Source organism: Tachyglossus aculeatus, chromosome X1 (assembly GCF_015852505.1).
Source record: "Tachyglossus aculeatus isolate mTacAcu1 chromosome X1, mTacAcu1.pri, whole genome shotgun sequence".
NCBI classification, from domain to species: domain Eukaryota; kingdom Metazoa; phylum Chordata; class Mammalia; order Monotremata; family Tachyglossidae; genus Tachyglossus; species Tachyglossus aculeatus.
The window spans coordinates 110,321,984-110,464,058 of record NC_052101.1 but is presented as its reverse complement, the minus strand read 5'-3'; the positions used below and the strand labels follow the sequence as shown (position 1 = coordinate 110,464,058).

General features: G+C 49.2%; 3 protein-coding genes across 4 annotated transcripts in view; 2 read left to right on the top strand and 1 right to left on the bottom strand.

Annotated features, from left to right (window-relative positions):
- ACER1 (alkaline ceramidase 1) overlaps positions 1 to 9,807 on the top strand; it is an 18,032-nt gene extending 8,225 nt beyond the window's left edge. Inside the window, exons 3-7 of the mRNA XM_038771622.1 lie at positions 2,236 to 2,350; positions 3,794 to 3,935; positions 5,645 to 5,782; positions 8,549 to 8,686; positions 9,630 to 9,807. Of these exons, the coding sequence (XP_038627550.1) occupies positions 2,236 to 2,350; positions 3,794 to 3,935; positions 5,645 to 5,782; positions 8,549 to 8,686; positions 9,630 to 9,807 (711 nt within the window). The remainder of the gene's footprint in view (positions 1 to 2,235; positions 2,351 to 3,793; positions 3,936 to 5,644; positions 5,783 to 8,548; positions 8,687 to 9,629) is intronic.
- A 16,719-nt stretch (positions 9,808 to 26,526) lies between these two features.
- On the top strand, positions 26,527 to 97,586 carry MLLT1 (MLLT1 super elongation complex subunit). The gene is made up of 12 exons (XM_038772960.1): positions 26,527 to 26,604; positions 31,936 to 32,116; positions 37,297 to 37,379; positions 58,800 to 58,943; positions 66,149 to 66,274; positions 74,706 to 75,251; positions 86,396 to 86,483; positions 89,747 to 89,855; positions 91,638 to 91,737; positions 92,763 to 92,834; positions 95,331 to 95,402; positions 96,611 to 97,586. The coding sequence occupies exons 1-12, from the start codon at positions 26,593 to 26,595 to the stop codon at positions 96,737 to 96,739; spliced, it is 1,662 nt and encodes a 553-aa protein (XP_038628888.1). The 5' UTR covers positions 26,527 to 26,592; the 3' UTR covers positions 96,740 to 97,586.
- A 5,678-nt stretch (positions 97,587 to 103,264) lies between these two features.
- ACSBG2 (acyl-CoA synthetase bubblegum family member 2) lies at positions 103,265 to 141,286 on the bottom strand. Of its 2 annotated transcripts, XM_038739979.1 has the most exons (16): positions 141,258 to 141,286; positions 125,697 to 125,829; positions 119,031 to 119,131; positions 117,921 to 118,150; positions 116,635 to 116,723; positions 115,439 to 115,559; positions 115,071 to 115,151; positions 114,387 to 114,536; positions 113,174 to 113,350; positions 112,072 to 112,253; positions 111,730 to 111,963; positions 110,127 to 110,344; positions 109,508 to 109,647; positions 107,133 to 107,379; positions 106,581 to 106,674; positions 103,265 to 103,412 (listed from the first exon to the last, which is right to left on the bottom strand). In XM_038739979.1, exons 2-15 carry the CDS (start codon positions 125,822 to 125,824, stop codon positions 106,598 to 106,600), a joined length of 2,175 nt encoding a protein of 724 aa, XP_038595907.1. In that variant the 5' UTR covers positions 125,825 to 125,829; positions 141,258 to 141,286; the 3' UTR covers positions 103,265 to 103,412; positions 106,581 to 106,597. The 2 variants fall into 2 exon arrangements, with proteins under 2 accessions (XP_038595907.1, XP_038595908.1); XM_038739980.1 differs by lacking the exons at positions 125,697 to 125,829; positions 141,258 to 141,286 and adding an exon at positions 120,074 to 120,206.
- Positions 141,287 to 142,075: the final 789 nt, after the last annotated feature.

The following is a 142,075-nucleotide window of genomic DNA, read 5'->3' as shown; positions in this document are numbered from 1 at the left end:
TTTTGTTGTCTGTCTCCCCCTTCTAGACCGTGAGCCCGTTGTTGGGTAGGGACCATCCCTATATGTTGCCAACTTGTACTTCCCAAGTGCTTAGTACAGTGCTCTGCACACAGTAAGCGCTCAATAAATATGATTGAATGAATGAAGAAGGGGAAACCAAGTTTAATCTTCCAGCCCTGTTGCCTGGGCTGGAGAACAAGAACATTTCCTGCTGGAGTCCCCTGTAGAAGGGTGATCTGCAAGTTGGGAGAAGTTGGGTTCCAGACCTGCATTATCACTCTAGGACAGCGAGCGGTGAATCTGACTAAGGCAAGTGGAGGTATTTATTGGCTATTAGGTGGGAAGGAGGAGGGCTCTGGCTGATTAGGAGGTGGGATGGCTTGAAGAGAGTGGGCAGGCAAACTGGCAGTGAGACACACACAAGGCTGCGAGCGAACCAGAGCTCAGCCGTTTCCCAACTCAGAAACCAAGATGTCCCAAATGACTTTGGTTTCCTTTTCTTTTGGGCTCGGTGAAGAGAGTCACTATTAGTCTGGCTTTGACTGGGACAGGCAGTTTTTGTTCCCAAGCTGTTGTCTAAGCTTGGAGCCAAGTTCAGGAACTCAAGTTGCTCACAGAACCCAAGGTCAAGTCATCTCTGCAGATACAAACTGGAAGTAGGATGGGTGACACCTTAGATGTAGCTTATTGTCTCCACATGAAGCTCCGAACTAGCTTCCTCCCTCCTCAGGTCAGGCCCTGCTGTGGGGCTCTGGTTTGGAGTCAGCTGGAATTGCTTGTTCTGAGTTATGGACCGGATGCCCTTGAACCTGAAAATCCAGCTGGCAATAGGCATATCGACCTTCGTCAACAATGAACTGGTCCCCCGCCTTTCCGTCATTCATTCATTCATTCAATCGTATTTATTGAGCGCTTACTGTGTGCAGAACACTGTACTAAGCGCTGGGGAAGTACAAGTCAGCAACATATAGAGACGGTCCCTACCCAACAACGGGCTCACAGTCTGGAAGGGGGAGACAGACAACAAAACAAAACATGTAGACAGGTGTCAAAACCATCAGAATAAATGGAATTATAGCTATATGCACATCATTAATAAAATAGAGTAGTAAATATGTACAAGTAAAATAAATAGAGTAATAAATGTGTACAAATATATACAAGTGCTATGGGGAGGGGAAGGAGGGAGGGCAGAGGGAGGGGGAGGTGATGGAGAGGGGAGGAGGAGAAAAAAAGGGGGCTCAGTCTGGGAAGGCCTCCTGGAGGAGGTGAGCTCTCAGTAGGGCTTTGAAGGAAGAGAGCTAGTTTGGCGGATGTGTGGAGGGAGGGCATTCCAGGCCAGGGGAAGAATGTGGATCAGGGGTCTACGATGGGACAGGCAAGAACGAGGCACAGTGAGGAGGTTAGTGGCAGAGGAGTGGAGGTTGCGGGCTGGGCTTTAGAAGGAGAGCACAGATGTACTCCGTTGATGTTGAAATCATCTGAGATTCGTTCTGAGATTCAAGCCTTAGCCATTCGCCATCCATGGGTTATTCTCTTAAGACGAATGATATTTGTGGTATTTTCTTGTGTCTGGCACTGTGCTAACCACTGTACTAAGCATTGGGGCAGATACAATATGATCAGATCAGGCACAATCCCTGCCCCACATGGGGCTCACAGTCTATGGGGGAGGGAGATGAGGAAACTAAGGCAGAGAAGTTAATTGGCTTCCTAAGGTCACACAGCAGGCAAGTGGTGAGCCAGGACTAGAACCCCGGTCTCCTGACCCTTAAGTCCTGGACTCTTTCCGCTAGACCATACTGCTTCTCTTCAACCTCCCTCCCAAAGGCACGGGTCTTTACCCGCTGGGAAACCACCTCTGTCGGCATTTGTTTCGGGTGTTTCCAATTGCATTTTCATACCTTGCCTACCAGAAGACCTTCCGGCCTGAGGAAGAGCGACTGGTGCTTTCTTTGGCCCGGGAGGGGTGCCGAGGGGTCCAGAATTGGTGTCCGTAGGATTCTAAGTCCTTTGCCACGGGGTCTCTTTAGGGGACTCTTCCGAGGGGAATGGTCTCAATGTAATCTCCTCTGGTTGGGAAGGAGTCAGGGAGGTCATCTTGCCCAGGTTCCTGGCTCAAAACTGGACTACACCTTGTCCAGCCCAAACAGATGGATGCCTGTCCAACTCTTAAAGAAACCTCTTGGTTACCTCTTTAAGGGGAATGCTTAATGCTGGCTTAGTGTCTTGCAGATCAGTAATGTCACGTTCTTCATCTTTGGACCACTCATGATGTACCTCCTGCATCCATATGCCCAGAAGCGTTCACTGTACGTGCACTGTGTCTGGATACTCTTCATGGTAGTAGGTAGGTTCTTGGGGTCCCAGAAGACAAGAACCTCTCCAGCTAGCCACTTGCAGACAGACCTGGCTTGGAAGAAGGAACCCAGCACTGTAACCTGACATTTTGGGGGCTATTATACACAGCAGCATGTCCCCACTAAATCCTCCCCACCCCAGGCCTCCATGTCGGTAGAAACCACAATTACTGGATTTTCTGTGCAATTTGCAATTCTAGGATTGGTGGTTGTGCCTGCAGCTCTGATCAGGAGACTAGAAGTAAGCAAGGTCAGCCAGACTGATTTTCTGGATTCCTCTTCCGCAGGCACAACCACCCTGTGGGACCTCTAAGAGGATATAGGAGCCTTGGGATCAGTACCCCTGAATGTACCCTGGGCAGTCTTCCAAGGCTGAAGGTCTGGAGACTAAAAAAAAATCTCAGACCCCAAGTCATAGGTAGACTGCTGCACAGTTCCCCTTCCCCACACCGAAATTGCATCTAATGAGCCGGCGAAAGAGCCAGGGAGTGAATTCAGGGCTCTTTATCAGAGTTGGCCTTGTGCCAAATGCAGACTTCTAAGTCCCTTGGACTGGAAGAGTTCCGGAGACCCCACTGTCTGTCTCCCCCTCTCCCCAGCCAAGTGCTTTAGCGCAGTACTGAACACTCTGTGGGCCTCAGTCAATCCCGGGGCTCGACAGTGACAGTGATAACATTGATGGTGTTGCTCTGGTCCAACCCTCTGCCTTCAAGCTGAGGTTCCAATGTCTTCCAGACCAGAGCTTTCTGGTGGGCCATTTCTCAAAATGGACCAGATCTTTAGTGTGTCTGATTCAACGTCACTCTCAACCCCAGCCCTGCTCTGCAGTCTCCTGCCAAAGGAGAGAGAAGAGTTGTTCCCTTTTCCCATGACTTCAGGAGATCTGATTGATTCCCCTTGCCTGGGCAAGTAACGTATCCCAGGCCCCTGTTTGGGTTTTCTATGAGAATAATGGGGAGAAGAAGGAAGCTTTCTTTCTGACTCAGGTGGCTGTGAAGCTTCATTAAAGCAGCTTTGCAGGTAAATCCCAATTATGGGCCAGTGCCCACCTGCCTCTCCCCGATTTCATGCCGTTTACAAGTAGAGCAGTTCATATTGATATTCTTCACTAGCTAGCACAATAGGAACCCTAGCGAGACCCGATAAAACACTCTAGAGCACTGCTCTGGACAGGCCATACCAGGGTCTGAAAGCTGGGCTGAACTTAATGCCCTTGTTGCTCTCTGGAGAGAAATCATCCAGTCCTCCTCCAGGAGACAGCTTCCGATTCATCACGGGGCCCGGCCCTCTAAAGCCCCGAGATGGCTGCCTCCGAACTCATGACAGCATTGGACTTTCCCAACTGATCAGTGGGAGGGATAGGCAGGGGAGGAGAGGGAGAAGGGTGGGGAGCAGATCTTGGATTCTGATGCCACCATTCTTGCTTATTTTAGGTGCCTTCTCTGTGTACTTCCACATGACACTCAGTTTCCTGGGGCAGCTTCTAGATGAAATCTCCATCCTCTGGCTTCTAGCAGCTGGCTACAGCATTTGGCTTCCACGAAGTTATTTCCCTGCGTTTTTGAAGGAGGACAGGTACCATGCTGACTGCAGAGCTTGGATGGGCAGTGGAAGCCCCACTGACCCCTACCAACTTCTGACCACCTCACCCTGGCAGGGGCAGAGTATGGAAGCAGCTGTAACGGGGGAAGTGCCCAGTCCCCTCATGCTGTCCTCTGTTGACCCTAGGGCAGCAGCAGCAGTACCAGTCAGCACATAGAGGGGCCTCTTATTAGCAGATGGGGCCTTTTGGGTCCCCTATCTCTCAATTTCCAGGGCAGCAGGACCAGTGGACTGTTGGGAAGAACCCAGGGACTTAAGTCAAAGATGTAGCCTTTGCTCCCCCACCTCTTGGGTTACGGGGTGCCAGGGAAGACCAGAACCCAGAGACCGACGAGCTTCCTATTGGTGGGTGAAACACATTTCAGGTGTTTCAGGTCTCTAACATGAAAGAGCCTGGCAGAAGAGGAGGATTAGCTAACATTTCCTTCAGAAAGAGGGCTGTTCTCCCAGAGGAAAGCCTGTCTGATTAGCAAAAATACCTGAGACTGCAAGCCTATCAGACTAGAAGAAACTTCTAGTCTGTGCCTGGGTCCCTGTCCTTATTCTTTCCTCGGTCCCAACCTCCATATTTCTGTTTCTGCCCCATTGGTGGCCAGACTCCCTCTCCAGAGGCCAGCTCTTTGGCTCTTCTCTCCCTGAGATGTCCCGAGGGCTTCAGGTTCTCAGGCCCCAGCCTTCTTGCCTCCTCGGTTTTCCTCTGGTTTTTCCTCCTTTCCACTTCCCCACTTCTGCCTTGGCTCTATAGGGCTCAGATCAGGCCATCTGGATAAGGCAGAACTATCCTAGGGGCAACCAGAAAGGTTGCTCTGGGCCCTTAAGGTTTAGGATCCAACGCAGGGTCTTAGAGGGCTTGGTTACCTTAAGTTGTTCTACCTAGCTATCATTTTCAGAGCCTTTCCACCCTCCTAAGAAGTTCACTGTGTGTATGCTCCAAGCTCTGACTGCCCATCATGTCAGGGGAAAGGAGAGCTTACTCCAGGTGGACCAGAATGGGAACCACAGAGAGAGAAGGATGCCCGAGATAGAGCGAGGGCTGGGGAGTTAGGGAAACTACACACCGGTGGAGCTCTTTGGACTGAAATGAGGGGTACTTGTGGCTGAATGGTGGACCCTCTCCTCTGAAAACTGCCCCAATTCTGGATGGGGCCAGCTTGCTGCATCACAATGGCATCAGTTAATTCTCTTCCCTCTAACCCCAGCTTCCTGCTCTCTCCATGCCAGGGCCCCAGGGGGGTGACATGGGGACATTATTTGGCCCTGAAGTCCTGGTCAGGGACTAGGAAAAGGAGATCAAGGAGACAAGGCCCCATCTGGGCCAGGCCATCCTTGCATGGACCTCTCTGTCCTCCATTTGGGGCCTTCTTAAACTGGGGGAAACCTGGCCCCCTGAAAGGAAAGGGACTTTGGCACCATTGTGCTACCACAGATCAGAAATCTCCATGTGCCCGCTGGGTCTAAAAGTCCTAGGAGCTAAAAAGAACAACTCTGCATGCACAATGCACCGCACATGTGCACCCTGTCTCTCACTCCCCTCCAGGAAGTGAGGTTGAGCTGGCTGAGTGCTAGGCCGGGTAGGGTTCTCCTGGCTGCTCTTGAGCTACTGGGCATGATGGCAGGCTGGCTTCAACCTGAGCCCACCTAACAGAGAACTCTCCTTGGCTCCCTCTGGCCCTTTCCTCCAGGTCCCGCTTTACCCGAATGGTTCTGATCACCACAGTGGTGAGCACCTTACTCGCCTTCATCCGGCCTGTGGTCAATGCTTACGTGCTGAATGGTATCGGCCTGCATATCATCTACGTTGTCACCCTGGAATACAGAAAGTAAGGCCCACAGTTTGGGGGGAGTGAGGAGAGGGGGCAGGGGAGGGTCTGGAGGCTCTTAGGCCTGGTCTTCCAAAACTACCTGCATACATTTGTGAATTAGGGGGCTTACTAGAGGGCACGTTGGAGATGTAAAGGGGGAAGTTAGGGGTGTTGGATGATCCATCCCTAACTGTGAGGGGTGGCTGGGCAACCATCACATGGTGCCGCTGTCAGAGGCAGAGTTTTGGGCTGGGCAGAACATGTGGCTCAGCCAGTAATGGCATTGTGCATGGTCTTGGGTTTCTTAATATACACAAACACACACACAACTCACAAACCCCAACATATAGAATCCATACAGAGTAGAAGCAGCGTGACTTAGTAGATACAGCGTGGGCCTGGGAAACAGAAGGACCTGGGTTCTAATCCCAGCTCTGCCACTTGTCTGTCAGGCGACCTTGTGCAAGTCACCTAACTTCTCTGTGCTCAGTTACCTCATCTGTAAAACGGGGATTAAAACTGTGAGCCCTACTGGGGACAGGGACTCTGTCCAACCTGATTAACTTGTATCTACCCAGGTGCTTAGTACAGTCCCCGGCACAACGTAAGTGCTAAACAAATGCCACACACACAAACAAAAACCTCACACCACTGCACTCAGAGCTGCCATGCAGTCAGACATATACACCTAGTGTGGCCTACTGGATAGAACACAGGCCTGGGAGTTGAAGGACCTGGGTTCCAATCCACGTGTCTGCTTGTCCGCCACTTGTCTCCTGTGTGAGTTTCTGCAAGTCACTTAATTTCTCCGTGCCTCAGTTGCAGTTACCTCATCTGTAAAATGGGGTTAAATACTGTGAGTCCTATGTGGGACATGGACTGTGTCCAACCTGAGTAGCTTGAATCTCCCCCAGCACTTAGAGAAGCAGCTTGGCTCAGTGGAAAAGAGCCCTGGCTTTGGAGTCAGAGGTCACAGGTTCAAATCCCGGCTCTGCCAATTGTCAGCTGTCTGACTTTGGGCAAGTCACTTAACTTCTCTGGGCCTCAGTTTCCTCATTTGTAAAATGGGGATTAAGACTGTGAGCCCCCCATGGGCCAACCTGATCACCTTGTAACCTCCCCAGTGCTTAGAACAGTGCTTTGCACATAGTAAGCGCTTAATAAATGCTATTGTTATTATGATTACGGTGCCTGTCACGTAGTAAGCACTTAACAAATGCCATTCAAAAACACAAATAAAAAACAAAAAACCCACAGAGGTCACACAGTGGGATACACAAACACAAAACATACATATGTGCCTAACCCACACTCACTGATGTAGTGCAGCCAGTCATACACATCAATCAGTCAACTGTATTTATTGAGTGCTTACTGGGTGCAGAGCACTGTACCAAGCGCTTGGGAAGTACAAGTTGGCAACATATAGAGACGGTCCCTACCCAACAACGGGCTCACAGTCTAGAAGGGGGAGACAGAGAACAAAACAAAACATATTAACAAAATAAAATAAATAGAATACATATGTACAAGTAAAATAAATAAATAAATAGAGTAATAAATACGTGCAAACATATATATAGGTGCTGTGGGGAAGGGAAGGAGGCAAGGCCGGCGGGAGGATATCTGTGATGAAATAGTGTTGGGGCCATGAGCCTTGGCTTCCCAGTTGTCTCCAGGAGGAAGGGGGATTTCTTTCCCCTCCCGATGGGCCCCTCCTTTCCCTGCACTCCACTCCCTCTGACTCCAGGCCACCCTGCCCTGTAATCAGGCAGCTGGATAGGCCGGAGGGGCCATCAGTCTGAAGAAATATGCACCCCATCCCCACCCCCACCCCCATCATCTCTGCTTCCACTCTCCCTACTGGAGACTCCTGCTTAGGCCCGGGAAATCCAGAGCCTGGAAGTCCAGCTCCCTCCATCTTCTCTCATCCCCCCCTTCTCCCCAGTCCCTCACCCGCGGTTTACCCTGCCCTGTCGGGGATTTCAAGTTCCTTCCCTCATTAGAAAAAGCCAGGAGGGTACTGTCACCTCCATTTTCCAGATAAGGATCCTAAGGGGCAAAGTGGTTCCCGGACTTGACCAAGTCAGAGCTCGTGTGGCCTAGGAGTCTTTCATTCATTCAATCGTATTTATTGAGTGCTTACTGTGTGCAGAGCACTGTACTAAGCACTTGGGAAGCACAAGTTGGCAACATAATAGAGACGGTCCCTACCCAACATTGGGCTCACAGTATAGAAGGGATGAGTTTCCAGCCCGGCCACGCGCATGCGATTTGCAGTAACTTCATTGGTTCCCCTCTGAGGGCAGAGAACTCATCTATCTCTTCCTCAGTCTGCCATATCCATGTAATGGAAGGCAAAATGCATTTTGAAGGCGTGAATTATCCAGACGACTAGCTAGTGTAGACCTTGTCTTAATGCCCGGGTCTGTCATCTGGCACCCTAAAAATCTCCCTCATCTTTTGGTTCTGGTCTGGGATGGAGATCCAGCCTCCAGCTCTTTCTCACTTTAGCCTAATGGTTGAGAGAGAGTAGCCGTCCCTTGGCCAGTCCAGGGAGTAGTGATGATGACAAGGATCAGGAGGAGGAGGAGGTAGAGGGGGAGGAGGAGGAAGAGGAGAAAGGGAGGGGGGAGTTGATATGACTCCATACAGGAAAGGCTGGGACTGGAAGGAGGTTTCCTCTTTGCCTCTAGAGATTTACTCTTGGGCCCGCACCTGTCCCAGGCCCAAGCTTCCCCAACGGTCCCTTTAACCCCGCCGTTCCCTGATGTGACTCTTCAGGACTAGCAGCGCTGAACTGAAGAAGATGGTATTGGTATCTTTGGCCTGGTGGTTCTTGGCTGTGGTCAGCTGGCTGAGTGATCGGCTACTGTGTGCCTTCTGGCAAAGGATCAGCTTCTTTTATCTTCACAGCATCTGGTGAGAGCAACCCAGGGGATTTTTTTCCTTCTGGGGAACAATCTTTCAGGTCCTGTGTGGCCCACTGCTGAATATGGGGCTAGTGAGATGGAAGTCTGGAAGGAAGGAAGAGGTAGAAGCTGCCTGAGTGAGCAGGTCAGGTGTGGGGAAGGGCCAGTGCAAAAAAGGCGTCTCAGGTAGGGAAGAAGGTGGAGCGACCCAATAATCTGGCTCATTGTGCTGGCAAAATCCAGATGGGTCACTCTGGTGTCCCTCACAGGGTACTATCAGCACCCCACTTTTTACTCTGCTAGATTGATGAGATAGGAGGGAATAAATAGCCCAGGACCTCTCTGTACATCCCCTCTCTCCCCCAGAGTCTTCCTGACATTTACAAGTGCAGGCCCTACTCACCCAAATGTTGGCTGATATGTGCTGTTTGCTGGAGCTGAACTCACCCTACGCTGAGCCAGAAGACAGAGGGATCTGGGAGAGGCCTTTCCATGAATGACTATACCCACTTCACAGATCTGGGGGCCGGAATCCGAGAAGTTCCGTTGTGAGTCCAAGGATGTCCAGCAAGTTCCATAGGGGAGCTGGAAACCCAATTCTCCACCTATCCCATCTAGTTACTTTCTCCACCAGGCCAGGCCACACTGCTGTCTTCACCAGCCGGGCCAGGTGCAAGCTGGGGCTAGGAGATCAATCAATCAATCAATCAATCAATCGTATTTATTGAGCGCTTACTATGTGCAGAGCACTGTACTGCACTGTACTGAGTCACAACTGGTCTTACCTGGGCCCAGAGCCAGGGTCGGAGGCCTTAGGGCACTATTTTAAGGTGACCCACAGCAAGGAAGCCTGAAACCTGGGATATGTGTGGGGGAAGAGCAGAAAGGATCCTGTCGATGTGGGTTGGGGAGCAGTCAGCGCACCTCTAACTCCAAGTGCGTTCTCTTGCCAGGCATGTGCTCATCAGCATCACCTTCCCTCACAGCGTTGCCCTGATGGTTTGTGTCGATGTCCACTACGAGATGCCCCAGTACATTTCGGAAATCCATTACTGGCCCAAGAAATCCTGGCCTGTTGGGTTGCCCTATGTGGTGGTCAGAGACAGGAAGGAACCTGAGAAGAACTGCTAAAAAGAGAAGTTCGCTCCAAACTGCTGGTTGGTATTTGGGTTAGTGTGAGCTGGCCAAGTTCTTGTGCTCACCCAAAGGCAAAGAGTTTCCGCCAACCCTAACATTCCTCACATGAAGGCAGACTTGCCCTTGTGCTCCAAACACTGCCAAGAGGAAAGCAGAAGGATGCAGGAAGCAGGCCTGCACTGTTCCTAAAGCTGAAGACAAGACATTGGCTGCGTTTCAAGTTTGCACTAACGTCCTCAGAACCTAACATCCTGGATCTCTCAGGGCTGGGCCCCTGCTTGTTCCCCAGGAGGGATCTCAGTCTCCAAACTGTTGGGCCGTTGGGTGATATGGTCACATTATGGAGAAACTCCTCCTTGCCGTTTTTGTTAGGCTAGAAGTGCTTTACCAGTCTAACAGCCTCTCTCTAGATGCATGGGGGAGTCAGAACTGGATCCCTGGGCTCACTTTTGCGGGAAGATGGGGGTAGTATCATTGCCTGAAGGCAGGCCCGTGGTACAAGTTTCTAGTAGAAGCAGCATATGTAGAGAGAAGCAGCATGGCTCAGTGGAAAGAGCACGGGCTTTGAACTCAGAGGTCATGGGTTCAAATCCCGGCTCTGCCAACTGTCAGCTGTGTGACTTTGGGCAAATCACTTCACTTCTCTGTGCCTCAGTTCCCTCATCTGTAAAATGAGGATTAAAGCTGTGAGCCCCCCCGGGGATAACCTGATCACCTTGTCACCTCCCCAGTGCTTAGAACAGTGCTTTGCACATAGTAAGCGCTTAATAAATGCCATTATTACTATTATTATTATTTGGAGTCAGAGGTCATGGGTTAAAATCCCGGCTCTGCACGTTGTCAGCTGTGTGACTTAGGGAAAGTCACTTAACTTCTCTGGGCCTCAGTTACCTCATCTGTAAAATGGGGATTAAGACTGTGAGCCCCCCATGGGACAACCTGATCAACTTGTAACCTCCCCAGCACTTAGAACAGTGCTTTGCACATAGTAAGCGCTTAATAAATGCCATCATTAGTAGTAGTAGTAGTAGCAGTAGTAGGAAGCAGAATGACATCATGTGACTTAGGGGAGACAGCAAAACTCTATCTTCCCTGCAGTTCTGTGCTTCTCTGCCTTCCGCCTTCGTGACACTTCTCCAATCTGTTCCTTCCTCTCTCCCTTTGCCCTCCTTCTCTGTTCCCACTTGGTTTCTCTTCCCTATGCTCTCTGAGCAAACATTCTGGCCTTTCCCTTCCCTTCCTTTCCCTTTCCCTTCCAGCCCCTGACCCACCTGCCCATCCACATTGCTTAGCCTTTCCAATCACTCAACAGATTGATAATATATCTATCTATCTATCTATCTATCTATCTATCTATATATATAGATAGATAGATAGATAGATATATTATCAATCTGTTGAGTGATTGGAAAGGCTAAGCATATATATATATATATATATATATATATATATTTATTGAACGCGCTCTCAGCACTCTCTCCTCTGGGCTCAGTCAACTCCCCCAGCCTTTCCACTTCCGGTCCTGGACGCATCTCCTGCACAGTGTATTGTCATCCAGGCCAAAGGCAGGGGTTTGGAGTGTTAGAACTCCGGGAAAGTTCCCCTTTAGCCCCAGGATTCATCGTGCACCCACTGTCTGCTCGTCCCTTGTCCTCTCTGTTGCTGCTTCATTTCATCCACTTTTGGCCACATGTTCCTATCTCTGAACTCCTTCCACTCCCTTCCGGGTTTTCTCCTGGATCTGCCACTCAGCTCCCCTGTCAACACCCACCTAGGCCACTCTTCTCAGCAACCCCTACTCTCAGCACCTGCTCCGTGTGTCTGGGGCATAGCGAGGCCAGTGAGAGGAGCTGGATTACAGAAATGAGGGGAAGGGAAACAGGAAGCCAGAGCTGGGATCACTTTCTCACCTGTAGTTTGGGTCTCCCTGGACCTGAGTTTATTGGGCAGTCCCCAAGGGTCCCGTGAGATTGAGCTAGCACTAGTGTCCGAAGAGACCCCGTGTCTTCCGAGGCTGAGTGTGTATACCAGATTGCTCGGCTCCCCACTCCCACCACATCCTCTCGTCTTCCACTACCCCCCCAGGGCTTCCAACAAAGATGAGGCCCATGTGTCCATCCTCAGGAATGAATTTTTCTGTCTCCTCTTGGTGAATCTGTGCCAGAACTGGATCCAGGCTGGCCTTGTCAGGGGGACCAGAGGTGACCATCAAGACCTCTCTCACTGGTGAGATATTGGCAGCCTCCAGCCAGATCATCCTATCATGGCTGTACTGGGCCTGGCTATCCAGCTGGAGTCTCCATCTACAGCCTTGCCACCCTCGACAACCCCACCCCTAACAAGTTGCTCATTTACATCTAGTTTGCGTACCCATGTAGTATCAAAATGCCAAGCAATCCACCCATCCTAACTCCATTTCCCTAATGTCCTCCCAGTTCCTGCTGGGTCTTGCTGCTCTGACCTTGTCAGGAAACACTTCTGATTGGCCTCTGCCTTGGTGTTCCCAGCCTGGCCTGCAGCCTGGAGTGTGGGAACTCTTCAATCCGGTCCACTTGCCAGGTTCTGGCCAGAGAATGAAAGCTCACTGAGGGGCCCTAGGTTAGGCATCAGGGACTCTCAGCAATGGGAACAAGAAGTGGAGCTGGATCAGGCAGTGTCTTCTCATTCCTTCTCTTCTGGCCCCCAATCCCTGACAATTCATCCCAGAGACAATATCCATGCCAGAGATCTGACTGTCTTTCAGATGCTTTTCCTGATAGTTGACCAGAGCATAATGTGACTTGATGTTCCAAAACGGGCAGGCCGTCCATGAAATTCAGGGTCCCATTCTGCCCATGAGCAAGGCTAAGCAAGGCAGGACCCCCTAGGAGCCCAACTGGGGCTGGGAGTGGTGGGAAGGACCCCACCGATCCACAGTCAGGGCGATGCTGGCGGCAACCCCAGTTCAACTCAATCAATCAATCAATAGTATTTATCAAGGGTTTATTCTGTGCACTAAGCACTTTGGAGAGTGCAATAGAATAAGTAGCTATGATCCCTGCTTTGGAGGAGCTTACAATCCACTGGGGGAGACAGACACTATCAATCAATCAATGGTAATTACTAAATGCTTACTGTGTACAAAGCACTGTACTAAGCGCTTGGGAGAATGCAATACAACACAGTTGGAAGACACAGTCCCTGCCCACAAGGAGCTTGAATCTAGTGGAGGAGGCAGACATTAAAGTAAATTACAGATAGGGAAAGTGGCAGAGTACAATTACGACCTTACTAAAATCAATTTTAGGTAGGAAGAAGCAGCAGAGTATTAAGAGGCTACTGGGTGGGGGGAGGGGTAAGAGTTCCCAAGTGCTTAGGTGAAATAAAACTACTGAAGTGTCAGTATTCATTCTTTCAATCAGTCATATTTATTGAGAGCCTACTGTGTGCAGAGCACTGTACTAAGCACTTGGGTGAGTACAGTGCAAAAGTAAACAGAAACATTCCCTGCCCACAACGAGCTTACAGTCTAGAGTGGTGGTGGTGGTGGGGAGACAGACATCATTACAAATAAAAATATTACAGATTTGTACATAAGTGCTGTGGGGCTGGGAGGCTGGGGAGAACAAAGGGAGCAAATAAGGGAGATGCAGAAGGGAGTGGGAAAAGAGGAAAGGAGGGGCTTAGTTTGGGAAGGCCTCTTGGAGGAGATGCATCCTCAATAAGGCTTCAAAGTAGGGAGAGTAATTTTCTATTGGATTTGAGGAGGGAAGGCGTTCCAGGCCAGATTCAGGACGTGGGCTAAGGGTCGGTGGCGAGATTGAGGCACAGTGAGAAGGTTGGCATTAGAGTGGATTGTGCAGGTGAGATAAGGGTGAGTAGTGGGGTGAGATAAGGTGGGGAGATGAGAGATGAATCAAGGAAGGCTTCCTGGAGGAGATGTGATTTCAGAAGGGCTCTGAAGATGGGGAGAGCAGTGTTCTGCTGGATGTGGCGGGGGATGAATGAATGAATGAACGGAGGGAGTTCCAGGCAGAAGGGAGGGCCTGAGCAAGAGGTCGGCAGCTGGAGAGACGAGAGTGGGGCACGGCGCGTAGGTCGGCCTAAGAGGAAAGAAGAGCTGGGGTCTAGAGAGGGGAGAGCGAGAGGATAAGTAGGTGGGGAGAAAGCTGACGTAAGGCCTTCAAGGTGATGGTAGGTAGTTTCTGCCTGACGGTTCGCTGTCACCACCGGCACCACCACAGAACGAAAGCACTGGGGAAGCATTGTCAGCGGTGTAGCCCTGGATGGACTAGCTGAACTGGAGCTGGGGCCGTCTAAGTGGAAGCAGTAGTGACAGCAGTCTAGGCAGCCATCCCAACTTGGCTGGGCTGGGTCAGCAGGCCCACTCCTGCTGATGCTCGGGGGTGATGGGTGGCCGAGGCAATAGAAGGCCAAAGCAGAAGGTAAGTTACCCTCCCCTCCTTTACCTTTTTCCCCTTTCTTCCTCTCTCTTCACCCTCTTTCTGTCTCCCCCGCCCCCCGGTGACCAAATTCTGATCACCTGACAGATGAGGTGGTACAAAGGAATCTTCTAAATGCACCCAAAATATGAAGATTTGGGCGACCGCGGTAGGATTTAATGAGGATGATGTAGTCCCCTCCGACTCTGCCTCCTCTGCTGAGATTAGTTACAACTCACAATCTGAGCAGCCACCTGGCAGGCTCCTCCCTGCTGCCCCTCGAGGGTTCTCCATTTTCTGACCCCAGTGCCCTCCGCATCCTCGCTGTGTCACTGAGGACTCCCGGCGTTCGCCTGTGAAATAGGCATCCGAGTTGCCATGCCACCAGCCTCAGACGCCTCGTTAGTGAATGATTGCAGAACACTCCGGGAGCTGGGGAATTGTGCCGAGCAATTCCCGGTCGCTTCCTGCCAATTTGAAGGGGGATGGGGGAGGTGCCAGCTGTGTGCCCGCAGTCAGATCTTGGTTGGATGCTTCAGGAGGGATTGAGATACAAGAAAGGAATCCCTGACAGTAGGGCTTGTTAGAAACTAGGACAGGTGACTGAGGGAGGCTGTGGGACTCTCCTTCCCTGGATAGCTTGAAATCTGAATAGACACACGGCTCGTCTGGAAGGCCTTGAATGAAGCGTGCCTGGAGACAGAGGACTTAATAAGATGACTCTTAGAGGATTTGATGATTCTTTGAGCTTAATTCTCCCCATTGTGTTTGGGCTCACGCATTACCTAGACTTGGAAGGGAAGGAGCTGTGGAGATTCCCCAGGATGGTTACCCTGAAGGGGACAGGGCTGGCACTGGGGTCAGAGAGCATGTCCACTCCGTACATTATGTTCTCAGTTTTCCTCTGCCATCAGGTAAGGCTAACCCGGCCCGGGAAGGATCCCAGCTGTCCCCACATTCAGCCAGGAACAGTACTCTATGGGGCAATGGCTCACTCTCCCTTTTCACTTGGCATGAGCTAAACTGAAGGAAAGAATTCAAAGGAGGGAAGCGGAGGAAAATCCTCTCTCGAATGGGCCTAGGGGATGCACATTCTCCTGAGCCAAGGGCAGAGTTGAGCTGATTCAGGCCTGTCCCCACAGCCCACTTCACTGCCTTTTCATTGACTTGCTGCATTTGGGACGGGTCCCCGCCTTGGCATTTTGCTCGGTCACTCCTTGTGATGGCAGGCTACTGGCTGACCAGCATCCTCGCTGGGCATGGGGAAACTGACGGCCCCTGGTCAAACAGATGGGAGCTTTGGCTAATCCTTTCATTTGCGAAAGTCCTCTTGTGCCTCTGACATGGCTGGTGCTCACTGCATTTAAGATTAAACCCTTGTTCCAGTGTTTTTTATGTGGCTGCATTTGTGAGAGGTAGCGTGTCCAGCTTTCGAATGTAAAAGGAGCCAAAGGACCAAGAGGTGGTCAGTTGCCCACTATCAGAGCGAGGGGTGGTTTTTAGCGCAGCGACTGCTTTCCCCGCCTCTGATTTGGTGTGGCTGTCATTTTAGTGCTTTTTCCCTGCGCGTTTCTCTGCGGCCCCTTGTCTTTCTCTGTCTTTCTCTGTCTCCCATGCTTTCCGAGAGTGGGTGTCTCAGCCTTTATCCCGCTCTCTTCCTCTCCCGCTCTGGCCGTCTATTCTTTACACTGTCTCGGCCTCTCTGTCTCGCCCTCCCTTTCTGCATGTCTGCCTGACAGTCTGTCTCCGGCTGCCTCTCCTGCATTATTCTGTGGCCTATTAATACCTTTTGGTCGATTTAACGGACTGTGCACAGGCCTCCCTCAACTCCACAGGAACCAGACCTGCCCCAGCCACTGAGCGCTCTGGCAGCAAGTTCAAAAGTGCAGCCTGACTTTCATCCCCTTCCCCTAGCTGGGCTGAGAATGGGAGGGGTGGGGAGGAAGGGGGAAGGGAGCCCTGCTCCAAACCGTGACCTTGTTGCTAGGTGACCAAACCAAGGGCAAAAACAGTCAACTCCACTGTCCTGGGGGTGCTGCTGGGGGAGTCGAGGGATATAGGCCTCCAAGATACGATGACAGGCACTCTCCCCCCTCCCTGCGCTGGAACCCTAGGGGGCCAGAGGGCTTGGCTGGAATCAGAGAGTTGGAAGGGACCAACCTCTGTCTCTAGTTAGACTTCAGTTTATCATCATTACCAGGACTGTGTGTGAAATGTAATCACTGCTTTCTCCCACCCTCGGACTCAAGCCTCTTCCCTGAGTGGAAGGAGCTGCCGTTGTTGCTCCTGTTGTCGCCGCCGCCGCCGCTGCTGCTTCTAGATATTAGGAGGAAAGACCCTGCATGGGATCAAATTCCGGGGCCGGATTCAAGCCCGATCCGGGCCCAAACCCATAATATCCACTGAGAGCCAGCCTGATACCCGATGGCCCTTTTGGGCAGTCCAAACTGGCGTCTGTCAGGATGATTTTCAGGCACTAACCTTGTGCATGTGCCCCAACCTGCCGGGAGCACGGATTACAGTGCCCAGTAAGGCCCGTAGTTCAGACGGAAGGAGCGGGAGGGCCGGACCTCCCTCCACATTGATCCCCCCAGGGCAGGAACCGGAGGAGAAAGCTGTTTTGCCTCTCATCTTTTGTGGAAACTCCACTTGGAAGAAGGCACGGACTGGAAGATGGGACAAGGGAAAGAAGGGAAGGTGACTCTTTCAGGGGCCCTTATGAGGACAGGGCTGGAGGTTTGTGGAGGAAAGGCATAAAGTCAGTCAATCAGCAGGCATTTATTGAGTCCCTCAGGATCTGCAGAGCCGGACTAGATACTTAAGATCCCTGTTAAAGAATAGATTTGGTGTTTGCCCTCAAGTGACGATAGAGTCTCCCATCAAATGGTGAACGAGCCTCAATCCAGTCATGAAGACTTCAGGACAGAGAATCTGCCGGCGAGGATTGATTTTCGTGCTGATGGCTAGCACAGCGCCGCTCACGCTCTCTCATCCCTGACAATCATATTAACATTGGCACAGTGGGTGTAATGAATGCGCGTGGGTGTGTGTGCATGTGTATAGATACAGTTGTCCTTTGTATATGAAGAGGGTATCACTGACAGTGAAGCTCACCTATGAGAGAGAGAAGAGAGAGAGAGAGAGAGAGAGAGAGAGAGTGTGTGTATCTGAAAAGGTCAATGCAGGACCCACAGTCCCAGCAACATTGGGTACATAAAAAGGTTGTTTCTTATTGTGTTGTTGTGCTTAATGTTTCCAGCACCCGACACTGTTTTCCCTCTTGCCTCCTTGTTTCTCTTTCCGTGCAAAACTTTGTTCAAAGAGAGGTATCCCCTTCTTTATGGCAGTGTGCCATGCTGATCTGTCCTCAACAGTTGGCTCCCAGCTCTCATCTGGGATGCAACATTGAGGCTTTGCTTAAGCAAGTAGGTGGGCAGGGTTGCAGCACAGGGTAAAATGCATGCAAGGATCTATTGTACTCTCCCAAGCAGTGCTCTGCACACGGTGAGTGCTCAATAAACACCACTGATTGATTGATTGATTGATTTTACATACAAAATTCATCTCTGGGCAAAGTGATTGCAGCATAGTGCTGATGCTGTACCATAGCACTGTAGACCAGATGGTTACCAGGGCAGTTGTCTCGCAAGCTACTGTGGTCTTTGCCATCCATCCACATGAGCCCACTATTTTCTGGATTCCTGCTGAGCCTGTCCACCACACGAGATGCCCTTGGTGGTTCCCTGGTTAGAAACCTTCACCACTGATGGCATAATGCCAGCAGGCTTTCTATTTCTGGCCGTTTTACTCCCCCTGACTTTGGAGGGGTGGGGGTGGTGGGTTGGAGAGAGTGGGCTCAATGAGTTTATGGACTAAACTAACCTTTTAGGGTCTCTAGGGGAGAGAAGACAGATTCACATCTAATCCACAGTCAGTAGTGTCAATATCAACAGTATTTACCGAGAGCCTATTGTGGGCAGAGCACCTAACATCATGACGACCAGGGTGAAGGAAACATGCTGGTAAAGCAGGAGGAAGAGGAGGAGAAACAGGCTGGACCTAAACAGCGTGGGGCAGGCCAACAGCTGCTCTCTCCTTCCACCCTCCTTGTTTCCTTTGTCCCCCTTGCACACTCCCATCCCCCTTCCCATGCAAATTTCCCTACCAGCCTGGGATACTCCCAAACCGGTACAAAACATATGCTCTCTATCCCACCAGGCAAACTCCTACAGATGATCCTACAACTCCTACAAACTCCTACACCTGGCCCTCAGTGAGCTGGCCAAAACGCCCACCCCAGGATATACTAGCCCACTCCGGTGAGCAGGTGGCACATAAGCAGTGTCTTTGGGACTGCTAAGGGCCTTCCAGGGGGTGCAGCATCTGGTACAGAATGGGAGAGTTGGGGAGGGAAGGGCCAGTGAACCAAGCATTTCTGGGAGAGATAGTCCTAGGGATTCTGTCTGGGGCGTGGACTACATATTCCAGGAATGACTGGGGCAAAGCGGGGCCCTGGGCCACATTCGGTTCCTGTGGAAGAGAGCAGGGACCAGGCTATGGTGGCACAGCTGTGAGGAGAGAGGACTTAGTGCTCTCCCAACGCCAGGGGCCTGATGGAAGGGGAAACTATCCCGAGGGGTGTCCTCAAGACTGGGGCAGGACAACAGGATCGCAGGGTCCACGGAGCAGAAGGAGAGTAACTACAGGAATGCTTTGTGAACCCCAAGCAACTGCAACCAGGCGGGGCTGGCCAGCCTACCTCTGTACAGCAGGCTGGACAAATTCCCCTAATGTCAGCCCCATCGGATGAAGTGTCAAGGACTGGTGAAGAGGATGCTAGTGTTGGGAGTCAGGCAGAGGTGGGGCTCAGGAATCAGCAGCAGTCATTGTTTTTCCCCTCCTTAGAAATATGTTTGTATGAATTTATTACTCTATTTTATTTGTGCATATTTATTCTATTTATTTTATTTTGTTAATATGTTTTGTTTTGTTCTCTGTCTCCCCCTTCTAGGCTGTGAGCCCACTGTTGGGTAGGGACCGTCTCTATATGTTGCCAACTTGTACTTCCCAAGCGCTTAGTACAGTGCTCTGCACACGGTAAGCGCTCAATAAATACGATTGAATGAATGAATGAATGAAGTCCTTCAGGTTCCCTGAGATAGTCTTCCCCCTGAAGACAGTATTAGGGGAAATCTCAAATATCCAAAACTTAAGAAGAAGGAGAAGAAGAACTGTGGTACTGGTTTAGCACTTGCTAGGTGCCAAGCCCCGTACTAAACGCTGGGGTATATTCAAGATAATCAGGTCCGACCCTATCCAACTTTACAATTCTAATAATCAATTAATCAATCGTATTTGTTGAGTGCTTACTGTGTGCAGTGCACTGTACTAAGCCCTTGGGAGAGGAGTACAATATAACAGCATTGGTAGACACGTTCCCTGCTCATGACGGAACTAACTCTACAATAGTATCTCTTTCCAAGAATGATTTGGGTTCTTTGATTGGGTTTCCAGATTCATTTTCTAACATTTTCATCCTTCTCTCCCCATATCACTCATCATCCCCCTCACCTCACCCACCCCCCGCACCGCCACCCATTCTCCAGAGTTGGAAATGCTGTGGGTTCCTGGCTGGATAGTCCAGGCCTTGACTTTGCTCCCTTCTCCCTGCCACAAAGGAAGATTCCTGCGGAATCAGCTGCTTCAGAAATTGCATTTCTGACGGTTATCTTGTCTTAATTGGAACCTTTCTTTTCTTGGAAGAAAACAGCCAACTTGTTTCTCAGGGGCTAAACAGAATCGACTGGTTGTAAATGTGTAAAGCGAATGCTGGCAGCAGTTCTGCAAAAAAACAAAACAAAAAAAAAAACCAACCCACATCTGAGATCATTTTCTTAACAGAATCTGGGCCACAGCCAACGGTCCCTCTCTGGACCTTTGCCAATGCCTCTCTCCCTGGAAACACGGCACAGCTGGGCCCACAGCAGTGACCTCTGTGCATCTTGCAAAAGGAACCATCTTGAGTAATTGCACTGCCAGTTTTTTTTTCCACTATTCACATTCGAATCTTCTTCAGAAAGCAAACACAGCTTAATGAAAGCTTTTTCCTCTCTTTCCTTGTCGTTCTCAGCCTCTGTGCTGCTCCCTTTATGAGGGATGGCAGGAGACGTTGGTGAGCTGAGATAGAGGAGGGGAGTGCAAACTCTGGAGAACCACAGGCCCTGTTAGTAGCTCGCCAAGGCCCAGAGAGCTAACTTGAGCTGAAATGAGGCAGATTGAAATGGTTTTCTTCTCAGGGATGAAGGGAAGTGTTTCCATTTGGATCACGATAGTCAGGCTCGCTGGGTCTTTTCACTCCTGCCATGAAGTCGAAGCCACAGGAACCCACAGCATGTCCAACTCTTGAGAATGGGTGGGGCGGGGCGATGGAGCAGCCTGGCTAACGGGCCATCTGAAGGAGTCCAGGTCAGTGAAAGAATCCTTCTTTGCCGAACAAGGCAGGTGCTTCACTTGAGTTTAGGCAGGCTTAGGGCAAATAGCACTTGTGCCGGCCCCATGGCGGCAGTCTCCTTGTGTTCCTCTCTAGACTGTCGGCTCGTTGTGGGCAGGGACTGTGTCTGTTATTTTGTTGTGTTGTACTCTCTCAAGCGCTTAGTACAGTGCTCTGCACACAATAAATACGATTGATTGATTGAGTGGTTCCAGTGAGGGTAATTAAGACAGAATGGGCAGGTTGGGCAATGGCTGGCTGCCCTGTGAAGGAGCAAAAGCATTGGGGAGTAGGTTTATGACAGGTGCCACAGGCGGGAGTCAGAGGACCTGGGTTCTAATTCCAGGCCCGTCACTTGACTGCTGTGTGGCCTTGGGCAGCTCACTTCACTTCTCTGTGCCTGTTACCTCATCTGTAAAATGGGTATTAAATATCTGTTCTCCCTCCTACTTAGAGGGAGAGCCTCATGTAGGACAGTGACTGTGTCTGATCTGATTCTCTTATATCTACCCCAGCACTTAGTACAGTGCATGGCGCCTAGAAAGTGCTCAACCAATACCACAATTACTATTAGTATCACAGAGCTTCTCACCGGCACGTTACCTGACCTGCCCATGGAGATTCAGGGTAGAGCTGCAGGTCAGGCCACTGTTGTTATGACAAGGAAGTGGATTAGCTCAGATGCATTGAATGCAATTCCTTGCATGAATGAAAGATGCATTGATTGGACTACCAACAGGGTTCCTGGAGTAAGCCATGGCTGTTACTGGGCCATGACCCACCTGGAGGCTGCACTGCCCCAGGACGACAGCAGAACAACCGGCTTTTGACTGGGAGAAGGAATGGGTCCTGCAATTACAGTCCTGCAATTTTCCTGACCCAGGATTACCTGCGGTAAAATTGTGGGTCGTTCGGGTAAGTAGGATACTTTTGGTACAATGGACGATCTGCGGGTACAAATTGTAGACGAGCGCAAAATCTAGTACCTATGCAAGTCTCTAGTCCGGGGGAGGGGTTGGGGTGAGGATATGATTTGAGTGAGGCAGTTTTTAAAACCACTAAGGAGCAGGGTGGGATGAGAGGGAACTGTGGATGACGAAGAAACACAATAAGTCAGTCAAGAGTAGAAAGTGCATGGGAAAATAGAATGGAGTAAGGGACAGGGACCTTGTTCTCAAGGAGATTTAAGATCTATCACGGGAGACTGACGGACACAAGACATGAAGAAAACATTACAGCTGCTGGGAGTGAAAATATGAAAGGAAAACAGATCATTAAATAGGAGTAAATTAATTTGAATCAAGAATAGGCAGAGCCTGCCCCGAGGAGGCTGAGCTTAGTCAGGGAATAATAAAAATAATAACGATGGCATTTGTTAAGCGCTTACTATGTGCAAAGCACTGTTCTAAGCACTGGGGAGGATACAAGGTGATCGGATTGTGTGGGGCTCACAGTCTTAACCCCCATTTTACAGATGAGGTCACTGAGGCACAAAGAAGCTAAGTGACTTGCCCAAGGTCACACAGCTGACAATTGGCAGAGCTGGGATTTGAACCCATGACCTCTGACTCCAAAGCCCGTGCTCTTTCCACTGAGCCACGGGCCTCTTGGAGGAGATGGACTCTCTTAAGAGTTTCAAAGAGGGGGAGAGCTGTGGTCTAGTGAATTGGAAGGGGTAGGGAGTTCCAGGTAGAAGGAAGAGCGTGGGCAAAGGGTCAGGGGTGGGAAAATTAGAGAACAGGCCATGGTGAGAGGAATGAAGAGTGTAAAGAGACAACAAGGGGCATGCGAGAAGTAGTGCTGTAATGGCACACATATACTTTCCAAGTACAAGTTGGAAACATGTACTCCCTTGGTGACCTCATTCGCTCCCACGGCTTCAACTATCATCTCTACGCTGATGACACCCAGATCTACATCTCTGCCCCTGCTCTCTCCCCCTCTCTTCAGGCTCGCATCTCCTCCTGCCTTCAGGACATCTCCATCTGGATGTCTGCCCGCCACCTAAAACTCAACATGTCCAAGACTGAACTCCTTGTCTTCCCTCCCAAACCCTGCCCTCTCCCTGACTTTCCCATCTCTGTTGACGGCACTACCATCCTTCCCGTCTCACAAGCCCGCAACCTTGGTGTCATCCTCAACTCCGCTCTCTCATTCACCCCTCACATCCAAGCCGTCACCAAAACCTGCCGGTCTCAGCTCCACAACATTGCCAAGATCCACCCTTTCCTCTCCATCCATACCGCTACCCTGCTCATTCAAGCTCTCATCCTATCCCGTCTGGACTACTGCATCAGCCTTCTCTCTGATCTCCCATCCCCGTATCTCTCCCCACTTCAATCCATACTTCATGCTGCTGCCCGGATTGTCTTTGTCCAGAAACGCTCTGGGCATGTTACTCCCCTCCTCAAAAATCTCCAATGGCTACCAATCAATCTGCGCATCAGGCAGAAACTCCTCACCCTGGGCTTCAAGGCTGTCCATCACCTCGCCCCCTCCTACCTCACCTCCCTTCTCTCCTTCTACAGCCCACCCCGCACCCTCCGCTCCTCTGCTGCTAATCTCCTCACGGTACCTCGTTCTCGCCTGTCCCGCCATCGACCCCCGGCCCATGTCATCCCCTGGGCTTGGAATGCCCTCCCTCTGCCCATCCGCCAAGCTAGCTCTCTTCCTTCCTTCAAGGCCCTACTGAGAGCTCACCTCCTCCAGGAGGCCTTCCCAGACTGAGCCCCTTCCTTCCTCTCCCCCTCGTCCCCCTCTCCATCCCCCCATCTTACCTCCTTCCCTTCCCCACAGCACCTGTATATATGTATATATGTTTGTACATATTTATTACTCTATTTATTTATTTATTTTACTTGTACATATCTATTCTATTTATTTTATTTTGTTGGTATGTTTGGTTTTGTTCTCTGTCTCCCCCTTTTAGACTGTGAGCCCACTATTGGGTAGGGACTATCTCTATATGTTGCCAGCTTGTATTTCCCAAGCACTTAGTACAGTGCTCTGCACACAGTAAATGCTCAATAAATACGATTGATGATGATGATGATATAGAGACGGTCCCTACCCAACAACGAGCTCACGGTCCAAAGGGGGGGGGACAGACATTAATACAAATAGATAAAACAATCAATTACAGATATCTACAGATAGATCCACATGTGCTGTGGGGAGTCATTCATTCGGTCATATTTATTGAGCGCTTACTGTGTGCGGAGCAATCAATCAATCAATCAATCGTATTTATTGAGCGCTTACTATGTGCAGAGCACTGTACTAAGCGCTTGGGAAGTACAAATTGGCAACACATAGAGACAGTCCCTACCCAACAGTGGGCTCACAGTCTAAAAGGGGGAGACAGAGAACAGAACCAAACATACCAACAAAATAAGATAAATAGGATAGAAATGTACAAGTAAAATAAATAAATAAATAAATAGAGTAAGAAATATGTACAACCATATATACATATATACAGGTGCTGTGGGGAAGGGAAGGAGGTAAGATGGGGGGATGGAGAGGGGGACGAGGGGGAGAGGAAGGAAGGGGCTCAGTCTGGGAAGGCCTCCTGGAGGAGGTGAGCTCTCAGCAGGGCCTTGAAGGGAGGAAGAGAGCTAGCTTGGCGGAGGGGCAGAGGGAGGGCATTCCAGGCCCGGGGGATGACGTGGGCCGGGGGTCGACGGCGGGACAGGCGAGAACGAGGTACAGTGAGGAGATTAGCGGCGGAGGAGCGGAGATTGCGGGCTGGGCAGTAGAAGGAGAGAAGGGAGGTGAGGTAGGAGGGGGCAAGGTGATGGACAGCCTTGAAGCCCAGGGTGAGGAGTTTCTGCCTGATGCGCAGATTGATTGGTAGCCACTGGAGATTTTTGAGGAGGGGAGTAATATGCCCAGAGCGTTTCTGGACAAAGATAATCCGGGCAGCAGCATGAAGTATGGATTGAAGTGGAGAGAGACACGAGGATGGGAGATCAGAGAGAAGGCTGGTGCAGTAGTCCAGACGGGATAGGATGAGACTGTACTAAGCGCTTGGGAAGTACAAGTTGGAAACACATAGAGATGGTCCCTACCCAACAACGAGCTCACGGTCTAGAGTGGGGGGACAGACATTAATACAAATAGATAAAACAATCAATTGCAGATATCTACAGATAGATCCATATGTGCTGTGGGGAGTCATTCATCCAATCATATTTATTGAGCGCTTACTGTGTGCAGAGCACTGTACTAAGTGCTTGGGAAGTACAAGTTGGAAACACATAGAGATGGTCCCTACCCAACAACAAGCTCACGGTCTAGAGTGGGGGGACAGACATTAATACAAATAGATAAAACAATCAATGACAGATATCTACAGATAGATCCATATGTGCTGTGGGGAGTCAGTCATTCAATTGTATTTATTGAGCGCTTACTCTGTGTGGAGTACTGTACTAAGTGCTTGGGAAGTACAAGTTGGAAACACATAGAGACGGTCCCTACCCAACAACGAGCTCACGGTCTAGAGGGGGAGACAGACATTAATACAAATAGATAAAACAATCAATGACAGATGTCTACAGATAGACCCATATGTGCTGTGGGGAGTCATTCATTCAATCGTATTTATTGAGTGCTTACTGTGTGTGGAGTACTGTACTAAGCGCTTGGGAAGTACAAGTTGGAAACACATAGAGACGGTCCCTACCCAACAACGAGCTCATGGTCTAGAGGGGGGCACAGACATTAATACAAATAGATAAAACAATCAATTGCAGATGTCTACAGATAGATCCATATGTGCTGTGGGGAGTCATTCATTCAATCATATTCATTGAGCGCTTACTGTGTGTGGAGTACTGTGCTAAGTGCTTGGGAAGTACAAGTTGGAAACACATAGAGACGGTCCCTACCCAACAACGAGCTCACGGTCTAGAGGGGGAGACAGACATTAATACAAATAGATAAAACAATCAATTAGAGATGTCTACAGATAGATCCATATGTGCTGTGGGGAGTCAGTCATTCAGTCGTATTTATTGAGCGCTTACCGTGTGCGGAGCACTGTACTAAGCGCTTGGGAAGTACAAGTTGGAAACACATAGAGACGGTCCCTACCCAACAACGAGCTCACAGTCTAGAGGGGGAGACAGACATTAATACAAATAGATAAAACAATCAATTACAGATGTCTACAGATAGATCCGTATGTGCTGTGGGGAGTCATTCATTCAGTCATATTTATTGAGCACTGTCCTAAGCGCTTGGGATTGCTTGATTGATTCCCAAGTGTCTGGTACAGTGCTCAGCACACAGTAAGTGCCCAGTTTTGACTGATCGGTGTGGAGTTGCTGCTTGATGCGGGCTGAGGGACACCTAGCCTTGCCTCTGTTGTGGCGGGGGGGGGGGGGGCAGGTAAAAAGGAGTACGAGGTGGCTCCCCTCTTGTCTGAAAGAGGAAAAAGGCTGGGTTTTGGCCCAGGTAGACCAGCCACATCCTCCACGTGCTGCCCACACCCCCTCATCGCCAGCAGGGCCCAAGGTGGCCCCGCCCCCGCCCCACCAGCTGCTCGCTGATTGGCCGGCGGCCCCGTCCGTCCGAGCGCGGTCGGGTTCCCCCGTTGCGGGCGGAAGTCCCGCCCAAGAGGCGCTGGTCCGCGCCGCTCACTGGCCGCGCCGGCCGTCAGTCTAAGGGGGCGGGCCGAGGAGGCGGCGGCGGCGGCGGCGGCGGCTTCGCCTTCGCCTTCGCCTTCGCTCCGTTCGCGACCGGGGTCGCGTCGGTTTCCGGTTCCGCGGGGCTGGCGGGCGGCCGGGGGTGGGGGAGCGGGAGCGGGAACGACAGCGGCCGCCGTGAGGAGAGCCACGGGGGGGTGGGGGGCACGCGCCAGCCATGGACAATCAGGTGAGGAGCGGCGCCCGCCGTGAGGGGCCCCGGGCGGGGGCGGGGCCTGAGGGGGGGGGGCGCTCCCGGCCATGGCCCCCCGCCTGGGATGCCGATGGGGCTGGGAACCGACCGAAAGTTGCGTCGTCTCCCCCCGAGCTGGACCCGGGTCTCCCCCCCGGGCTTTTTGTCTAAAGTCCCCCCGACTTCGGCTGGGATCAGGGGGCGACCACCGGTAGCCCGGCCCCGCCGCATCACCCCTCCGCCCGGGTCCCCCCCCCCCCCGGTTTCGGAGCGAGGCCAGCTACCTGCCGGGACCGCCTCAGAAGCCCCAGCCGGGCCCCGGCGGGTGGGCCGAGCTTCGGCCGAAAAAGTAGCGGAGGAATTTCAGATGCGCATTGTTTAAGGTGCGGTGGCGAGCGTTGAGATGGGGAGGCTGCTCCTCATGGCTGATCCGGGCTCCTGCTGCCACCGGCGCGGCTCGCAGGAGTCGCTTTGTGCTTTGGAGGCAGGCCCAGAGAAATCCTCATCATCATCAATCGTATTTATTGAATGCTTACTGTGTGCAGAGCGCTGTACTAAGCGCTTGGGAAGTACAGATCGGCAATATATAGAGACAGGCCCTACCCAACAGTGGGCTCACAGTCTAAAAGAAATAGAATGGCTCTTTAAAGTCAGGCTGGGGGCGGGGGGGCCCACGTGTGTTGTCCTCTCCCTTAAGGTTAGGTGTCCGCAGTGCCAGCGGGGTTTCGCGTGAGAGCTAGAGTGTGGAGTTGTGTTAGAGGTGAGCCAGAAAGATTGCGTTTTCCCAGCCTTTTGGGGAGCGATCTATTGATGGTTTTCCAAAGAACTCGAATGAACGGGACGTGGCAGAGCCGACGCTCAACTCCTTGCAGTTTCAGGCCCTCCGCTCAGGTTCATCCTTTGGGGAAATTACCTCGGTAGCCCCGTTGAAGTGCAGTGTGATGGACCCCCATTGCTACCATAAAGCCATTGTACTGCACATAGTAAGCGCTCAGTAAGTACGGTTGATGATGATAAAGCCCTCGCCAAGGGAGAGGGTCGATTGGAAGTTCCGTCTGGTCCCCAGTGATGCTGGCGTTCCCGCTTAGACTTTGAGCCCCAGTGGGGGACGGGGACTGTGTCTGACCAATCAATCAATCGTATTTAGTGAGCGCTTACTGTGTGCAGAGCACTGTACTAAGCGCTTGGGAAGTACAAGATGGCAACGTAAATCGGATCGTCTGGCATCTGCGCCAGCACTTAGAACAGTGCTTGACGTATAGTAAGCACTCGACAGATACCATGGAAAAAAAAAGCCTGAGCTACTAGGCAGGGGCTACCTAAGAATCAATCGGTGATATTTATAGAGTGCTTACTGTGTGCAGAGCTCTGTACTAAGCGATGGGGAGAGTAGCCAGCGCTTGAAACAGTGCTTGGCACACAGTAAAGGCTTAACGAATACCATGATTATTATTATGACAGTACAGCAGAGTCGGTAGAACATTCCCTGCCCACAGCGAGCTTACAGACACATGATTTAGCATTTGAGAATGTCCGCTACCTCCTTCTGTTCTATTTTAAGCTTTAAATGAACGGCCGATGAGAGATGATTGTTCTTTTCTGTCCCGGGGAGGTGCTGCCGTTACTGCTGGCCCAGGAGGTTCATTTTTTCCTTTCCCCCACCTAGCCGATAACTTTGTTTCCCTACACTAGAGGACTCCGTTAAGATTTTTTTGGAGCGGCTGCATCAGGTTGTATGAAATTGCTAGGCAAGCCATGATTTTAATTGTCTTTAATTCACTGCCAGTTTTCAAAGTGAAGTTGTTGCGGATACCTTTAAGGCGGGCCCTCTTCTGTTGCTTTTCTCCTCGTTGTCCCTTCACCCCCACCCACCATCAGTGACCTGGGAATGTTGGGCAGAAAGTGGAGCGACACCAGAGCCTGGGAAAGGGGTCCCCCGAGTTTGGCACGGGCCACCAGTTATCTTTTGCAGGTCATAGATAGCTCCGGGGCTAAGCTTGGGAGATTTAGCACTATAAACTTGGTAGCGTTGGGGTCTTTACTCCTCTCATGGTTCTGGTCTGCTGGGAAGGTGTCTTTCCACCTTTATTCATATATCAGGAAGGGAAAGTGCCTCAGTCCTGCAATTATGTATTGTTCTGGCCGAATGACTCCCCAGAATAGTCCCATTATTGTCCCCGCATGTACAAAGTTCTGCGAGGAGAGTTCGAAGGAGTTAGGTATGGAATCACGCTAAAGGGCCATCGAAGCTTTCACTCGAATGCTTTGGGCCAGCCTGATCCCAGCCAGCTAACCGATTTTGATTCCTCCCTGCAAAGGGAGGGGATTGTTGCATTGGAGGAAATTAGATGCCATTGTAAAAATTCAAGGCATAATTACACCAGTTGGTAACGTGTGAACTCCCAGAGGAAAATGGAGCCGTTGAAAGGAATCCCCATTAGAAAACTATGGGAAATGTTTTAGGTAAACTTGTCCTTAAAGACTCGCCCTGTGGGTATTGGGTTGGGGCAGGTGGTGTTTTTCTGCTTAAGCAATAAGGATCCAGTTATGGAAAAGCTTACTTGCCCTTATCCAAGATTAAGAAACCCATTTCTGGAAGAAATGCGGCAAACCTCGCCCCAGTTTTTTCTTTGGAGGGCATTTTGGCCAGAAACTCTACAGCTGGGTAAACCTTTGTGAAATGAAGCGGATTACTTTTGTCCCCCGGCTGTAATGTCGAGGTACGGCCCTTAGAAGCGGTTTTTCCCCACGGCACAATGCAGATGGGCCTGTTAATTCAAAAATGGACTCACGCTGCCACCCATCCTGCCCCGAAGAGTTTTTTTAGGGTATTTTAAGTAGCACTTTGGTCAGTTTTATTGTTTCTTTGCTTCCCAGTAGCATGTGGAATGAGGAAGAGTAGCACCGTAAGAGTGGATGGAGCTGGTCCTGAATTTGCATTTGTGTGGGATTCCTTTTATTTTTGATTGCTCTGTGGCGATGGAGCACTTATCATATTCGGAAATCAAGAAATGTTGACTGAATATAGCAAACCACAATACCTCTAGTCAGATGCTCATGCCCTTTGCGTGCGCTACCTTTGACTCAGATTCTGCCTGCTGACCGTGGTTATAATTACCCCTGAAGTATCCTGCTGACCAACCTTGATTTTTTTTTTCCACTCCTTTATTGATCCCTGACCATTAAAGACATCTGAAGTCCAGTCTAGTTTGGGAAGGGAAAATGGCTCAATGTGTATCTCTTGACCTTATTTTGAAAATATGATCCATATACATTCTAGAAAATGGATTTGAGAAGTTAATTGGAAGTGGTGGTCACTGGATTTTTAGCATGATGCATCATCAGCTGACCGAAGTACTGCTTTCACCAAACAGTATTGATATCTTGAAAGAACCTACTAAGCACTCTTCCCCTTTCAAGAAGCCACAATCCGAGTCGTTTCTAGTTTGTCCATGTTAATGGAAGGAAGGTGAAGCGTGAATAAATGAAATTCTCAGATCGTTCCAAACTTCACCCTATTGGCTTAACCTCCTTTTGCTACAGGGTGGGAGTCCTCAGGGTCTGTGCACCCCTCCCTTCCCCTAAAAACAAACAAAAATGGGCAAGCCGTAGATGACGCCCCCTCCCCACCCCCCCAAGCTGGCTGGTACTGATCTGTCAGGGCTTTTGCTTTGCCCAAGCAGCCAGTGGTGTTGCCTCTAGCTGTAAGGCGAAGCAGCAAGGTCAAGACTGGAGCACTAGGTAGATCGGATCAGTGCTACATTGGCCAACTCGGAGAGATGCTGGAATTATACTGGGCTCAGCAACGAAGTGATTACCTACTGTGGTCTTAAAACCTTTCCGTTGGGGCTTTGTCCACTCCCCCTTCCCTCTTTTGACTAGATTGCACGTATTCACCTTCGCAGTATGTGTATCGTATGAAGGGCATTCCCGAAAAGTGAATAATAATAATAATAATAATGGCATTTATTAAGCGCTTACTGTGTGCAAAGCACTGTTCTAAGCGCTGGGGGGGATACAGGGTAAGCAGGTTGTCCCACATGGCGCTCACAGTCTTAATCCCCATTTTACAGATGTGGTAACTGAGGCCCAGAGAAGTTGTGACTTGCCCAAAGTCACACAGCTGACAAGTGGCGGAGCCGGGGTTTGAACCCGTGACCTCTGACTCCAAAGCCCGGGCTCTTTCCACTGAGCCACGCTGCTTCTCGGATCTGAAATCTACTCGAGAAAATAAGGCTCTTAAAGTTGCCTTGTTAAATTTCAAGAGGAGAACAGCAGCACGCCTGGTGTTTAATTTGGAGGAAAACATTGTATGATTCAAGAACGCAGACTTGGAAATCTTGAGCCCCTTTGCCGAGGTGTCTTGTGCCCCCTCCCCCCAATAGGTCACATTGCCTTTCAGCCCCGCCATTTCTCAACTGAAAATAGCGATGAATCGTTATTCCTACTGCCTCTTAGGATTGGGAGAATTAAACATTTCGGTTAAATTGCCTGTTGAGGCACAACTGTTAGCACTTAATACAAAGTTATGCCCCCTGTGGATGCTGAGAAAGGACTTGTTGATTCATTGGGTAATAGTTTGAAATAACATGGTATTATTATGAAGCATCCCTCTCCAAGGATTTCAAAGTATCCTGCAGATTTATTTTGAATCTAATCCTGTTAGCAATTTTGTAGCAAGCTTAATCCCCGTTTTAGACGTGAGGACAGGGGAGTGGGGCTTGTGATTTTAATATGGTAATTTTGTTAATATGGTTAATTCTCAGGCCTACAGTTAATACGCTTGCAAATAAGAATCGGCAAATGAGATTACGGCCCAGGTATTTACCTGATGTCATTCGAACGGTAAAAATATTTGGGGATTCGTGTTAAATAACGACCATCAAATTTGCTTAGGAAAATAAATTGCCCTTTGTTTTTTGCTGCTTTTATAATCAGTAATCAATAATTTGCAAATGTAACTTAGAGCCAATATTTTAATTGCTAACCAAGATAATGAATCAGTAGGGTCTAATGAGCATCTACTGTGCGCGTGGAACAGTGTTGCTTATGGCTGAACAAGGATCGTTCTCTTTCCCTGTGGGTGACTTTTTGGTAGACTGAATGAGAGTGATGATGAGCGTGGCTCAGTGGAAAGAGCATGGGCTTTGGAGTCAGAGGTCATGGGTTCAAATCCCGGCTCTGCCAGTTAAATAATAATGGGTACTAGTGAAGTACCCAGAAGGCAAACTAGGAGTATGACTCTTTGGGGTGGCAGCTGAGCTCAGCTCTGCTGCTGTTGCGTTCCTGTGGTTGCCGTGTCAGTTAAATGCCTCCTTCTCCTTCTAGTGCACTGTACAGGTGAAGCTGGAGCTGGGACACCGAGCCCAACTGAGGAAGAAACCCACCACCGAGGGCTTTACTCATGACTGGATGGTGTTTGTCCGAGGTCCAGAGCAATGCGACATCCAGCACTTTGTGGAGAGGGTGGTCTTCCGTCTGCATGAGAGCTTCCCTAAACCCAAGCGTGGTGAGTCGTGTGCTTTATTGGAAGGCAACCAGTCAGGCTCTAGTAATTCCCCCACCCCCCCCCACCCTCTTCTTGCTTTCTGAATGGTATTTGAAGCGCTTACGAGGTGCCAGGAACTGTACTAAGCACTGGGATAGATACATGATAATTGAGTTGCCCACGTAGGGCTCACACCCTTAATCCCCATTTTACAGATGAGGAAACTGAGGCCCAGTGAAGTGACTTGCCCAAGGTCACACAGCAGACAAGTGGCAGAGCTGGGATTAGAACCCAGGTTCTCTGACACTCAGGCCTGGGCTCTATCCCCTAGGTCACTTTGTCCCTCTGGCACAAAAGTGGCCTCATAGTAGTAGTACTACTTCCTGAGTGCCCACGGGGTGCAGTGCACGTTTTTCCTGCCCACAAGGAGCTTACCCTCTCACGGGGAAGATACACATAAAAAGATTCACAACTGGAGTGATCAAGATAAGTAATTGTACAGTTGAATAAACACATCTACACATGTGTCGAGGTTGGGTATAAATAAATAGCTAAGTTCTGGAAAGTACTGGTGGGTTTGTACAGCTTGGGGCGTTGGGAAATTAAATGTGTCCCCTCGGTGTTTTTTTTTTCCTTTGCTTTTAAATAGTTTCCTAAAGGGCAACAAAACCCACACTCTGTGCACAGGAGATTAGGCAGGATGGAACCTCTCATCTTTTTCATTTTTTTTCTTTTAAATTGGTGCATTTGAGCATGCCTTCTTCTCCAGGCAAAGACAAAGAGGAAATATTGACTGCACCAGCAGAGGTGTTTTGGTTTTTTGTTGTTGTTGTTTGGTGTGTGTGTGTGTGTGTGTGTGTGTGTGTGTGTGTGTGTGTGTGTGTGTGTGTGTGTGTGTGTGTGTGTGTGTGTGTGTGTTAAGAATTTTTAACTTTGAAATTGTTAAAAGGCAAATGAGAAAAGTGTGAATTGGGGGGGTGCAAACAGTGGGAAGAGATTAAAGTCATCCAAGGCTGCCAAACCCCTCCAAATTTTCTCATACCGTTTTTGGAAAAGCCACAGATTAGAAAAGGAATTGCGGAATAGTTATGAACTGATTGTACCTGCTTTTCCAAAACTGGCATTTCTGGGAGTGATCTGGCAGCCTTGAGAGTTATTGGCTTGAGTTGAGATTCCATTCAAGTTGTTCCTGGATAATCACTGGCAAATTATAAAATGATGATGATGATGGAGTCCCCAGTTGAGAACAGTGACGAGCCTCACCTTGGCTCTGGGGCTTCAGGCCCGAGGACCAGTGCAGAGAAATTGATTATTGGGCTGGTGGTTTGTGTAGCGCCACTCACACTTTCTTGTCTCTGCCAGTCGTGTCCCCTCGGGACATGGAGGCAGAGAAGCAGCGTGGCTTAGTGGATAGAGTCCACGTCTGGGAGTCAGAAGGACCTGGGTTCTCATCCTGGTTCTGCCGCTTGTCTGCAGTGTGGTCTTGGGCAAGTCACTTCTCTGCTCTGTGCCTGTCACCTCAGATGCAAAATGGGGATTAAGATTGTGAGACCTATGTGGGACAAGGACTGTGTCCAACCTAATTAGCTTGTATCTACTGCAGTGCTTAGCACGGTGTGTGGCACATAGTGCTTAATAAATAGCATTTTAAAAAAAGCCAATAGGCAGTCAGGGGCACAGCCTATGGTGACATGGATGTGAAGACCTAGGGCCCAGATCTCCTGGTTCCCAGAGCCGCTCCACTCCCCCCCCGCCCCCCCCGCCCCCCCGCCCCCCCCCCCCCCCCCCCCCCATTTTTGGCTTTGTATTCTACTATGTAACCTGCTCTTAGAGCCCTGTGTTGAGTGACCTTACTTGGGTTTTGGCAGGCTGAAATAGTTTTTTTCTTTATGGTATTTAAGTGCTTGTTATGTGCCAGGCACTGTTCTAAGCACTGGTGTAGATCCAGGCTAATCAGTTTGGCTACAGTCAGTCCCACATGGGGCTCACAGTCTTAACCCCGTTGTACAGATAAGGGAACCAAGGCACAGAGAAATGAAGTGACTTACCCAAGGTCACACAGTAGACATAATAATAATAATAATAATGGTACCTGTTAAGCGCTTACTGTGTGCCAAGCACTGTTCTAAGTGCTGGGGTAGATATACATTAATCCGGTCGGACACAGTCCCTATCTCACATGGGGCTCACCCTCTTAATTCCCATTTTACAGATGAGGTAACTGAAGCGCAGAGAAGTGAAGTGACTTGCCTGAGGTCAAACACATGTGGCAGAGCTGGAATTAGAATCCAGGTCTTCTAACTCTCAGGCCCAGACTCTTTCCCCTAGGCCACGCCGCTTCTCAATTGTTGAGCAGTTGTACTCCTCTATGGGCGGTAAAATTTCCCCAGAGATCACAGCTCAGGGAGCTAGCTTCAAACTGGAATTTCTCAAGGCTTAGAGCAGGAATCCTTTGGCTGCCTCCTGCGCTGCTCTGCACATCAGTTTGGTGCCAAAATCAAAACTGCTGTGCCATTTCTTCCCCTTAAGAAGAATCAGGAAGGAGTAGAGCCACTTGAGAAGGGATCAGTGCCCCAGAACACTCATACCTCTGGCAGTTGGCCTAGACTCTCTTTGCCCAGTAGACGCTGGCACAGGCTGGGAATCCGGGACCCAGCTTGTCTTGGTGCCATGCAGCTGGTTCCCTGGCTGCCTTTAAAGGGTGGCTGCAGCTCTCCTTTCCTCGGGGGCATGGCGGGGTAGGGGCGGGGTGGTGGTGGTGGTGAGGACGGGGAGTAGGCTTGTGGAGGAAGAAGTAATAATAGTAATAATTATAGCATTTGTTAAGCGCTTACTTATGTGCCAGGCACTGTAGTGAGCGCCGGGGTGGATACTGTCCCTGTCCCACTTGGGGCTCACAGTCTCAATCCCCATTTTACGGTTGAGGAAACTGAGGCCCAGAGAAGTGAAGTGACTTGCCCAAGGTCTCACAGCAAGCAAGTGGTGGAGTCGGGATTAGCACTCATGATCTTCTGACTCCCAGGGCTATGCTGTATCCACTGTGCCTTGCTTCTTCTCTTACATTCATTCATTCATTCAGTCGTATTTACTGAGAGCTTACTGTGTGTAAAGCACTGTACCAAGCCCTTGGGAAAGTACAACAGTAAACAGGCACATTCCCTGCCCCCAACGAGCTTACAGTCTAGAGGGGGGAGCTGCTGACCATTTGCATCCTGTCCTTTATTGACCTGTTTTACTCCTGGATCATTAATGTCTTTGTGTTCCGGTGTGGTTGCATGGATGTGTGTTTTTAATGTATTTACTCCATCCCTTAAATTTGTTACGCTTAAGGGACATGTCCTGGATTATATGAATATCATTTCCTGAGTTAAGGGCTCCAAGTTGCTTCCCATTAGGGTAGCAGAGTAGTGTCTAGTCACCAAAGTTTTGCTCTCTCCTGAGCCTGGAGAGATTGGACGAGGAAGCAGTAAAGGGAGGAAATGGCTTCAGCCGCACCCTTCCTCAGGAGTGGAGTGTGGGCAGAAGTTCTGGACCAGGCGGCCACGCGAGTCCCGTCCGGGGCCTGCCGGGGATGGACTCATGACCGGGGTGGGCTCCATCCTGCTACCTGACCCCACAGCAGATAAGCAACCTCTCCCTCCCCTTGTACAATCTTTAGAACATTGGCAAGATTATGGGAGTTTCTCCGGAGGGACGAGGTACCCGAAGACTGCCTCTTCCAAGGAGCTTTTCACCGGCGTGTTATAGTGGGAATGTTTTTGATAGTTGCATTTTCAACCGGTTTCATCGTCGACTTGGTTATGAAAATAGTGATTGCATCTATTAAAAGTTTACTGTGTGCTAAGCACTGGGGTAGATGGACGGTCATCAGATTGGACACAGTTCCCTGTCCCACATAGAGTTCCCAGTCTGAGGGAGAGAGGACAGGTGTTTTGTCCCTATTTTACCAACAAGGAAGCCCAGGCCCGGGGAGGTTGAGTGAGTTGCCCAAGGTCACACAGTAGGTAAGTGGTGGACTAGAATCCAGGTCTCCTGACTCTGGCCTGTGCTCTTTCCACAGCCCCACTGACACCCCCTTCCCTCCCATATCCTTCTTTTTTGTTGTACGAATAAGTCCTCAACCACTCACACTGTGAGCCCCCAGGTGGGGAGCTTCCTGTAATTACCCCAGTGCTTAGTACAATGCCATGCGTATTCTAAGTGCTTAACAAATGTTACTAATAACAATAATAATAACGATTTGCCTTATGTTTTGGCATAGTTTGTTTTCTAGCAATATATAAAGTTCATTCTGGGATCAGAGCAAAATTGGCGATTTAAAAAACAATAGATGGGAAAATGTCAAGCGGGCAAATCCCCCCTCAAGAGTGTGGTCTTTTCACTTGAAGCACACTGTCCAGACCAAAGCGTGACTGGCAGGTCTCTCTTATTCTGAACTCCTGTATGCCGGGGTCAGGAAGAATGGTTAGTAAGTGCTCATTAAATACCATAATTATTAAAGTAAAGCTGGACCACTGGAAAGACAGCGGGAGCTCGGCCAACCGGCAAGCCACTGTTCCGTCTTTCGCTTTTTTCTTTGAGCGGCGTTTTGTCCTCGTGCCCGTGCTGGGCCTGCTGTGGCCTGTAAGGCGCTGAATTGGCCAGGGCAGAATATTTGAAGGTTTACCTGGGGCCTGAACACACTGAAGTCTTTTGAGGAGGCAAGTGGGCGGAGCATCAAGTCACTCCTTTTACAGAGTTCCATGAGGGAACTTTGGGTTTATCCCGTTTCTTCCTACCTCTCCAGCTAGATAGAATTCAGTCTTCTGGAGGCCGAATGCATTTGCAGCACTGACTTCTTTTGTCAGAAAGGCCCCAGAAATAGGAAACCTGAGGTGATGAACTCTTACGATAAGCCATCCCCTTATGTTTTGACTTTTTTTTTTTAAACCTGTTAGTTTTAGTTCATGTCCAAGGCCCTGCTTCCCAAACATGGATGTTTGCTTCCCTTTCAACTCATGTATCCGTTTTTTTCCTTAGGAAACTGTGGATTTACCACTGCCTAAAGAGAGCTCAACCTTTTAAAACTGTTTATCATTAACAGGTCAGAGATTCTATTCAGGCAGGGTATTGAATCCCTGTTGCTGGAAAGCACTCTGAGCTCGGGTTAGGTAGCATTATGTCTGAAAATGAACATGTCTTCTGTTTCTCGCTGCTTTCAGTGTGCAAGGAACCCCCTTATAGAGTAGAAGAATCAAGCTATGCTGGCTACATTATGCCTATTGAAGTCTACTTCAAAAATAAGGTACAGTCTTGCTCTCTCTACCATTTTGCTCACGAGATGGCCGAGTCTCGCGCAACAGAACAACTCTCGAGTTACCTGACTCGTGGGGCTTTGGTGTCTCTGTTTCTGATTACTTACTTTAGAAAATCGATCTCGTCTCTCGGAATTGACTCTTTAAAAGTCCGCCAGCTTTCTGCCGGACTTCTGAGGGGAAGCATCTTGGCATGCCTGCAGAAGGTGAGGGTGGCATCGACGAGGGCGGCAGAGTGATGTAATTCACCATCAGGGCACCTTGACAGGCTGATTTAACACTTTGAATACACATTCTGCATGAATTTGGGCACAAAGGAGAGTGCTAAAATGTGTTTTAAATGCTAATGAATGATGGGAACTGGTGCACAGATATTTCTTGCAAGGCAAATTGCAATTAAATCCCAGCCAGCTGAATTTTAGGCCTATTTCTGCAGCTATGCATTTCATTAGCGACCACATGATTTGAAAGCATATATGGAAATGAGCTGAGTCCTGTAGTACCACACTGCATTGTTTAGAAGAGAGTCATGTTTCAAATGGAAAAGGCTTTTCTGTTGACTCTTTTTGAGAAGTCCTGGGGCCGATCGTTTTATGTTTGGTCTCAAGTCCTCGGATGGCTTGGCTTTTCAGCCCAAAGAGGGTTTCTAGATTTTGGTTGGGTCTCTGGATCGTACTCCTGCAGTATAACCCTTGACACCTCTTGGCTGAAGCATCTCTCGGGAACCCAGAAGCCTTTTTCTAATGATGACATTTCATATTCTGTTCTAGGTGGGCCTTTTGTAATTAGTGGGGGTTTGGCCCTGTTGAAATAGAGCCTCTAATTGCCTGTTCATTGTTTATTTTACAGGGGTAAACAGACTTAATGCATGATGGGTAGACCTTTCTTCTTTCATGCTATTAGTTTTAAGTAGCTTTTGCACCGTATGCTTAAATATTTTCAGAAAATTCCGAGCCCTTTTGTTTTTATTGTTCAGTAAGAACCCTTTATAATGTGGAGGTTGTGGGGTCAAGGAGCCTCTCTTCTCCCCTCCCGCCCCCCAAAACACACACACACACACACACACACACACACACACACACACACACACTTCATAAGGCGACTTCCATTAAATTTAAGTACGCTATTGTGGCCATGCTGAGCATATGCCATAGTCCCTGGGCTGCCTGCTGTTGCCTGTTGAAAAATGGTTTTAGTGCAGTTCAGGTGGCCTGTTGTGACCATCTCAAGTCATCATAATGCAGCTTTGCCAAGGGGGTGTGAGGAGTGTGAACAGCATCTTTAGAAAGGACCACACAGGGCATGTGGTGAGACCGTGGCATATATGATTCCAAACAGCATAACCAGGGGCTTCTATGTCTTTTCTAAGGCACTCTGGGGAAGTAGTATCTTTTTTTCACTTTTGTCTGTAGATGTCAGAAACAGACACTTCTGGGACTGGGACTCTTGCGGCAAAAAGGGACGGGGGCTGTGGGCAGGCCACGGTTTCTGCCTCCCGAGCTGGAAGTGAGCAGGGGTTGGGAGTCTGGAGCCTTGGCGACAGAGCTCAGGTGGTCCTGTGGGGCCCACAGTTGAGCGTGGGCAAAGAGAACTCCTTGTATTAGGCCCCGGTGTCCAGGGAGGGCCAGAGGTGAGGCGGCGGCGGAGGAGACGCTCCTCGTTTGCCACCTTTTGCTTTCTCTTCCTTCCCTTCTCTTCCTCCCACTTTGATTCCCTTGCTTCCCGCCTCCCACTCCCTCCATTTCCTCCTCCCCCGTCCCGCCTCCAAAGCTCCACACCCTCCAAACTCGACCCTTAAGTTTGCCCCCATGCTCAGAATGAAAAAATGGCATCCCTGCTCTCCTCATTAAAAAGAATAAAGGGTGTGTCAAAATGTCTCTGATTTTGCAATGCCAGGGTCATCTGTAGTGGTCCCCAGCCTCCCAAAGCTTTTCTGAAATCCTAGAGTGTGGTGGGCTGGGGACAACCCGAGCCTTGGCCACCCCATTGGTACCAATGTTATGGCCATGGGCTCCTCGTTGCCCCCTGTGCCCTATGACTTTCCCAGCATATGGTTTCAGCTGGACTGTTCAGCTACAGACATCATCTGGGGTCCTATTTTTCCCCCTCTCTTTTAACTTTTCTAAGTTTACCTGGGAGTTGGAGGAGAGGTGGGTGGCACTGTTGGGTTTTGAACGAGGGCAGGGGAGGTGGATAGGAAATGTGTAGCTCTTCCTGGCGTACGGCTCCGAGAAGACCCATAGAGATGGGAAGGAACCAGAGGGATCTGACTGACTGCTCACTTGATGACAGTGAAGTTGGCGAGCAGAATTATGAGAGATAAGGGAGGCACAGACTGATGGAAAGCCAAGAAGAAATGCAGTGTATGGTCTGTAGTTTGAATTTGACATCCTCTAGGCTGTCAGCTCATTGTGGGCAGGGAATGTGTCCACCAACCTCTGTTATATTGTACTCTTCCAAGTGCGTAATGCAGTGCTCTGCACACAGCAAGCACTCAGTAACTACGATTGATTGATATCTCTAAGGAATTAAGAGCTTTTGGTGGGGAACATTTTAGGCAGGGAGGTGGGTGAAGAGAAACCTAGAGCCTGGGTAAGTCTGAGGTGCTTAGAGCTTGAAGTTCTCTCTTGGAATGGATGGGGAAGGTGGAGCTTGGATTGGCAATCTTATGCATGTAGGTGAGAGGGCCAAAGGAAGAGACAGAAGTTGTCTTGAGTGTGTGTGGAGAAGAAAGAAAAACCATATCTAGGACGAAGGCACTTGGGCATGGAAGGGATTAAAAGAAAGAACCACTAACCGATGCAGAAAGGAGAATCAAAGACTAGGGGACACCAGAGAGAAATTTGCTCCTGACATAAATTGGAAAGGATTTTGAGGAAGGAGGTGGTTGGTCATTGGAGTCAAAGGGCATGAAGAACCGACTGGAATGAGTCGGGAGAAGCAGCGTGGCATAATGGAAAGAGCATGGAACTGGGAGTCCGAGGACCTGGGTTCTAATTCTAGCTCCACCACTTGCCTGCTGAGTGACCTTGAGCAAGTCATTTAACTTCTCTGTGCCTCAGTTTCCTCAGCTATAAAATGGAGATTAACTACCTGTTCTCCCTCCTACTTAGGCTGTGAGCCCTGTGAGGGACAGGGACTGTGTTTGACCTAATTAACTTGTACCTACCCCAGCGCTTAGAACAGTGTTTGACACACCGATGTGTAACAGATATCATTAAAAACAAAGATGGATAGTAGGCTCTTGAACTTGGAGAAGTAGCGTGGCGTAGTGGATAAAGCACGGGTCTGGGAATCATGGCTGCCGTGTGACCTTGGGCAAGTCACTTCACGTCTCTGTGCCTCAGTTCCCTCATCTGTAAAATGGGGATTGAGACCGGGCCCCATGTGGGACATGGACTGTGTCCAACCTGATTAGCTTGTATCTACCCCAGTGATTAGAACATTGCCGGGCACACAGTAAGCACTTAGCAGATACCATTAAAAATAAACAACAAAAAACTTGGCAGTGAGGGGCTTGATGGAAAACTACGTGACTCTTCTTTGGGTGGTGTGGTAGTGACAAAGCTGGACTGGAAAGGGGAAAAGTGCGGGGTGGGAGCAGTCTGTTGATTTAATAAATGGAGGGTATTGGTCCTGTGATCGCCTAGGTTCTTGGGTGGGTAAAAGTAAGTGTGTGTAGATGGGGGAGATCAACTGGCAATGGATTTCTTAATCCTTTTGAGACTAAACTGCATGCCCACAAAAAATAAAGAAGATTGTTTGGCCCCAAAGAACTCTCAAACAGCTATAAATGAGGCTGATATGTGGGGGAAAGAAATTTGAAATAAATGTTATGAAATATCCTATACTGGGTTGTCAGACATGAAGATAAAACAGAGGTTGAGCAATCTCTAGAGTCCATCATGCTGTACACAGGACACCTATTATTGCTCTCTCTCATGTTGAGGAACCTATAGAAAGGGCACCATGCAGATTCACAGAAAAGGCTCTACAGTGGAAACATATTTGAACCGCACACATCTTAGGCTGTGAGCCCCATGTGGGACAGACTGTCTAACCTGATGATCCATATGTATCCTAGCACTTAGTACAGTGCTCGGCACACAGTAAGTGCTTAATACCACCGTTATCATTATTCATGATAATGAACAGTCTGTACTCAAGGGGCCTGCAAGAAATCATTCCTCTGCCTGAGAAATACCAGCCATTCACAAAACAGTCTCAAATATAAACTTTCTTCCTACAAGCCATCTGTTTCCTGCAAATCAAAGGTCATGTTTTTGTTCTGCTGTTGCATTTGTATGCCTGCATTCAGTCAAGTACAAACGTTGTCATTGAGGTGTCCCTTTAGGCCCTGATTATCACTTTGTATTTTGTCTAAATTTAGCACAGCTCCAACATTCCCACTGAATTGCCACTTTCGACCCTCCTTGCCTGCACGTCGGTTTGCATTGGGCCGAAATGTAATCAAGCGCAAACATTTCCCTTTAGGCCTTGCACTTCTGGCGTGTCCCTGCAAGTCGGTGTACGTCTAAATTCCATTTGTTTCCTCATCTACAAGCAAAAACCATGCTTTGGTTCCATATTTGCAGTGACTTTGGTGCAGTGCAGAAATTTCCAGGGAAAGACATTCCCGATCATTTCTCGTTACTGTCCTTTATGTAAGTCATCAGGCATTGTATTGTACGCTCCCAAGTGCTTAGTGTAGTGCTCTGCACATAGCTAGCGCTCACTAAAAACCATTGATGATGACGATAGTTTGGATATTACGGGGTTTCTACAGTTCAGTTCCCATCTCATTGGGCCAAATTCCCCCCGCCCCCAACTAGTCTTGGTGAAATACACTAAAACGGCATAGAGGCGATCATTTAACAAGTATCACCATAAATAAAAAGGATGCGTTGACTGTGAGAAACAGTTCTGGCCTCAAACTTGAATTTGCCTTACAACAGCATGATTAATCTGTTAGCATCCCAACGATGCTGAAGCAGAGAGCAGCATGGCCTAGTGGATAGAACAGGGGCCTGGCAGTCGGAAGGACTTGAGTTCTAATCCCGGATCCACCGCTTGTCTGCTGCTAACTTCTCTGAACCTCAGTTGTGTCATCTGTGAAATGTGGAATTAGAGTGAGCCCCATGTGGGGCAGTGACTTTGTCTAACCTGATTGACTTGTATCTTCCCCAGTGCTTCCTACAGTGCCTGGCACATAGTAAGTGCTTAAGAAATTATTGTTAGTATCATCATGGTCTTGGTTACTTGGGCAAGTCACTTAACTTCTCTGTGCCTAGGTAGCCTCATAAATGGGGATTAAATCCTACTCCCTCCTAGACCATGAGCCCCATATGGGATGGGGACTGTGTCCAACCTAATTATCTTGTCTCTATCCCAACGCCAAGGTGTCAAGCACTTACTATGTGTCCAGCACTGTTCTAGGCCCTGGGGTAGATAGACGTTAACATGGGGCTCACAGTCTAAATAGAAGAGGAAAAAAAATTCTTAATCCCCGTTTTACAGTTGAGGAAACAGGCACAGAGAGGTTGTGATTGGCCCAAGATCACACAGCAAGCAATTGGCGGAGCTGGGATTAGAACCCAAGTCCTCTGGCTCCCGGGCCCATGCTCTTTCCAGTAGGCCATACTGCTTCTCTGGAGTGCTGCTAGACCAGGTGTGGTTCTGGCATTTCTGTATTTAACAATAAAGATTCACATAGCTAGCACCTCACAGGCTTAAAATTTGTATTCCATCTGAAATGTAAAGGTCCTTTCTGCAACTCAACACTAGCATATTTGGACTGCCTCTTGGTAGAATGATTGAGGTGACAAACTCCAAAAATAATCCAGTTTTCCTGAAAATCAAATGTTTGGCATGGACTGTAGAGATTTCAGGTTAGAAACTAAGATTTATCTTAGGGAGCCTTTAAAGTTTTTCATATGGAAAAATGTGTGGGAGTAAAAATCATGTCCTCATAGCTCGCATCCTTTGTGCTGGATGCCAAAATCTGTGCCGCCCCATGACATTTTCCACCAATAACAGCAGGAAGAGTAAATTGCAAGTTTCTGGATGAAACAAGAGAAAATGGTGCTAATTTATGGTATAAAAGTTTACAAAAATAAATTCTGAAGAAAAACTTAGATGTAAGTGTTTTTGGGGAAAATGGTCAACTTTTCTTTCTCCAATCCCCTATTTCAGTGTCCAAGACCCTGTTTCAGCTTTCTACATATCTCAGGCATTCAGTAAATGCTGCTGAAGATGATTTTGAGGCAAAGTCAGGGAGAGATGTGTCCATGGAATCACTATAGGTCAAAGATGACTCGACGGCATAAGACAAGACAAGCATATCCTGCTTGCCTCAAATCCTTTTGAAAGAAAGCCTGAACGGCCTAGTTCTAGAAGAAACATGAACGATCTGGCAGCAAGAACCAACTTTGCCCCCATTCCATGTCTGCAGAGCCCCATATACATTCATCAGGTTTGCGAAGACAAAGGAGACCAGGTTATGGGCAAACGTGGTGGGGAAGGAGCAGTCATTCATTCATTCAATCGTATTTATTGAGTGCTTACTGTGTGCAGAGCACTGTACTAAGCGCTTGGGAAGTACAAGTTGGCAACATATAGAGATGGTCCCTACCCAACAGTTGGCTCACAGTCTAGAAGGGGGAGACAGACAACGCAACAAAACATATTAACAAAATAAAATAAATAGAATAAATATGTACAAGTAAAACAGTCATGAGAAAGTGTGTGTGTGTGTGTGTGTGTGTTGGGTGGGGGGGTAATAAATTGTAATAAGCAACTGGAAAGTGGCTGGTGGCTGAAAGATTGCAACTAGGCCATGGAAGATTGGTCAGTTTTGGACAGAGGAGAAAATGGCTGAAGGAACAGAGGCGTAAAGTTACATGGAACCCGCCTGATTGGCTTGGGAGGGGGCAGAAAGAAATACTTAGTTGTTGTTTTTTTGTTTGTTTTTTAATGGTACCTATTTAAGTGCTTACTATTTGTCAAGCACTGTACTAAGTGCTGGGATAGAGACAAAATAATCAGGTTGGACACAGTCCCTGTCCCACATGAGTCGCATAGTCTAGGAGGGAGTAGGATTTAATCCCCATTTTACAGATGAGGTTACCTAGGCACAGAGAAGCTAAGTGACTTGACCAAGGTCACAGCCAACCAGTGCAAAGCTGGGATTAGAACCCAGGCCCTCTGCCTCCCAAGCCTGGGCTTTTTCGACTAGACCACGCTGCTTCTTGGTGGTTTTGATTGCCTCTTTAAAGATGGGGACCAAATAAAAAAACTCCCAAATCTGGCATCTAAATGAGGAGTGTTCTGAGGCAAATAAGAATTGGTGGAGAGAAATATCTCCTTTTCTGTTTATTTCAAGAGCCTGCTGTAGTTTTAGCATGAATCAATAGTGTCTCAAAGCAACCGCTTCATTGATAGCTAGAGGACTCGGAGACAGTTTTCCTTCTGTATGATTTGCTATAAGGAAGGGATTGGCATGAAAAAATACTAATAGGCAACATAGTTGTCATCGATATTTTGGCATTGAAGTGCTTAGGCGGAAAGGTGGTGTACCATTTTTCTCCTATTGATTTACTAGACTAATTTACTGATTCATTTCCAGACGGGCCAGGAAATAGGATTTCAGTGCAAAAAACTGGGCCCTCTTAAAGTACTGAACTCATTGAAGTGGTTTTGGAGGGGAAGTGGTAATGAGGCAAAAGAATATCCTCCTGTGTCTCCAAGAATGAATTGGACTCCGGGGAGCTTGCAATCATTCCGTGTATTTGGGCTGTGGCTCTTGTCAAATTTGTTGGAAGAGAAAAGACCCAGGTTTGGTCTTGGGACTACTTGGAAGTTAGACTATTTTTGGAGTCCTGGAATTTCTGAGCTGCTAGGGAGAAGACTGCATGGCCTAAGCTGAAGGGATAGCCATAACTGTTTTGGACTTAACATGTCCAAAACAGAGCTCTGTATCTTCCCACCCAAACCCTGTCCTCCCCCTGACTTTCCCATCACTGTAGTCGGCACCACCATCCTTCCTGTCTCACAAGCCCGTGACTTTGGTGTTTTCTTTTACTCCTCTCTGTCATTCAACCCACATATTTCAGTCCATCAATAAATCCGTCGGTCCCACCTTCCCAACGTAGCTAAATTCCGTCCTTTCCTCTCCATTCAAAGTGCTACCACGTTAATACAGTCACTCATCCTATCCCACCTGGATTACTGCATCAGCCTCCTTGCTGACCACCCAGCCTTCTGTCTCTCCCCACTCCAGTCCATTCTTCACTCTGCTGCCTGGATCATTTTTCTACAAAAACCATTTAGGACACCTCACACCACTCCTCAAAAAACTCCAGTGTTTGCCCATCCACCTCCGCATCAAACAAAAACTCCTCACCATTGGCTTTAAAGCACTCCACCACCACCTTACCCCCTCCTACCTCACCTCACTTCTCTCTTTCTACAACCCAGCCTGCACACTTCACTCCTCTAGTGCTAACCTTCACACCATGCTTCGGTCTTGCCGTGGACCCCTAGCCCACGTCTTGCCTCTGGCCTGGAACGCCCTCCCTCCCCAAATGGGCCAGACAATCACTCTCCCCCGCTTCAAAGCCCTACTGAAGGCACACCTCCTCCAAGAGGCCTTCCCAGACTAACCCCCACCTTTCCTCATCTCCCACTGCCTTCTGCATTGCCCTGACTTGCTCCCTTTGCTGTTCCCCCCCACCTCCAGCCCCACAGCACTTACGTTCATACCTGTAACTTTATTTTTCTGGATTGATGTCTGTCTCCCCCAATCTAGACTGTAAGCTCGTTGTGGGCAGGGAATGTGTCTGTTTATTGTCATACCCTCCCAAGCGCTTAGTACAGTGCTCTGCACGCGGTAAGCGCTCAATAAATATGAATGAATCATCATCATCAATCGTATTTATTGAGCGCTTACTATGTGCAGAGCACTGTACTAAGCGCTTGGGAAGTACAAATTGGCAACATATAGAGACAGTCCCTACCCAACAGTGGGCTCACAGTCTAAAAGGGGGAGACAGAGAACAAAACCAAACATACTAACGAAATAAAATAAATAGGATAGATATGTACAAGTAAAATAAATAAATAAATAAATTCATAATAATGATGGCATTTATTAAGCGCTTACTATGTGCAAAGCACTGTTCTAAGCGCTGGGGAGGCTACAAGGTGATCAGGTTGTCCCACGTGGGGCTCACAGTCTCAATCCCCATTTTACAGATGAGGGAATGAATGAACTGCGTGAACTCAGATCAGCTCTTCTGGTGAAAGCAGAATTTAGTGGCATGGCATTTTCACTGGCACTGCTTCTTTAAAGTTGGGGAAAAAATGGAAATTGCATGGAGCTATTTTTTCTAAACAAAACGCTTAATGAGTTCCTAGAGTTGCAAAGTGAGCAAAAATAGAAAGGATTGGGGAAGTCTGAGGTGGCTAAGAACGGGTGAAAATTTGTTTTTGAAAACAAAAGAATCACACATCTAAGACTGCCTGTCTCCTTTCTCCCCCAAAGAACAGTTTTCCCCAGTACGGTCTATCTCAAAGTGAAGAGCAATCTGTGTATTATTAACAACGGTGGAATCCCTGTCCGTTGATTTGGGCATGCCCAGTGATAGTGGAGTGCCCAGCAAGGGCACTCAAAAGAACAAACAAAAAGAACCCTGAGACGCAATTGACGTTAGATGATGGCAGTCAGGGTAATGTGATGACGTTATATGGGTGCCATCTTTTGCAGAAGTCTGCCGAAAAATTTTCCCAGACCCAGAGCGTTTCCTCAGGACAACCTACCTCAGGTGCTCCCCTTTCAGATCCCTGTGAACACGGGGGCCCCATTCAGCCTGCAGAACCAGATAGCAGGAGCCAAGGGGGAAGAAGGCGCAGCACTGAAAAAAAAATATATATATATATGTGTGTACACTCCCCCCACCCCCGACATGTCGGCGCCTGTTACTGTTTTTGTACCAAATGGGGACAGCCCGGCATAAAGCTGGGTGACTGGCCACCCTAAATGGTAGTGAAGGGGAAAGGAGTAAAGCCACTAGATAATAGCTGTTCAGAGGACCCACAAATCTCCAGCAGTCCCCACCCAGAAGATTCCAGAGCCCCCAGTGAAATGCAGTCCCCACCCCGACATACAATGAGCGTGAAGAGAATCCTACTGAGAAACTATGAACCAGATAAAGAGCAAAACTGGAAAGTGACCGGGAGATGGAGAGCAGATTTCCTCACTTAAAAAAATGAATGACACATGATTGAAGAGGCTCACCCTGTCAATGTCTGAAACTCGGAACTGAGCCAGAATGATGCCACTTTCCTTCTCCTTCAAATGAAATTGCATTCGAGCTGGGTTGGGCTAATTTATTAAATGGGAACTTAAATCTCCCCAATTAAGAGTGACTCCTTGACTCTACCATAAAAGGGTCATTGCCCATAAACTGTTTTCTCTTCCCCTCTCCTTCACCCCTAGAAAGCCAGGTTGTCCTGAGGTTGTTGATTTGGTGCGTGTTTCCCCATGTAACCTCTAAAGGCGAAAGGGGAATTTGAAGTTCAGAAGAGGGGCAGGCCCACTCCTTAACTAAAGCTTTTAGTCTCTCTTTCCTTCCAGAGTGCTAGCTTCTGGCGGTTGCTATGTGATGAGTGGACAATTGGCTGGTTTTATGCAGCTGAGTGAGAATGGTCTTACCCATAGATTGCAGTTGCTTTTTAAAAACTAACTAATGGCCCAGAACAGAAGGGACATTGTGTGAATAGACTTGGGTAAAGGTCAAAGTGCCATATAGTTGTGACAAGCCAGTATGAATGTTTCCTAATTGTGCCCCCTGGTTTTTGTTTTTGTTTTTCTTTTTTTTGGTTTGGTTTGGTTTTTAATCCTTAGAAAAGTATTGTTTGATTTGAGATTCCTGAAGCATATGTGTTCCTACAGGAGAATGTGGCTTTATAGAGGCACTTGGACAAGATCAGGAAAAAATATACATATTTTAGTGGTATTTAAGCACTTACTGATTGCCAGACACTGTACTAAGCTCTGGAGTAGATACAAATTAATCAGTTTGGACACAGTCCCTGTCCCACACAGGGCTCTCAGTTTTAATTCCCATTTTCCAGATGAGGTCACCAAGGGGCACAGAGAAGTGAAATGACTTGCCCAAAGTCACACAGCAGGCAAGTGGGAGATCTGGGACAAGAACCCTGGTCCTTCTGACTCCCAAGTCTGTGTTCTGTATCCATTAGACCACGCTTCTATTTCACAATAGCTTTTGATTTTTGTGGTACTTATTAAAAGTCTCAATTAGGACCACCTATCTCAAATAACATGCATCATTAGGCTTCTACTTTGGAAGTTTTGAACTGGTCGGCAGAAGTGAGGGTCTCTCCCCACCTTCCCCCCTACCCTTTATTGAGTCCGCAGCTTTTTGAATAAGGTCTGAGTCCCCTGGGGTCGAGTGGCTAGCCGGTTAACCAAGACTCTGGCCTTAAAAGGTTTTAATTTTTTTTTGGTAGAATGTGATAGGAATGGGGTGTTTGTAAAGGCATCTTGTAGTGTGAATGGTTTGGGGTATGCTCTAATAAGAATTTTTCTGTTGCGGGTCTGAATGACCTATCCACATTTACAATGCTAGTAATTATGAAATGAAGAATTTTCCCAATGCAGTCCTGATCTGCATGATGGAGAGTATTATGCATTCTGTTTGATTTTTCGGGCCAATTAGCTGGCACCTTGTAGCTAAAGGGAAACGAGATGAGTGTGTTCCGACCAGGTCCGGCCGGTGACCCTACTAGAGACCGGGGAGGAGCTCTGCTAATCAATCAATCAATCGTATTTATTGAGCGCTTACTGTGTGCAGAGCACTGTACTAAGCGCTTGGGAAGTACAAGTCGGCAACATATGGAGACAGTCCCTACCCAACAGTGGGCTCACAGTCTAAAAGTCTGCTAAGTAATGTGGTCGGGCCAAAGGTGGGTGGAAAGCTTCCTTTGAAGCCACAGTCCCAGCAGCCTGCACACAGAGTGGAAGCACCACACATCCCTGACTCTGGCAAGCGGAGAAAACTTACATCATATCACCGACTCCGAAGCTTAACTTAAGAGAATTTCACTTCCCCGTTGGAGAAGGCAGGGAATGCAGTGTCGATTTGTAGTTCGGCCCTTCCTTCGGAAATGCCCCCCCCCCCCGCGCGGGGTTTTGCAGCAGGTGAGCAGTTAATGGCTTGGGCCCAAAAGGGAAGGCAGGCCCAGGAGAGAGGGAGGCATATCTTAACAGACGCAGGGAACTTTGTTTTTTTCCAGAAGAAGGAGCTCTTGCCTTCCTTCATTCTGCTATTATCTCAACTTTCCAATGGAAACATTTATCATCCTAGTAGTGGGCCACTCCCCTCAAAACAGTCTGCTTATATCAGGCTGACTGTTAGTGAGGCAGCCATCCAGCAAGAAGAAGGCGTGGGGGAATGCAGATCCAAAGTTGCCAGTGAAGGCGGTGGTGGCTGGGGGAGAGTGGCTAAGTAGTGGGTTACATAATAACTCCTCTTCTTCTTTTTCTTCTTCTTCTTCATGCATTTATTCAGCGTGTACTGTGTGCCAGACACTGGGGTAGCGACAAGGTCATCTGATGGGACACAGTCCTTGTCCGTTATGAATCTATCTTAAACCCAGTATACAGAAAAGCCAGCTGAGGCCTGGAAAGGTTGTGACCTGCCTAAGGTCACATAGCAGGCCATTGGCAGAGCTGGAACTAGAACCTGGCCTCCTGATATCCAGTCCCGTGCTCTTTCCACAAGGCTCCGCCTCCTGATGGGGGCAGTTAATAAAGCAACCACAGGATCTAAGTCCTAAAGGAATTGAATTATTTTCTGCCCTCTTACCATTGATAGGACGTAGGTATCTCAGTGACACCCCTCCCCCCCCCCCCCTTCACCTTCTTCTACCCCTGCCCCCAGGAACCCTCTTCAACCCTAAACTGCCTTTGGGGCATCTCAGGACCTTCTGGGTCAGTGGAGATGGATGTCCGGACAAAGCCTGACTCCCGCCTGGTTCAGGGCTGCCACCCCCTGAGGAGCTGAATGGTCCGGGTGTCCCGTTCTCCCCCCCCCCCCCCCCACCAGGGCCAATGGGCAGAACCAGGCCCCACCATCCTCTGCCAGGAGCCCATTGGGATCCTGCAGTCACCCTGGAATCCCACCAGCTCCCCGGAGTCCCCGGTTAGGGGCCCATCCTGCTTTAGCCCTGTTTTCTTTGGATCAGGTCCCCTGAGGCTACCATGGACCACCCCCTGCCCCCGGGGACCCCAAAACTTTTTCTGTTGGTACTCTGCAATGCCCACAGCATGTGTCTTGGAGCTGCTTCTTTTATCGAGTCAAGAAGCAGCTTCCATTTCCTTGCTCTTGCATCCAGGATTTTAATCTCTTGGGTTTATTTTATCTCTTGTGGTATTTTTGTCACACACCTCTGATGCAAGCACTCGAGACAGAAATATGTAGTGCTGTCCTCCGGTTCGAAGCTGCTGGCAGTGAGATTGTACCCGTGGATGTTCGGGTCACATTGAGAACGCCTCGCACATCGTGTCCTTGAAAATCCAGTGGTGTACCAATTCTGGGCCCTTGCAGTTGAGGGTGAGCATTGCTCAGACCCCAGTGCTTAAGAGGGGAAAAATCTTTCGTCACTCCAGCAACAAGCACTCGAGTTGTTTTAGCAGTAGTGGTGAGGGTGGGCCGTGAGCCATACCCTACTCACTCAGCTGGGCCCCTGGCCCCAGTGGCACATGCTGCAACACAACACGGAGGAAGAACGGGGGCAGCCTGTGGTCACAGAAGACCTCTGAGATCGTAAACAGCAGCTGACTTCACGGTGCCCTCTCCCATTCATTGTCGTATTTATTGAGCACTGGGGTTGCTCTGTCGAAGTGGCCCTTGTACATAGGTAGACATGGGAATAATGCAAACTGATTTGCCAGATTTTTGCCATTCAATGTGTAAAACTTGGTTGAACCTTGGAGAGAAAGGGTCTGAACCGCAAAGACTGTACTGGGAAGGTAGAGGAAGCCTCCTGTATGCTCATTCAGTGAAAGAAGTTAAGTCGTAAGAAGTGGGCCAAGAAATGGGCCTTTAGATTGCATTCCAAAAGCCCTGAGCTAAAGATCAGGGCAGTGATGCAGTACTCTACTGAGACGTTATCAAGAATGCTGCACTCAGTATGGAGGCATTTGGGGCATAGAAGGCCAGCACCAAAGAAGCTCAGAGAGGAGCACAAGTGACTTAACAGGGGATTTATTTATGAAGGAAAGATCGCCTGAGGTCTAGTTCCTGCCGTCTGTCTCCAGGCAAGAGTGAAGAGTCGGGGGTGGGTGAGGTTGGTGTTAATATTCTAGAAGCTTGGGTAGGAGGGAAGGAGAAATCTCTCTGAGCCCAGCACTTGCCTCAAGTACCAGGCAGTAGGGGGATTGAAGTTTTTTTTATCTGTAAGCCAGCTTTACAAATAGCTATTCTTCACCTTCTTGTCAAAAGCAAATCATTTAGGCCCAGCATGTAGCAAGGTGTGGTTATTTCACTAAACTGGTAAATCTTTTGTGTATATATACAGGACTGGTTTACACACTCTCCATTTTCTACATGGCTGGCTGGGGCAGTTGGTACAGATCATTTAAGTGTCAAAAGAGTGATAATACCTGTGGAATTTGTTAATAAAGCACTTAGTATGTGCTGAGCACTGTACTCAGCGCTGGGATGGATACCAGATCATCAGGTCGGACATAGTCCCTCTTCCACATGGGGCTCACAGTCTAAGGGGGAGAGAGAGCAGGTAATGCATCCTCACTTTGCAGAGAAGGAAACCGAGGCTCAGAGAATAAAGTAACGTGCCCAAACAGCAGAGAAGTGATAGAGCCAAGATCAGAAGCCAGGTCCCCTGATTCCCAAGCCTGTGTTCTTTCCACTGAGGCCATACTGTTTCTCAGACAATCAATCCCCTTCCTACCACTCACCCCAATTTTTTTGAAAAATGGTATTTGTTAAACGCTTACTACGTGCCAGGTACTGTACTCGGCACTGGGGTAGATACAAGCTAGTCAGGTTGAATGCATTCCCATACCCACATGGGGCTCATGGGGTTAATCTCCATTGTACAGATGGGGTAACTGAGGCCCAGAGAAGTTAAATGACTTTCCCAAGGTCCCACAGCAGACACGTGGCGGAGCCAGGATTAGAACCCAGGTCTTTCTGACTGCTGGGCCCGTGCTCTATCCACTAGGCCTTGCTGCTTTTCACCTCTTGTGTAGTTTGTGTATTTTGGTGTCAGACATTCAACAGTAAGAGAAGGGAGAGGGACTCCACCTGACTGGAGGCAGCTCCTAAAACTCCTTCCCACCCCCAATTCAACCACCCCTCTCTCCACTTTTTTGGTTTAGAGATTCCTTTTCTGAGCCCAGCCTGTGCTTCCTCCAGCAGTCATTCATGCAATCAATCAATCAATCACTGGTATTTGAGTGCTTTCTGTGTGCAGAGCACTGTACTAAGCCCTTGGGAGAGTACAAGACAGTTGGTAGACACAACTCCCCACCCCCGTTCCACAAGGAGCTTCTAGACTCCAGCTCTGAGTGTCGATATTAGAGTGAAGGGATTGCGAGAAGGGTGAGTGGAGAAAAGAGAGCTGACAGGGTACCCTCTCCCCAGAGTTAAACAGCAGCATGGCCTAGTGGATACAGCACAGGCCTGGAAGTAGGAAGGACCTTTGTTCTGTTCCCGACTCTGCCACTTGTCACCTGTGTGACCTTGGGCAAGTCACTTAACTTCTCTGTGCCTCAGTTACCTCATCTAGACAATGAGGATTAAGACTGTGTGCCCCATGTGGGACATGGACTGTGTCCAACCTGATTAGCTTGTATCTACCCCAGCGCTTAGTACAGCACCTGGCACATTCATTCATTCAGTCATATTTATTGAGTGCTTACTGGGTGCAGAGCACTGAACTAAGCGCTTGGGAAGTACAAATCAGCAACATTAGAGACGGTCCCTACCCAACAATGGGCTCACAGTCTAGAAGGGGGAGACAGACAACTTCCCAAGTGCTTAGTACAGTGCTCTGCACACAGTAAGCGCTCAATAAATACGATTGAATGAATGAATGAACAAAACAAGTAAATAGGTGTCAATACCATCAGAATAGAATTATAGCTATGTACACATCATTAATAAATTAGAGTAATAAATATGTACAAATATACACAAGTGCTGTGGGGAGGGGTTGGGGGTAGGGCGGGGGGCGATGGGGAAGGGAGGAGGAGAGGAAAAAGGGGGGGCTCAGTCTGGGAAGGCCTCCTGGAGGAGGTGAGTGCTTAACGAATACCATTGAGAAAACAAAAAAGCCCCAGTCAAACAAAAGTACTACTTATGCTATCCCATGGCCCTGGAACAGGGGTTGTACCATTTTTGGCACATTTTTTCATGGCTTTAGTTTGATGTTGCTGCTTTGCCTGTTAGATGTAGGTTTCATCACCGTTGATTTATTTTCATTGCCTGTGTTGGTTGAGCCCTGCTTATCCCTATCAGGACCCTGACCAAAGGGGCATTAAAGGCCCACGGATGGATGCAAAGGTGACCCTCTTCTTGTTTCCCTCACCCCACTGCTTGTCTTTCTCCCTCCCTTCTCCACCTGTCGCCTTGACCTACTCGGGCTGTCAGCAACTGGGACCTCAGTTTGACCTTTGGGAGACGATGATGGGTGTGTTAGGCTCCTTTGCAATCCTCTCCTACCATGCATGCCCTCTTGGGTTCTGGGAAGTCAGTTCAACTTCAGGCAGGGGGCGATTGATCTCTGGTTCCTTGGTAGCCCCAATGAAAGGGAGGGGATGGGGAGCCATACTTGTCTGATTGAAATGCAATAGCGATTAGGCCTTGAAGCTAGGCTTACACAAAATCGCACAGCATTTAGTCCAGGGACCTTGGGTGAACCATATCTGGGCCTCAGGTTTGACCCAATTGCCTACATAGCCAAAGTGAACCTTTTTCATTACCAAGTAGAAGAATTGCCCCCAACCCCACCAGATTTCATTAAATGAATTCAGGGTGCTAGGGGAAGAGAAGCAGTTTAACTCTCTCTTTGTTTAACACCAGGGCTATTTCTCTGAGCGTTTTTCAGTCGGTGGTATTTCTGGCACGGGTGACACTTCATGGTATGTCAGATGGTGAAGGCTGGTCTCCACCACAGAAAGGGAAAAGGTAGGGGAGGAAAAACTCAGTGATTCTCCTGATCACCCCGACTCAGTGTCTCTTCACCCAAAGAGCCATCAAGCATTTCAAGCAGAGATTGCGGGGGAGGTGTGAAGTTTGTTCCAGTCTTCTCCTGAGCGTTTCTGGATCATGTACCTGTGGAAGGAAAATTTCCTGCCCTCTGTCTGTCTCTCCTGCTGCCTCTGCCTCTCTTTCTGCACACACAGCCCCGCACACACCCCCTTCCTCTCACTTCTCCCCACCCTGTCCCTTCCCATTTTTGGACCCACCCCGACTGTGTCATTTTTCAAGGCAGTGGCAGTAATAGCATTTTGTACTTGGTAGAACACCTATTTTTCTGAAGCACTTTAACTCAGGGTTATCAGTTTTCTCTCAATATTCGTGTGCAGTCAGAATTATTATCCACATTATTTTAGAGTTGAGGAAACTGAGGCTCAATTGTTAAGTGATTTGCCCAAGGTCACTTGGCAGGTCTGTGGCAGAACTGGGACTAGAGCTCAGTTTTCCTGCTTTCCAGACCAGTGTGCTTTCCACCTGACCACAATGTCCTTCGAAATAGGTATGCTCAAAAATATTGCAAAGTGCAGGTTTAGACCCAGCCCAATCATGGATTTAACAAGAAGTGGTGACTGGGTGCTGATCCTGGTTTCTAGTGAAGAATTCACTTTGAGAGACAAAGTGAGAGGTGATGGGTGCTTCAAATTATTAGTGAACCTGGCCTGGCTGGCTACAATCAACCATATTCAATCAATCATATTTATTGAGCACTTACTGTGTGGAGAGTACTATACTAAATGCCTGGTCCAACCTGATTAACTTGTAGCTACCCCAGTGTTTAGAACAGTGCTTGGCACATAGTAAGCATTTAACAAGTGCCATATAATACCTATTATTATTATTATAATTAACAGAGTTGGTAGACACATTCCCTGCCCACATGAGCCTACAGCCCAGAGGGAAAGACAGACATCAATACAAAGAAATAAATTATGGACATGTACATAAGTGCTGGGGGGGTGGGGTGAATAAAGGGAGCAAGTCGGTGACGCAGGAGGGAGTGGGCGAAGAGGAAATGAGGGCTTAGTCAGGGAAGGCCTCTTGGAGATGTGCCTTCAATAAGGCTTTGAAAGGGGGAGAGTAATTGTCTGTCACATATGAGGAGGGAGGCTGTTCCAGGCCAGAGTCAGGACGTGGGCGAGAGGTCAGTGACGAGATAGACAAGATGGAGTACAGTGAGTAAGTGAGTAAGCTGGCATTAGAGGAGCGAAGTGTGCAGGCCGGGTTGTAATAGGAGAGTAGTGAGGTGAGGTAGGAGCGGCAAGCTAACCGAGTGCTTTAAAGCCAATGAAAAGAAGTTTCTGTTTGATATGGAGATGGATGGGCAACTACTAGAGGTTCTTGAGGAGTGGGGAAACATGGCCTGAACGTTTTTTGTAGAAAAGCGATCCAGCCAGCAGAGTGAAATATGGACTGGAGTGGGAAGAGAAGGGAGATCAGCAAGGAGGCTGATACAGTAATCAAGGCAGGTTAGGATAAGTGCTTGGGTTAACTTGGTAGCAGTTTGGATGCAATGATAGTGTCTGCATTGATGTTTACTTCCAGTTCCATGATGATAAAACAGAACGTAATCCTTGGGCCTGGGGCAAGGGGTAAACCAGAGTTATTCTCTCCCCCCCCCCCCAGCCCCCCCGGCTCTGGGTTGTGTATGTATGTGTTGGGACTGGGTTGGAGAGAGAGGGCCCTGTTGCACGTTATGTGGAACTCCAGACTGTAAGCTCCTTGTGGGCAGGGAACATGACTACTGACTCTTTTATAGTGTACTCTCCCAAGTGCTTAGTACAATGCTCTGTACACAGTAAGTGCTCAAGAAATACCATTGGTGGAGATCTGGTAGGGTGTGTCCCTACTACTGTAGACTCGAAGGGAGAGGGTGGCCTGTCACGGGAGGAGCAGGGACTGGGCTCCTATTCCTTTGCTTTCAGCCATGCTCAAATCTCCACTCCGCTAACAAAGCTTTCTCTTGATTCCACAGCTCTCTCTGGCTATTGCCCCATTTCCCTGCTCTCATTCCTGGCCAAACTCCCAGATTAGGTTGTATCAAACTGCCGCCTTCCCTTCATCTGTACTAACTCCCTTCTTGACCTGCTGCAGTCTGGTTACTCCACTGAGTCTGCCTTCTGGCCACTGTTTCTCAGGGTTTTTTGTTTTTTGTTTGTTTTGCCCTCTCCTCTTCCGTCCCCATCCCCCTAACAAGGCGTCCCTCAAGGCTCTGTTCTGAGTTCCCTACTCTCCTCACGTTGTATTGTCTCAGGGAGCTCATCTGATCCCAAGGCTTCCAGTTATCACCTCTACATGGATGGCTTCCAAATCTGTCTTGCTAGCCCCGACTTTTTTCCCCCCATCTGCAGTCTTGCATTTCCTCTTGCATGCAAGACATGGCCCATATGGATGTCCTGCTGGCACCTCAGGCTCAATATGTTGGAAACTGAATTTCTCATCTTCCCTCCCAAATCCCCTTCTCCACCTAACTTTCCCAGTTGACACCACCACCATCCTCCCTGTATCTGAAGCTTGCAACCCTGACATTATCTATGATTCCTCAATCCCTTTCAACTCTCACATTTAGTCTGTTGCTAAATCCCATCGTGTTTTGTTCCTCCATGGTATTTCCAAAACCACCACCCTTTCTCAATCAAAATGACCACCTCCCTGGTTCAGTCACTGGTCATATCCCAGTTTCACTACTGTATTCACCTTCTCAGTGACCTTCCTGTCTCCAGCTTCTCCCCCTATAGCCTCTACTCCACGCTGCTTCTCAGATCAGCTTTCTACAGCACTGCTTCGCAAACATCTGTCCATTCCTAAAAAAAAAAAAAACAAACCACCTACTATAATTACCCATTCATCTTTGTGTCTAAACAGAAACGTGTGACGATTGGCCTGAAGGTACTCCTCAGCTCTCTCCCTCTTATCTCTCCACTCTCTTCTCTTACCACACACCCCAGCTGGCACTTCCTGTTCCTCCCAAGCTCTCCTTCTCACCGTGCCTTGTTTTTCACTCTTCCAGCTCTGATCTTGGCTTGCACCCTTCCTCCAGCCTAAAAACTCCCCTTCTAATCCCCCAGCCCCTTCCAAGCACTAAGCATGGCTCTCTACTCCCAGTAGGCACTTGTAAATAATATTGATCGATTAGCAGGTTGGGTGGAATTACCCTCATGACGACAGCAGTGATTCAAAATCTGAGTCAGGGAACAGCATAGGGGTAAGTCACAGCATACCCTGAGGCCAAGGACAACTGTCCTCGCTCACTGGACAAGGGCTGACCTGCAAGATTGCCTTTTTCTTCTCTCAGGATGAGCTCTGTTGGCATAATGTTGGGATTGGCTTAAGAAGTTAGGCTGAATTCCCCTGAGCGTGCTGCTATTTAGACTTCAAACTGGTTGGTCAAGATCCCTGGGACAACCAGGCTGCACGTGTGAGGAAAACAATCTGGTTTATTTCCAGGTATACTGGGTGGGAACAGTGTGGAATGGCTTGGTGGTGATGGTGGTGCATCGGTCTTCAGCCACACCCCACCTGCCCCAGAACAACCTCCAGCGTCATCCTCGAACTGATGGCTTGTGTGCGTTTCCCTTCCCCTCCCCTAAATTTCTGATCCCGGAGGCTTCATATGCAGCATCCGGGGCCAACACTTGCCGATCGTTAGCTGAGATGTGTGCAACGAGCAATTCCAGGATCCACATGTTCCTTCGGTGACAGTGGCTTCTGCCCCTTCCCTGAGCTAATGAAGAGCTTCTTGAGGAGATGGTTTCCAGCCCTTTCTCTGGTGAATGTGCACTAGCTGTCTGATCTAACCCAGTCCCCACAGATCTTCAGTATGACCCAGCAAAAATGTCATTCATGTGATGTCTCTAGCACCTTTCTTTCAGAGAGCAGGCTTGAAACACACAGCTTCTTATGTTCTGCTGCTCAAAACGAAGAAGGCAAAAGGACAGGAGAGAAGGGATGGTGGGGAAGAGAAGAGGGACACAGGGGAGGATGGGGAAATAGGCATAAAGGCCTCCCTAGCAGCCAGTTGTAGAAGTGCCTTTTGATATTTATTCTCCCACTCTTTCCCACTGTCCACCTGACCCTCTAAGATAGGCTTTGTCTGCTTGATTTCAGGAGGAACCAAAGAAGGTTTGCTTCACCTACGACCTGTTCCTGAATCTGGAGGGAAACCCGCCTGTGAATCACCTTCGTTGTGAGAAACTGACATTCAACAACCCCACCAAGGATTTCCGACGCAAGCTCCTTAAGGCAGGAGGGGTGAGTGTTGCAGGAGGGGTGAGGGGCGAAGGCTGACAGGGCTGTCTGGGAAAGTTCCACTTGGCCCCCAGAGGAGAGGCCCTTCATTTTATCTCGGAAGTTGACCTGCTCAGAGGTCACGGTGGCGCTCGCTCACTGGTTGTTGTTCGAGCCAGCCATTTCCTGGCAAGAGTAGTATGTGAGAGGGGCACTAGGCTGAGCAAGATAACCGCTCCTGGTTTCAACAGAAAGCAGCAGGGCCTAGTGGATAGAGCACGGGCCTAGGAGCCAGAAGGACCTGGGTTGTAGTTTCAGCTCCGCCACTTGTCTGCTGCGTGGCTTTGGGCAAGTCACTTCATTTCTCTGAAGTCACTTCACTGAAGATAGAGAAGCAGCATGGCTCAGTGGACAGAGCACGGGCTTGGGAGTCAGGTCATGGGTTCTAATCCCGGCTCCGCCACTTGTCAGCTTGTGACTTTGGGCAAGTCACTTAACTTCCCTGGGCCTCAGTTCCCTCATCTGTAAAATGGGGATTAAGACTGTGAGCACCACGTGGGACAACCTTGATTACCTTGTATCCCCCCAGTGCTTAGAACAGTGCTTGGCACATAGTAAGCGCTTAACAAATACCAACATTATTATTATTATTGTTATTCTCTGTGCCTGTTACCTCATCTTTCAAGTTGGGAGTAAGACTATGAGCCCCATGTGGGACAAGGACTGTGTCCAACCTGATTTGCTTAGTACAATGCTTGGCACATAATAAGCACTTAACAAATACCACCTCCATTAGTATTATTAGGTTTAGGTTCCAGTGTCACATTGTCGGAAGAGGGGGAACTCAACCTGGGGCAGATTATCCAGTTTATGTGTGATTGGTACTTTTCTCTGCCCCTTTACCTGCCTGTGTACTGATAACTGTGGTATTGGAAGTGCTTACTCTATGATGAGCACCGCACTAAGCACTGGGGTAGATACAAGATCATCAGGTCCCACACAGGGCTCATAGTCGAAGCAGGAGGGAGAACAGGTTTGGAATCCCCATTTTGCAGATGAGGGAGCTGAGGCACAGAGAAGTAAAGTGACTTGGTCAAGGTCATACAGCAGGTAAGTGGCAGATCGGATCCTCTCACTCCCAGACCTGGGCTCTTTCCACTAGGCCATGCTGCTCGTTTCCCTGCCCTAACCCCACCGGATGGATTATGGGGGCTGGTGGTGGCAACAGGAGCATTGGGGAGGAGGCTGGAGTGAAAAAGGAGGTTGAAACTGTATAGTCAGACCATTCTCCTGCTTGCTTAGCAACTCCATTAAAGGATTTAGGGGGGAGATTGAGCCCACTAGCTTAAATGAGATTTGAGGATGATCAAATGGATTTTATTTCTCCACGCTATGCCTGTCTTCAGGGTTTGGAAAGTGGTGGAAAAGACTAGTCACTGCCATAATTTCTTACTAACAAGCTACCTGAGGGACAAGGGACTGTGTCTAATTCCCACTTGTGTATTCTTTCCCAGTGCTTAGTACAGTGCTCTGCCCACAGAAAGCGCTTAATAAATAGCATTGCTACTCTTGCTTCCATTGTTTCCTCATGAATCAATGAAAGCAAAGCCCTCCCAAGGCTTCAGCCCTGAGGGGAAGAAGCACAAGTGAAGCTGCTGGAAGTGAGGGGACTTGGGAGGGAGAGGCCACTGCACCAGCATCTGGAAAAGGGACTGAGGCCTGGTCTCCAAAGGAGGGTATGGGTCGTTCAGATTTAAGACAATACGATCCAGGGACTGATTGCAGTTATTCTTAAAGGTTTCATAAATTGGGGGGTCAAAACCAGCTTGCAATATTGGGAGCCGCTGAGGTGAATTGGATATAAATGGGAGAATGCAATTGGAACCCAACCTGCTTTGGCCCATGAGGGTCCCCAGGGGCAGAAGACACAGGACAGCTCTTCCTCCTTCCCTTCCAGCCAAACTTCAGGAAAGGACCTGGCCTCCGGTGTAATCAAGGGTCCTGACAGCTGTCTCTGCTGCTGGTTGGTCAGGGTCAGTTGAGCCTCCAGGGACTCTTTGAAGAGCGATCCAGCCAGCTGGGTGGTCAGGAAGCACCTGTGGCAATTTTGCATTTCCAGGGCAAATCAGAAGATCGAGGGAGTCTTGCTCTGTTTGCTTGCCTCGATTTGCATATTGCCCTCTCTTCGAAGAACATACACCATTTAACAGTGCAACTTTGAAAATAGGAAAGACAGGAGTCGGAGCCAGAAAGGTGGAAAATCCTAGGAGAGGGTTGAGGGGAAGATTAGTAGTAGTAGTACTTGCTGTGTGCTTGCTTGCTGTGTGCAGAGCACTGCACTGAGCACTGGGAAAGAGTATACAGGTGGGACTTGGACACGGACCCTGTCTCTCGTGGGGCTCACCGTCTATGAATATAAGTGGGGAGAGAACTGGTGACAGACCCACTGGGAACAATAAAACACTAAAACAGCAAAAAAAGACTTGGACAGATACACAAAATAAAAACCAAAGTCAGTAGAGAGCTGTGACTAGAGGAGCAGAACTTCTAGCTCCTTGTGATTCAGAGTCCACGGCATACCTGTAGCCCCAGCAATGACTAGTCTCCCTGAGGTTATATGAGGCCTGGTGCTGCAGGTGCTGTTCTCTTTCCCACTAGGACGGTGGAAAGCAGGGCAAGATGGGGGCTTCTCTGGTTCCAAGGAAAGCCGGTGCCAGTTTCCGGGGAGGCAGCATGGCTGGCACACGGACGATGCCAGGGGCATGATAGGAAGGCGAATCTACGCAATCAGGTGACTAGACTGTAGACATTCCTAGCAGTCACTGTGTGTAAGGAACAAGAATGGACAGGTGCTTGTTTGGTCAGGGTGTGAGAGGTTAAAGGATTGTTTTTAACACGATCCTAGGTGCCTGCTGCTGGGAATAGCCAGCCTCCTGACTAGTATGTCCCTTGGTGATTTGCACTCAATCTTGAACTTGGAGACTTTGGGAATTTTCTTCCCTGAAAGATTTATCACTCACTGTTGTTCTGGTGATGGTTTCCAAGCCCATCTATGAGCAATTAAGGGTTGGTTACATTTGTTGCATTGAAAATTCATCTTTGCCTTTCTAGCTCTGACCATCTCTCCCCGCTGTTCAATTTCACCTCTTTTCCTGCTTCCAGGACATCTCCACTTGTATAATAATGGTGGCATTTATTAAGCGCTTACTATGTGCAAAGCACTGTTCTGAGCGCTGGGGAGGTTACAGGGTGATCAGGTTGTCCCATGGGGGGGTTCACAATCTTAATCCCCATTTTACAGATGAGGTAACTGAGGCACAGAGAAATTAAGTGACTTGCCCAAAGTCACACAGCTGACAACTGGTGGAGCCGGGATTTGAACCACTGACCTCTGACTCCAAAGCCCATGCTCTTTCCACTGAGCCACGCTGCTTCTCCATTGTATAAGCCCCTAGCACCTCAAATCTGCAGGTCTGAAACTGAAAACAACCTCTCATCTCCCCCTCTCCACAGCCTCCCCGCCTCTGCTGATAGCACCACCACTCTCCCTGTCCCTGAAACCCCGTGCTCTTGGTATCATTCTCGAGTCTTCTTTCCCTTTTGGCTCTCACATTCGACCCACTGCCAAGTCCAACTAATTCTTTCTTCAAACAATTCCCACCTCCTATCCACCCAAACAGTCATAACCCTGATTGAAGCACTTTGTCATATCACGGTTAGGCTATTGTGTCAGCCTCCTCACTGGCCTCCCTGTCCCCAGCTTCTCCCCACTCAAGTCTGTACTCCATGCTATCTGGATCATCTTCAATTAATGGTACTTAGAGTGCTTACTTTGTGCAGCATATAGTACAGCACAGAGTACAATTATAGGAAATACGATGATGGATTGAATAGAGTTGGTAGTCCTAATCCATACCCACAAGGAGCTTACAGTCCTCCTGAAATGTCTCTCAGCACACATCCCTCCACTCCTCAAAAACCTCTAATGGCTGCCCATCTCCACATCACACAAAATCCCCTTTGGTTTAGCTTCAAGGCTCAGTCAGTAGTATTTATCAAGTGTGTCTACTGCGTGGCTCAGTGGAAAGAGCCCAGGCTTTGGAGTCAGAGGTCAGGGGTTCAAATCTCAGCTCTGCCAGTTGTCAGTTGTGTGACTTTGGGCAAGTCATTTAACTTCTCTGTGCCTCAGTTACCTCATCTGTAAAATGGGGATTAAGACTGTGAGCCCCCCCGTGGGACAACCTGATCACCTTGTGACCTCCCCAGCGCTAAGAACACTGCTTTGCACATGATAAGTGCTTAATAAATGCCATCATCATTATTATTATTATTATTATTATTATTATTACTGTGTGCAGAGCATTGTGTTAAGTGTTTGGCGAAAGTACAGTGGAATTAGTAGATAAGATCCGTGCCCTTAAGGAGCTTACAGTCGAGTGGGCGGGGACAGATGCTAAAATGAAAAGATGACTCCCCACCAGCTTTGCCCATTTTACATTTTAGTACTATTATTATTATTATTATCATCATGGTGGTATTTAAGTGCTTACTATGTGTCAAGCACCGTTCGGAGTGCTGGAGTTAGATATAAGGTAATCAGGTTGGACCCAGTCCCTGTCCCACGCTGGGCTCACAGTCTAGGATCCCTATTTTATTATTATTATTAATAATAATAATAATAATAGTATTTGTTAAGCGCTATGTGCCAAGTACTGTTCTAAGTGCTCATCATCAATCGTATTGAGCGCTTACTGTGTGCAGAGCTCGGATAGATACAAGGTAATTAGGTTGTCCCATGTGGGGCTCAGAGTTTTAATCCCCATTTACAGTTAAAGAAACTGAGGCCTAGAGAAGTGAGGTGAGTTGCCCAAGGTCACACAGCCAACAAGTGGCAGAGCCGGATTAGAACTCAGGTCCTCTGACTCCCAGGCCTGGACTCTTTCCACTAGGCCGGGCCGCATATTGTCTCGGCTGACTACTCCCCAGCTCAAGCTCTTCAGTCCTCTTAACTTGACCCCGCTCCTCGGATCCCTTACCCCTGCTGCCCCCCACCCCAGCCTAGCACTGCTTCCCCCTTCCTTTGCCCTGCTCCTCCCCAAATCCCGCAGACCTCAGTCCTTCTTCCCTTGAAAGCCCTCCTAAAAATCCCACCTCCTCCAGCAAGCCTTCTCCGCTGAATTCTCAAACACCCTGAGGTGAACGTACCTCAGCAGTCACCTCTGGCACTTACGCATTTATTGACACCCATCTTCACTGCTTGTGTACATACAGATATGTAAGTCTCTTGTACATGATTCATTCATTCAATCAATCGTATTTATTGAGTGCTTACTGTGTGCAGAACACTGTAATAAGCACTTGGGAAGTACAAGTTGGCAGCATATAGAGACGGTCCCTACCCAACAGCGGGCTCACAGTCTAGAAGGGGGAGACAGACAACAAAATATATTAACAAAATAAATAGAATAGTAAATACGTACAAGTAAAATAAATAGAGTAATAAATCTGTACAAACATATATACAGGTACTGTGGGGAGGGGAAGGAGGTAGGGCGGGGGGATGGGCAGGGGGAGAGGAAGGAGGGGGCTCATCTGCGTTAGATGTTTCTATGTTTGTCTCCCCCGTTAGACTGTAAGCTCCTTGTGGTTGGGGAAGGTGTTTTAAATGAGCACCTGTTGAATTTTCCCAAGCACGTAACACGATAGACTTTATTCAGTAGAGAACATGTTCTTACTTCTTGAAGGAGCCAGGCCCCTGGCCAAAGACATCTCTCTTCCAGGGCTGGCTACGTCTGCCCAGCAAAGCCATCAGGATGGAAGATTCGTTGATTGGGTGGCCCTTTTCCTCACCCACAGTAAAGTTCTGAGCTGTCCATTCACAGTTTCATGCACATATCCCTAGGATGGACCAGGTGCTCTTAAGTGTACTGGTGAGGCCTTTCCTAACAATATCAAAGGAAGTTAGAGCCTTGCAGGTGGTTAGTGATGCCCTCTCACTCACAAAGTGCCAAATACCCATTGAGTACAGCCAGTGATAGCACAGCAAAACAGGTACTTGGAGAAGATACAGAAGAAATAAGCGCTTAGTACAGTGCTCTGCACACAGCGCTCAATAAATACGATTGAGTGAAGAAATAAGCTGCTCGAGCCCTACCTTTGAGCGTATAGTAAAAAGTTACCTTGTCACTCTCAGTGCTCCCTTGGGTTAAATTTAGTGATTGTGTTCAACTAGCGATCAAATCTTAGTAAACCCTGGCACATCAATTCTTTTGCTGAACTAGCATCTAAAAGGCCTATTAAGAACTCTTCTGTCCATCGTCTAGAGTATGGAGTGGTGAGGAATGGACAGAAGTTCTCCATTGGTGTTTTTCCTAGACTCTAACGACGTTCACCTTGGTGCTGCTAGTTGTAAAGGACCAGACTCAACATGGAATTTGTTGGGTAGGCGTTTGAGGGGTGGATCACCTCCCCGATGAGATTAACCCAAATTTTTTTCCCTCCGTGATGTTCCAGCAAGGAAAAAGCCAAACATTGAGCCTTTTGGTCTCAGACTTTGTTGGAAGAAATTTCATTTGCCAAAGGATCAAAAGAACAGCATTCCTCCATCTGCTGGCTGGGTCTCCTCACTCTACTACACTGCTGGACAAGACACTCTACCCTTTTGTTTTTTGGAGTCTTCCATCTGAAAAATGAACTATCCATTGCCCATCCAACTTTTTGAGGATGTGGTGGGAATTGGATGCCTGTCGATCCTGAGGTCTTCAGGAGATATATGATAATACAGTGCTGGATTTGCCTGGAGTCCCATTGGCTGTCCACACTGGGTTTTGGCTCTTAAAACCAAAGCGTTTTCTACATCAGGCTTGGGGACTTCTAGAAATGCTCCCCTGAATTCTTGGCAGTCTCTTGAGGCTCTTTCACTCCTGTAGGTGAAGTCTTCCTGGGGTATTTGTGAGAAACGGTCTCCCTGTGGTTCCTCGGAGACTCTGCAAGGTCACAGTTTGAGTCCTCTAAGGGCCAGATCACTTTGATTGTCTTCAGACTCAAGCCGGGGTGTATCCCATAATCAAAGAAATACCTTTTTATGCACTAGGAAAAAAAAATCTCATCAAAAAGCCCAGGCACTTAAAAAAGGCTTAGATGATGTGCTCTCTTAAGCAGTCCTCTCATTCAGCTACCCAGCTTTTGTCCTTGCTCACTGATAATATCTGTCTCTTCTTTATTACTAGGTGATGGTAATGCCAGAAGGAGCAGAAGCTGTATCCAGGCCAAGTCCTGACTACCCTATGTTACCCACAATACCACTCTCTGCCTTCTCTGACCCCAAGAAGACCAAGCCATCCCATGGCTCGAAGGTTAGTGAGGCTGGCTGCATTCATCGCTGAGCGTTGGGCCCCAGGGCCCACTGTGGGTGGAATCCCACATTAAGAGCAGCAGGGATTTCCTTCCTCCTTTGGTATTCTTCGGTGCTCCTTTGGCTCTTCCCTCACCTCGGCGGGTGGCCTTGTTGGAAGAGCAAGATCCCAAGGAGTCTTTAGAAAACCTAGATGTGGGAAAGGTGTTATTGAGGCCTCCATCTTTGTTGATACCTAAATAGAGGACCTTTTTTGGTGAGAAGAAAAGTTCTGCTTTCAAAGGAAAAGCAAGAGATGAGGGAGAAGACATGAAACTGAGCACTTCAAGCCCAGGGGCCTTTTAGAGTATAGTAAAGGCACTCCGTTTCTCCTGACCCAACTGAAGTATTACAATGCACCTTTCAGAAAGTCCAAGAGGAGTAGGACTAGAGCTGACGGAACCACCAGTCGGTGAAACCCTGTGGGATATCCCTGAGTGCTCTTTTATATGAGTAGGAACCCGTTAGCATTCATTCATTACCCTAAGCTCCCTCCCACCCCATCAGGTACTCCCTCCTCCTGGCTCTTCTACATCTGGCCAAGAAAGCAGCAGGATTTTGAAGGAGCCTCGTGTTCTGTGGGCTACATGAGAGCACGGGCCTGGGAATCAGAAGGACTGGGTTCTAATCTCGGCTCCTCCGCTTCTCTGCTTTGTGACCTTGGGCAAGTCACTTCACTTCTCTGGGCCTCAGTTACTTCATCTGTAAAATGGGGATTAAGACCCTGAGTCCTATGAGGGACAGGGACTGATCCAATCCGACTACCTTATATCCATCCCAGCGCTTAAGGCAGTGTTTGGCACATAGCAAGCACTAAACAAATACTAATTATTATTATTGTTGTTGTTGTTGTTGTTATTCCGGTCTGCCTTTTGGACTTGAGGGCCCTGAAGGCAGCATGCCTTATTTTCTATAGGTGTGGGAACTCAGTAAAAGGTGGCTACATTCTCCCTGGCAAGGTGCTTTATTAAACTGCATGGTTTATGATACAGATGTGTTTCCATTCCTCAGCCACAACCTATAGCTGAGCAGAAACACAGCATGCTCCTCCTTGACTTTGGGCAACTGAAGGGTGTTCTCTTCCCTAGGTTAAAATGTGGCCTCCCTTCTGTTGGGGGCTCTTCTAGAACCGCATGCCCCAGAGCAATAACATTTTAAGTCTGGCCTAGGTCTGGGGCCACCCAAGGAGGAAAGGCCTGTGACCCAGCATGAACCTCATAACTGGAACTTCTCTCTGGCTCCCCCAGCATCCTTAGTCTGTAAAAGCCCTAAGTACCTTAATTCTTCTTGGTTGACTGGCCCATCTCAATCCAGACTGGTAGGAGCTCAGCCCTGGAGGAACTGCCACTCCTGTGTAGTTTCCTCCAAGGATTTATGGGAATTATATCCAAATGTGTGTGGACACCCCGCCACCCGCACATGCCTGGTAGCCCCTCCTGGGCCCGCGAATTGCTTCGGGTTCATTTCTAGTTCGGTAGCTTCCAAGCTACTGTACTATTACTCTTCTCCCCCCTGCACTATCCTCCCTCCCCTCCGCCCCCCCCAACACACATTTTTGGAATGGGTTTGGGACAGGATTTTTCAGGGTGCCACAGGTTGTCCCGCCTCTACTAGGTTTGGCTTTGTGCAGGCCTGGTGTGGCTCCATCAGCTCAATTCATTCATTCAGTCGTATTTATTGAGCACTTACTGTGTGCAGAGCACTGTACCAAGCACTTGGGAGAGTAGAGTACAACAATAAACAGACACATTCCCTGCTCCCAACGAGCCTACAGTCTAGAGGAGGAGACAGACAATACCAGTAAAATTACAGATGTGTACTTAAGTGCTGTGGAGCCTGGACAGAGACCTGTTCTCAGGGGTGTGGCAAGTTGATAAGCCTCCTGTTAGGAAACAGTTTCTCCGCTCTTCCTCCCCCAACCCCCTTTCCTTAATAAACTCTCTATGCCTAGAAGCGAGTTGATTATCTCACCTGAGAAGCCTGGGGCTGGGATTGGGCAGTTCAGAGAGAAAAGCTCGAGTAGAGAGAAGGATGATGGTCGGCTGCGCCAATGGTAATCTCTCTAGCTCCTGTGTTGGTCTTCCTGCTTTGCAGCCCCCGGTGAGGGGGAGCATTCAAGAAGAGCTGTGGAGTCTGAATGTCTGCAAAGGGAGATTTTGTGAGTCCAGAGCTACCTGTTCCCCCAAACAGAATTGGGTCCTGGCCTATCAGAGGAACTGCGCTCTCAGGAGGGGTAACTGGCCTTCAGTTCATTGACATTCTACGACACCCAGTCAGTATTGGGAAGACTGGACGGGGCTGTAGCTGTGACAACCTCTGTGGCTGTGACTCAGGCCCTGAGCCACAAGGAGCCCAAAACTACTCTTTTGGCCAGCCACAGTACCCTCCTACTTTTTGGTTTTTTACTTTGGGCATTTGTCCTGATCTTTTATGTTGTTTTAGAGGCTTTAGTGTTTCATCTATTCTTCCGTGCTTGCCTCTCTCCCCGTTACAGTCCTGGGTTATGAGCCCCTTGAGGACCAGGGACCATGTCTAATTCCCACTTGTGGGTTTTTTCCCAGTACTTAGTACTGTGCCCTGCACACAGTAAGCACTTAATACTGTTACTACTCGTACTACAAGCAGTGTGGCCTAATAGAAAGAGCATGGGCCTGGGATTCAGAGGACCTGGGTTCTAATCCTGATTCCACCACATGTCTGCTGTGTGGTGACCCTGAGCAAGTTACTTCTCTGAGCCTCAGTTCCCTCATCTGTAAAAATGGGGATAAAGACTATGAGACCCACGTGGGACAAGGACTGTATCCAACCTGATTAGCTGGTATATAATGGTAATGTGTAGAATAGTACTTGACACATAGTAAGTGCTTAACAAATACCGTTAAAAAAATTTAAAAATAAAAAAACCACTATCCTATAAACTAGTCTGCCTCTGTCTTTTCCCTTCTCAAGACTGATCATACCGTATCAAACAGGGGTCTTGGTGGGATTATGTGAATTTTGTGGAGTGTGTTTGGTTAGAATGAGGAGCTGACGTGAAATTTCCCATCCTACCCAGGTCAGGGTAGATTTTCAGATCTCCCTAATTTGGGGAACCTGCATCACTTTCACTGACATCATTAAGTGCCTACCCTGTGCAGAGGTGCTGTTCTAAGCCTTGGGAAAATTCAGTCGAAGTAAAAAAAACTCAGCCCCTGCTGTCTGAGGAGAGACAAGCAGACACAGATTATCAATACAATGGGTAAAAATATAAGAGCATAAGCAAAATAATACAAACAAAACATAGTACATATTTAGGCACTCTTGTGCTAAAATGGCTGATGGGGTAGTATGACCAGGAAGGTTGGGGGTTAGGGAAGTCCTCTTGAGGGAGGGCTTTGAAGGTGGAGTGGGATGTGGTTTGACAGATTTGAGAGAGAGCTCTATGAAGGGGGAAAGTAGGTGTAAGCAGTGGGTCAGAGAAGGGAGAGTCGATCAGTCAGTTGTATTTATTGAATGCTTACTGTGTGCAGAGCACTGTACTAGTCACTTGGGAGAGAACAATACGGTGGAGTTGGTAGACACGATCCCTGCCATCAAGGATCGTGAAGAAGCAGCGTGGCTCAGTGGAAAGAGCACGGGCTTTGGAGTCAGAGGTCATGGGTTCAAATCCCATCCCTGCCAATAGTCAGCTATGTGACATTGGGTAAGTCACTTCTCTATGCCTCTGTTACCTCATCTGCAAAATGGGGATTAAGACTGTGAGCCCCCTGTGGGACAACCTGATCACCTTGTGACCTCCCCAGTGCTTAGAACAGTGCTTTGCCCATAGTAAGCACTTAATAAATGCCATCATTACTATTATTATTATTAAGGAGCTTACAGTCTCTTGGGGGAGACAGACATTAAAATAATTTACAGGTAAGGGAAGCGGCAGAATATAAGGATGTGTATATCATTGTGATGGGGTGGGTATCAAAGTGCTCAAAGAGGCACAGACCCAACTGTTTAGGTGATGTAGAAAGGAGGGTGAATCGAGCAGCCCAGTTAGAAGGTTAATTAAGGAGATGCAGAGACTACAAGCTGGGATGAATCCAGAGAACAGAGTAGACAGGTAAGAGGGAGGCAGCTCGTGGAGAACCCCCAAGCCAACCAATCAGTGGTATTTATTGAGTGCTTACTATGTGCAGAGCACTGTACTAAGCGCTTGAGAGAGTGCCACTACAACAGAGTAAGCAAATATATTCCCTGCCCATAGCAAACTTACAGTAAGTTGAAGTCTTTGCTTTCAGCAGAGAAATGTGCGAAAGCATTGGAGGTTTTTGAGGAGAGAGTGAAGTGTTCTGAGCAGCATTAGAAAAAGGTAAATTGTGCAGCTGCAGGTATGATAGATTGAAAAGGGGAGTCGCTCGAGGCGGGAAAACCAGTAAGGAGAGCCCAGCCAGGAGGTGAAAAAGGCTTGAACCAGGGTGGTGATTAAAGCAGAAGAACCAGCAGGAATTAGAGATTGACTGGATGTGGGATGTAAATGACAGGGGGAGTCGAAGGAGACATGAAGGTGGTGAACTTAAAGTTCAGGGCCAGGGAGGAGAAGTGTGAGGGAAGAGAATTCAGTTTGGGGCATAATGAGTTTAAGGCGCTGGCCCTTCACTCAGGTGGAGATGCCCTGGAGGCAGGAGGTGGTCAGTGAGTCAATCAGTGGTACTTACTGAGCACTTACTGTGTACAGCTCACTGTACTAAATGCTTGGGAACATACAATGCAACAGAGTTGGTAGACGCTTTCGCTGCCCAAGAGGAGCTTGCATTCTTGAAGGGGAGACATATTAAGATAAATTATGGATATGTATATAAGTGCTGTGCTGTTGAGGGTGGGGTGAATATCAAATGTTTAAAGGGTACATGTCCAAGTACACGGGTAACCCAGAAGGGACAGGGGGCTAGGGGAAATGAGGGCTAAGTTGAGAAAGGCCTCATGGAGGAGATGTGATTTTAAAGGTGGGGAGAGTGGCGGGCTGTCTGATATTTAGTGGGAGGGAGTTCCAGGCCAAAGGGAGGAAGTGGGCAAGAGTCGGCAGCGAAATAGATGAGATGGAGGCAGAGTGAGCAAGCTAGTGTTAGAGGAGCGAAGTAGTGGACTGTGTTACAGTAGGAAATTGGCCAGGTATAGTAGGAGGGCCCAAGGTGATTGGGTGCTTTAAAGCCAATGGTAAGGAGTTTAAGGAGTTTCTGTTTGACATGAAGGTGGATGAGCAACTGCTGGAGGTTCTTGAGGAGTGGGGAAATATGGATTGAACGTTTTTTCAGAGAAATGATCTGGGCAGCAAGGTGAAGTATGGACTGGAGTAGGGAGAGACAGGAGGCAGAAAAGTCAGTGAGGAGGCTGATGCAGTAGTCAGGGAGGATATAAGTGCCTGGGTCAGCATAGCAGCAGTTTGAATGGAGGGGAAAGGGCGGATTTTCACCATGCTGTGAAGGTAGAACCGATGAGATGCGGTGACACTGAATATGTGGATTGAATGAGAGGTGAAACAAGCGAGAGGACAGATTTGGTAGCCTCCTGCAAAGAGGTGTAGCTGAAGCTATGTGATCAGATGAGCTCCCTGAGAGAATTGGGTGTAAAGGGAAACTAGATTATTAATCAGTGGTACTTACTGAGCGCTTAATCTAGAACTTTGCAGGGCACCCATAGTTAATGGGTGAGGAGAGGGAAAGGAAATAAGAAACAGTTAGAAGTAGGAAGAGAGAGTTTCCAAGGGGGAGGGTGTGTCAGCCTAGTTCAGAGGCATCCCAGAGGCTGAGGAGGATTAGGACAGAGTAAGGCCCTACATTTAGCCAGAAGGAGTCCTTGGTGAGCACTGTCTCACCTAGAGTTCAGGGCATGAATCCAGATTTCAGGGGTTTGAGAAGAGGAGGCAAGCTGAATAGACAGCCCATACAGCCCATTCGAAGAAGTTGAGCAGAGTGTGGGCATGGAGATAAGGTGAGAGCAGTAGGGTGTGGTGGGCTGGGCGGATGGCTTTTTTCTACATGGGGAAGACTTGAGCTTGTAAACAAGCAAGGGGAAAGGAGCCCGAGGCCCGTGAGAGATCAAAGAGTGAGGGAAAGAGGTCCTCTCCTTTACCTAACTTTCCTATCACAGTTGACAATCCTCCCTGTCTCTGAAGCCCACAATCTTGGTGTTCTCGTTGTTTCTGCCCTCTCTCTCTCACCTCCCTTATTAATTCCCTCACCATACCCTAGCACTTTCTGGATCTGCCCCTTCCTCTCCATCTCAACGACCCCTGCCCAGATCCCAGTGCTTGTCATATCCCCGGCTTGACCCCTGCATCAGCCTCTTCTCTGATCTTCCTGCCTCCAGTCTTTCCTCTCTCCAGTTCTTACCTCACTTCGTTGCCTGGAGTAGTTTTCTAAAATACTGTTCTGTACATATCTTCCTCCTCCTCGAAAACCTTAAGTGGTTACCCATACCTCTCCACATCAAGTAGCAACTTCTGACCATTGGCTGAATCAGCTCTCTCTCTTTGACTCATCTACCCACTTCTCCCACTCACACCCATCATTTTTCTCAAGCTAACCCCATTGTGTGTCATTCTCATTTCTCCCCCCTCCAGCCCCTGGATCTCTCCCTCCCTCCGGCTTGGAATCCCCTCCTGCTACACATCCAGTGAACCACAGCTCTCCCCATCTTCAAAGCCCTTCTGACATCTCATCTCCCAGAGACTTTCCCTGATTACTTTTCTCTTTTCCCCAGGTTCTGACCACCCCCCCTCAAGTACCACACCAGCTGTTCTAGCCATCTATGTGCTTATTTAATCACAATTACCTGTAGCTTTTCTACATGTAATAATCACTGACTCATTTACAGATCCAATTTCCCTTCCATCTCCTGTCTGTAAATTATTTTTGTGTCGGTCTTCCCCATCTCAGAACAGAAATAGTGGCTGCACATAGAGACTTAGAGGGTGGTGTACACCTCCTGGATTGTGGGGCACATGGGACCCTCTAAATAATAATAATAATTATTATTATTACTTTTATCATTATTGTGATATTAAGCCCCAGGTTTGTGCCAAGCACTGTAGTAAGCGCTGAGGTAGATATGGTACTTCCCAAGCGCTTAGTACAGTGCTCTGCACATAGTAAGCGCTCAATAAATACGATTGATGATGATACGGTATAAGCAGATCATTCACCTTGCCTGTACCTATGGGGCTCACAGGCTGAGGGAAGGAGAAGTTATTGAATCCCCATTTTACAGATGAGGAAATTGAGGCCCAGAGGAGTTAAGTGACTTGCCCAAGATCACACGGCAGCCACACTGCTTTCTTCTGGCACACGACCCTGGGGCTTGATTTTGGCTGGTTGATGTCAATGGGATTTATTGAGCGCTTACTGTGTGCAGAGCACTGTACTAAGCACTTGGGAGAGTCTGTTATAGCAGAGTGGGTAGACACGTTCCCTGCCCACAACAAGCTTGCAGTGTAGTCAGTCAGTGGTGTTTATTGAGTGCTTACTGTGGGCAGAGCACTGTAATAAGCGCTTGGGGGAGTACAATATAAAAATAAACAGACATATTCCATGCCCACAATGAGCTTATAGCCTAGAGGGGGAGAAAGGCATTAATATAAATAGATAAATTACATGTACATAAGTGCTAGGGGGCTGGGAGGGGGGCTGAATACGCGCTTACAAGGATAAAGTTAAATTCTTTTGAATCTGGACTGCATTTCCTTTTTTCTGCTCTGAACTCTCCCCCAGCCCAGTCTCTCCCCAGATCCACCCAGATTCCATTGTCCTAAGATAGGAGTTAATAAGTAAACAAAGCCTAGGAGTTGTGCTTAGTCAGATTTACTTTTCTTCTTCAGTGTTTCCAGTGTTGGAAGTTCAGAGCAGGGAGCTTGGTCTGCAGGCATCAGGTGTCAAAGAGATTTTCTGGAGATTGAGAGATGGCTTCATTTCAGACTTTTATATTTTGCCTCACTTTTAGGGAGTTTAGGGAAAGCGTTTTTTTCCTCGTGGGCATGGCCTAGTGGAAAGAACACAACTAGTGCTCAATAAATACCATTGCTTGAGTGATAGGCAGGGAGTCAGGAGACCTGGGTCCGCCACCTGCCTGCTGCGTGACCTTGGGCGAGTTCCTAACCTTCTCTGTCCTTCGGTTTCCTCATCTGGAAAATGGGCATTTAAATACCTGATCACCCTCCCCCTCAGACCGTGACCCCCACGTGGGACAGAAACTGGGTCCGATCTGATTGTATTGTACTTTCCCCAGGGCTTAGTGCATAGGACAAGCTGCACAAATGCCACTCTTTATTAATGTTATTATTATGAAGAATAATGATGATAATTGTTTGGCTTCTCAGGAGAAAGGGGGAAACAGCACCTTCTTGTCTGACTCTGTTCCTCTTGCTTTAGGACAGCAACAAAGAAAGCAGCAAAGTGTCCAAGCCCCACAAATTCACCAAGGAACACCGGGAGCGACCTAGGAAAGACTCTGAAAGCAAGGGCTCCTCCAAGGACCTTGAGCGAGAACCAAACAAGCCCTCCAAGGACTCTTCCAGGAAACCAGCGGAGAACAAGCCGCCCAAGGAGGAGAAGGCTCCTCCTAAAGCAGCTTTCAAGGAACCCAAACTGGCTGTGAGAGAGACTAAACTGGAAAGCATGTCTCCCAAAGGTGGGCCCCAACCCGAGCCCAAGTCTGCCAGTAAAAGGCCCTCCAATGTGGAATCGCCAAAGCCGAGCGCCAAAAAGCCCAAAAAGAGCAGCTCCAAAGGGGTGAGGAATCTGCAGGGGGCCTCTCCCCGTACTTCGTCTTCCTCCCACACCGAGAAGAAGCCGGCCAAGGAGAAGGGCAACGCCAAGGTGGAGAAGGTGAAATCTGAAAGCGAGGCTAAGGAGGTGAAGAAGCCTGTGGAGATGGAGGAGTCCAATTCTGAGGATGAGGCTTCCTTCAAGTCAGAGGTGAGAAAAGTTAGAGAAGCAGTGTGGCTCAGCAGAAAGGGCACGGGCTTTGGAGTCAGAGGTCATGGGTTTGAATCCCGGCTCCACCGATTGTCAGCTGTGTGATTTTGGGCAAGTCACTTAACATATGTGCCTCAGTTACCTCATCTGAAAAATGAGGATTAAGACTGTGAGCCCCACGTGGGACAACCTGATCACCTTATATCCCCCCCAGCGCTTAGAACAGTGCTTTGCATGTAGTAAGCGCTTAACAAATGCCATCATTATTATTATTATAAAAGGTCTCTTCTCTTGCCCCTCCCCGCTCTGCCAACAGGCCAGGTTGGCCTGGAGGATCCCTGGAGCACTGATCGGGGAATGGGGGCTGAGGGAAAGTTTTGATGTCGGGGGAGGGAGGAGCCACTGGGAGCCTCCACCCGTTTCTGAACTTTTTTTTTGATTTTTTGGGAAATCCACAGGGAATGTGGAGGAGGCTGGCCAACCTTACACTAACTGGAGTAGGGCCAGCTGGGCATGGTTGCTGTGTACTGGAGTTTACTCACTCCAGGCAGGTTTCTGCTGCAGTCCGGAGTTCCTGTTTCTTCACACACCCCACCCCTCCGTTAGAGTCCTGGCACCCCAGGAGCCCTCCAGATTGTGAGGGGCCTTTTCTAGAGAGACCATGGAGGGGGTGAATGGTGCACTACTTTAATTGCACCATTTGAGGGGTAGCACACCCCTCAAAGGCAGCTGTTTTGCTCGCTGCTCATTGAGATTTCTACCTTCCTCCATACTAAATACCTTGGGCTCTCTGATTCTGGAAGTATTGCCTGTGTTTTACAGTCAAACTGAGCATTTTGTTTTGGTTGGCTTGCCTGTGGTTTCTCCAGTCTCCGGACTTCAGAGATTTTAATGTGAGAATAGGAACCAAAGCGTTTGTTTTACACCTGCTGGTTGGGTCTGTGATACTTGCATCGATTCCCCCTCCTCCATCCCTACGTCTTTGGAATGACTTGAATTTTGCCAGAGGAATCGCTCGCCTCCGTCCACTGGGCTTGGATCCCGTTGGAAGGGCAGCGTGTCCTGTTGTGGGGGGGGGGGGCCGAGTGATTTGCCTGGGGGATTTCCCCGGGAGGGAGTGTTGCACTATCATTGGGGGTGCATATGAATGCCAAGACTGTGGTCTTCCAGTTGAGAGTCTCATTTCAAATGCCCTTTGCCAAACAAGCAAGCCATTTAGCTGCGAGAATGAAGCGCCCCTTAGCTTCTGACACTTAGGAGGGCCAAGGGGGAAGGAAATCGAGCTAGAATGAAAATCTCTGGAAGATTCATATTCTGCACTCAGGTGTACACTTGAGCATTTGTGTAAGGGAGCTTGCAGTTTTGCATCGTAGACCCCTTGAGATCGTAAAAAGAATGCAGGTCTGGAACTCTACCTCCTTTTTACTAGGTAAGATGGCTATTATTCTATTAAGCCCTCGATTTGGGCCAGGCTCAGTGCCATGCTAAGGGCTGGGATGGAGCCAAATAAATTCAGACCCAGTCCCTGTCCCCAGAGAGGCTGAAGATCTAAGTCGGCAGGGGGTGGGCGGTCTTAGTCTAAAAAGCGATCAGAAATACGACCCCATTGTATCCAGCCCGGCTGCTTTACGAAAGCCTTAAATCTCATAATATCCTTGATTGGGAGGAGACGCTGGTTTTATACTTTTTTGCTCTGCAGAGCCGTTTTATTTGAAGGACCCTTGCTAGATCTTTATCCCACTCTACAGCATTCAGATCACTGCTGAAGAATCTAAACAGTGTCGGGGGCTGTTCCATTGCCAAAGGGCTAATGCTTTTGGAACGGTCAGCCCTAGCTAGTCCTTTCAGGCTGGCACAAAGCCCTCCCTGCCATTCTGTTAGCCGCCCGCGGGCACACACGATCCCGGGCAGCATGGGCTGCCCGACTCGAGAAGTGCCCAGCTGGAAGGGAGCATGGCAAGGGGCAGAGCCAGCATCTGAATGTATTCAGCAATCCCCACCCACCCGTCGTGGCTGCCATCCTGCTCCTGAGCAGGAATTTGGACCCAGTTCCAAAATGGTGTAACAAAGCTCTTCTGCTGACAGCACACCGCCCCCCCACCCCCTCTCCCTCAGGTTAGCGGAGCATACTCCTTTGAATCTAGGGGGTGAGGTGGCGGGGTGTGTGTGTGTTTGTGTGTGTGTGTCCGCCCCTGCTGTCCCCCCTCTCTCCCTTCTCTCTGTGCTCAAGAACTCTAGATGTTTATGCACTCCCAGCCTACTGTGGAGCAATTCTTGAAGTTGGGTTATGGAGTTGAGGGTTATCTCCTGATTTTCGCATTAAAGGGCATTTATTTTCAAACTTGAGCCCCAGACTGGCCAGCCCTAACTTCGGTCCAGACTGGACCCTTCCTCTCCCAGCCTTCGGGCAACAGTTCCCAAAGTTACTCACTTTAGGACAGACTGCCCGCCCCCCCTCCTGTAGGCAAAGCAGCTGCAACGATCCAGCATCTGGAACGTGGCTTGGCAGGGCCTTCTCAGACAAACAATCTCAGGCGTAGTTTTCAGAGGCCCTGGCCTTGGGGTGGGAATTGGAAGGCACTGTGCTTAACTTGAAACTGATGGACTGCCCCTGGCAAATTTAAGAAAGGAAATTGTAAGGATAGGTCCTGGACTTTCCTGTGCTCCTCAGGCTTGGGTCTGAAGTTCTGATCTGTGCACAGCAATCAATCAATCGTATTTATTGAGCGCTTACTGTGTGCAGAGCACTGGACTAAGCGCTTGGGAAGTACAAGTCGGCAACACATAGAGACAGTCCCTACCCAACAGCGGGCTCACAGTCTAGAAGGGGGAGACAGAGAACAAAACCAAACATACTAACAAAATAAAATAAATAGAATAGATATGTACAAGTAAGATAGAGTAATAAATATGTACAAGCATATATACAGCTTCACTGAAGGCATGGATTGTTGTCATACAGTAGTTGGGCTGATAGAAGTGCGAGTCTTTGCTTCCTGGTTTTAATCAATAGTACTTGTTAAACACATAACTGTGACGGGCACTGTACTTAGCACTGGGATAGAGACAAGCTAATCAGATTGGACACAGTCCCTGTCCCACATGGGGCTTGCAGTCTAAATTCAAGGGAGGAGGATTTAGTCCCCATTTGCCAGCTGAGGAAACTGAGGCACGGAGAAGTGAAGTGACTCGCCCCAGGTCATCTGGCGGGCGCGTGGGAGAGCCGGGATTAGAATCCAGGTCCTCTGAATCCCAGGCTCGTGCTCTTCGAGAAGCAGCATGGCGTAGTGGATAGAGCACTGGCCTGGGAGTCAGAAGGTCATGAGTTCTAATCCCGGCCCTGACACTTGTCTGCTGTGTGACCTGAGGCAAGTCACTTCACTTCTCTGGGCTCATCTGTAAAATGGGGATTGAGGCTGCGAGCCCAGTGTGGGTTGGGGACTGTGTCCACCCTGATTTGCTTGTATCCACTCCAGTGCGTAGAACAATGCCTGGCCCATAGTAAGCACTTAACAAATGCCATAATTATCATTATTATTATTATTATTATTTCCACTAGGCCACGCTGCTTCACTTGGAAGAGAACTCGTACAATAGAGTTGGTAGACCCGAGCTCTACCCTCAAGGAGCTAACAGTCTCTAGTGGAATTTAAAAATGTCATTTCAGCTGGTGGCAGAGTCTCTCTGTAGGTGAGTCTAGGTTGTTTTAGAATTGTTCACCCTCCACAGTGGGAATTAATTTTCACCCACCTGTGAGTGGAGGCTTGAAGACAGGAGAAGCACTCAAATGCAGATTGGAGGTGAACTGATCTAATCCCCTCTCCGCTACCTTGGCTGGGTTGGCTCCCTGGGTAAGGGCTCTGCCCAGGAATGGCTAGAGGAGGTCCCTCCTCCGCGTGCTGGCCCAGGTTGGTCTGCTCCCCACCTTGGGGAATAGATGATTTCACACCATGCACCCTATTACTTGCCAAGATGTGATTTTTGCCCGTAGGTTTGTACTGTTGAAACCAATTCATTTCATTTTGATTTTCCTAGGTTCTGCTACCCTCGGTTCTCATCGATGTGCATTGCATTCTCCCAGGCGTTTAGTACGGTGCTCTGCACACAGTAAATGCTCAGTAAATACCATTGATTGATCCATCGACCTTATGGTTACGTTCTCGATGAACCCCCCCGTTAAGGAAAAGTGGCGCTGCAGCACGTGGGCCTTGACCGACGCTGCTCACCCGCCCGCAAGTGCACAGCACATGTGGAATTTAGCCCCAGCCTTCCCTTTTGTCATGTTTAGTGTCCTAAGCAGCATGGTCTAGTGGAGAGAGCCCAGGCCCCGGAGACAGAAGGACCTGGGTTCTGGTCCCGGCTCCTCCGCTTTTCTGCTCTGTGACCTTGGGCAAGTCACTTCACTTCTCTGGGCCTCAGTTACCTCATCTGGAAAATGGGGATTAAGACTGTGAGCCCCATGTGGGACAGGGACTGTGTCCAACCTGATTGCTAGTATCTACCCCAGCACTTAGAGCAGTTCTTGACACACAGTACGCGCTTAGCAGATACCATCATTGTTATTATTGTTATCATTTGATCCAGGAAAACTCCCCACTGGCAGTGCAGTCCCTGAGCACTGCACATGCATCCTGGAATTGGATGAATTGATTGGCCCAGTGCAGAAATCCTGGGCTTTCTCCTGGGAGCTGGGCCTCTCTGGCCCAGATCCCGCTTCATTTGCTCAGGTGTCAGTGGCCGTGCCTCATGAGAAACCAAGGGCAGTCTGGCCCCCCCTCCGCCCCCAGCATACACACAAAGCAATAAATTTCCCATGAAGAGGCGGGTGGCTCATACCTGCTAAGAACTGCAAAAATTGCGTTCGTAACAGAGCCCGGTTCTCCCGGATCCTAATGCGGTGAGAAGTTTAGCATCTTGGAAGGAGCATGATTTGGGGATCGAGGACTACATTGCACAGATACCGCTGCCATGATCTAGAGCTCTGAAAGAGCCAATCCTCCACCCAAAGCGAAACACTTAGGGCGGTGAATTCATTAAGGATCGCACCTACCTAAAAGAAACTTCCCTCCTGGGATCTGGTGGTGATTGCGGGACCCCTCTCACTCCACCCCCAGCCAGTCTCTGGAGTTACGGTGTTACACTACTCCAAGGCACGTGGCCAAGATTGCCCTCTGGGTGCCAGCTGAAATGCCAATTGTGACATAGACCCAGGTCTTCCCTAACAAGTTCCTCTTACTACACGAGTCTTTGCACCAACTCTGTTCTATTGTACTCTCCCAAGCACTGAGTGCAGTGCTCTGCACATAGTAAGCGCTCATTAAATGGCATCGTTAGATTGATTTGGATAGACCACTATTAGGGAATTCACCCTGCATTGTTGGAAGAATGGTCCCTAATAGGGATAGACCGCAGTTACCAATGGTGGGAGAAGCAGTTGTGTTTTGGTCAAGACGGTTAGACTATAACACGAGCTTTCGTTAACAGTGGGCTCGTCGGGAATGTGGCCCCACCCCCTGTGGTGTAGAACTGAGCATTCTTCTGAACGTGCCTAACTGCTCCTGGGAAATAACTGCCCCTTGGGGGATGGGCTCATAATGTATAACTGCAAAGTGGGTGGCATAATTTGGAAGTGGAGCCCGAATGTAGCGTGTCTGTGATCGCTGTTGGGGATAGAATCCTAGGTCTGGCCCTACTAGGCAAAATTGTAAGTGTTTGTGGTTCTGAGTATCCAAGCGGAGGCCGGGGGAGGTACACACAGATCACTCATCAATCAATCAATCAATCGTATTTATTGAGAGCTTACTGTGTGCAGAGCACTGTACTAAGCGCTTGGGAAATACAAGTTGGCAACATATAGAGACAGTCCCTACCCAACAGTGGGCCCACAGTCTAGAAGGGGAAGACAGAACAAAACCAAACATATTAACAAAAAATAAATGGAATAGATAGGTACAAGTAAAATAAATAGAGTAATAAATATGTACAAACATATATACAGGTGCTGTGGGGAAGGGAAGGAGGTTCCGGCTTCCAGAGCAGGGAAGCAGTGCGGCCTGGTGAGAAGAACATGGGCCTGGGAATCGGAAGACCCGGATGCTCATCCCAGCTCTGCCATTTGCCTGCCGTGTGACCTTCTCTGTGCCTCAGTTTCCTCTTCTGGGAAATGGGGATTCAGTCCTCCTCCCTCCTACTTAGACTGTGAGCCCCAAATGGGACAGGGACTGTGTCCAGCCCGACTATCTTGTGTCTTCTCCAGCACTTTGTGCAGGGCTTGGCACATAGTAAGTGCGAAATACTGGCTCTGCACACAGTAAGCGCTCAATAAATGCGATTGAATGAATGATTGTATGATTTAAATACATACAATTAATTGATTGCTCATTTTTATTTAGAGCCTAATGGCATCTAGCTACGTCCCTGAGCTCACCAGTACCCAGACCCGGAGCACACTCACATTGTTCGCAAGCCTGTTCAGTAGTGTGCTTGCACGTGTACAGTAAAATCCAACATGGAGGTCCCCTGAGGATAGGAGACATACCTGGGAGGTATCTGTGAGCACTGACGTGCCATAGTATACAGTAATGATAATAATTTTTGTTAAATGCTTACTACGTGCCAGACACTGTACTAAGCGCTGAGGTGGAGATACACACAGATCACTCATGGTCCGGCTTCCAAAGCAGGGAAGCAGTGCGGCCTGGTGAAAAGAACATGGGCCTGGGAAACGGAAGACCTGGATGCTCATCCCAGCTCTGCCACTTGCCTGCAAGTTGAGTTGGACCCAACGTCCGTCCCATCATGTGGGACTCTGTCTCAATTCCCATTTTAGTAAGTAATTGAGGCACAGAGAAGTTAAGTAACTTGCCCAAGATCACACAGCAGAGAAGTGGTGGAGCAGGGATTAGAACCCATGACCTCTGACTCCATTCAGTAGTATTTATTGAGCACTTACTGTGTGCAGAGCACTGTACTAAGCGCTTGGAAAGTACAACAGAGCAATAAAGAGTGACAATCCCTGCCCACAATGAACTCACAGTCTGGGCGGGGGAGACAGACATCAAGTAAACAGGCATCAATGTAAATAAATAGAATTATAGATATATACGTAAGTGCTGTGGGGTGAGCGGGGAAGAGAGAAGGGATTGGGAGGTGAGGAAAAGTGGGGCTTAATCTGGGAAGGCCTCTTGGAGGAGGTGCACCTTCAGAAGGGCATTGAAGGTGGGGAGAGTAGCAGATTCGAGGAAGGAGGGCTTTCCAGGTCAGAGGTAGGTCATGGGCCAGGAGTCGGCGGCGAGACAGGTGAGATGGCGACACAGCAAGAAAGCACCAGAGGAGCGGAGTGTGCGGGCTGGGATGTAGAAAGAGAGAAGGGAGGCCTGTGCTCTATCCACTACACCGTGAGGCTTCTCTATATGGGCAGCACTGTTTTGGAGTTCAGGAACCGTGCCATGGATTGGTTCTGAACAGTGTTCAGCAATGTTGTGGCCTTTCAACAAAATTAGAGACATCATTTTTGACTGCTGCTGTGCACCTATTCCCCGCTCACCTTTTAGGATTTGGGAGTAAGAGCATGAAGGCGAGCAACTAGAGGAAGGACGGGTAGCTCTTTGGTCGGTTTACCTAAAAGTCATAATGGGTGTGCGCTGGGCAAACGTGGAATTGATCTCCAAATGCCACACCAGGGCGAGGGAGCACTGAAGCTTGAAGCAGATTCAAAAGCAAGGAGAACCCTATCTTCAGCCAGTATGTGATAAGCACCTCACATCAGCCTCCTTGCTGACCTTCCTGCCGCCTGTCTCTCCCCACTCCAGTCCATACTTCACTCTGCTGTGCACAGATCGTTTTTTCTACAAAAGAGGCTCAGTTCACATCTCCCCACTCTTCAAGAACCTCAAGTGGTTGCCCACCCACCTCTGCCTAATAATAATTATAATAATAATAGTGTGCGGTATTAAGTTCTTACTGTGCACCAAGCACTGTACTAAGCATTGGGGAAGATACAAGATAATCAGTTCCCACATGGGCTCACAGTCCAAGTAGGAGGGAGAACAGGTATTGAATCCCTCTTTTGCACAGAAAAGTTACGTGAATTGCCCGAGGGCTCATCAGGTAAATGGCAGAGCCAGAATTAGAACTCAGGTCCTTTAACTAGGCCCATGCTCTTTCCGCTAGGCCACACCGCTTTTCATCTCTGCATCAAGCTCCTTACCATCAGCTTTAAAACAGCGCTCGATTGCTAATTTCCTGCTGCAACCGTCTTTACGTTTTGCTCCTGTGCTACCAACCTGCTCACTGTACCCCACTGTCGTCTATCTTGCCACTGACCCCCTCGCTCGCATCCTCCCTCTGCTTTGATATCCCTCTTCACGTCCGAGAGTTCATCACTCTCCCCACCTTCAAAGTGTTATTAAAATCATGTTTCGAAGAGGCCTTCCCCAAATAAGTCTTCTAGGTACTTAGATCTGTCCCTTCTAAACCCTTGATATTCACTCCACCCACTGGCCTCCAACACTTATGTACTTTGTCATTTATTTTCATGTCTGTCTCCCCCTCTAGACTGTAAGCTCATTGTGGGAAGGGAACGTGCCTACCAACTCCAATATATTGTACTCTCCCAAACGCTTAGTACAGTGCCCCGCACACAGTAAGCACTCAATAAATACCATCATTTGTTTGATTATGCCCACAGGACATGCCAGCAGCTTCAACCGCAGTGTGAATAGACTCATAGGTGATCGCTGTTGGATTACCAGAGTGAAAGGGGGTGTGTAGCTGTCCCTCACTGACCATCTCACAGTTTCTCCCCCCGCTGCCCCCCCTGCAAGGGTCTTGATGCTGCTTTCAGAGACAGAATCCCGGGTGGGATGGCTCGCGGGTTTGACCCAGGGATGAATGGCGTTGCTCATGGTCTGATGGCCTCTATTGGCGGCAGGGCTGTTTAGTCCTTGGCTTCCATGGAGCATGACAGGCCTCAGCAGCCGTTTTTGTTGCCTTTATTGAAAGGGGGCCCAGGGGAAGCAGGCCGGGGGCATGCCAGGCTTTCAAAAGGAGCTGCCACTCTTGCAGATATAAGTTGTCATGGCCACCTCTTCAGAGGGTTCCCCCTCCCCGCCGTCCCTGCTCCCCCTTCTCTGCCCTCGCCCCGAGTTTTGGCAGCAGTGGGTGGGGAGACCTCGATGACAATGTGGGACTCAGACAGACCCGGCTGCCAAGCAACACAGGACCTGGTATGGTGCCCATGTGTGAGCCCTGGCCCAGGGGCTGGCATGGCGGGGGATACCGACGCCTGAAATCTGATAGCCCTTGTCCAGTCTTTTGGAGCAGTGGCCGATTTCTTTTTAGCGTAGCGCCACCCGGCGACGTTAGGCAGTACAGCCTGGGGGCAGTGAGAAATAGCCGCAATTCAGTTACAAGGAAATTCTGAAGCAATGAGTGAGTCATTCGATCGATCATTAGACGCAGACATTGGAGAAAATCCTTGGTTGCGGTCCCGTTGGATTAGGGCACTCCAAGCCGTTCTCGATAGATGACTGCTTGGCCCGGGGACAGAGCTCCCAAGAGCATCCGTCCCCCAAACCCGGGTCAACACGGCCTGAGGAGGCTGGAAGTGGACCAGTTCACCTTGGAAACCTTTAGGTACAAGTGGGCGAGGAGAGCACTTGTGCGGTTGTCGAGCGTGTGGCGATGCGCTGCCCCTGTTGACTTGTGGAAAGCTTTTTGCAGTGGGTGGGCATCTCTTACTGTCTTGATCCAGTGGCTTGGTTCCCTGGCTGAAAACAATTGTCCAGGCTTCTTGTCTTGGCAGATGGGAAAACCAAGGTTGTCTATTTCTTGGGCCACCTCATGGAGCTACTTCTGCTTCCCATCCGAGGAGCCAGTTAGGGCTTCCCCAGGAGGATCTGGTCTGGTCCGGTTCTTTTGGGTGCAGAGTCAGGGATCGTGACTGGTCTGGAGCATCTCTGGACATGAAGATTCCGATAAGACCAGTGCCAGCTGGAACCCCTGGGATCCAGCATACCTGAGGGAAATGGCAAGCCACCAGCTCATCATTCTGCTCTTTCAAGTCCTGGGGTAGAGCCAGTTTCTAGGGCTCAACCCAGCCTCGCTTCAACATCTGCTTCCCCCCCTGCCCCTTACCCCAGCCCCCACCCCTCTGTTGGGACATGTGGCTTCTTTGTCGAGGATCCTCCCAGTGATCTGGCTCTGGAATCAAAAATCTACAGGTTGGGGTTTGAGTGGAGTGGAGAAGAGCTCACTGAGGTGGTAGTACCCAGCACTCATCGCGGCAAGGCCCTGTGGTGAAAGCCGGAGGATTTCTGCTTCCCATTCCTGAGGGGGTGGAGGATGGGAATCCAAAAGAAGCAGCGTGGCCTAGTGGAAGGCACACAGGCTTGGGAGTCAGAGGACCTGGGTTCTAATTCTGGCTCTGCTACTTGCCTGCTGTGGGACCTTGGACAAGTCACTTCTTGGTGCCTCAGTTTCTTCATCTGGAAAATGGGGAATCCACCCCCATTCTCCCTCCTCCTTAGACTGTGAGCCCCCTTGTGGGGCAGGGACTGCATCCGATCTGATAATTTTGTATCTAGCCCAGCGCTCAGTACAGTGCTTAGTGCGTAGTGAGCACTTAACAAAAATTGTTATTATTATTAATAATAATTGGATGTTCAGGACTTGCTTGGGGGGCTTTGCGAAGAACTGGGAAATGGAAACCACTCTCTCATTAGCCCCTGGAGACAGGCCTAATTGGCTAAGAACTTGTGGCATTTATGTATATTGTTGTGTATATTCAATTTTGTAGTCAACCAATTATGTATTCTGATCAACTTTAAACATTTTATGTCTGTGCCACCCCTCCCCTCCACCCTGTTACAATACAAGATCCATGTGGGCAGGGAACTTGTTCCGTGCTTCCGTTGTAGTTGCCCAAGAGCATAGTACAGTGTGTTGGGCTCAATAAAGGCTACTACTACCTCTACCACTGTGGTCTTTTAAGCCCTTTTGGAGGGGGAAAAAATGTAGACTACAATAACCTACTGTTCTGAGTTCAAGTGTACTAGACAGTATTTTATTTTTCTCCATACTTTTCAGTGGATTGAAAGATTAAGATTTGTTTTCTTTTTTTTTTCCTTTTATGGGGGGTGAAGTCTGTCCAGTCCAGTCCTTCCAACTCCAGCTCCAGCTCAGACTCCAGTTCGGATTCGGATTTTGAGCCATCTCAGAACCACAGTCAAGGTGTGTTGCAAGGAAGCGTTTCCAGGAATCACTGTGAATTTTTATTCGAGGCCTTGGCCCCTGTCTCTCCTCTGCCATCCTGACCCTACGGAGAAGGCCAAGGTCTATTGATTTCACACTAAGGATGGAAAGGCCAATTTTGAAAGGGTGCCATGTTTACTGAGATCCTGTGTCCATTAAGTGACTTATTTATTTTGCCTCAGGGCACTAATGATTCAAGCTCCAGGAATCTGGATGGCTGCATCTTGCTGCAGATTGTATCTTGTGGAATAGAGTGCAACCTCAAAAATCTGGACCCTTCAGAGCCCCTGCCACCTCTCCACCCCTTCCTTCTCCAGAAGCTGCTAGCACTGGAGTATGAGAGAGGCCCAAACTGGCTCTTGCTCTGCTTTCCCTCCCATTTTTTGTGTCCCTTCCCTCCCTCTGGAGTGACACTTATCAGCAACCTGTTCCCTCCTCTTCCCTTCAGGAAAAGGGTCCTCGGGACTTTGGAAAAATGAAGAGATTCCAGCAGGCCCGGGCCCTGAACATTCTGGGTCCCTGAGGTTTCACTGCCCTACACTTTCATTTGACCTTTTTGGAAAAAAAAAAAAAGGCACCTTGTGTCACATAGGCCCTTTCCCTGTTTCTTCTTGATCGTTTTGCTGATCGAAGCCTACTGTGACTTAAGTTGTTTTTCAGAGGGCTTACCTCAGCGTCTCTAAAGTTATTGGTGTGTGAAGTCATTCTAATTTTTCCTTAGGAAAAGCTCTGATCATTTTTGGAAGTACCATTCTTTATCGAAGAATTTGCAAATTTAATCCGATCATTTAGCATTGTTCTCTATTCCTGGTGCGTTTTTGCCTTCCTCCAATTCTCCACAAACTCTGAGGAAAAGGGAGAGTTTCTGAAAGGGCTCCCCCAAGGTAACTCCAGCTGCAAGCACTCATGTGGAAAAGAGGACCGTTTAGAAGGGACCAGGTAAGGACAAAAAAAAACAGCGGCCTGGAAAGAGGTGAAGAGCAGCAAGGCCACGTACTGCCTGTCTCCCTGAGGGGCCAGGGGGAGGCTTCCTCAGAGCCCCCCACACTGGTGCTGGGCCTTGCCAATGCCGAACTCGAACAAGAGCGTCTGCCCCCAAAAGCCGGTCGGTTTCTGACCTGGCCCAGCCTGCCCCTAGGGCAGTGAATCGGAACCAGACAGAGTGAAGCCAAATTGGCTCACAGAAAGGAAGCCAGCCTGTCCCAGAAGCAGTTTGTCTGGCCTTTGGAGGAGCAGGAGAGTTTCCGTAGCCTGGCGTCCCTAATTCCCCTGCCCTGGGCCTTTCCCCATTTGCTGCTTTTGAGCCCCATGTTCGTAGGTTACAAGGCCATCGTAGCATCTGCTGGGCAAAGCAAGCTTCCCGTGCTCCAGGGGCAGCTAAGTCTCTCTCCTTGGGGTTGAATGTGGTGATTAGTGGCCGTCCTGAGATACCGTGCTGTGCTTACCTGATGGCTGGAAAATGTGCCCTACTATAATTATGTGTACACTGTGGAAGAGATGTTCACACATCTGGATTTTCCCCATTCCCTGCTGGCATTACCAGGCCTTGGGTAGTGCTTCTGCTCGCATGCACGCTCGCTCTCTTTCTCACTCTCTTACTCTCTCTATCTCACACACTCATTCACTGTACTCCTCCACTGGCCTGTCTGCCTTGTGTTCATAGATCTCTAAGATTGGGAGGTGGGGAGGGAGTGCGGGGGGGCCCCCGGGGCCCAAGAAGCCAGCTCAGCTCATTTTTAGGAGTCACGGTGTGCTACTGCCAATTTCCACCGGTTGTGCAGGCTGCTGCCACTCCTGTCTCTGGGACCTCTTTAGAGCTCCCTGGGAACCCCCTCCCCAGCTAAGAGGGGGAAGTTATAGGCTCCTGTGCTTAGATGGGGGAGGCAGGGTGATGTAGGAGGAAGAGGACGGGGCTGGAAGAACCAGGAGGAGCGGGAGTCTAATCACAGTGGTGCCACTGACCCTCTAAGTGACCTTTGGATGGGCCTGCCTGAGCCTCGGTGCCCTCAACTGTAAGATGGGAACACTCTAAATCTCTCCCTTCCCTCCAGCAACTTGATGGGAAAGCCCTTTGGACGCTATACATTTGAACGCCATTCCAGCACTTAGTACAGTGCCTGGCATATAGTAAGCGCTTAACGAATACCATAAAAAAAAAAAAACCTCTGCCCCGGAGTGGGGAAGAAGTAGGGCTGGCAATGCAGGGGAGAAAAAAAACCAGTCCGCAGTCGTGTTCCCAAAGGAAATTAAGGGTTTCGTGTCACAGTTCCTGATTAGCTACCCCCATCCCGTCAGCCTCCTCAACGCATAGATTTGCCATTTGTTTATGCTCGTCTGTTCCACGTACCTGCTCTTCCATTACGTCTGTTGTCTCCACCATTAGATTGAGAGCTCCTCTAAGGCCGGGGTCGCGTCTTTTACTACTTCTGTCCATCCCCCAAATGCCTTCTCCCAGTCGGTGCTGCTGATTCCATTCTACACGTAGAGGGTGGGGTTGGAGTTATCCTGCTGCCTGCTGGGAAAGTTGAACGTTGGCCCAATTCCAGTCCGTTGGTCTTGTTCGTTAATGACAGTTATTCATCGTGGGCCCCTCAGATTTGTAAGGAAGGTGTCCAGAAAAGTGGGAAAGAGGTTGTTTAGAGTGTAGCCCCCCCCTCCCCCCCATTACCCGGCAGTGTGGTTGGGCAAGCTGTGACCGTAAGTGCTGACCTCAGGGTGCCTAACTCAGCGTTGGGCCAGGGTAATTTAATTGAGCGAGGTCTTAGCCTAACGCTAGCACCACTGGCTAGGCACGGTGCTAGCCATCGAGTTAGTGACCTAGCTGGGGGTCGAGTGTCAATGACATCAGGGGTTCCCGTCCCTCAAAGCAGCTGGTTATGATAAACACTTAGATCTTGTTAGCTCACTTCTAAGGCGCTCGGAACAGTCAGCAAGCGTTGTTTGAGGGCCCCTACCAGACACTTGAGTACATGTTGAAGAATAAGTATGGTCTCTGCCCTCTAGGAATTTATCGTCTGCCGTATTCAGACCAAGCGGATGCAGAATCCGCAAAGAACGTGCCCCCACTAATAGGCTTACAAGAAAGAATCGAGGGAGAGGAATGGGTCCTGAAGTGTACCTACGTGCTGGAGGATGGGTACCTTCCTGGAGAAGGTGGGTCTTTAACTGTGACTTAAGCACTCACTGTGTCATCTGCTCTTCCCGTCTCTCTCGTCCCCCGACCCCCCAACCCCGTGACTCAGGGCCCCTGCGTTCCATGGTGGAGGACCTGCAGTCAGAAGAATCGGACGACGACGACTCTTCTTCTGGGGAGGAGGCAGCCGTCAAAAGCAATCCCACGAGGGATTCCAGGTGATGAGCCGAGGCTACGGGGCGCTGGCGTCGCCAGCCCGGGCTCCGTGAGTTGGTGGCAACTAAGAGTTGAGCCCGGAGGGGAGGGGAGGAAACAGGCCCTGGAAAGCAGTAGACTTTCCCAACCGGCCTCTCCTGGAGAGGCCCGAGGAGCTGAGCTACAGCCAATGGCTACAGCAGATGTGAGGAAAGGCAGATTTCTGGGAGTGACAGTGGCCAGATGGGAGACTGCCTCCATCCTGCCAACAAATCAGTATCGTTGTGTGCAGACAGAAGGGCATTAGAGAAATATTATTCATGAGATGATTCTCTCAGATCAGTTCCCTGCCAGGTTGCCAGTGCCTCTCCCCGGCACCATAATACCACCCAGGTGGGGTGTGGAGACTCAGCTCTAAACAGTTTAGTGCCCCTTCCCTCTGTCCCCCTCTCCCCGACTGAACTCCCCTACTGCCCTCCTGAATCCTATCCCTGAAAAAACATGTGCCCTTTCCCTGTACCCGCCCCCCAAGAGATCCAGGGGTTTCAGTCTGTCCTACTGCCCCTTTGTCTCCCTTCCACTCCAGAAAGGCTAGCAAACCAATTTCACCTCTCTGCCCCTACCCAAGAAAAGTCTGCTGTTAAGATCTGCTGGCACCCCAGCTGCTCACAGACTCTGCCTTCCAAGGCAAGCTAAGCTAGTCGGAGTGGGCACGAGAAGGGGTGTGCCAGAGTGAGCCCAGCGTGGAGGGGGGAGCCCTGGTCCCGGAGCATGGACGTGGCCCAGGACTCTCTTCTGGGTGTGATGGTAGCCCCAAGACTGGGTCGCCTAGTCTGGGCTCTCTTCTGCTTCAGCATTAGTTCAGCGAGTTGACCGAGGGGCCCAGCCACCCCTCGACACGCTGGGCTTTGCGCCGGACCCGGCCAGAGCAGGACCCTAGTATGGGCCGGTGTGAAAGAAGGCAGGGCAAGCTAAGAAGTGAGGGCAGGAATAACACTGGTGGGGAAAGAAGCAAAGTTCCCCTTGCAGCTTTCAGATGGGTAGCAGGTACAGTGGGGATCTCCTGCATCTGGGGCCTGGACCCTCCCTCTGCTCGTCTGTACGGAGAACTGAGAGCGCCTGCCTGTTCCTTGCTTTCTCATCCTTAGAGAGGAAACTTGGTGGCACTCCCGCCCTCCCCTTCCTGTTGAGCTCGCCAAAATTACTCCCGGAGGAGATTTTCCACCCGACACACAGGGCAGCAGTTGTTGCTTTTTGCATTTGGCCCCTTCAACTTGCTGCCAAATCCATGGAGCAGCAATGATGGCAGTTACCCGTGTGCCTCAGTCGCAGACAAGCACTATACCTACCGCGGAAGAACCCATCCCCTAATTAGCTCTCCTTGCTCCAGAGGGAGGGCAGAACATTTTGGGTGCAGGCTTCGTTGGCTCTGCTTTGTGGTGAGGGCCAAATGAACCAAATGAACTAGGACTGTTTTTTGCTTTGTTCCCTTGGAGAATTTCCTCTACCTGGAAGCCAAAGATGAGTGGGGCTTCTTTTTGCACCCAGTTTGAGGTTTCCTCCCCAGCCTCTGGTGTGACCCAGGAGACCCCAACCTGTCCTAGGAGTCAGCTGCAAGCACCTGACTGTATGGTCTTCTGGTGGCACAGTGAAAAACGGGATGGAGGAGGGAAGAAGGGAGAGTTGGTAACAAAACAAACACAAAAGCAAGCAGCCCTCCCCGAGCGTCTCGGGGGGGCAGCGGCAGAAGAGGAGATCCAGATCCCCCAAATCGGGGATCTTCATTCGGGGCTGTTGCTTTTCAGATTGAGTTTCAGTGACAGTGACAGCGACAACAGTGCAGACTCATGCCTGCCCAGTCGAGAAGCCCCTCCTGCGCAGAAGCTGCCCCCAGCCAACAACAAGGTATGTGCCCCAACGGTGCCCCTCCCCTCCGACCTCTGCTCCCCAAAAGGGGGACCCAGAGAATCCTAATAGCAGAAATGATTCTTGAGTTGGTCCGAATGACCAAATGCCAGATCCCAGAGGAGTGGGTGTAGGCGGGCTTCAGTGGCCAAAGAAAATTCATTAGTGGCCAGAACTGGATCTGCATGAGTTGATGGACGGCTGCATCTGGGACTGGTCTGAATAAAAAAAAGTCCAGTTCAGGTTGGCTCTTTGGTCTCCAAGCCTGCGAATTCTGTTATTTCTGAGCAGTGTGGAGCAGAACGGCCAAATCTGAAAGGGCTTGCCAACCGATCCTGAGAGGAAAACTGACTGAATGTGGGTGGAAAGTTCACTTCAGGGCAGTTTGATGGGAACTAAGTAGCCATTAGTTGCCAAGTGGCCAGGCCAGGGTTGCTCTTGGGTTCCACCTTAATAGCCCAGCAACTTTCTGGCTGGCCGGCAAGCCTAGAATAGTTAGAGGTCACCCGGAACCTGGCTCCCTGACCTCCACCTCTCATTGCTTCGAGAACACCCCTCTTCTTCCCGAGCCTCCTAGAGATACGGGAGAGGAGGGCAGCGGACAGAGAGGAAAGGGAGACCAGAAGGTAGCCTAAGTACTGCAGACATTGAGGACCAAGATGATGGCAGCAGGAAACAAAGATGTGTGCTCTGTTTCATGCGGGCTTAGTAGTAGGGCTCGGGGAGGGGAGAGAATCTGGAAACTCAGGCCACGGAGTGGATAAAGGACTGGGGCTAAAGATGAAGTTGAGAACACGGTGAGGGGTGTTGAGGCCAATTTGTGGCTACGGGCTCCTAGCTCAGTACCAGTGCCAGGTGTATTGCCACTGTCTTGTGGTACACAGAAATCAATATCTCTCTTTCTCTCTCTCTCTCTCTCTCTCTCTCTCTCTCTCTTCTCTCCTCTTCTCCCTCCTTCCCCCCTCCACCTTATCTCCCCCCAGCCTTCTGCTGGCTCTAAGCAAACTGTTTTTCAAACCCTGCAGGCATCTGGCAGAAAGAGTCCAGAACCCTGCAGCAAACCGGAAAAGATCCTGAAGAAGGGAACCTATGACAAGGTGAGGGGTGGGTGGGGCGGGGACAGGCAGGGCAGCTTCCCCTGGTCTGTGCAAAGTTGAGGGGTAGGGGCCGGTTACTGTTGAACAGTGAGTGAGGTGTCAGTGCAGGGGGCGTTCAGCTCACCTCCCTGGAGGAAGCTGCTTCTCCACACCATCCACTCTGGGGTCTGGTCTTTAGTGCAAGAAACCCTGGTTCCCAAACAGCTGGGGCTGGATATACACTGCCCACACCTACCCAGGGTTTGGGAGTGCATTTCCTTCCAGCTCTGAGTTCTGCCCTGTGGAAGCAGTGGGAGCGAGTATTGCTGTTTTTAGGTAATGGCCCTGCAGAACCAGTATTGTACCACTTATTTACAGAATGACTGACTCCATTGTCTGTCTGTCTGTCTGTCTGTCTGTCTATAGAATCCTTGGTTACCTTTGGGGCTTGAAGCAACAAAACCAAATCTCCAAGTTGTTGGTTTTTTTTTGCTTGTTTGTTCATTTGTTTTTGTTTTAAAACCCCTGTTGATTCAACAGGGCTCCTTTTGGTGGCCTTTGAAAAGAGACTTGCCATGCTCACTGTGCTGTGCTCACTGCTCAGTGATTAGCATCCGGGTGCTAAGGGGAATGTGACATCCAGCAGACCAAATCTTTCTTTTTCCCATCTGTATGAGAACTCTAGAGATTCCAGAATCAGTTTTCCTCATCCCTGACTTTGAACTGCATTGCGCCGTGCCTTGGTGATGGGTCGCTAGTCAGCTCCAAACAGGAAACAGACCTCAAAAGCATTCTTCCTGAACCAGTTTTGTTTGGGCCCACCTCTTCAACCAGCCTTTTGTAGGAACTTGGTAATGTCAGCCATCATCCTAGAGAAGCGCTGTAGTGTAGTGGAAAGAGCCCGGGCCTGGGAATCGGAGGACCTGGGTTCTAATCCTGACTCTAGCCACTTGTCTGCTGTTATAACCTTGGGCAAGTCACTTCACTTCTGAGATGTGCCTCAGTTCCCTCATCTGCAGAGCGGGGAGTCAACACCTGTTCTCTCTCCCACTTAGACTGTAGCTCCATGCGGGACCCAATAATCTTGTCTGTACCCCAGCACTTAGTACAGCACTTGGCACATAGTAAGTGCTTAACAAATACCACAGTTATTATTTTTATCATCTAGGACCCAGAGCAGTGCAATTGTGGAATCGGGATGAACTGGTCTCGGGCCCCTCTGAAAAATGCTGCCCCCAAAGTCACGTTGTTTACCTTTTAAGCACTCCCAAAGCAACCTTGCTGCAGTTTGACCACACCTGGCCCAGTCGGCTGCCTCCTCTATCAGTACTGGGATTGGCCTTGGAGCGGGGGAGGCCCCTGACCTGCCTGCCTTGTGACCTTGGGCAAGTCACTCAACTTTTCTGGGTCTCAGTTTCCTCGTCTGCAAAAGGGTGTAAGAGATCAGCCCTCCCCACCTCTTAGATTGTGAGCCCCGTGTCGGGTGGGGACTGTGTCCGAGCTGATTCTCTGCGCCTCCCCCCCGCACTCAGCCCAGTGCTTGTGCCTTCTTAATGAATATCAGATTGGCGGAGGAGCTTCCAGCCCGCCCAGGGGGGCTCCGGGGGGGCCTCCCAGGGCCCGCCCGCTCGGATGACGCCTCCCAAAGATGGCACTCGCGGGGAAGGAAGATTCCAGCCCCCATGCCTGATGGGGTGCTGGGGTTTGGTGAAGAGGGCACATTCCTCAGAAATGCTAGACAGGGTCTCCTTTGTTCTGGTTTAGACGGTGTAAGCTAACAGGAATGAGCGCGGCACTTTTCCGGGCCTTTCTTGATCTGGCTCACTGAGTGAGAATTCCAAGGGCCCCATTGTGGGCCAGCAGGTAGCGTCCTGGCTGGGAGCCAGAAGGTCCGGGGGCCGGGGACCTACCTCTGCACGGTCAGAGACTGAGGGACGATGGTCTGGGTCCGACCCGATTTTGTCTTGGACGTTCTCCCCCTTCCCCCACCCTCCCACGCTCAGTTCCAGGCTGAAGCCACAATAAGTGGTTAACCAAAACCGCTGTTGTTACTGGCGAAGCGGAGCTGGGGATGCCGTGAGCATCAGTGCAATTTTAAGAACTCGGACCGGGGCACTGGGTTTCCATAAAGAGCTTAGAGGCCTGGCCCGACCGACTGCTCCTGGCCCCTGGGCCCCGATCTCGTCAGGGAGGGGAACGGTTGGGCAGAAGACCATCCGGTGGGACGGTCGGAGCCGAGCCGAGAATCGGATCTCCTAAGCGAGAGGGAAGCCGGTCGGCGGGGAGCCTCGGGGCCGGAACCCCTTCCGACCCCAGGTTGGCTCAGCCCTAAGGGGCCGTTTGCCCGCCGGGCAGAGTCCCGCCCCCCCAGCCGTCGGGGGAGAGCTTCCTCCGGGACCACCCCGGGGCGGGGCTGGCAGCTCGCCCCTGTCCCTTCCGCCACTCCGGGGCTGTGTGCGCTTGGGGCAGGCCCCGCGTCCACCTTGTTCCGCCCTGTTTCACCGTGGTCTTTTGCAGGCCTACACTGACGAGCTGGTGGAGCTTCACAGGCGGTTGATGGCACTCCGGGAGCGCAACGTGCTGCAGCAGGTAGGGATCTCCTTAAAGCTGAGCCCGTCGCTCCCTGGGCGGCTCAGCCAGCTCCGGGTGCCTGCCTAGTTCACGGTCAAAGCCAGAGAGAAGTGTGGCTCTTGGATGAACTTCCACCAGAGGGTATTTGGCTGCAGCTTCGAGGGTGCAGACGCTTTTGTGGCCAAACGCCAAGTGGACCCGGCCCCGAGCTCCGGCTGGCCAGGCTAGGCCTGGGCCAGAGGAGCACCGGGTGAAACGGGGGGGTGGGGGTCCTTCCCCCAAGGGCCCAGGACCCTCCTGGGGAGGAGCTCGCAGGTTGTCGCTGGCCCACTGCCACCCAACCCTGGGTCCCCCCGCATTCAAGGGTGCCGGCCAGTGCCCCGGGGGGCCTGGTTCAGAATCCGCCCGTAGCTGCCCGGGCACCCCATCGTCAGCGTGAAGCCATGTGGTTCTGGTTGTCACGGGGAGTAGGTGAAGTTTGGAACAGCAGAAAGCGAGGTATCCTGGCTTCATCCCCCCAAGCCCTAAACGTGGGTGTCTCCGAACCCCGTTTTGAGAGAAGAGGCTGTGGCGGGGGAGAGTGGAGCCTGTGAAGGTAGCTCCCGGAGCCCCAAGCCGCCTCGGAAGTCTGACCCCCGCTCCCTCGGCATGGAGTCCTTGGGGAGTCTCCAAGAAAACGGGGGTGAGGGTGGGCATGCTCAAAGCCTCCCCGAATCCCCCGGGAATCCTCCCTCTGCCCCTCGACCCTTGGAGAGTCCAATTGGAAGCGAAGCTTCCCCCGAACACACCACAGTGCCTACCTGGGATCCTCCCCGCCTCCAGGGTTTCATTGGTACTTTGGTGACGGAGGCCAGTTTGGAAGGGGAAGGGGTGGGGGTGGGGGAGGGGCATAGAGCAATTTGGGGCCGTTTTAAGGAGTCTTGCCTTCCGCTGTCATCGAGCTCTCTACCCTCTCCCCCCACCCCCCAATGGCTCCCAGAATTCCAGTTGAATCTGAAGCCTTTCCCTGCCTCCCCTCCTTTGCATTTGGGGATTCCATCAAAGACTTCCAGGAACTTGAGTTTGGGGCAATGGTGGCTATCGTGCCAGCGCTTGTCCTGGCTGCACTTGGTGCTCTGCCTGGGGCAAAGAGAGGAGGATCCACCGGATCCCCTCGGCCTCATCTGCTCTCCATCCTCTTGGCCTTGCACCCTTCATGCACTGTGCCACTGCCTCTCTCTTTTCAGATTGTGAATCTCATCGAGGAAACCGGCCATTTTAACGTCACCAACACCACCTTTGACTTTGATCTTTTCTCTCTGGATGAGACAACCGTCCGCAAACTGCAGAGTTATTTGGAAGCCGTGGCCACATGACAGCCGGCCCTGGATGTGGGCTGCCTTTGAACCCAGAAAACCCGAAATCCAGTCTCCCAGTCCCAGGAACCAAGCCCCCCGAACTTGGCCTTTTCCTTCTTTTCTCGATGTGTCCGTCCGGTCCCCCTCCCCCCTTCCTCCTCCCGCCCCCCTCCTCTTCCCCTGTCTCTTCCCCTGACCCTTCTCCTCCTCCCCGCCACCCCAGCCCCCGAAGCGCTGCACTGCCTTAGAGAACAGCCATGCTCTAGCGAATGCACAGCCAGCTGCACTTTTCCTCGTAGGCTTCGAACGAGCCCCCACATTGAGTCTGCCCTGCCTAGCTACGCAAGGACGCTCGGGCTCAGGTACCGAGTTGGAGCGACAGAGGAAGCTGCTCCCTGCTGCACAGAGGGGTTTGCTTGGAAAAACTGCTTGGGCCTGAGGGCCCCTTTCAGGTCTCTCTTTGAGACCGGAAGAAATCGGTTCAGTGATCTCTTCCCCTGCTGCACGGGGAACTGTGCGCCGTGAGCGCCGTGGGCGCTGTGGACGCGATGGCAGCCCTGGGAAGCTGGCCTCGCGTTTGAGGACAGTCGTGGCTTCCCGCGTGGCCCGATGGGTCGGTCGCTGTATCCCCTAGAGAACGGTTTGGCGCCCGAGCCGCCCCCGCCAGCCCCCGCTCTTCAGAAGGCATTGTTCTAGCCACGGGGCCGGGCCTTGTTCTCGGGGTCAGCTTCTGAGAGGGCGAACGAGCTGCCTTCAGAGTCTCCCATCTCCCAAGGCTTCTGAGACCTCTTGTTTTGCTGATGCCAGGCCTGAAGCAGTCTCACTCCTTTCAGTCTGCTCTAACTGTAATAGGACTCAAAATTGTACGCTGTATATTTTCTATATATATTATATATATATATATATATATATGTATGTATGTATGTACTGGATGTATAAGAGGGCCTCGTCGGGCTTCACATTTTCAGGGTGCGTGTGTGCGTGCGTGCGTGTGTGCGCGCGTGTGCGTGTGTGTGCGCGTTTGTGTGTTGTGTTTTTTTTTTTATGGCAACAGCCCGTGGGAGGAAGGAATACGGTTTGACCCTTTTGTTGACATGTCTCTCGTGGACAGGTTCTAGTGTCTGAAAGCTGAATGGTCATGTTTGAAGCATTCTGGGTCCTGGAAGGGACTGCCTGATTAATTTTCATCGGTCAGTGTCAGAATACTTTCTGCCAAAATGTGGTTTGTGTTCTATGTTCTCAAGGGTGTCTTTTCCTCCAGTGACCCTGGGATAGTGACTGTACTGTGGGGAGAAGCAAAGCAAGGGAATATTTTTTTCTTTTCTTTCTCGCGTGGACATGTAAAATTTCAAAATCTCAGAATCGATCCACTCTTCTTAGCAGAAACTGCTGAAATGATGGTGGAAAATGGCAAACACTAATCCAGCATATTTAAAGTTCGGTGTGTGTATCTCCTCCCCATCCATCCCAACACCACCCCCCATCACCACCAACCCCCTTCCTCCCACACGCACACACGCACACACACACACACACACACACACAAACACACACCGTGCAAAACCTAGTTAAGCTAGTTAGGGTTTCTGAGCACTGAGTATATTTGGTAGCCAGGATCTAGCCAAGTACTGCAGATTATCTCCTAGCATTTTAAGGCTAATTGGTTCCTGGCTGCAGCTTTTCTTCCTGTTTTGAAGAGTATTTGAACTTTGCAAACTTAGCTTCTGCCAAATAAGATGGAATCGTTTTGCAGAATATTGCAAGAAAAGCAAAAGATCGAACTAACCCTTAAAAACGGTCTTCTTCAAGCTTCTTCTCCCTTTCCCTGGTGAGCAGAGAGCACGAAAGATGAGTTTCTGGATTCTGCTCGCGTGCTGCCCCCCGTTTTTAGATGGCACACTGGTCCTCTCTGAGCCAGCTGGTGGCCGCCCTGGTCCTCGAGGGCCCAACGCTCGGCTTGGAGGAGTTGCGCCCCGTTGACTTAGCCCCGATAGGGATGTCTCCCCTGTGGTTTACAGTAAGCGCTCAATAAATACGATTGATTGATTTGGCCCCGAGCTCTGGTCAGGGCCCTCCACTCAGGCTCTGCCCGATCAGAAAAGCTCAGAAGAGGAGCAGTTCCTGGCATGTACCCATTTCCCTCTGGTTAGTGTAATGGTGAAAGTCTAGGAGCAACACGGGTGCAGGCTGGCGGCAGGGGCCCCCCAGCCCACCCCGACGTGCGGCCGAGCCCGCCGTCGCTGGCGGCTTTCGCCTCTGTACCCGCGAGGCGACCTCCGGTTTTCTTCACTCGTCATCCCTGGCTTGCCTTTATGTTCCTCTCCCCGGCCAGCCCGTCTGTCCCTGCTCTGAGGCCGGACTGGACTGCTCCTCTCCCTCCCTCTTCCCCCGCCCTCGTGTCTGTGTCCCGCGCTGGTACCTGGAGGAGCTGGGTTCAAATTGTCACTGTAGAGGGGGAATTCCTGCTCTCCGCGTCTCCTGGGGTTTTCAGAGGAAACCACGGTGGGCGGGTTTTGCAGACTAAAACTCCTTTTCATTCTGTTCGTAGGCCTTGGAAACCAGAACCTGTCTAAGAACGCCCTGCTTCTGCATCCTCTAATAGTGACGTCTCTACTGTGTTCAAGGGTTAGAGGTTGTGCAGACAGAGGAGAAATACAGATCTCTGGTCTCCCTGTCCAGAACGAATTCCCCGCTCCCCCTCACTGAGCGGCAGACCTGTCGGGGGCGGCTGTCGGGCGTAGCTACTCGAGTAGCAGCCGTGGTTCCGGTGCTTCTCCAAGCTGTCGGTGGGCACCCCGAGGCGCGGAGGGTGGGGGGTGGGGGAGGGCAGGGGGCGGGGGGCGGGGGAGGCGTGTGCCAAAACTTTTCCAAGGAAAATGGACAAGACAAACTATTTGGAATAAAGACCAAGGATCAGAGCCTTGTGAGGCGAATGGATTTGGAAGAGGCTTTGCCCTGGCCTTTGGTCCTTGCTCTGCTTTTCGAAAGGGCGGCGTGGCTGCGGGCTGGCAGCTCCCAAGTGGCCTCTTTCCCTCCTGAGGGCCTGGCTGCCCTAAAGTCAGCCCCAGCCCGAAGGAAAGTGCAATGATCCAGTTACACTAGTGCCCTGGGCGATAGCCGAGGAGTGAAATTCAGCTGCTCGTGTGTGTGTCTGTGTGTGGCTGGGAAATGCTACAGCTCCCGTCCACCAGCCCCCTTCCACTCTCTCGCCAGAGCCCCCGGGCCGGGAACGCTTCGCCTCGAATTTCACGCGGAATATTTGCCGATGGTCCCTCGGGGCTGTTCGCGCGCCGGCGCCTGGCCGAGGTTCTCGGAGAACCGCCTGGGTCATTTCACACCCAAACGGTTCCTGCTGCACCCTAAAATGGTGAGGACTCGGGGGCGAGGGGAAGATGGAGCATTACCTTCAAGGGGCAGGAACTAGCCCACGTGCCACGCTCCTTAAAGAAAAGCGTGCATCCTTCAACTTGGAAATGACTGAATTCTTTGTCTCCTGCTGTGTCGAACAAATGAAAACCAAGGTATGAAATACCTTCTGTCACATAAGGGGTTTTTACCGAGAAATGTATTTCACCATGTACTATGAAATTTGTCTTGCCCAAGAAACTCCTGAATCAAACGAAAGAGGAGAATCATGTTTGTAATAAGTTACAGGATCATTTCTGTCCTGGATTTTAAACTTTTTGTTAAAATTGTGGAATTATGGAGAAATTTTATAGAAAAACATGAAATAAACTAAGATGGCAAAGGAAATGGGGGCCGAGGGTGTTTTTCTTCCTTTTGCTGTCCTCGACTGTCGCCGCGACTCGGTAGCTTCTTCCCCCGCAAGAATTGAGTTTTCAGGCTGTCGACCTCCCCTGGGCCAGACTTGGAGAGGGAGGCGGAGGTAGGGGTTGGGAAAGTTTGGGGGACAGAGGGGCCTTAGCTGGGGGTACAGGGTCACCAGGGTGGCCAATCCAAATTTCAGCAGTGAAGGCACCTGGCCCTGCAGGGAGGCGGGTAGAGAGACGAGGGCCTGGGGGCAGGGGGTGTGAAACTCAGCCAGGAGCCTGGTGAAGAATGGGAAAGGGAGGGCCAAGCCTCCATCCATCACCTCTGGGGGAAAACTGCCAACAGGTTGGCTCCTTCCCGCTGGAACAGATGGGTGAAATAGCCACATCCCAGGGTCGAGTCGTGTAACCGCAACAGAATCAAATTGCGGCATTTGTGACACTGGGGGAGTGTATTCTTCAGAGATGTGTGTAGGGCTGGAGAGAGAACAGACCATCCGGTACAGAAAAGGGGCTTGTCGGGTCCCCAGATGCAAGCTCCCTTCTGCCTACCTCCCTCGTCTACTTTTGTGGAGTCAGGTGAGGGCATTAAGTGTGGCACTGGGAAAAGGGCTGAAGTGTAGGTGCAGCTTACCCGCTTCCTCCCTTCTACCACCCCAGTGTAGTTGTTTGATCTGGGATGGGCAGATGAGTGAGAAAAACAAATTTTACTCTGGCTGCTCCGACTTCTGAATGGACTAACCGAAGCTGACGATTTTTTTTTTTACCTGCCAGACACTGCATGTTGGTGAGTGACTTGGACTTTGCCTGGAAAACATTCTAGGGGTGTGTGCTGCACCATTAATGCTCTCCTCCTTGCCAGGCTGTGTTCCCCACTGCGTCAGAGGGAGCCAAAGTTGGGTAGGTGGTCAGGGGCACACTCCAAAACACAAAACTGTTGCGGTCAGTGTAACTGCAGCACTGCGCTAAGGCTGTGCCAGCACTCTAGGCCAGCAGGCAGGTGCCAGGATAGCCCTAGCAGTAGCCACTGCGGACTCTGCTGCCTGTGTGAGCCAGCCTGTTTTCAGGATTTCTGTCCATTGCCAACCTCCTACATAGTTCTTGAATCAGAAACTCCCCGCTGGTAATGTAGTCCCAGAAGGGCACTCCCCTCCTGTACCTTCCCGCCCCAGGAGCGTGGTGTCAGAGGGGAGGAAATCCAGCACCTGACGGGACTTGGGGACACAAAACTACCTGTCCCCCCCATCCTATGGCCTACCACTCCCATCCTGTCTCCTTCCCCAACCCCCAAGCAGGGAGGGAGCTCTGTCAAGGCCAGTGTAGGGGGCAGTGATACAGAACAGAAGGTGAAGGGGGCCTCCCTCACCCCCCCCCCCCCCCGCTTCCTCTGCTACAGGTCAGTCCCTCCTTCCCTATCAAGTTGGATGGAGCGGGTGGGGGGGACCAAGCTCTGAGAGTGTTGCATGATGGCAGCCGGCAGAGTAGCAGTAATAGCAATAATTGTGGTATTTAAGTGCTTACTATATAATAACGGCACTTGTTAAGCACTTACTATGTTCAAGGCATTGTACCAAGGGCTGGGGTAGATACAAGCAAATCAGGTTGGACACAGTCCCTGTCCCATGTGGGGCTCACAGTCTCAATCCCCATTTTACAGATGAGGGATCTGAGGCCCAGTGAAGCGACTTGCCCAGGGTAACAGCAGGCAATTGGCGGTGCTGGGACTATATGCCAGGTACTGTACTCAGCGCTAGGGTAGATACAAGGTAATTGGGTTGGGTAATTGCCAAGATCCGCCCTTTCCTCTCCATCCATACCACTACCCTGCTCATTCAAGCTCTCATCCTATCCCGTCTGGTCTAGTGCATCAGCCTTCTCTCTGATCTCCCATCCTCGTGTCTCTCTCCACTTCAATCCATACTTCATGCTGCTGCCCGGATTATCTTTGTCCAGAAACACTCTGGGCATGTTACTCCCCTCCTCAAAAATCTCCAGTGGCTACCAATCAATCTGCACATCAGGCAGAAACTCCTCACCCTGGGCTTCAAGGCTGTCCATCACCTCGCCCCCTCCTACCTCACCTCCCTTCCCTCCTTCTACAGCCCAGCCCGCACCCTCTGCTCCTCCGCCGCTAATCTCCTCACCGTACCTCATTCTCGCCTGTCCCGCCATCGACCCCCGGCCCACATCATCCCCCTGGCCTGGAATGCCCTCCCTCTGCCCATCCGCCAAGCTAGCTCTCTTCCTCCCTTCAAGGCCCTACTGAGAGCTCACCTCCTCCAGGAGGCCTTCCCAGACTGAGCCCCTTCCTTCCTCTCCCCCTCGTCCCCCTCTCCATCCCCCCATCTTACCTCTTTCCCTTCCCCACAGCACCTGTATATATTTGTACATATTTATTACTCTATTTTACTTGTACATATCTATTCTATTTATTTTGTTAGTATGTTTGGTTTTGTTCTCTGTCTCCCCTTTTAGACTGTGAGCCCACTGTTGGGTAGGGACTGTCTCTATATGTTGCCAATTTGTACTTCCCAAGCACTTAGTACAGTGCTCTGCACATAGTAAGCGCTCAATAAATACGATTGATGATGATGATGACGACACATTCCCTGTCCCCCATTGGGCTCAGTTTTAATCCCCAGACTTGCCCAAGGTCACAGGGCAGACACCTGGTGGAGCCTGGACTAGAAACCGGGGCCTTCTGATTCCCAGCCCCGTGCTCTATCCCCTAGGCTGTACTGCTTCTCTTCCGTTTTTAGGCACAACTCACCAGCTTCAAGCCTGTTTTATTGATATGGGAGGTGGAACTAGAGGATGTATCTGCTGACTAGCCTATGAACAACTGTTGGGATCTTTTCTCCACTGCTGGATCCAGCTCGGCTTGGGTAACATCATCCTTGTGGAGCTTTCTATTTACTTCCCTGCAAGAACAAAGTATTAAGAACACTTCAGACACGTTTACTCGGTTTGGAGCTTGGCTACGAGGTAAAGCTAATGCTATTTAACTTCACTGGGTTTAAAACAGAGACATATGGCAGTCCCATCCCCCTGCCCCCCACCCCTTATTACGTTTGATGATCAACCAGAAATATTCTCCCAGAAATGTATTTTTAAACCAGCCACACCTGCTGGTTCTTGCTTGAGGCTTTTGTTCTAGGAAGTGAGTCACATAAAGACAAAAACTACAACTGTAGAAGTCCTTAGGTATTTGAAGTTCTGGGGAAATGGGTGTCTGGCAGTCAAGCCGGGCCCAGGCCTGCTCCAGCCCCTTCCACACAGAGTTTGGAGACAGAGCAAGGGCCCACATCCCAACCACAGCTAGTCCTGGCTGCTGCATTTGAGCCAGATCCAGGCCCAAAGCTGCAAATCCCTAGCCTTGGGCGGCTTCAAACGTGACTCGGTGGAATTTATTCAGCATCCATGAGCAAATAAAGCAAAACCAGGTTCTGAATCTTTCTGAGTCAAGATCATAAGGGCACTTCTCACTGTGCCTCCATCTCGCCTATCTCACCCCCAACCTTTAGCCCACAGTCCTGCCTCTGGCCCAGAACGCCCTCCCTTCTCAAACCCGACTGTTACTCTCCCCCTTCTTCAAAGCCTTATTGAAGGCACACTTCCTCCCAGAGGCCTTCCCAAGTTAAGTTCTTCCCTTCTCCCCACCCTTCGTCACCGTGACATGCTCTATTCTTCCCCCCCTCCCAGCCCCACAGCACTTATTTACCTAGTTATAATTTTTCTCCCCACTCTAGACAGTAAGCTCATTGTGGGCAGGGAATGTGTCTGTTTACTGTTGTACTCTCCCACATGCTTAGTACAGTGCTCTGCCCACAGAGCTCAGTAAGTATGACAATGAATGAATCAGCACACAAGTCCCACCCTCACGGAGAATTAATCTCTGTGGCCCAGGGCAGAGCTGCATGCTGCTTTCAGAGGGATGGGGTAGCAATGTCTCACTTTCCCCTCTAAAGTCATTATGAGCTTCACAGGCCCAACCGGGTTGAAAGCGACCTGCATGACACCACCCCTACTCTCTCTCCCCCCAAACAAGCAGCTCCATTTTCCCTAAACTGTATTATGACCACTGATTCATGAATCTATTCCTTCCCCAAACCTGCAACTCTTTTCTGCCCCCCTAACAGCTACTTGTGGAGTTTGAGGGTCCTTCACACTTCAGGGGGAGGGGGGAGGAATTCCCCTGCTGGTTGGTTAGTCATTCAAAGTCAGTGCCTACAACAACAATCACACAGGGTCCGAGAGCATGGTGTCCACTCTTCCCCCCACCATCCCCACTTCATCTTTTCCTGACAAGTTCTAAGTGTTTGAGCCTGTCCTCAGACAGGCACTTCCACAACCAAGAGCAAGCAAGGAGCCGAGAGGGTTGGTGGTCTTCCCACACTGTACGTACTAGTCCCAATAGCTCTACAGTTGCCCCTTGCTAGAGGACAGAGGAATAGGCTTGAGTGTCAGGAAAACTTCAGAAGGGGGGGGGCAGCAGCACGTAGGTGTGGGTTAAGCACCCCCACCAGCTTGGCCTTATTCCTACCCCACCACAATTCATGGCCATTAGCACAAATTCTCTTTATTGACAGAATACACTACAAGCATCATTTCTTTCACTTCGTGATCTATCCCATAATCAAACAATTGTAACTGGCACAGCAATTGCTTTAGGCTCACACAACTCATTACAAGTCAGCTATGTTTCAATACGTTCCTGCTCCAATTCCTCAAAGTGCCCCCGTCTTCTACTTTAGTTGCTCCATGCAAGGGAGATTGTACATCCAGACTTCCAACAGAATTACAACTTCACCAATGCTTCACAACACCATTAACTCCACCTACACTTATTCCCACTTAAGCCTGGCTTGCTCTACCTCCTCTTCGGTTGCAGCAGGAGGGGAAAGGAGAAGAGTCCGCTACCTCCCTTCACCAAACCCCCAGTCGACTCCTCCAAGTCCCATATGTTCAGGAAGTCTTGATGTTTCAATGTTGCAAACTTTCAGGTGTTGAATGAGAGCAGATGGCTGATGCTTCTGCAGTGGCTGCAGCCATGGGACCTGCTTGTGGTCTGGCATTTGCCTTCTCTCCATAAAGCAGCTCTTTGCCATATAACAGGAATGAGACTTCGTGGCTAGGTGAAACTGCTAGTCACCCAGTAGTAGGGAAAAAGAACCAGCTCCTCCTGTCAGTGAAGCAGGAGGCAAAAATGTCCAGCGGCAGGAGCAGCTGCAGAGCATGCAGTCTGCATGAACTAGTTGGCCCCTTCGAATCCAATTTCTTACTATTTGCAATTGCTTATTATGTCACCCATCACTAAGGGCAACTGAAGCTGCCTGCTAAAGTTCCTGAACAAAAAAAAAAAAAAACCCCCCCAAAAAAAGAAAAAAAATCCCATTCCTTCATATCAGTTAGCCAGTGAGACCCTTTTCCATCCACTCATCTAAGGTTGCCCTACACTATGCCCCAGCTTGTGCTGGAGGAAAAATTTTTTTAAAAAAGGTGAATCAGACATGCTTGACCATTCGCCCAGTGGACCCAGTAAACCCTCTCCTCAACCCTAAACAGCAGGTAGCCTCTCCAATCTAGTCAGTCTAACCTACAGCAGTCAAGTGCTTGGTCACTACTAAAAACCTGATCACGCCCATGCCAAAGCTTTGGTGAAGAAGGGTTTTTGCCCATTTAAAAATCCCCTTGCTGAGTGTGATATAAGAAACAGTTACAAAAGAAAAAGTATTGGAATTGCACCCCTCCTCCCTTCACTCTCCCAAGTCTAGGTAGACAGCTGTTTTACATTCAATACAGGAAAAAAAAAAAAAAAAGCTTTGGTGGAAAAATAAATTAACAGTTTCAAATGTTTCTAATGCTATCACATAGCATAATAGAAATATCTAAAGTAAGGACTGATTTAAGACATTTGTAGCACATAGACAAAGCTACTTAAACCACACAGTGAACTGCCAAAGGGTCTAAATAGCAGAGCATCTAGTATTTTATCAGTGGAGCTGCATGCTGAGAACTTGATCATAGTCCTTCATTTGATTGGAAATGTTCACTGCCTGACCTAACCAAATTCAAAGAGTAAATCTTACATCATGAGAAACTGTGGCTACTCAGAGTAGAAGCTATTGATTTGGTCTTTGTACATCTTCACCACAATTGGCCTCTTCAGTTTCATGGTTGGACCTGTTGGGAGAGGGGCGGGGGTAAAGAGAATAAAATTTTAAGTCTCTCTCAAATGAGTGGGAGTAAGGTCCCTGCAACCAAGGAAAGCTATACTTGCTTCCTGTATCCCTTCCCATCACCCCCAGGAAGTCAGAACTCTAGGTGCACAGGAAGGTGGACTGAGTGGTTCAGTTGTGAGACTTACTATACCCCGGTGCCCTAGTCACCCCTGCCAATCTTTTCACATTTAGTCCAAGCTGATGCAGAGGGATTGGGAAGGGAAAAGAGAAGAGACTGGTCAGCCAAATCCCTTCGCCAACCCGCCCCCCCCACACCCACAATCAACTCCTCCAAATCTCATATGTTCAGAAAGCCTATTAAAAAAAAAAAATCCACCAGGGGCAAGCCAAGTGTTCAACTTCCCACTGAGCAAATTAGAACAGTACAGACCAGGCCTTGATCTCACTGGCTCAGCTCACCTAGTTCGCCGCCGAAAACTGAGAAGTCCTTCTCCAAGATGGTCCACTTCTGAATCTTCTGGGCATTGGAGATGGCCTTTTCATTGACCGCATCAATGCCCTTCTGTATCGCTGCGAAGACCAGCTTGTCCTTGCCACCCACAATATCCGACACTTTGGTAGCCTTGCTACCCAGCTTGTGACAGTACTCGACAGCTTCCGGGGTGAGCAGGTCCTCTGGCTCGCTGGTATCTGGATGAACCTGGCACTATAGGAGAAGAGAGCCATTATTCCATTTGGCCAGAACATGCAGGTGGAGGCCCAGCAGTTAAAGGGGGGAAAAACGTAAGTCTGATGTTTGGTCTGCCTCACTGTTGACCTTGGCCCTGAAGCCAGTGTTCCCCTGATTTCAGACTGGTTGACCTACTATGAACCAATCCCAGGGTCCTGCCAGAAGTTTGCCTGCCACCTGGGTCCACCATCTTCTACCTGGTGGACAACAAAATAACCCAGCCCCTAGCTATGGGCTGTCAGCTAAAGAACGCTCATCAAACTAGCTGGACCTAGCCTCATTCATTCAATCGTATTTATTGAGCACTTACTGTGCGCAGAGCACTGCACTAAGTGCTTGGAAAGTACAATTCGGCAACAGATAGAGACAGTCCCTACCCAACGACGGGCTCGTAGTCATTCTGTTGCTATCACCCTCTAGCTCATTGTGAGCTGCGACTGTGTCTACCAACTCTGTTATACTGTAATAATAATAATAATGGCATTTGTTAAGCGCTTACTATGTTTGTTAAGCGCTTACTATGTGCAAAGCACTGTTCTAAGTGCTGGGGGGGGATACAAGGTGATTAGTTTGTCCTACGTGGGGCTCACAGTCTTCATCCCCATTTTACAGATGAGGTAACTGAGGCTCCGAGAAGTTAAGTGACTTGCCCAAGGTCACACAGCAGACATGTGGGGGAGCCGGGATTCGAACCCATGACCGCTGACTCCAAAGCCCAGGCTCTTTCCACTGAGCCACGCTGCCACCTGTACTCTCCCAAGCGCTCAACAAATATGATGGACCCACCCCACCACTCCTCCCATTGATACATGCAGGGCCATGATTCTCCCCAGCTCAAGTTCAAAACCTTAAAGTGATCTTGAGCCCTTGGACTGCTGGGGGCAAAAGAGTATTTCTAAAGCCAGCAGCTTCTTCCCTGACATTGTCTGCATTTCCCCTTTCCCCTACCAGATCCTGCACAAGGGACTTAGGGGTGGAACTAGTCGTCTGCCCAGGCTCAAAAACCTGAGGGTCTTCAACCTGGTCCTCCCCTAAGGGCTCTTTCTGCCCATTACATCTAAATTCACTGTCCACCTTGGTACGCGTCCACGAGGGAGCCTGGTTTAGCAGGAAGAGCATACGGTAGAAGTCAGGAGACCCAGCTTCTCATTCTAGCTCTGTCACTGTGGGACTCTGAGGTCCAGAGAGGCAAGTGACTTGCCTAGTTTCCTCACCTGTAAGACGGGGATAAAATAAAGTCTGCCTCACTACCTCCTAGTGAGAGAAGCAGCATAGCCTAGTGGAAAGAGCACAGGCCTAGGAGTCAGAGGACCTGGGTAATGATCCCAACTCCACCACTTGCTGTGTGATCTTGGACAAGTCACTTCACTTCTCTGGGCCTAAGTTTCCTCACCTGTAAAATGCGAATTCAGTAACTATTCTCCCTCTCCTCTGGACTGTGAGCCCCATGTGGGTCAGGGACTGTGTCTATCCCAGCACTTAGTACAGTGCCTAGCACATAGTAAATACTTAAATACCATAACTATCATCATGGGGAGGTTGGACAAAAGGATCAGTCCCAGCAGCTCATCTATCCATAGCCCTTAATTGTTCCCAGGCACTGGCCAGGAGACTAACCTAGAAATCCCCTTCTGGGGACAGCATTTTCCACTGTGGGTGTCATTCACCTCTTTACTTGGGTTGTGCCTGCTGAGACCTGCTGTCTAATCTGCCCTCATGGAAGATCTGAAAGACTGTAGCTAATCTTATCCTAGTCATGAAAGCCACAGAGAAGGAAACATTGGTACTCCTCTTCATCATCATCATCATGGGCAGGGAAGCAGCTGAACTGTTTGGGGCCCGCCCACCTCAGACTCAGCTATGGGCCCTGGGCAGCATGTACTTCTACAAAATAAAGTTACGCCCCATACTTGGGAAGGAAACGCTCCCGTATTAAACATTGCTGGTCCAAAAGCATCAGTGGAGCCTCTCGTATCGCCTCTTCTAAGCTACCTTCCATTAGTCACCAAGACCATTGGCCTGCTCCTCTGAGTCCCTTCGTATTGATGTTCGGAAGGGTCTGCTAGCCAGCAGGACCCCTAGCAAGTAGTCCTGGTCAGGTTACCTTGAGTGTTAAAAGCATGCTCAGGAACTTGGCCTTGTCCCCAACCAACATGGCATAACTAATAATTGGAAGTTGTTCTTTGACTAAATCCTCAATTGGAACTGGAGGGACATTCTCACCACCAGCAGTAATGATGAGTTCTGGAAAAGGGGGAAAAAAGGGGGGGGTGGGGAGAAGACACAGACACACACACACACACACACACACACAAAGACTGTTAGAAATCTAAAAGCCAGACTGCCACTCTCTCCACCTTCAAAGCACTAAGGTCACTTCTTCTCCAAGGGGCCTACCCTGATTAAGCCTTTTTCCCCCAGCTTGCTTTGCCTTCTGCATCATCGATGCACTTGGATCTGTGACCTTTGGATATCTGTTATTCACCCTACCCCCACAGCACTTATGTACATATTATATATGATTTATTCATATTAATGTCCCTCCCCCTCTAGACTGTATGCTTGTTATGGGCAGGGAGTGTGTCTGCTAGTTCTGTTGTATTATACTCTGCCAAGTGCTTAGTACAGTGCTCTGCAAGTAGTAAGAGCTCAATAAATACTATTATGTCAAAATGGGTGCCCAGTGAGTCCCTGGGGGAAGCAGCATCTCCCCAGGGCAATACCTTTAATCCTGCCAGTGATGTACAGGAATCCATTCTTGTCCTGCTTTCCCAAGTCTCCAGACTGCAACCAACCCTTCGTGTCTAGGACCTCTTTAGTCTTGTCCTCCATGTTCAGATAGCCCATAAAGACGTGTCTGCCCCAGAAGCAGATCTCTCCAGTTTCTTCTGCATCCACATTATGGAGTTTGGTCTTGCAGCCAAGCATCGATTTCCCACAGCTGGAAGAGACAGGACATCGTGACCAAGTTCCTCCGGGATTCCCAACCAGCAAGCCCTGCATTGGCACCCCAAGGTAGAGACAGCAGAGACTTCCCCCCAGCTCACCGGGTCAGTTCGTTTCTACACCAGGCCTTAGGGAGACCCCAGGGCCTTCACAACCAGAGGGTGGCCGCAGCAAGCAGCCTGACTCATGACAGCTTCGGGTACGGGAGGAGGGGGAAGGCCAAGGGAAGAGAGGGCATGGCCAGGATGGCAGCCTTCAAGCCCCTATTATGTTTCTTCAAGTGTCCTTGGGCCCCCCTAGTTGAATCCAGTAATGATACTTGTGCTTTTGGTTGGAGTGATCCAGTTAGCATTGTGGGATCTGTTCAAATGGGGGATGTGCCACGAAGAAGACACAAAAGATTAGGAGGTGGAGCCTAGATCCTTTGAGAAATGGGAAAAAATTGGGATTCTTTGGCTTGTAGAAGTCAGGAGTGACTGGAGCTTCAGAGTCATGCGGAGTTATAAAGAGGGTGGTGGGGATGGGGCATAGTGGTTAGTTGAGACAGACGACAGAATAAGAGAGAAGTGGGCTTCTTAGTCCCACCCCTCAAGCACTTAGGTATCCGTCCCATCCCCACAGCACATTTGTAGAATTTTCTGTTACTTCCCTTACTTGTAATTTATTTTAACGTCCATCTCCATGCCCCTAGAGATTGCAAGCTCCTTGGAGGCAGGGATCTTGATTATACTCTCCCAAGCACTTAGTACAGTGATCTGCAGAGGAGTATGCACTTAATCCCACTGAGTGGTTTAAATGCTGAAACAGCTTCCATAACTTCAGTCCTTGGAGTTTAAGACTGGGAGAGAAGCCCAACTTCCAAAGTGAGGAGGGTTTTGTGGTTGTGACCCCTTCCATTCACCCCCTTGTTTTACATGAGGGGGAGAGGGAGCTGGAGGAAGCCACTGGGCCCAACAGTTATAAAACGTCAGTTTCCAAATGCAGCCTGCTACTTACTGATTCTCACTCCCACCCACCCCTTTAGATTTGTTGATCCTGAAGGGAAGAGTAAATTAATCCAATAATGGCCTAGTGCTTCTCTGACTTCAGAAGTCTTGACCATCCAAGCAGAAGGAGACCGGGTAAAGGGAATTCAAGCCCCATTTAAAAAGCCCTATCCCCAGCACACCAGTTAAGGGGCCGCTTTCCAATAGAACATTGGCTCAGCTCAGGGAGTGAAGGGTTTTAAATAAAAAAGGTAGGTGAAGTAGTTTTTCCCCACCTCCCAACAACCCTAGGTCACAGGCCCGCCCCATGCCCCCTCCCAAGCCACCACCTCCAGTTAGTTTCCTAAGCAATCATCCTGCCTTTAGACAGTCAGCAAGAGGATACTGCAGATACCTCATAATTTTAAAGGAACTTGGCCTGGAGACGGAATGTGGTCCAGTACTCTCACTCATGCCATACAGCTCACAGATGGGAATGTTAAGACTCAAGAAGAATTCGATAGTCTCTTTAGTCATGGGAGCAGCCCCACTGAAACACAGGCGGCAGCGGTCCAGGCCCAGAGCCTTCTTCACCTTCTTATACACGAAGTGCTTTGCCAGACGGAAGTTCACAGAAAGCTCAGTTGACCTTTAAAGACAGGAAGCACGGCCAAGTAAATGGCAAGCCCTTTTTCTGGGATGAGCCCAAGACAGAAGTACCTGGAAGATAGCAAGTCCCCTTCCCCGCCATACTCACCCATTCATCCGTCTTAGGTTTGTTTGCAAGCCAACTTCCTTCGCCCATACAGCCACTTTCCTTTTAAGGGCAGAGGATTTGGCACCAGTAGCCTTCATCTTCTCCTCCATTTTTTCCCAGACACGCGGGACCCCCAAGAAACACGTAGGTCTCACTTCCCGTAACGTCTCCACCAGTGAGCCCTGAACCAGACAGGACTAAGTTAAAAAGTTGGCTCCTAAGGGGCGGTAACTTGAGTTTAGTAGGTGTCTGGCACCTAGGAGCCACAGGAAGGCCAAGGCCAGGAGAACGCAGTTCTCCTTGGAGTTTAAGGACCATTCGGAAACGCCCTGGTCCTCAACAATTGTGTGGCTTGGAGATGAATGGACTGGCTAAAAGTCAAGTTGGTGAGCTGCACCTTTGGGAGGGACACCCTGGGTATGTCTGCCGGGGCCTGCAGGAGCCACTTCAGATTCCACCAATTTAGGGGCCCGGTTACTTGCTCACCATCATTGGGAGGAGGAATCTGATCCATTCCAAAAGGAATGCTTACTAAATTCAGAGCTCCACTAAAAAGCCAAGAGCTTAAGAATTCTGGTAAGCAGAGCCTCCCCTACCTGAGTCACTGACTTTTGCAGAGGTTAAGAGACTACGCACCTGAAGCGACCATATAGACTTGGAGACTGCACATGGCAGTTTTGCAGGTTTAGTCCCTATAGTTTTATAAGTTTTCACTTTTCCACACATACTAAGGTGGCCACCACATTTCACCTTCTACTTCAGCTCTGCCACTGGGCGGGGGGGGGGGGGGGGGTTGTGTGTGTGTGTGTGTGTGTGTGTGTGCGCGCATACACACACATACGTACACACATGAGAAAGAAGATTGCTCATTATGGGCAGGCAACAGGTCTACCAACTCTGTTACAGTGTACTCTCCCAAGTACTTTATAATGCTCTGCACATAGCAAGTGCACAATAAATATGACTGATTGACTGCCTGCTGCCAAATTTGGGTAGCGTTCATCTAGAGTTCATCCAGTTCTTTTCACCTCGGCTTGTGGTTTTCCTTTGGTCACCAGCTGTTAATTATCGCAGTAACTCAGGGCCTTAGGTGCAGCTTTACCTTCAGTGCATCCGGCTGGGCAAAGTAGGTGGAGGCTCCGACCTTCATCGGTAACCAGACATCCATCATCTGCGCTGCTATGTGGCTGAGGGGCAGATAGCTCACCACAGCCTCTTGGTTATCTGGGGGATAACCCAGTTGAAAATCTTGGGTGGCTGCCAACGAGGTCCAGGTGATCTAAAAATAAACCATTTCTCATAGGCATCTGTCTTGCAGACACAAGGCCTGTCACCAGGCCAAAGAAGAGTTGCCTAGCTGGAAGGTTCGGGGGAAAGAAGAGGGCACTGCGCAAAGGGAAATCCCCAGTGGCTTCAGAAAGGGAGCTGCCTTCAGCCCATCAATGCCAATACGGTGTATATTGTAACAAGTTTCTTTCCCAAGCAAGTGACAGAGAAGTCAGTCAACTTGAATCTGCTGATCTCCAAGCCCCAAGGAACATAGAGATGAGATTCAAATGCCCAGGTTTCAGGACAGAAAGATCATCACAGGACCAAATCCCAAGCACTGACAGCCCCGACAAGGCCAGGGTTTTAGAGATCTGTGTGGAATCCAGGACTTGACAAACCAATGAGAGAATTTTGTTGTTAGCCCAAACACTTCAATTCCAGTTTGCTGCCTTATCCACAAACAGAAAAGATAACCCAGCTTCCACACCCAGGTGCTGCCGCCTCCAATGGGCCAAAACAGTCCGTGGTCACCTTCAAAATCCCAGAAGATGCAAAGTGGTCTTGGGACCACGCTGCTCCCTTCTGTGGCTAGATTGGACCCACCGCTCTTCCATTCAGAGCAGAACATGGCTATATGAGAAGCAGCGTGGCTCAGTGGAAAAAGCACAGGCTTTGGAGTCAGAGGTCAGGGGCTCAAATCCCAGCTCTGCCAATTGTAAGCTGTGTGACTTTGGGCAAGTCACTTAACTTCTCTGTGCCTCAAGTTACCTCATCTGTAAAATGGGGATTAAGACTGTGAGCCCCCTGTGGGACAACCTGATCACCTTGTAACCTCACCACCGCTTAGAACAGTGTTTTGCACATAGTAAGCTCTTTATAAATGCCATCATTATCATTATTATTATTAGTCCTCCAGTAGTAGTTGTCACCTGGGCACGTGCAGCAAGACTGTCCCCCACCCCAGCTTCTATTAAGAACCCGCCAGCTTCCACCAAGTTGAGACCCCAGGAAGACACGGTGAGCTATGGTGCCCCCCAAACACTTACATTGTCTTGGCTCAGCATGACTCCCTTTGGCTGCCCTGTGGTTCCTGAAGTGTAGATCAACATGCAGCACTGAGTAGGCTTCTGGCTTTCAATGATTTGGTCAAGCTGGGAGTCTGGGACCTCGTCAGCAAGAGCGAGAAACTCAGCCCACTATTGAGAAAAGAGGGGTTGGCACAGGCATGGGTGGGACAGGATGGAGAACTGCTAGTTTAGCCGCCTACATTTTCCCCTTCTGGGCCTCGGGACCTCGAGGCAGTTGCTGTTGGCTTACTTTGGGGACTCAAATGAATCCACCAGCTTAACACAAAGGGACCTTAGGCAAGTCACTTAACTGCTGTGTGCCTTGGTTCCCTCATCCGCAAAATGACAATAATAAAATACTGGTTCATCCTCCCCTCCTGGACAGTGAGCCCTGTACGTGACTGAGACCAGGCCCAATCTGAGTATCTTGCATCGACCCCGGCACGAAAGCGTAAGTGCTCGATAAATGCCACCGTTGCTTGCCGAGTCACTTTCTTCAACAATTAAAACTACCTTAACTGCCTTAGATAACCCCTTCCCCAGTTGGTTTCAAAAGTTCTCCAGTGCGACCCTTCCTGTCACTGAAGCTCAGACAGTGCTAGGATGGCTTACACAGGGATCCAGCTGATAAATGGAGCTCCTCGCCTCCCCCCCAATACTTACAGAATACAAATTTGGTCTCTTCTCTTTAACCTCTTCTTGGTACTGGACAATGGCTTTCAGGTGCTTCAACCTGCTCTGAACCTACAAAAAGAACCCCCGCCAAAACAAACCAAATGTCCAATCACCATTCCAAGCCTAAAGAAGCCAGAGCAGTCAGGTACGCGAAAGCAAAATAAAGATCTGGAACATTATTCCCACACAGGCAAGAAAGGGTATTCTTGATCAACAAATCCCCAGTGCACAGATAGGGAATGCATGGTGGAACAACAGTTAATTCATCTTTTCAGGGAGCACTCAGTCAGGATCCCTTCCAGGATGTTTGAGCCTTTTGCAAGCCTCCGGGTGGGGCCGGGGTGCGCAGAACTTACCTCCAGGATTTTTTGAAGCTGCTTGTCGTTTTCCACAACCAGAATGTTGGCCTCAGAGTGTTCCGCAACGTAATGACAGGCTTCGGCAGAGTTGGTCGTATAGATGCCGACAGCCAAGCCTCTGTGGACAAAGCCCAGAAAGCCAGTGCTGGGACAAGCTGCACGCAAGCGATTTCCTTCCCAGAAACATCATCATCATCATCAATCATATTTATTGAGCGCTGTGTGCAGAGCACTGTACTAAGCGCTTGGGAAGTACACGTTGGCAACATATAGAGACAGTCCCTACCCAACAGTGGGCTCACAGTCTAAAAGGTGGGCTCACAGTCTAAAACTCACTCCTTGGGGTAGGAAATTAGGGTTGGGCCGCAAACTCTGGTGCAGAGAACAGTGTTCTGTGAACAGCCTGTGTAGATCGGTGGAAGTGGGGGAAGGAGGCATTCTCTAACTGGGAGAGAAGTGGCAGGTAACATCACAGCCACTTTTTCCAGGTTATGTCGGGTACCTGCTAGCTCAGAGGGCTCCCACCGGAGTATTTACACCCACCAAAAGTGTCATTCAAATCGCAGCCACAGGCATTCAGAGGGTACCATGAATGCCAAAGTGGCATTGCGTTACCCAGCTGATATCAAGAGAAGCAGCGTGGTCTAGTGGAAAGAGCCTAGGTCTGGGAGTTAGAGGACCTGGGTTCTAATCTTGCTCCACCACTTGTCTGCGTGTGACCTCAGGCAACTCACTTCACTTCTCTGTGCCTGTTACCTCAACTGTCAAAAGGGGATTAACACCGAGTGCCATAAGAGACATGGATTACATCCAACCTGTTTATCTTGTACCTACCTCAGCACTTAGTACAGTGTCTGGCACATAATAAGTGCTTAAGTATTAAAAAAGGGTTCTGGTCTCCCAGGAGACCCCATCGGGATCCTCAAATCCCATGGCAGCTTGTGGGTGCCACAGGTGGGAGTTGGGGGGAATTTGGGCCAGGCTTTCTACCAGAGGAGGGGAGATGGAAGAAGGGAAAGAACACAATCAGAAAGCCCAAGACCTTTGCTCAAGCTGCCTGGATTCTCCGGGAGTCCCAAAACTCCCTCGCTCTTGACTTCTATACTTTTAACACAAAAATGACCATCTCTTGTATAGCTATATACCAAAGTTAGATGACATGCCGGCAGTGTGCCAATAAGGTAGTTTCTTACCCTGCCAAAATGGCTCCAACATCAGCAATAAGCCATTCGGCTGAATTAAATCCCAGGATTCCAACACCATGATAGCGCTCCAATCCCAACTGAAAAAGGAAGAGACAATATTTCCACTCCTAGTTCTTTTGCATTGTCACTGGAATACCCAAGAAACGGTTCTATTCCTATCACAATGACTGCAGAGGGCAGAGATTCCAACCTGCCCCTCCCCCTACTACCCACCAACACCCCTGACCTCCCACCACACATTTAAAAAAAAAAAAAAAAAAATCGGTGTGATCATGGGAGGATGCTGTCCCTGCCTGGGGCTTGGGTACCACCACGTCCCATTCGGTATGTGGGAAAACCATCAGCTACAGGTTTATTATTGTGTGCCACACAGTAGCTGCTGTTGGTAGTGGGCAGGAGTTTTAGGGAGCTTTGTAATACAGTAGCCCTTCAAAGATAGTGCTACTGATGGTGGAACTGCCCAACTTTCAGATCCAGGAATGCCATACCACATCCTGAAACTGACAGTCTGTGTACCGTGAAACTAGAGAAATGAATAAGCACAAGGGAAGGCTCAGAAGTACCATGTCTCTCAGCCATAACCCAACAGGCCGTTGGCCACAACTAGGTAGATTTGACTTGACAGCCTCCTGAAGCCATAACTCGAGTATGTACAGTTCTGCTATGCTGCTTAGCAGAGTTCTCATGAGCCACAGCTAAAGCTGCATTTCTGAGCCATCCTACAAATGATTGGCATCCCAGACACACACACACACACACACACACACACACACACACACACTCCAAAAGAATAAGGGTGACCTGTACAATGGAAAAAAAAATTACTTCCTGGCTCATGCACAGGAAGGGGAAGAGAAAAAAACAAAAAGCACAGCCATTGGAATATTGACAGTTATATTATCCCAAAACTTTTTTAAAAAACCTTTTTTTAACCACACTTGAGTAAGCAGGCTCAGAGGCACTTTTGCTGCACCCAAGGTCCTATGGGGAGCTGAGGAAGCCCAAGCAGCATAGGAGAGACACTGAGCAAATATGTTCTCCAGGATTCCACAACAGTGGGAGGTAAACAGAAAAATCCCAAAGGCTCCACAGTGCCTCCTTTGCCCCTTAAAGGTTCTTGAGAGAAGCAGGAGAAGTCAGAGAGGTGCCAGCACATTTTGCCTTTTCAAATCTTTGGCTCAATCAATCTTAAAACCAGGGCTCAAAGAAACCTGGAAAGTTTCACTTAACCTTTGAGACACTCAGGCTGCGATCAACTTCGAGACGCTAGGTACCTTAAGGAAGGCTCTGGCAGCCTTTCGGCATTCCATGTAGTATTGCTTGTAAGTTAACTTGTGCCAACTATCTCCCTTCTTCGACCCGAGAGCTATGTAGTTGCCATATCTCCTGACAGATTCTTCAAACATTTCATGAACAGTCTTTGGAGGAACATTGGCAATCTCATACTCCTCCAGCCGCAGGGAGACTTCTCCGTTGCGTTGAGTGGTCCACAGACCCGGAACAGCTGTCAATGCAATCACCAAAGATTTGAACTGATGACTGCCTAGCCCAAGGCACCTCAAGTCAGAAGGCAAAGAAGGAGGCTTGTGTTTAAGAACAAGACGGTGGAGTAAAGTCCAGCAAGTGGCATTCCAAAAAGCCTCACTTGCCTGCTTCTCTTGTTGCCCTCAGTACTAGCTTCATACACTTGACTTTGAATTAAAAGACAAAACAACCACCACCACAAAAAAAAAAAAACCCAACTAACCAACCACAATTGATGATTGTGATCTCTGGAGATTTAGTAGCTTATCTTCCTCAGTTCTCTAGAGCTCTGGGCTCCACCTGCAGGACCCAAAACTTGGGCCTGGGTGTAATCAACACCAAGCCCTACCCAGCTGCTCAGACAGCTTGGGCCCATTTTGGTTGAGGGGCTGTGGCGGTGATGAATCACTGAGTCTGGCCAAATCATAAGTCCCCTCCAACAGGGCACCAGCATGTAAGATGGCCTTGCAGCAGCCTGCACAGGTCCATGGCAACACCAAAACATGCATTTTGGGGGCCACTTCGAGTTCAGCAGAACCCCCAGCAAAGAGTCACGGGGTCATAGAGCTATTCGGCAAGCTCCAAGAGACTCAATGCAGCACTGGGCATCTTTTGCTGGTAGTCTACAGCAGACAGTCCCGGCCAGAATGCTAAGGGAGCCCACCCACACAATGCTCAGTGATGTCAGAGTGGGAGGTGCTCAACCAGAAACCTCACCACCAGGCAGAACAAGTCAGCCTGTCACCTCATACACACATATCTACTGGCAAGAGTTGAGGAGGAAATGTATATGTCCACTCAAATTCAAGACAGCTTGGGCAGACCTGAGCTAAAGCTTTACAGAAGTTGAAAGACTCTACCTTTCCCTTTACTCATTTTTAGTTGAGATGGTTCCTCCTGAGTTTCCTTTTCTTGATTCCGCTCAGAGTCTTCAGGAGTTTGGATGGCGTTCTCCACCCAACTGTAAAGCAAAGAATATAGCTGAGGACAACGGACAGGTCCAGGATGATCCACGGGGCTGGACTTCAGATGAAGTTTGGGGTCTAGTTCTCACAAACCTCCAGTTTTCAAAGAGAGACTTACTCATGCGGCGTGGTTGGCTTCAGGGGCTGTAGCAGAACAATGATCTACACATTCCCCCAGAAGTTTGCAAAAAGTCTATGTTCATCAGTTGCAGGGTGGTGGGGGGGCGGGGGGGGAGGTCCTGTGCGCAGCAGACACAGAACACATAGCCACCCCACCCCAGATAAAGCCTTAGACCCTGTCAACTGACTGGACAAGAGGCTTGAGCACAGCCATCTCAAAGATTCGTACATTAAAATGGGATGAGCGTAAATAATTACGCCTGGAAGTTGAGAGAATGGGAAGGAAGAGGGGCACTGCCCAAGCTCAACCCAAACCAGATGGTGATTAGCCAGATGCCGGCCTAGCAAATGAGTCCCACAAGTTAACCTGAGCCCAAGAGGAGCTTGAGCCACACCAGACCCTCAGAGGAGATCAGAAAGGTCAAAGTTCAACTTAGGCACTTGCCTTAAGGGACACTGGTCGAAGGAGGAAGGAAAAAAAAAAAAAGTGTGCCCAGCAAGTGACAGCGAACATCCACAAGATGCAGGTCACTGTACCAGTCCACATTTGACACCACAGTTTATGTCTGGGTGTGAGAAAATTTAGGGAACGACAAAGAAAATGCAGGCAGAGGGCCAGAACTGAAGTGGCACTGCTCAGTCTCCTTCCAGCACAAACACTATACTACTTCAAGTCAAAGATGCTGAGTCTCAATTTCCCCACCTGGAAAGCGAGACATACACAGGGGGAGGAGAGAAAAGTGTTGAAGCCATAACCCCTTTCTTTCCCTCCCCTCTCCCTCTCCCCCCTGCCAGAATATTCAGAGGATTCTCATTACCAGTCATTCCCTGAAGTATGTTAACAGGCTTATCAGTGGTCAAGATGTTCTTCAAGGCTGAATGCTTATGCCCCAATCCAGAACCCGCTGTCCTTCTTTGGCTCTGGTGACCACTAGAGCTCAGCTGGCATTGTGGTGACAAGCTGGCTCAAGACAGCTTTCCAGAACTTACCTGCCTAGCAGCAATTGTGAGATCATCATGACACCCCATTGAGTAAGCACCTCCTGCACTGGGCTACAGTAAGAGCACTTTACTGGCACCACGGCCATCCGTGATCTCTGGGAAATAAGGCCTCGGGAGGCAGTTGCTCAGCCTGCTGCTTTTAAACAGATGTATCCCTAAAATGATTCTAGACAGAACACTAAACTGAATTTTTAATGCTCTCAGGGATGAAGGCCCTGAGACTTTCTCCCCATTCTCCTCCCCCACCAAGTCCCCAGGACACCGGATGGGTTCTTATCCACCAGAGTTAATAAAGTACCACTCTGTGTCAAATCGCACACTGCAATGTAAGCCCCTTTCTACCTGGTCAATCTTCTGAGGTGAACTTGTCACCATCATCCTCATAGAAGCCAGACTTGAAGATAGCGATTAAGTCTCCTCAGCTCCCAATTCTTTTAACCTTTACTCAATCTCTAGGCGCTCTCCAGTTTTGCCACCTCGCCTCCCACCCCTCTTTCAAAAGGATGGTGACCACCACTAATATGGGCCAGACTAAAGTACCGCAGAAGAAATGAAAACTTCTTTGAATCTTGGAGACCTGCTCGGACAACCTTCTACTTGCACTGGAAGGTTCTGTGGCTCCTGCCTTTTCCAAAGAGGAAGGCACTCACTGTTGTTATCAGAGCATCAAGTTCTCCATTATGGTATAATTATTCAATAATCTTGAAAGTCTCCGACAGTAATCTCTGGAACAATTAGAGTTCAAAGCAAATATTTCCTTCGGGGCCCTAGCAACAAGTATGGTGTCTGCCAAGGGAGTCATGTGATCAAGCCCCAGAAACCTGGCAACCTGAACCTTCCAGGTCCTAGATTCTTTAGGCAAGAAGGTAGGTGCCACTCACTGGAAAGGCAGCACCTAACCTAGGGGAGAGAAAAGGCCAGCCCAGGCAGGCCCTGATCTTAGGTGTAACTGAGATAGCTGGAGGGGCTCACAACAATGAGTAGTGTTTACTGAGCTCCTACTGGGCATAAAGCACTGTACTAAGTCCACCTGAATCAAACACAATCCTTGCCCTCAAGAATCTTACAATCTAGAGGGAGGAGACAGGCATACATGTGCAATTCACAGAGAATCCAAAGAACAGTACAACTGCCATTAGCAGGAGTATGGAAGGAGAAATAAATAAGCGTAAACTACTGCAAGTCAAGAATACCTGCTCATAGTACTGTGAGCTCCAGGTGGGACAACCTGATCACCTTGTAACCTCCCCAGCGCTTAGAACAGTGCTTTGCACATAGTAAGCGCTTAATAAATGCCATTATTAAGCGCTCAATAAATACGATTGATGATGATGATGATGATTATTATTATTATTATAGTACTAATATATAAATGTAAATGTTAAGTGGGCTGTTTGATGTAATCTGAGAAGGGGCTTAATGGGGAATGCCTCCTGGAAGAGGTGGGTTCTTGTCCCAGCACCACCCCTCACCCCCTTCCCACTGCACCAGCTCGTTCCCATCCAACCCCGCTCCATCCCTCGGCCAAGTGTGCCCTGTGGAACGGCCACTCCTTTATGGGAAAGCTTCCCTTCATCCCTGACTGAGTCACTGCTCCTCCTTGCTATCACTGAAACCTGGTTCTCTCCAGCCACTCTCTCTAGAGGGGGCCTCATCTCCTCCCACTCCCCAAGACTCAGTGGGAAAGGGGAGGAGTGGGCTTTCTTCTAGCCCCCCCAGTGCTGCTTTTGCACCATTCCACCTCCCCCCATCCCTCTCTTTCCTTTGAATCCCATATCATCCACCTCTATCACCCATTCCAATTACTAGTCAGTTATCTACCACTCCTCTCAGACCCCACCTCCAAATTTTTTCATCCCTTTCTCCATCTCTACCTTGATGCTTGGGAATGTCAATAGCCACATGGATGTTCCTGATGTCTCTTCCACTGCCCACTCAACTCCACTGACCTCCTGCTCCACCCTACCCATTCACCAACTTGAACATACACTCCATCTCATCATCTCTGGTAACAATAAAATCTCTACCCTCACCAATTCTGAAATCCCTCTGACCACAACCTCCTCTCCTGCCTTCTTTCCCACACACCCCCTCCCCACAAATCTGTCCTGTTCCCCAAGAGACCTCCAATTTTGACCCCAACTTTCTCATCATGTCCCATTTAGTCTCCATACCCCATCTTCCCTTGATGACCAAAATGACACCCTCAATGACACCCTCTCTACTGAACTCAACTCCCTCGCTCCCCTACCCCTTCACCAATCTCAGACCACTAACCTTTAGCCCTGGATTACCTCAGTGCTCCAGCGCTTAGAACAGTGCTTTACACATAGTAAGCGCTTAATAAATGCCATCATTATTATTATTATTATTGTCTGCTTCCTTCACTCCTGTACATGAGCCACAGAGCAATGGAATCAGGAAATCCAGATTTCAGGCCAACCTTGTCCATCTCAAACTCATGCTTGCCTGTTTAAACTATGCTCTCTCCTCCACCTATTTCTCCATCCTTATTGACTCCCAACTCACCGGTTGTTTCAGATACCCAACTTCCTTTTCAAACTCCCTGTCACCCTGCATCTCGTATGTGCCCCTAATGGCCTGGCCACATACTTTGAGAAAACTGAAACCATTAGGCATGATCTCCCTAAAGTCTCCCCTGCTTCTCTCCAGTCCCTCCCTCCTCCTGGCCCCTTCAACTCTCCCATCTTTCCCAGCAGTACCTCAAGAGGCGATCTCCTGCCTCTTCGAAATCCACCCCCTCCACCTCCAACCTCACTAAAACATTCGGCCCCTCCCTGACCATCTTTAAAAATTCACTCTCCAATGGCTTTTTCCAACCACTGCTTTCAACCATGCTTATGTATTCCCTATCCTAAAAAAAACTTCCCTTGACCCCACGACTCCCTTCACTTATCCCACCTCCCCTCCTACCATTCCTCTCCAAACTTCTTGAGCAAGTTGCCTAAACACTGCTGCCTTCACTTCCTCTCCTTGACCCCCTCCAATCTGGCTTCCACCTTCTTCACTCCACTGTAACCACCCTCAAAAGGTCATTAATAATCTCCTTCTTGCCAAATCCAATGGCCTCTTCTCCATCCTAAATCCTCCTCGACTTCTCAGAGTTCGTAGACACATTCCCTGACCACAACCAGCTTACGGTCTAGAGGGGGAGACCGACGTTAATATAAATGATTGGATACGTACATAAGTGCTGTGGGGCTGAAGGAGGGGTGAATAAAGGGTGCAAACCCAAGTGCGACACAGAAGAGAGTGGGAGAAGAGGAAATGAGGGCCTAGTCGGGGAAGGCTTCTTGGAGATGTGCCTTCAAGTAGGAGCTTCTTTCTCCCTCTGCCTTCCCCAGGGGCTGGGGGAGCTGGGCTCTGGGGCAGTGCTAGAAGCAGGGACAAAGCAGGCTGGCCTAGCAGAAGACTCATGCCTTGGGCAAATCACTTCACTTCTCTGAACCTGTTTCCTCAACTGTAAACCGGGAATTCAATTCCCGTTCGTCCTAGACTGCGAGCCCCATGTGAGACAGGGACTGTGTTTGACGTGATTAACTTGTATCTACCCCAGCACTTCTAACAGTGTTTAACACATAATAAGCATTACTACAAGCACCGTAATCATCAGTAAGGCTTTGAAGATTGAGTGATCATCTGTCGGCTATGAAGAGGGAAGGTGTTACAGGCCAGAAAAGGATGTGGATGAGAGGTCGGCAGCTAGACAGAGGTACAGTGAGGAGATTGGCATTAGAGGAGCAAAGTGTGCATGGTGGCTGGGTTGTAGTAGCAAAGCGGCAAGATACGGTAGGAGGGGGCAAGGTGCTTGAGTGCTTTAAAGCCAATGGTAAGGAGTTTGTTTGATGCGGAGGTGGATGGGCAACCACGGGAGGTTCTTGAGAAACAACATGGCTTAGTGGAAAAAGCACAGGCCTGGGAATCAGAGGACCTGGGTTTTAATCCCAGCTCTGCCACTTGTCTGCTGTGAGACCTTGGGCAAGTCACATGACTTCTCTATGGCTCAGTTCCCCTCACCTGCAAAATGGGGATTCAATACCTGTCCCCCTTCCTAATTTAGACTGCAAGCCTCAAATAGTACCTCATTATCTTGTATCTACCCCAGCGCTTAGTACAGTGCTTGGCACACAGTAAGTACCTAATACCACAATTACTGAGTAGGGAAATATGGATTTCACGTTTTTGTGGAAAAACAATCCAGGCAGCAGAATAAAGTATGGACTGGAGTGGGGAAGACAGGAGAAGGGAGGTCAGCAAAGAGGCTGATGCAGTAATCAAGGTGGGATAAGATAAGTGCTTGAAATAACATGGTAGCAGTTTGGATGGAGAGGAAAGGGGGAATTTTAGTGATGTTGTGAAGACTGAACCGACTGGATTTAATGACAGATTGAATATGTGGGTTGAAGGATAGCATTAACGTCTGTCTCCCCCTCTGGGCTGTTAGCTCGTTGTGGGCAGGGAACGTGTCTACCAACTCGGTTATATTGTAGTCTCCCAACTGCTTAGTACAGTTTTCTGCACACAGAAAGTGTTCAAAATAAAAAATACAATTGACTGATAAGCTTTGATGGGGAAATGTGCTATGGTCAGTTAGTTGGGTTTGAAGGAGGTGGGAGTTCCAAGCAGGAGGAACAGATCGAGGCTGGGGGTGGGCAGGAAGGAAGAAGTAAAGGGTCACCCTTGAAGACTTATGCACACAGGACCCTAGTACCAAGGTTTTGGAGAAGGAAAAACAAAAAGAAACCTAATACCCTCAAGATCTGCAGCACCTTCCTTTCCGCTAGACAAAACCCAAAGCTTCTCAGATGTCCCAGAGACTCAACAGCACACATGGCTCAAGCGTGTAGGACCCATGTAACATGTTAAACAGAATCCACATCCCAATCTGCAGGACTTCATGAATTCCTTTCTGTACATCTGGGTAAACAGTCAATTTAGTCCCTTGGCATACACACTGGAGACTAATTAGCCGCTTGTGTTACAGTCAACGTACTACAGTAACCTCTTTGGCTCTGCTCCCCCTGGACACCAGTCCCAGGTTGCAGATTTACTCGGCAAACATGGTGGGTGATGATCAGCAAAGCCCTCCCAGATACTGGGAATTGTCCAGGATTCTCCCCTTAATATGTGGCAGAAGGGCCAGGGAGAACTAAATCAAGGAGCGGTGGGAGCACTGGGAAGAGATCTGACCTGTGGCTCCCCTCCCCTCTCACTTGTTGGGGGCACACCAGATCCTTAGCCTTGTTCTCTTCATGCCAAAAGGTGGAGAGTAGAGGTCTCCTAGGTAACAAGATAGCTAGACTTTGACTTAACTCTTCTTTGAATTAACAGAAGTGGGCAGCTGCCCACAAGTCATTAAGAGTGCAGCTACCAGAGCTCTGGAAAAATAATAATAATAATAATAATAATAAGACAAACCTAGAGCAGGATCCCACTTGCACTTCATTCAAGGAGGCATCATTGGAAAAAGTAGTATAAGATTTCAGATACACCTGAGGGGTGTTACAGTCTGCAACCCCAGCACACACATCAGGTTCAGTCAGCATGATTCCTACAAAAAAACAAAAAAAAAAATGGACAGTCCCTGTCAATCGTATTTATTGAGCGCTTACTGTGTGCAGAGCACTGTACTAAGTGCTTGGGAAGTACAAGTTGGCAACATATAGAGACGGTCCCTACCCAACAGTGGGCTCACAGTCTAGAAGGGAGAGACAGAGAACAAAACAAAACATTAACAAAATAAAATACAATAGATATGTACAAGTAAAATAAATAGAGTAATAAATACGTACAAACATATATACATATATACAGGTGCTGTGGGGAAGGGATGGAGGTAAGGCGGGGGGTGGAGAGAGGGAGGAGGGGGAGAGGAAGGAGGGGGCTCAGTCTGGGAAGGCCTCCTGGAGGAGGTGAGCTCTCAGTAGGGCCTTGAAGGGAGGAAGAGAGCTAGCTTGGCGGATGTGGGGAGGGAGGGCATTCCAGGCCAGGGGGATGATGTGGGCCGGGAGTCGACGGCGGGACAGGTGAGAACGAGGCACGGTGAGGAGATTAGCGGCAGAGGAGCAGAGGGTGCGGGCTGGGCTGTAGAAGGAGCCACATACAATCCCCATTTCACAGATGAGGTAGCAGACACAGAAGTTAAGTGACTTTCTCAAGGTCACGCAGCAGACAAGTGGTGGAGCAGGATTAGAACTAAGGTCCTTTTGACTCCCAGGCCTGTACTCTATCCACTAGGCCACTCTGCTTCTTAATGATTTTAAAACCATTAAACTGTTCCGGAAAGCACTTCTGTAATTAGCAAGTCAGTGTTTAGATTTTGGTTAGTGCTTATTCACTCAACTGATTGGTCCTTGAGTGCTAGAGGGGCATCTAATTTAGTGGGAAACAGTGAACAGAATGCATAAATAAATACTGACAAAACATGGACAAGAGACACTTTCAGTTCTATAGCAGGGGAGAGGAGAAACAACAAGCTCCATTTTAAGGAAAATTCACATTAGAAAAAATATGGCTCAGTCACCAATACATACATTTTCCCAACATCATGCTCTGTGTAAACAGATGTGCTTTGTTGGAAGGCCACTTTTGAATTCGCTAACAGTGTTCTATGCAAACACATAGTACAGATATAATAATAATGCCATTTATTAAGCACTTACTATGTGCAAAGCACTGTTCTAAGCACTGGGGAGGTTACAAGGTGATCACATTGTCCCATAGGGGGCTCACAGTCTTAATCTCCCATTTTACAGATGAGGTAACTGAGGCCCAGAGAAGTTAAGTGACTTGCCCAAAGTCACACAGCTGACAATTGGCAGAGCCAGGATTTGAACCCATGACCTCTGACTCCAAAGCCCGGGCTCTTTCCACTGAGCCACGCTGCTTCTCATATGTACTACGGAAGGGCTGGGAGCATTTAGAATTTGGATTTATTCCTCCTATATGAGCATAGTCCAGGGAGAATATGGGTTGGGTGCAGTGGGAACTGGGACACTTGGTCAACAGTAATGTTAAAAAAAAAAATTCTACAATCTGGACTGATTGTACTAATTCAGTTAGGTCCATTCCATGTGCTTTATCCACAAAAAGTGAGCTTTACTTGGTTAAAATCATGTCCCACAGGGACAACTCCACCCTTGAACAACTCTAGAATGCCCTTAATTTGCATACTTCCTCTCACCAGAGAGTCTGAGAAACCTTGTGACTTTGCAGTAGACATGTGAGTCACTGGTTCCTGAGGGATACCCCCAGGAAATGTGGATTAGAGGCGATCCTGTAGCAGACAGACCAAAATGTCACCCCAAGGAACATCCTCCACTATCCAGAATTAAAAATAAATAAATACATAAGTCAGGTTGTGAAGGCTGTTCTGGAAACACCTGAAAGTCGGTTAGTTTCCAGTGCTACCACTGAAAAACTGAAAACCAGTGCCAACTGTGTGAGGCCTCTACAGAGGTTGGTGATAGGCCCAAGTTTCACACCACCTGCAAAAGGGTTACCACCACTACAGGACACACACAAAATAATAATACTACAAACAAAAAAAACCCAACACCAAACAACCCCTGGAGGAGCAGAGGGCTTCTCATTCAGTGGTCTCATTTTTCAACTAATAGAATCGGGGCTGAAAGGGTCCAACCATGGAAGAATCACCTTCATGGAAGGAGACACAGAGTAGGTTGTGAGCAGCCATGGTTTGGGGAGTAAAAGGGGGTGGGGAGGGGAGGGTCAAAGAAACTGCCATTTTCCATTTAGGAAAGGAGCACTTGGCTTTAAAAAAAAAAAAGTTGGGGGCGGGGGGGTGTTTGAGTCAGGTTGAAATGAAGTCCACAGTCCACGTAAAATTCTTCTTGCTTTAAGAAAAGATCATATTACAGAGCTACACAAGCCAAATAAAAGTATTGTTAAACAATGCAACCAAAAGAAATGGATCCTTAACTCAGTACAAAGAATTACCCAAGTTCTTGAATCAACAATGTCTTTTGACTTCCTTAGTCTACCACCAGATCTATTACATATAGCTACTGCCTTTCTCCAGCTCCTACCAGAAGAGCAACAGTATCTGGTCACATGTCAGCCTCATCATTGGTCAAGGCTCATCATCCCACACTCAGCTCCCTTAAACGGACAGCCTCCTAATCAGGACTGCTGCCACCCCCCTGCCCCAGGTCACACCCAAGTACACAGGATTTGTATGTTGATTCAGATGACATTTATATCTTTTGTTTGGAGACCACAGAAACTGATGATGCAATCCCAGTAGCGCGGTTACTCTAGGTCAATATTTCACCCACTGGGGCCCAGCGCAGACTCCTTATGGTTCCTGTGAACTCCCCTCGGCTTTCCCCATCTCCGGCACCTACCGGAGTGTGGGGAGCAGAGTGATGATGATGGCATCCCTGATCAGAAAGAACAGGTGACTGTTGGTCCTGGGGATCCCAGGACTGAGAAACCCACTGAAGTGATAATGGGCTGTGCAGCATCGCTCACGTTCCTACTGCTTAAGCAAAGCAGTATGGCCTAGTGGCAAGAGCATGGGCTTGGGAGCCAGAGGTTGTGGGTTCTAGTCCCCACTCTGCCACTTGTCTGCTGTGACCTTGGGCAAGTCACTTCTCTGTGCCTCAGTTACCTCATCTGTAAAAGGGATGTAGACTGTAAGCCGCATTTGGGACAGGGACTGTGTCCAGCTTCCTTACCTACCCCAGCACTTAGAACAGTGCTTGGCACATAGTAAGCGTTTAAATACCATTGTTGTTATTATTATTATTATTACTGGGGCCAGGAGTACAGTGAACAAATGCATACAATGAAGTGCATTTCATTCAATTGTATTTGAGCGCTTACTGCATGCAAGCACTATACTAAGCACTTGGGAGAGTACAACAATAGACGGACATATTCCCCACCCACAGCGAGCTTACAGTCTAGTTGCATGCAGAGGTCTGTTTGTGTTTCTTTTTAAAAGCAAACATGCAGGATGCAGTTATGGTTAAAGTGACTGCAAAATGTCAGTGCTGTGCTATAATGCCATAACCCAGCAGGCTGTAGCCTTGGTAACCACTGCAGTTCCCACCCACACTAGCCAGCTATTTTCAAGATCCCTGCTTGGCCTTGTCCACCTTGCAGAAAGCCCAAGGTAGTTCTTTGGTCAGAATCCTTCTCTACCGACAGCTCAACCCCAGCGGGCAGAACCGGACGAGAACCCAGATTCCCCCAGCAGTGCTCTTTCCACTAGACCAAACAGCCGGTCTGGGGAGCAGAGTGCAGTTCCCGGCACTGTCAGGCAACAGATATCAGTGAGGTGCTTGGGCCACTCAGAAGGTAATCACGTGCTTAGAAATCCCTGTCTGCAAGGACTGAAGATCAATAGCTCTGAATAGGCTCCTGAATCATTAAAGTTTATTTTCTGCCAAACCCTTTTTGGTTTGAGTAAAAAGAAACCAGGACATACTTATACCAACATATGGATTTGGGGTGTTTTTTTGGTTTGTTTGTTTTTTTTTAAATAGTGTCTAGCACTGGCTAAGCATAAGTAGACAAGATCCCTACTCTGAAGGAGCAGCTTACACTTTAGTGGAAATAAGCATGGGTTTTGCCCTAGGCAGACACTGCCCTTCCCACAACCAGCAATTGCAGGCCCTCAAACAAAATAATAATAATAATAGTGGCAGCATTTATTAAGCACTTACTATGTGCAAAGCACTGTTCTAAGCGCTGGGAAGGTTACAAGGTGATCAGGTTGCCCCACGGGGGACTCACAGTCTTAATCCCCATTTTACGGATGAGGTAACTGAGGCACAGAGAAGTTACGTGACTTGCCCAAAGTCAAACAGCTGACAATGGGCAGAACCAGGATTTGAACCCATGACCTCTGACTCCAAAGCCCATGTTCTTTCCACTGAGCCATGCTGCTTCTCTGAAAACCTGAACAAAAGCCTGAAGCCCACAGCAACACAGCCTGGCATCAAGCTTGATCCACCCTGTGACTGTCACCTGAGTGTGAGGTGGACCTGGGCCACATTTTTCTTCTTTGGACTGGGGTGGGGTCACCCTATAGGGCAATCATAATAGCACGGTGTTCCCCAGGAGCTCTGGGACTGGGGCCCAGTCACCCCTCAGGGACTAGTTTCAGCCTTGCAGTCCCCTTCGATGCACCAAAACTTCACTTGGGAACCTGAAGTCTGGGGAAAGATTTGGACTCCATACAGGAGGTGAAATCTACTTCCTTTCAACTCCCTGAGGCTCAGTCGGAGTCCAGAGGCCAATTCTTTAAAAATTCATTAAATGTCTCCTGTTTTTCTAGGCTAAAATAGGAACTCCTTCCCCCTGCATTTCTCCTACAATGGTCATGCCACAAAGACCTCCTCTATAAAATGGGGATTAAGACTGCGAGCCCCGTGTGGGATAGGGACTGTGTTCAATCAAACTTGTTTGTATCAACCCCAGAGCTTAGTATAGTGTCTGGCACATCGTAAATGTTTAACAAATGCCATAATTATTATTATCCTCTCAACCTTAAGCTTGTTGTGGGCAGGGAAATGTGTCTACTCACTGTTATACTGTACTCCCAAGCACTTAGTATAGAGCTCTGCACACAGTAAGGGTTGAATAAATATGATCAATTGATCCTGAAGCCATATCCCTCAATAACAATAGCCCCTCAGCAGGCTGTCCAAAAGTACTTGACCATCATATCCCATGAGCCTAGCAGTTTCTAGTCAGCTCTCACCTCTTCTCCAAGATGGTAATTATGAGTGCTTTTCCCTCTGTGCTCCAGATATTACAGAGAAGCTCATACCATTAATTTAAACTGTAGGTTGCATGCTTGTAAATCTCCTTGGAAATTTTACTATTCTTCACAGCAGTACTAACTTCCAAAAACTAAAGTAAAAGAAAAATTTTGTAAGTCATTTAGGGCCATGCTTTCCCACTTTGATGTGTTTTTTATTCTTTCTGGGGCTCCATCCTCTCTAGTGGAAGGGTCCAGAGGAGGAGGGAAGAAGCAGTGTTTCAGAAGATCACTGCTGCCACCTCAACAGGGTTCCCTCTTTTTGTTTTATGGTATTTGTTCAGCACTTACTATGTGCCAGGCACTGTACTGAGCACTGGGGAAGCTACAATATAATCAAGTTGGACATAGTCCCTGTTCCACACAGGGCTCAGGGACTTAATCCCCATTTTACAGATGAGGTAACTGAGTCCCTGAGAAGCAAAGTAACTTGCCCAATGTCACATACCAGCCTTCTGACTCCCAGGCTCAATTCTCTATCCACTAGGCCACCCTGCTTCCTCATCTGTGGTGAGGTTGGAATCACCTGTTTTCCATAGGGCGGTGGTAATAGATCATATAACCACTTATTGATGCAAAGAAATTCTTGGTTTGGTGGTCAGCCCACATCCCCATATCTCCTCAGCCTTTGCATCCCACTACTAGTCATACAAGTTCCTTAGCAAGTCACATCACAGGCTTTTGTAGACTTCACCCACTTTGGTGATTTTTTCAGAGAAGCCACAAACCTTGCCCAAGTCAAAAGTTCCCCAGCCCAGTTTCTACCTCGGCAGAGCCCCGGACCTTGGTGTCTGAGCCTAGTCTGGAATTAAAAGTAGAACCGGAAGGGACTCCAGGCTTCGCTTCATGGGGGAAGTTACTATAAAAGTACAGAGTCATAGTCCCAAAACAGCCCAGGTAAGCCAGTGCGCGCGTACACACACACACACACACCCACCCACCTCCTGTATCACAGTCCTTTTACCCCTTGGATCCAAAAGACTGTGCACACACATGTGTGTGTTGGGGGGGAAAAAAAACCTGCAGGAGTAGCAGAGGGTGTGTCTGAACCCAGCTTTGGCCCAGTCCAATTTAGCTCACAGGTTTGGGCCCCTTAGGCCAAGTTCAGCCCATCTGAGCTCCCCATCAGAAATCTCTTCATCTGTGTAAACCAACTGAAAAAAAAAAAATAATAATCCACGAAACCTATCCAGAACCACTCGAGAAGACAGAAGTTGTGTCCACCCCTCCCCTCAATTCTTCTTGTCCTGACATCAGCCACCCCACATTTAGTTGTATCACCTCAGGCTACCTCCTCAATAGGCAGGACTTCTCTCTCTTGGCACAGGAGGATCTTGTTAGGAATTACACCCTGTGGGGTCTGAAAGGAGATAAAACCTGGCAAGAACTAAGCTTCAGTCTTCTGTAACGATATTTGTTCACTGACTGCCAGGTCTGGGATCAAAGATAACTGCAGTCCAGTTTTCAGCAAATAATTAGAAGGCAATACCTCTCAGCTAAGTCAGTCTTCTGGGAGGATTTCATGTCAAGTGATCTAAGAAGCAGGTGGTTTATTTCTAGGCTTTAGGGCCAATAGAATGTAGAAGTATCAAGTCACTAGTCAATGTTGGAACACAGCTCCACAATCAAGTGTGTTAATCTTTGTTGAGCAGCAATTGTCTTCCTGGTTAATGTGTTTCATGTGATGAGAGTTCAAGTTACTGCTAGAGCACTGGAATTGAGTTTCCCGTCCCAAGGATTAGCTCAGAGAAGAACCCTTTAGAACTAATTAGCAGGTTCCGATTGCTCAATCCTACTGGGGAGAACCCACTGAACAGCCAGTCAAACTATGCCAGCCATGAAGGACCTTTCCCCAGTCCCTCACTCCAAGAAAGTTGAGGAGAGAGAAATGAGTAGCTCACATCTTGAGGGAAGCTGGTGATTCCCTCTCCCTTCAGCCAGCAAATCACTGCTCAAACAATGAGGCCACAGGCTGTGACATTTACCATTTATGCTATTTCTCCCCTCCCCCACCACCCCCAGCTCCCAGCCTATAGTGCCAGCCTGGGAGGCCTGCAGTTAGCACTTCCACTCCCAGGGTCATTTGAAAAAAAAAAAAAAAAAAATGTAGCACATTATAAAAAACAGGCCCCATCCCCATCTTGGAGAACCTTAAGTCTGATAAAAACAAGCAGTCTTGTGACTTTGCTGAGTGTGACCTGCAGTAGAGCAAGAGGAGAATAGGCTCCCCAAAACAAGAGAAAGATGCAGCAGGAGGACCTGATCCAGGTGTTTTAAATCTCAGCAATGTCACCAGTCCTAGAAGAACAGGTGCCTCTGTAGAATGTATCATTATCCAACGTTTGGGGGCCAGGGGGGAAGGCAATTTAGTGCACAGAAACTAAAGAGCAGAAGCATTTGGTGATGGGGGGTGGGTGTGTCTGCGCAAGTGCATCTGCACACATACATAACTCCCAAGATGAGTGGGGAAGGCATAAAAGCTGCCCTACAAGGATTGAAAAGGGTGAGGGCTCACCAGCCTGGGAAAGAGGCCAGCTAATGCAGGAACGTAATTGAAGACTACAGTACCATGAAGTGGGTGAGTGGGGCAAACATGGGATTGCTGTTCCCCCAATCCCAAGCAACAGAATGATGGGGAAGAGGGGAGGAGGAAGGCACACCCATTGAAGCCAATAGCTTCAAAATAGAGGAAACAATGGGGTCCTCAGAGAGGGTAGCTCACCGTCCCTGGGAGAAGCCTTGCCCCACTGTAGCCCAGGGTAGGCAAAAGCTCCTGTACACTTGGACCAGGGCCAATCCTGCTTGGAGTGATCAAGAGCTGAAAGCCACTTTCCCTCCTAAAAGTAACGCACTATTCTTCCTACTGTTATTTTTGCTGAATCTTACCACTATTCTTTCTCTGGGTGCACACCCTCATCTGCCTCACCTTTCTGTCTTTAGATCACGGATCCAAATCTGAATCACTGTTCTTTCATCTCCCCACAGTACAAGTATGTATACATATATATGTGTACATACATATACAGTGGAAGCACTGACGTAACATTACTGCTGCTACTGAAAGTGGAAAGTATAGGGACCACTTCTAAGGGAAGATGTGCAGATCAAAAAAGGATCAGGTTAAAAATGGATTTTAGGAAGATTCACAGATTAGGGGTTCATAATGAATTACTAGAGAAAAATTGAGGAGATTAGATGGCCCATGGCTAGGCCTTCAACCATTCAGGAATGAAAGATGTTCTAAAGCAAAGCTCCAATGACCAGACACTCATTAATGCTTTGGTGTACAACATTCATTCAATCGTATTTGAGCACTTATGATGTGCAGAGCACTGTACTAAGCGCTTGGGAAGTACAATTTGGCAACAAAGAGACACAATCCCTACCCAACAATGGGCTCACAGTTTAGCATTTTGAGGTTTGACAAACATGTGCCTGGTGGGTCACCATAATGATCACGATACAACATTAAGAATAATGTGTAGTCATTGGAAAGTAGGTTTGAAGCTGTAAAACATGGCTGAGAGAATGATCGCCAAATCAAGGAATATATGGATTCTGAAAAATCATAAGCAGTCATGTGTAAAACACACAGACCATAGTAGTTAAATACTGTTTGGGAACCAAAGATTCAGGAGTTTTGTTCCCACTGCTTCAGGTGGCTGCTATGAAATAGATCAAAGGATCTGAGGGAGGGTTTGGGGAATTGAGGAAAGAATATCTGCCATACTCTCTTCACCCACCAAGCCTGCAGGCTCATTTCATTACCAGTTCCGAGTGGACAGGAGCAGTTTCGTGATCCTGCTTCCTTCTGTAGTAATAACGGTGGTATTTGTTAAGCGCTTATGATGCGGTGACCACTGTACTGGCTGCTAGGGTAGAGACAAGATCCTCAGGTCAGATTTAGTGCCTGTCCCACATGGGGCTCACAGTCTGCATAGGAAAATCAAAGGTCAGAAGTAGCTTGCCCGAGGTTTATCCCTGCCCACAGAAAACCCAAAAGCTAGGGATCCACACTGATCTCAGTTTCTCAGCTCTCTCTATTTTCTACATCGCCTTTGGGACATGAACCCAGAGGAGAGTTCACTGCAAAGCGGGCAACTATTTCAGTCAGAAGAAACGAATGCAGTTATGTAAACAATGAAGGGTGGTGACCCAATGTGTCGGCTGCTGGGGGCCTAGTGCACACCCTCTCTAGTCCCTCAGCCAGGTGTTCAAACTTGGCACGAAGGTACTGAGCATGTAGAGGTGAGATTAGAGATAGGCTGCATTCCCCCACCTCAATTTGCCCCAATGTTTAAACCTTACATACACCCACCCTGCTCCTGAGGGCTAGAAGGGAAGAACAGCTTTATTTTTTTTTTTAAATACCTGATCACCCCCATCCCCTTTACTCAGCAAGCCTCCCTTTGCTGCAGCTGTCTCTGATTGTCCTTTCCCACAGGCTATCAATTTGTCACAAGTTCTAGGTGGCTAAGATGTTGCATGCTTAGGAATAGGATGTGGGAACCTAATCCTAGAAGTATATAGCTGGGGAATCAGGTGTCAGTGGGAGGGCTTCACACTCCCTTAACTGTAGAGCAGCTTGGCTGGAGGCTGCTTGGAGAAGGAGGAAAAGGAGCTAGGGTTTTGTTTTGTTTTTTTAAATATTTGTTAAGCCCTTAGCATGTGCCAGGAACTGTACAGCATGGCTCAGTGGAAAGAGCCCAGGCTTGGGAGTCAGAGGACCGTGGTTTCTAATCCCGGCTCTACCACTTGTCTGCTGTGTGACCTTGAGCACGCCACTTAACTTCTCTCTGCCTCAGTTACCTCATCTGTAAAATGGGGATTAGGACTGTGAGCCTCACGTGGGACAACCTGATTACCTTGTCTCTACTGCAGCACTTAGAATAGTGCTTGGCACATAGTAAGTGCTTAAATACCATTATTATTACTAAGGGCTGGGGTAGATACAAGCTAACCAGGTTGAACACAGTCCCTGGCCCACATAGGGCTCAGTCTTAATCCCCATTTTATAGATGAGGTAACTGGCAAAGTGAAGTGACTTGCCCAAGTTCACACAAGAGACAAGTGGCAGATTCAGGATTAGAACCCAGGTCCTTCTGCCTCCCAGGCATGTGTTATATTCACTAGACCACACTGTTTTTTGTAAACTACAGGTTGAGGGGTTTGACCTAAGGAAGAAAAACTCTGTTCAAAGGATATTACCTGAGGGAGCACCTTCTTAATAACAGTATTTGTTAAGCACTTACTATGTGCAAAGCACTGTTCTAAGCTCTGGGTAGAAAGCAGGAAAAGCACCAGAGAGTCATGGGATGTCACCTGGGGCTGAATTTCAAATTCAACAGTCTATAAGCTTGGAATAGCCACTATTCATCAAGATCACTATCAGCTTTAACCTACAAGGTTAAAAAAAAAAAAACAAAAACCGCTGAGACATTATTTGCCTAGTGATAAAAATGTTTGCAGATGAACTCTGGGAATCCCTGCAAAGAAAGGTTTACTTAGTTTTGAAATATCCCTGGTGTTTAACCAGATCTGATCCAGGCCTTTCCTTCCCCAACCAAGGTGGGGTGGGGGAAGTCTTTGCACCTGCTGAATTGCACAGCAAAATGAGGCCAGCCAAATCCAACCAATAGCAGCACCCCAGGTCATAACTATGGGATGCTGATAACCCTTTGCAAACAGTGAGCAATTTCAAGAGGTTATGCTAGCTCACTATCAAATGAAGGTGGCTCATTACACCAAAGAAACTTCTATGAAGCAACATTTCTGGACCAGACCCTCTTCCCCCACCTCCCCCCCAAAAACAGGGCAGACTCATTGAAATTCAAAGGTAGCAAAACCAGTTGCCTCATGTAAACTTTTTTTATGGTATTCGTTAAACACTGACTATGCATCAAGCACTATTCAAAGCATAGGGGTAGATACAAGTTATTCAGGTTGGATGCGGTCCCTAATAATAATAATTGTGATATCTGTTAAGTGCTTACTATGGGCCAGGCACCGTACTAAGCACTGGATTGGATACCAGTAAATTGGGTTGGACGCAGTCCCTGTCCCATGTGGGGCTCACAGTCTCAATCCCCATTTTACAGATGAGGTAACAGGCACAGATGTGAAGTGACTTCCCCAAGGCCACACAGCAGACAAGTGGCAAAGTCAGAATTAGAATCCATGACCTTCTGATTTCCAGGCCAGTGCTCTATCCACTACGCCATGCTTCCCAATCCCACACAGGGCTCGCAGTCTAAGTAGGAGGGAGAATAAGCAGTTTTTCTTTCTATTTAAAACTAGAAAAGGCATTTGTGAATTACATTTTAACTTTTGTGGAATACCTTTGAGCTCCTGAGATTAACTCAGAAGTGTGCACAGGGCTTTGGTCTCCAACTCTCTTAGAATGCTCCTCCTGCTTATACCCAGTTTCCCCCATTAGATGGTAAATTCCATAGTACCTCCTGTCCATAGACCCCATCCATGGGGGCTTTCTTCTCCCACGTCTCTGACTGGTCTTTGGTTTGCTAGTTATGGTATTTATTAAGTGCCTACAGTGTCCCAGGCACTGAGGTAAAAAAAAACAAGACAATCAGATAAGGTACAGCCTGTCCCGCAGTGTTCTCCCAATCTAAGCAACAGGGAGAGCATGAATCTTCTCATTTTACAGATGAGGGAACTGAGGCCATGGGCTGGCTTATGTCAGCACTCTTCATTCAATCATTCACACAATCATATTTATTGAGCACTTAGTGTGCGCAGCACTGTACTATGAGCTTGCTCGCCCCAGCTAGAAAGTCAGGAATGTGGTCCAGAAATGTTGATTCTTGTATGGGCTGCATATTTAGAGCCCCTAAAACTCAAGATCCTGGTTCCTAGGTCCCGCCTATATTCATTCAATTGTATTTGAGCACTGTGTGCAGAGCACTGTACTAAGCGCCTGAAAAGTACAATTCAGCAACAGAGACAATCCCTACCCAAGGGGCTCACAGTCTAGAAGGGATAGACAGACAACAAAAAAACAAATAGACAGGCATCAAGAGCATCAAAATAAATACAATTATAGGTATATACACATCATTAATAAAATTAACAGAATATGTACAAATATATACAAGTGCTGTGGGGCAGGGAAGGAGGAGCAGAGGAAAAAGGGGGGGTGCAGTCTGGGAAGACCTCCTGGAGGAGGTGAGCTCTCAGCAGGGCCTTGAAGGGGGAAAGAGCACTAGTTTGGAGGATGTGAAGAGGGAGGGCATCCCGGGTCAGAGGTAGGACGTAGGCCAGGGGTCGACAGCGGGGACAGGCGAGGAGGCACAGTGAGGAGGTTAGTGGCGGAGCAGGCAGGCTGGGCTGTAGTACAGAAGGGAGGTGAGGTAGGAGGGGGCAAGGTGATGGAGAGCTTTGATTTACTGAGCACTTCCTCTGTGCAGAGCACTGTACTAAGCACTTGGGAGAGTACAATATAACAAAGTTGGCAGACTCATTCCCTGCCCACAAGGAGCTTAAATCCAATTACTGGTGCAGTCCAGGAACTCCCTCTCTGTTTCTGGGTCCAGCCCAAACTCTTGGCACTCAGACTACTTCTGCAAACCAGAGTACTTGGGCCCCTCTCTCATTCATTCGTTCTTTCAATCATACTTATTGAGCACTTACTGTGTGCAGAGCACTGTACTAAGTGCTTGGGAAGTACAAATCAGCAACATACAACAGGCTACGCAAGTGTTAGAACACCGTCTTCTTGATTTCCCTCAGCAAGAACAGAGGTGCCGCCGAGGTACGCAACTTCAACAGAGTCCCATCTTGGTCTGCACTTGAACGAAAGGAGGAGTACTGACCTATATGGGGGTCGAATTTCTATTTGTTTTCATTGTGGTTTGGATTATAGTTTTACTGCTCTGTGTTTGTGTTCCCACACTCAGATTATAAACCCCCTGTAGCTCCCGGAAGGAGTGGGAATTGATTTTATTCTAGCAACTCCGGGCTTAGTACACCCTAAGTCCTTAATGAGGGGTAGTAAGAACAACAATAAGGGGTCAGGTTTCGTGTGAGAGCTCACCTCTTCCAGGAGGCTTTCCCAGACTAAGCCTCCCTTTTCCTGTGCTCCCTTCTCCCTTCCCGATTCGCTCCCTTTGCTCTACCCACCCCCGTCCCACAGCACTTGTGGATATGTACATATTTATAATTCCATTCACTTTTATTAATATGTATATATCTGCGTGGCTCAGTGGAAAGAGCACGGGCTTTGGAGTCAGAGGTAATGGGTTCAAGTCCCGGCTCCGCCAACTGTCAGCTACTTCTCTGTGCCTCGGTTACCTCATCTGTAAAATGGGGGTGAAAACTGTGAGCCCCCCGTGGGACAACCAGAATAGTGCTTTGCACATAGTAAGCGCTTGGCAAATACCATTATTATTATTATCTATAATTATTTTTATTTATAATACTACTGATGCTGTTTACTTGTTTTGATGTCTGCCTCTCCCCTTCTAGACTGCGGGCCCGCTGTGGGCAGGGACTGTCTCTATTTGGGCTGAACTGTACTGCCCAAGCGCTTAGTACAGTGCTCCGCACACAGTAAGCACTCAATAAATACGATTGAACGAATGAATGTGTCTTTTCCCACCGGAACCTGCAGTTCGGTGGGCTAGGGAGGGTTTCCTCCCCACCTCCTCTGAGCAGTCCGCTCCCCAGGACTAGCCTTTCTAGAGAAGCAGCGTGGCTCAGTGGAAAGAGCACGGGTTTGGGAGTCAGAGGATGTGGGTTCTAATCCCGACTCCTCCATTTATCAGCTGTGTGACTTTGGGCAAGTCACTTCACTTCTCTGAGCCTCAGTTCCCTCATCTGGAAAATGAGGATTGAGCCTGTGAGCCCCACGTGGGGCAACCTGATGACCCTGCGTCTACCTTAACGCTTAGAACAGTGCTTGGCACATAGTAAGGGCTTAACAAGTACGATCGTTATTATTATTCCAACCCCACAGCAAGCAGGGAAAGCTGAATTCAATCTGTCAGGGCCGCCAGCGGTAGAATACGAGTCCCTTTTGGGACCACAAAGCCCCTTCCTTCCTCTCCCCTTCGTCCCCCTCTCACCTCCTTCCCTTCCCCACAGCACCTGTATATATGTATGTACATATTTATTACTCTATTTATTTTACTTGTACATATCTATTCTATTTATTTTATTTTGTTAGTATGTTTGGTTTTGTTCTGTCTCCCCCTTTTAGACTGTGAGCCCACTGTTGGGTAGGGCCTGTCTCTATATGTTGCCAATTTGTACTTCCCAAGCGCTTAGTCCAGTGCTCTGCGCACAGTAAGCGCTCAATAAATACGATTGATGATGATGATGATGACTACAAAGCCCCACCACCACCCCGTCGAACGCACGAGCTAGGTCAATCAATCGTATTTATTGAGCGCTTACTGGGTGTAGAGCACTGTACTGAGCGCTTAACGGCCCCTTCTTCCCCGCGCCGAGCTGAAGTGGCTGTGCTGGTCCCCGCTCTGCCTCCCTTTCTCGTAAGGGAAGTGGAGAGGAGAGACGTGGCAGCAGGACACGAGGCTGCTCGACTCAGGCCGGGAAACCTAATGATGTGGGTGGCTCATCATCATCATCATCAATCGTATTTATTGAGCGCTTACTATGTGCAGAGCACTGTACTAGGCGCTTGGGAAGTACAAATTGGCAACATCTAGAGACAGTCCCTACCCACCAGTGGGCTCACAGTCTAAAAAATAAATGCAATAAATTCGACGGAATGAATGAATAGGAAAGGGAGCCCACCCCGCCTTTCGCTTTCCCGCTGGGGGCTAGAAGGGCGGGAGGCTCCCCAGGAGAGCGCCTTCATCATCATCATCAATCGTATTTATTGAGCGCTTACTATGTGCAGAGCACTGTACTAAGCGCTTGGGAAGTACAAGTTGGCAACATATAGAGACAGTCCCTACCCAACAGTGGGCTCACAGCCTAAAAGGGGGAGACAGAGAACAAAACCAAACGTGCTAACAAAATAAAATAAATAGAATAGATATGTACAAGTAAAATAGAGTAATAAATATGTACAAACATATATACAGGTGCTGTGGGGAAGGGAAGGAGGTAAGGCGGGGGGGATGGAGAGGGGGACGAGGGGGAGAGGAAGGAAGGGACTCAGTCTGGGAAGGCCTTCTGGAGGAGGTGAGCTCTCAGCAGGGCCTTACCCCGCAGGAGAAGCCCGTCGGATCGTCCCCGGTGTAGCAGGAGCAGCAGCAGTAGTAATAGGGAGGGCACGGGGAGCCGGTGCCTTTAGAGGAGGCTCCCCGGGAGGGGGAGGGCGGGGCGGGGCCAACCCGCCATTTTGGAAGCGGGCAGCCTCCCACCAGGAAAAAGCGGCCGGTGAGGCTCCAGCGGCGCCATCATTACTGCTGGAAGAATCTCGCGCGCTGGGTGTATGTGCGCGCGCGCGCGGGGGCCGGGGCGGGCCTTCCAGCCCGAACGTCCAATGAGGACGGCCTAACGGGAACACACCACCCAAGCCACACCTCCTTGAAACCGCCTGAGAAAAGTGACTTGCGGTCATTGACCCCCGTCCCCCTCCCCGAGAACCCAGCGCACGTGCGCCACTGGCTGGCAACCGCCGTGTGGAGTGATGAAGGCGCCTGCAAGGGCGGGGGGCGGTGGCACTGAGCAGCTGCAGCCGGGCCCCTTTGTTTCCAAAGCATCTCGCATGAAGATGTGTGCCCTAGCGCTTTGTTGTTTCCATTTGGAAGTCCTACCGTTGGGGGTAATTACCTCGGAAATAATCAATCGTATTTATTGAGCGCTTACTGTGTGCAGAGCACTGGACTAAGCGCTTGGGAAGCCCAAGTTGGCAACATCTAAGAGACGGTCCCTACCCAACAGCGGGCTCACGAGTGATGGCATTTGTGAAGCGCTTACTACATGCAAGGCACCGTTCTAAGCGCTGGGGAGGATACGAAGTGATCAGGTTGTCCCCTGTGGGGCTCACAGTCTTCATCCCCATTTTACAGATGAGGTA

Coding starts and splice junctions, on each gene's coding strand:
- MLLT1 (XM_038772960.1), top strand. Junction 91,738..92,762: donor TGCCCCCAGCCAACAACAAG/GTATGTGCCCCA, acceptor CAAACCCTGCAG/GCATCTGGCAGAAAGAGTCC. Junction 95,403..96,610: donor AGCGCAACGTGCTGCAGCAG/GTAGGGATCTCC, acceptor CTCTCTTTTCAG/ATTGTGAATCTCATCGAGGA.
- ACSBG2 (XM_038739979.1), bottom strand. CDS start 125,824: ATGCTGACTGAACCTGATGTGTGTGCTGGGGTTGCAGACTGTAACACC. Junction 115,560..116,634: donor GTTGGAGCCATTTTGGCAGG/GTAAGAAACTAC, acceptor CTTTGTCCACAG/AGGCTTGGCTGTCGGCATCT. Junction 111,964..112,071: donor AACCTAAGACGGATGAATGG/GTGAGTATGGCG, acceptor CTGTCTTTAAAG/GTCAACTGAGCTTTCTGTGA.